The sequence below is a fragment of the Anastrepha obliqua genome, chromosome 1 (assembly GCF_027943255.1).
Source record: "Anastrepha obliqua isolate idAnaObli1 chromosome 1, idAnaObli1_1.0, whole genome shotgun sequence".
In the NCBI taxonomy this organism is placed as follows: domain Eukaryota; kingdom Metazoa; phylum Arthropoda; class Insecta; order Diptera; family Tephritidae; genus Anastrepha; species Anastrepha obliqua.
In genome coordinates, this window is record NC_072892.1 from 23,222,517 (window position 1) to 23,330,814 (window position 108,298).

Genomic DNA, 108,298 nt, shown 5'->3' on the forward strand with positions numbered 1-108,298 from the left:
AATTTGTACATATTCACATATGTGTGTGTGTGTCTATTCTAAACAATCGCGCTTATTGTGAGAGGAAAAGTGTAAAAATAAAAAATAAACAATAAATAATAAAAAATGCAATTGTTTTCTTTTTATATGCGAATAATGGCACCTGATACGCACCCAATCGAAGTGTTAACTGCTCGCGACACCTTCACGCAATAAGAAATCAAATAACTAAGCAACTGAGCATTCATGCCACTGTTTAGCAAATTATCATCCATACAGTTGGCTAGTCAAGCGTCCGCAATCTAAACAAATGTACGCTTAATTTATTAGCACCGACCGCTCTTGCGCGAATTTAAGTAAATATGCACACATCTGTACATATACATACATACATACATACTACATGTACACATGTGTGTATGTAGCCAGCGCTGCGCGAATGACCGGGTTTGTTTTGGGTCAATAAAAACATGAATTGCTATGAACTATATATTTATGTATATACGTGTGCATATACACGCGTGCATATGTGTACATAAATATACTTTTTATAAATGTTCTATAGTCTTCAAATGATTGTCAATTTCACTTAAGATTTTGAATTTTTTTTTTTTGTATGCATACAACCGCGAGCTTTATTGGTTATTTATTTACATTTGCTACTTTTATTTATAAGAATATTAGTGTCTACACAGCAGGCAAGAATTCCGCGTGCAAAATAACAGCAAAATAACAGTGACAATAACAGCGGTACGAGCAAAGTATATACATATATGTACATATATTCCCGCCTTTGGAGGGGTTAGAATAGCGCTCTGTTTATCAAGTGGCTCATAGGAATTTCCCGAAAAGTTGGCTACTCGGAAACGCCACGGCATAAAACACATCTCAGCTGAAAACGCCATTTGTGATTAGTGGTTCAGAATTAAAGTCTGCATTAACGCAAAACGAATCGCTTCATGAATCACTCATCAAAATCAAGTTAGAGCTCATTTAAGTAAGCGTCGATGGGAGTAAATTGCGAGCAAAGCATGAATGAACTTATGTGGAATTTCACATATGTTAATCAATTACGGAGGCCGCGCTACCACTACGCACTACCATTCGGAAGTGCGTCAAAGTGAAGTGGGTTGAATTCCCAAGCATGAAATACCAAATGATGGAAAAAGCTTTTTTCTACCAGCGGTCGCTTCTCGGCAGACAAAAGCAAACCTCCTCCCTGAAAAACCTCCCCATAAAAGCCATTTACCGTTCCGGATCGGCTTGAAGTTGCAGATTCTTCCATTCGGGAACAACCCGCAATAAAAGTCGTAAGTGCCAATTTTATACCATATACAACAGGAAAGTCTTTTTCGGAAAATTTATATTAAATGATTCACAACTGATTGAGATTCTCTATGGAGGAAATGATCATTGCGATGAACTTTTGCGTTTTATTAAATATGCCTTTCGATACAGAGATTATTTAATACAAAATTTTAAGTGGTTTTAACTAGTTTTAAAAACCAGAAAACCGGATAATTGTTTTGGATGAAAATTACCTAAATGGGCAGACGGCCCATGGCATTGTCGTTAAACTATTGTAAATATATATTTTTTATTTCTTGTTGCTAGAATAAGTAATTCTCAAAATTTTATGTACTTTACTTTAATTTGTAATAAATGCTACTACTGGCGGCCGCCGTAGCCGAATGGGTTAGTGCGTGACTACCATTCGGAATTCAGAGAGAACGTAGGTTCGAATCTCCGTGAAACACCAAAATTAAGACAAAGTTTTTTCTAATAGCGGTCGCCCGTCGGCAGGCAATGGCAAACCTTCGAGTGTATTTCTGCCATGAAAAAGCTTCTCATAAAAAATATTTGCCGTTTGGAATCAGCTTGAAACTGTAAGTCCCTCCATTTGTGGAACAACATCAAGACGCACACCACAAATAGGAGGAGGAGCTCGGCCACACACACCCAAAAGGGTGTACGCGCCAATTATATATATGTATGTATGTATGTATATATAAATACTACTAATACTACCATAGATAAATAGTAGCAAGCGCTATTCAGTAGAATTCATTGTGAGGAATGAAACTGAATTGGCCTCAGAGACCTCCTATCCGGCCATCAGCAAGTCCCCCTGACTGTTCTTAAAGCGGTCTTGCGCAACTTATTTCTCAGGAAAACGCAGATCAGATAAAGTTCCATTTCTTCATGTACCATTTCGAAAACCCTTTGGTCCCAATACAGTGAACGGAGAATCTAGAAAGTCCCCACACGCCATTCAATTTCTAAACTCGTAGCTATCTTTACCGGTCGGTTGGACGATCGGGACACACGCGGAAAAGCTAGGTTTACCATTCAACCCCTCTTGCAGAAGTTGGGGGGACCATTCAGAGAAGGAGATTGTTGAAGACTTTTTCTGTTCACTGGGTGTTGCTTTCTTGCACAACCTGAAGCAGTGCGCCAACTTTACTCCCATAAATATTTTGCATTACATCATTACAGCTCTAGCTGGCTGTAGATATCTGCCTGTTGAGGGCCTCATAATGGTATCAAAATGGCGATTTAGTGCTACTTGGGGAGTGCTTCAACTTCAAGCATTTCACCTAGCTACCTTCCTTCCATTAACTGTTCATTTGGCGACTGCCGATTTTGTATACCATTCGACAACTGCAGTCGAAATTGAATCCAGAACCAAGTCACGCACAACGCTCAATGCTGTCGCGCTCATAGGGCCACTGCTGACCGAAATTTCATTGATGCTCGAAAATTTGTTGTGTCTCATCACGTGCATTGTAGCTGTTGGAGTTGTATTCGCAGCTTTCGCATCGTCTCCAGGTAGAAAAAAGAGGCAAAAACAAAATTAACAATATTTAAGTGACACACACACACGCACACGCGCTCTTGGAAACGTGCCTGCATACCATCTCGCAGATGAAATGAATTCCTCGCACATCTATAATCAATATCCCTGAGCGATCACTCACACACATATACATGTACACATATAGACAAAAATTTACTCACACAACACATGACGATCGCCAAATCCAAAAGTAACACACACACATATACAAAGCACATGTACATACATTCACACATATATACGCGAACCCACTCCCCCACTGTAACTACCCTCGCGAAACCAACAACGCCTGACTTCAGCTGGTAGCCGCTTTGTACTCGTTTTTTATTGGTATTTGCTTTTTGTTCGCACTCTGGCGTTGTGCTGCGTTGTGTCGGCGGCGCTTGCTGCTCCAGGCCGTGCTGCTTAACTCACTCGCGATTCTCTGTTATTACATTTCGATTCACATCGATTGAGATAAAAGAAACTGTAATTATTAATTTTCAGTTATTTGCCGTTGATATTCCGAAAAGTTCGCAACTAAATCGTGCAGCGGTCGTCGCTGAAGTGTTGGACAACAAACGAGTCTATTTCGAGGCGCTCAAAAACATACATTCTTTTCGTGCCTACAAAGGCGACGACGACAAACCGGAAGCGGAAAGCAAAATACATGAGTCAAGTGCCGTAAATAAGTGGCCAGCTGAGAAAATTCGGGTGAAACCAATCAAACAAACTGACGTTGTGGCCAATAACGCCAATAAAACCAATAAAAGTGAACGGACTTAGTTCGGTGAAATTGTGATGAGAGTATTTTAATTTTTAGAGTAATAAACAAAGTTTGCATAAAAATAAATCTCTAAAATATTATTGCAATACGAATGCTAGTGCTTATAAGTAGTTATTTTTGTGACTTAAATACTTGGAAATAGTAAATTTTGTGTGAAAATAAATATGGCTGATAACACGCCAAACGGCAAAGTCGATGGTCAGAGCGGCCCTACTGTACCAACCATTTCAGGGATTTTATCCAACACACAACACAACGGACATCCGCCAAGTACCAACAACAGTGCGCCCAACACGCTCACCGAGAATTATCACCTGAGCACCGACAGTGGCAATGCCGCCAGCCGCAAAAACTCCCGCCTCTCGCTACGTGGCTTCGGCCACTTTCTACGCAAGAATTCACGGCAGGAAGACGATCGCAAATTCAGCTTGGCGCAATTAACGACGTAAGTGAAAAGGTTCAAAGAAACAATAGCAATTAATATATTTTTTAAGAGGATTATGCACAATAATTTAAAGCAATTTTTTTTGCTGACTTGAAGTGTTATTTAGAAAAATGAAATTAACGAAAAAAAGGTGGCACAAAATTAATCACTCTATCGGAAGATTTATAATTTTTGACAATTCCGTCGTTCGCTAATCCCATTGGACATTTGTAAACTAAACAGCTGCAGTAACAGACAAGCAATGGAGTGCGTAAAGGTCCCCATAAAGATTTTCAGCACTCAAAATCATTAATTTTATTTAGCAAAAAAGTTTTATAAAAACAAAATTGGGCGCTTGATTTTTCGCCACCTTGTATAATTTAATACTTTTCAAATGAAATTCGGCAAGATTTCCAGCACTCGAAATCATTATTTTTATTTGGTAAAAAAATTTTGCAAAATCTAAATGGGTTATTAATTTTGTGCCACCTTGTGTATTTTCAAGTTTTTTCACATGAAATTCGGTAAGATTTCAAAATTAAGATTTCTAGCACTCAAAATCATTATTTTTATTTAGTAAAAAAGTTTTGCAAAAACAAAATTGGATGATTTATTTCGCGCCACCTTGTATAATTTCAAGTTTTCTCAAATGGAATTCTGTAAGATTTCAAAATTAAGATTTCCAGCACTAAAAATAATTTTTGTTTTTATTTAGTAAAAAAGTTTTGCAAAAACAAAATTGGTTGCTCGATTTTGCGCCACCTTATATAATTTCAAGTTTTTTCAAATGAAATGCGGCAAGATTTCAAAATTAAGATTTCTATCACTCAAAATCATTATTTTTATCAAGTAAAAAAGTTTTGCAAAAACAAAATTGGATGCTTTATTTAGCGCCACCTTCTATAATTTCAAGTTTTCTCAAATGAAATTCTGTAAGATTTCAAAATTAAGATGTCCAGCACTCAAAATCATTTTTGTTTTTATTTAGTAAAAAAGTTTTGCGAAAACAAAATTGGATGCTCGATTTTGCGCCACCTTGTATAATTTCAAGTTTTTTCAAATGAAATTCGGTAAGATTTCAAAATTAAGATGTCCAGCACTCAAAATCATTTTTGTTTTTATTTAGTAAAAAAGTTTTGCGAAAACAAAATTGGATGCTCGATTTTGTATAATTTCAAATTGTTTCAAATGAAATTCGGTAAGATTTCCAGCACTCAAATTCATTTCTGTTTTTATTTAGTAAAAAAGTTTTGCAAAAACAAAATTGGATACTTAATTTTGTGCCACCTTGTATGATTTCAAGTTTTTTCAAATGAAAATCAGTAAGAGTGCAAATAAATCAATTTTTAAAAATTCTAAATTGTGGGAAAAAAACTAAGAAAAAACTTATATGAAAAAATAAGAGAAAATTAATTAAAAAACAAATTTAAGGCACCTATGAACCACAACTGGTTTAAAATTTTCAATAATCTGTTACTTATTAATTAAAAATTACTTATAACACTGTGCGAGAGTGATTTTATACTTTTATGGAGACCTAGTACAACTTGTAGGTATAGTAAAACTAAGAAAAATGGTATAGAAGAAATTTCCAATACACCCCCAAAATCTCGTTTTATGGCCATAAAACCGTTTTTCAGTAGGTTGATGTGAAGAATCACTCCTAACTTCGCCAATTTCCATCCGATTTCGAATTTGTTTTTTTAGTTCGAAAGAACAAAAACAAGCCTTTTTGTCAGTGTGTTGACAATTTTTCTGAAATGACAACTGACGAGCCTGTAGGCGGAAATATTTGGAATTTTTTTATTTTTTCTCTATTTTTTCAACTTTGACATCATTTTTACGATATTATCCGATATTGAGGATTTTTTTTAATGCACTACTGTTATAGTAAATTTAATTTTGCGTCGAATGAGCTATATTTGAATTGAATTGTAATTGAATTAAAATTAATAGAGTTGTGTGAGTTTTAAGATTTTTTTTTTTTTTACTAACACACTGTCAAAATGGCTTGTTTTTGTTCTTTCGAACTAAAAAAACAAATTCGAAATCGGATGGAAATTGGCGAAGTTAGGAGTGATTCTTCACATCAACCTACTGAAAAACGGTTTTATGGCCATAAAATGAGATTTTGGGGGTGTATTGGAAATTTCTCCCATACCATTTTGTTTAGTTTTTCTATAGCCACAAGTTGTGCTAGGTCTCCATAAAAGTATATTTAATTTTTTTTTTTTTTGTCACACAGTGTAATAGCATAGGTCGTCGAAAAAAACTTTTTTTTCCTATTTTCTATTTTAATGCTTAAATTCTAATGACACTTTTTTTCATTCATATTACCAGCAACTCAATTCCAATTGAAAAATGGATAAAAACATTTTATAATAAAGAGTGATCAAAAGATATCGGACTCTAAATTGCAATAAAACAACGAAAAATTCAAATTGATTGGGCAGTCTTTATTGTTTTTGTGCAGAACCATTCATGACATTTATTTTTTAACCCTCCGTTGGACAACTTTTTTTAAATAATCTTGTGGACACCCGGGGCTGGCCAGGCTCCTATGTATTTACATGCATTTGTAAGGGAATATGTGGAAAATGCGCTGCATTTTTAATTCATTTTTAAGTGTCGCAAATACACATTTTTAATTTCTTATCTTTTCCATTGCTTTTGGCATGCATTGACAGACGCAAAAATAATCGCTGAAAATCGTTTGGTTTGTGATAAAAAGGATTTTTTTGTTTTGTTATTTATTTTGACTCATGTCGAAGAGGGTTGAAGAAAAAAAACTTATTACAATGAAATTTATTTGAAAATAAGAAATGATATTTATTTATGGATTCGGTGGAAGGCAAGTAAAACATATAGAAGAGATATTTGAGTGCTGTTTACATACTGGATACTTGCATACAATACAATAGGAACGAGTTTTTCGACGAAGCTTTTCGCCTCCTTGTAGGCAAAGACGAAAATCTCTCTTCGCTGTGAGTGTACCGGCTCCGGTTGGTTGGTTGCCTACAACATTCCCAGGGATAGTAATTAGTGTGTTGGAAAAAATTTCATAGCCAAATGAGTAGTGAACTGAGAAATAACGGCTGAATTATTCACACGATTTTCGATGTTTGCAGTGTCTTCGATAAAGTAATCAAAAAATTTGGATCGCATCACTTTAGTTAAGCCCATAAACTTCCTTGCAAATATGATACAAAAAGATAGAAAATGAAATTTTAGAAAGCTACCTCGAAGCTCAAGTCGTTAGCTATAATAGAAATATGTTAAATTCATGTCCAGTAGAAAAAGGTCTGGCTAGACCGGGGTGCTCAAAGGAAGATTAAATTTTTCTAGTTATCAGCTGAGTTTTCTAGTTTTGAGCTGAGCCGCCTGAAGTTTGCGCTCTCTGTTGATGGGAGTTGCCGCATGCCAGTATTCGAATGATTCGTTAAACGGAGAATATGATTTGTGCTGCATTTGCGGATAATTTCTGCTACTGTATCGATATTGAGGTCGCGATGAATATCTTCTTTGGGACGTACGCATTGGTTATTATTGTGAGTATTTGCGATTGTAGTCGTTGAAGAATGTTGATGTAAGTTTTACTTGCAGTTCCCCAGATTTCTATGCCGTATGCTCAGGATGGCGCAATCACAGTTTTGTATATACGTTTTTTTTTTGTTCAGCAACAATAGCTTCGAAAGCCTGCCAAGTAGCCAATTTATGCCCAACTTTCTTGTTAGAGTAAACCACATGAATTGTTTTGCTATTGATTTTGTTTTGCTATTTTTTTGTATACCCCAAACATTAAACCATGTTAAAGTTTTGTCCAAAATCTGATATAACTTGTTTGTTGCTGCTTCTAAGGTTTTATGAGTTACCAAAAGGGATAGTGCCATCTGCGAATGTTATTATCATTGTCTTACAGTCCTTAGTACACTGATTTGAGCTACCCCGGCTTCAATGAGTTCAATATTGGAGTGTATTTTACATAAAAGTATCTGTTTTCTGCACGAAAGACATTTTATAAAATGGCTACGAATTATTGTATAAAAATTAATCACCTTATTGGAAGATATATATTTTTGCAAATGGTGTCAGACGCCAATCATATTTAGCAGCTGAAAAATAGACAGCTACTGTACATAGACAGGCAAGGAATGAAGCGCGTAAAGATCGAAATAAAGAAGTGATGGGAATCTTCATTTTCTTATTTAGTATAAAAGTTATTCAGAAAAAAAATTGGATGATTAATTTTGCGCCACCTTGTATAAGTTAACACACACCGTTATCCTACTGAGAACGAAAGTATTGTAGTTTCTCAGAAAAACCTGAACAATAGCCCAAGCTATAAATATGATTTCTATAAATACAAGATGAGGTCCAAAATAAACAAGACTGAGCTAAAATAGAAACGACGGGAGCGCTGTTCTGATAACTTCAAGTTTATTTATACAAAATAGTCCCCTCTGTCCTCGATACACTATTTTGCCCGATGTAAAAGCTTTTCGAAAGAGTGTTTCAGATCATTGACCGGAATGTCCTTCAGGATGTCGGTCCAAGCCTTTTGGTTGGCCTCTACGGACGCAAAACGTTTTCCTTCCACAGCCAAATCAATTTTCCGAATAGGTAGAAGCCCCAGGGAGCCGTATCAGGCAAATACGATGATTGATTGATGGTTAAAATATGCTTTCTAGTCAAAAGATCAGTCACAAGAGTGGATCGATGAGATCGTGCATTATCATGCAATAAGCACCAGCTTCCTCCTTCGCAGTATTCAGGGCGAATTCGATGCGATGTAACAAACGCTTCAAACCGCCAAGATAGAAAATTGCATTGTCGCTTTGACCCGTTGGCACCAACTGCTTGTGGGCAATTCCCTTAGAAAACTACTAAGCATCGGCTTGATTTTTGACTCCTCCTTACGTAAGAAAAATCGCAGAAAACTCCAAGAAAGGCCTCTTCGGATATTGTCCTCAGTCAAGCTCGTACGTCACTCAATAGGGACTTATGAAGTGTTAGTTTTGTTCGTCAAGAAAAGATTTTAATATCCAATTGCCTACTTTGCTCATCGTAGCACTTGTTGGCAAGCAAGATTCCCCGTGTACATCTAATAATGCGATAGATTTCAAACCTTATGCGGTTGTTGCAAATCGTCAAATTAAAAAAAATATGTACACTTGCGATAGGGCCAACTGCAGGCTATACGTAAGACTATGAAAAAAAGCCTTCATAGATTTTACACAATACAAGTATGTATGTGTGTATATGCATGCGCATGTGTGCGTATGTGTACATAGAAGCATGCACGTATTTCTGCAGAATGAAATTTTGTTTTGAGATTCACCAAAATTAGCCACATTTTCAATTATTAAATATTTATTTGCACCCATCGAAAGCAGAAAGAATTCTCGAAGTGAAAAAAGTTCTATTAAATCATTTCTCACATTTAATAGGAGAAAAAATAAATCTGAATATATACTCATACACATACATACACATGTGCATACTCATAAACACTTGTGCATACATATTTATTCCATTTTTCGAGCAGCAGCGCAACCCGATGAAAAATGGGTTATTCCAGCCAATGCATTAAAAGTATTTGCGAGCAGAGCAATAAAAGCACGAAGAAGAAATCGGAAATACGAAAACGGAATAAAAAATATTTATTTGGCTATTCGTTAAGCAAAAATGTATAAATTAACAAGTAAGGAAGTGATAAACTCGGCTCGGACGAAAGTTTATATGCGCATTTGGACTGGCCGTAAGTTTTTGGAATCAAATAAATTCAAAGACAATGAGTGCTATCGTTCCCACGATAAGTTCCGGCCAAGGGCTGTCACTCCAGCAACATTTCCCGTATATGAATGGGGAATATTTATGCTGCTATAACAACAACAATGAGAGTGAAAGTTATAGTTTGTAACATCAGACGAACGGGCGGAAATTGAGCAACAACATCTAAAATGTGGGCGTGGTTTTTATCCGATCTCAACAACAATCGACTTCAAGCAACAATTAATTGCGCCATAAACTTCTACGTGGATAGCCAAGCGGCTATAAAGGCGAACAAATCTTAATTATCTATCATCCAAAAATTTCCATAAATGCAGGGAAGCAATTAAAAAGCTCGCTCATAATTGCAGACTTTGTGTATATGGGGTTCCGAAAATGTGGTGGACGAAAAAGCTAAAGAAGACACGAGACTTGCAGGGGATCAAATAAGCCAGATACTTAAACCCCTGTGCACAATTCAAAAAGAACGAGAGGAGCGCATGTTGAGAAAGGCGAAAGACGGATGGCTTAGCTTAACCAAGTGCAAAGTTACCAGGATCATGTGGAAGCGCGCATATTATGGCAGGTATACTAAATCGGTTATGTCATTCGATAGAAGGAACTGTAGAAATTTAGTTCATGTACTCGCAGGGCAGTGCCTAGTTGCAGTGCATGCTTACCAGCTAAATCTATGTAACTCTCAGCGATGCTTACAGGTTGTTGTTGTTGCAGCAGCTTATTACACCCTGTCAGTGCAATGTAGTTACCGGTCGTCTTCGTCTAGCTCATCTAACGGTAGGTACAGGAAACTCACTATTTCAACAGGTCGAGTCCAGAGGGAAAAGTGTGTTAGATGAATAGGTTTGATGGGGCATGTGAAAAGATGGTTAATATTGTGCGAAGTGCCTTCACGTGCTGAACATATGTTGGGTATGTCGAGGTCAATTCTGGAAGTTTGGCAAGGTGATAAGTATCTCCCGATGAATGTCATTGAGCGTATGTCTAAACACTGTCCGGTCCAGTAGCTGTCGGTTCGTTGCCAGCCTGTTCTACGTTATCGGAATGACTCGGGATTTTCCCGACCAAAGGCTGCCGCCTCAGTAAACTAGCCCTGTCTAGTGCACCATACCTTACCTATGCTTGCAGCTAATGTAGTGAGCCAAGTACAATAGAAACCCTGGAGCATCTTCTATGCTACTGTCCGGCTCTCTCGAAAACTGGACAATGCTACCTGAATGCTCTCAGTTTTGAAGGACTAGAATATTTCCCTGAACTGGAGCTTGAGCGACTGCTAAAATTCGCGTACAATACGATCATCTTGAGTGATGAATATTTTCACTAAAATAGGGCTCTGATCTGGTATCGTTATGTTTCCAAAATGGTCTGTGCGTGGCTTCGGTCAGCCAATATAGCCTTACCTAACCTTTTATCCGATCTCAATTATATTTATGTCGGAGCTAAATGAGTTGGGGAGGGAGTGCATCAAGTTGGGGCAGGATTTTTAAGTCGTTATCGAGAACCACGCAATTACCCAAAAGTGGGCATGGTAGCACCCAATTTTTATTTTCGCCTTGAGTTTACTTTTTTGGGTTTATTATTTGTTTTAAATTTTAATACTTTTTGTTTATTTATTGAAGACATATCACTTCTTTTCTTTTGCAAATTACCAAATTACCATTTTCAATAGCAAACTCCCTCGAACAAAGGGTATGCGCACCAAGTTTCTTTGAAATACATTCATTCTTGCTCGAGTTGTCGTGCGCTCGATCAGACCGGCAGACGAAGAGGCAGACAGACTTGACTAAATCGTCTGCTCTCATCATTCTGAGCACCTTCATATATATATTTCTATATCTTTCTCGATCCATTTATGCTATTAAATATAACCGTTATGGGAACAATATTGTAATACCCTTGTGCACATCCACGCATGGGTATAAAAATATATATTAGCAAAAATTTAAAGTCAATGCCCTTTCTTCTTTTTCTTTTGTATTCATTGGCCTTAACTATAAACATTGTTTGCATGCGTGAAAACTGAAAATGGATTTATGCGCAAAATAATAATTTATTTTATGATTTCCAATAATATATTTTGAAGTTCAATTTTGAATTAATTTCCCGATCTGGAAATGTTTGGGCAACAAGCAGTACTAAATGAATATATACATATATGTATGTGCATGTATAAAAAGTGGAGCAAAATTAATCACCCTTTGGGAAGATTTATAATTTTTGAAAACTTTTTTGATTTATAATATAAGAAGAGATGAGGCGGCGTACAGGCTCTAGGTAAACGGAGCAAGGGGAAACGAGGGAAACACTGGCCACTGTCAGATATGCCACCAGCTCACATAGGGGTATTTGAACAATCTAAGGGGCCAAAGTATTTTTTGGGTATAACGTGTGCTAATGGATGTTTCTGAATAAAGCCAACTAAAATAATGAACTTAAACATTTATTGAATGAAATATAATATGAGAATGAAGAAAGATTTACAAGATCAAACATAAAAAAATATAAACAATTAAAAAAAGCATCCAATCAAATGGTATTATCTAGATTTTCTTCATCGCTACGTGAAGAAAATTCTAGGTTTGGATCGGCAGGCATGAGCATTTTCCCATATAGTCTTTTCCATGTTTTGGCCGCATACTAATTTTACAGGAACAAAGTAGCTTTGAAAAATGTTCGTATCTGAATCCGTATCATTTTCAATCTTTTGTTTGAACTGGGTCTGTTGGGACCCGTCGCAACCCCATTTACAAATTAATTTAAGGGTCTCACATTCTTGGACCTTCAATGTTGTTAGTACCTCTTCCAGGTAGTCCGATAATCGTCTAACGGTATGGTCGACCACGGGTTGCAATTCGGCTTCCGCACCTGTACTATTTACAGTGCAAGATTCTGGTGGCGGATAACACTTCTTTTTTCTTTTTGTAAAAGACTATAACAAGGAAAGAATTTCTTATTTGTTCTTCTTATTGTCTCGTATTGGTCTCGTGTTAGATCTGCATCGATAAACATTTGCATTGCTTCCTGGACAGATAAGGGGCAAATTTTATCTTTTGATGACTTTATTCGATAATAGGCCTTTTTATATTTGGTTGCGCGAGTTGGCGAAGTAATGATTTCTTTTAGCACATTCGAAGCATCTCGTTTTCCTGACTTTCTTAATTCTACTTGCGCAGCATGCACGATAAGGTTTTGATCAAAATTAGAGCGCATTTCCTCAGTTTTTCTTCTTTCGCTCAGATCTCCAAAAGATTTACTCGGTCGTTCTGTTCGATTTGACTGTCAGCAACAACGGGAATGGTGAAGGTTCCGTTCAGCCAAGATTCATTACTTTTTAGGAATACCGCTTCTTTATAATGAGCTTTAGTCCATCGATTTTTAAATTCTGATTCGAAATGTGCAAAATTGCTTTTCAACGTCTCAATTTGATTGTCAGAGAATCCTTTAATAGACATAACTGATCTTTCAAGAAATTTAGCCTTGCCCCTATGTTGGGTAAATTGTCATTGTTCATGAGGTCAAACAAGTATTTTCTAGTCACAATCCTCATTCCCGATGTTCCCATTGAACCTACAACAAATAAATATTTCGCTTAATCCCTTGTAATGGAAAAGACCTTTTTCATAAACCGTTTATCCGGACTTATCCGGATCAAATTCTTTGATGAATTGTCAAAACAAGGTACATACTAAACAATTACAATCGAATCTTAACCGGATCTATCTCGATAGTATTACTTATTGACTAACAAATATTATTTTAAGAAAAAAAAAGTAGTTTGCGAAGGTGTGTACTTATAGGGTTGAAAAGTTAACTTTAATACTTGAAAATTAGTAAAATTCTAATTGATTTCATTCATTACTAACCTGATGCTTCAGAATCCATAACTCTTTACTCCACTGTTGAACACAAAAACATAAAATTTCACTTTTAAAGTTTGGGTTTTGCAAGAGTGCCGAGATCACATAACGTGCACGAGGTGCTACGATCGAATTCCGACTGCCGTTATCGTATGTCAAATGCTTGTAGGGTGCGCGGGAGGGGCTGGCTTTTGTTCTCGGAAGGGTCAGGTACCTCAGGAAGTCATTTTTGTAAATGTATTTATTGTTTTGTTAAATGGACTTTTGACCCCGTAGATCTTTCAAATACCTGTATGTGCAGCTGTCGACCGGTGCACACTGTTCTCGATGCCAGCGGACACTTTAGATGGCTACGACATTCTTAAAGAGAGTCTATGCCATCTTGAATGTTGCATACTAGCTGATGGAGAAAAATTGGTGGGGTAGTAGTATTGGAATTTATAGTAACAGTTAAGCTGCACTGAGAGTCCTTGCTAACCCACGCTGACACAACCAAGTTTGTCAGATTTCTGTACCTGCACCTTGTAGTTATTCCGGGAACAAGTTGGCTAACAAACTGGCTAATGAAGGCCCTGAAAGGATGCCACTAGACCCTGAACCCTTCTTAGGGGTCAATTCTGCATTAATTCAACTATCGATCGACGACTTCATAAAGTCTACCCATAGAAGGAGTTGGACTCCGGCAGAGTGGTCAAGTACTTTGTGCAACAAGCAAATAGAAAATTAGCGATCTTTCTCTTAAAACTTAGTAGGAAGGAGCTGAGAGTACTGGTGGGTGAAATCGCAGGGCACAATGCCTGTGATCAGCATATGGCTACCATGGGAATCATTGACGACGACCCAATATGCCTATCCTGTCTTGAGAATGAGGACACTGCAGAGCATTTTCTTTGTAGCTGTCCGACGTTTTCTAGAATCAGACTTCGGCTGTTGGGTTGCGGTGTACTGAGTATGGATAAGGTTCATACGCTTCCTCTTTCGGATCTCTTACGATTCATCAATGAATCCAAAAGATTCGCGGAAGAGTGACTTCAAACCAAATTTTTCAGTCTCAACATCCATACTGTAACTATCCTATGTCTCTATTCCTTCCAATGTAATCTATCCCGTGTAATACAATGATCTCTCTGAATAAATGTTTGGACTAGTCCAACTCCCACAAATCTATACTATATACTATAGTATCTAAATGGACTAGACATCTGCAGTATACAAGAAAGAAGCACAGGAGCGCGAAAAGTCAAAATAAAGATTTGCATCACTCAAAATCAAAAGTTATTCAAAAACGCAATTAGATGATTAATTTTAGGACATTATTTTCTCCCTCATTGTTATAACCTTTTTTATAATTTTTTTGAACATGTAGGACATTAGAGTGCCTCACGCAGAAAGTTATAGAATTAAAAAAAGGTTTCGTTAACTAAAGTAGCTGTCTTACGACGCTCCTAGACCAAATAGAGGCTCCTTGTGATGCCACCGGAACTATCCCATCCTTACTCCACTTAGTCCTCTTTAAACCATCCTGTGGACTTTATAAATCTAGTTAGTCTAGCTAATTTTATATGTATATGCAACATCCGCCAAGCTGGCCATGTCTGTCTTCTACTAATGCCACAGATATGTAACTGTATCCAGCGATTGTTGGCAATACTTAAAGTGTATATATCTATTTGCAGCTTACATGTTGCCAAGGGCATAGATTTATCAACTTTGTCTTGAGTAATGTGGAGCATAGTGCCCAGTTTAGCTAACTCATCCGCCTTAGAGTTGCCCTCAATGTTCAAAGTTGAAAGAACTTGGCTCCACTTGGTGTGTCCAACTGGCGTGCTTTGCTAAAGTCAAGCAGAAGAAGATTCGCTATAATAAAATATCGATTGCTAAAAACAATGTTTTGAGGTAATCTTCCTGTATGATCTGCTGAGAATAGTGCGGCAAAAGATATCCTGGCCAGAATAAATAAAGTAATTGGCGCATATGCTCAACTGCGCCAAATCTGAAACTCAGCACAAACGAGACTATTTAAATCAAATGTCAACTGAGTACTGCTCTTTGGCTGCGAGTCCTGACTTGTAGCCGACCATCTAATGGGAAAAATTCAAAATTTTGTAAGCAGCTGCTCTGGCGTACTATCAAGGTGTGGTGATCAAACGTCATCAGCAACGATGAGTTATATAAAAAGTGCAACTTGCGGTCAATGGCGAAACATATAACACTACGAAAGTGGAGGTGGATAGGCCACACACGGCGAAAAGATGCAATGGAAGTCTGTCGACAAACGCTTGGTTGTTGATGAAGTTGATGAATGCGGGAAATCGTGGAACGCGCTAAAAATAATAGCCAAAAATAGGACCAGATGGAAATGCTTTATTGAGGTACTATACTCCAATGCGTGTTGGCTTCATATTGCATGAGCATTTGACTATGAGAATACTCTGTTAACTAAAAACAAGAAATTGAACTTCGAATTGCTGCCACATCCACCGTATTCACCAAATTTGGCTCTCAGCGATTATTGGCTGTTCGAAGACCTAAAAAAAATGCACGCCGGTAAAAAATTTCGCTCGAATGAAGAGGTTATCGTTGAAACTGAGTCCTATTTTGAGACAAAAGATAAGTCGTTCTACCAAAGTGATATTCAAACAGTAGAGCGGCGTTGGAATGATTGCGCCATGGTTCTTAATGGAAATTACGTTGATGAATGAAGCTAATTTTTAACAAAAAAAAACGTATTTTCTTTGTTAGGTTCGGGACTTTTCAGCCCATGTGTTATTTCTTACTTTATTTGTATAATAAATAATAATAATTCAATATTTTTCGCACACAGAGTCTAACACCAACGGAAAATATTCAAAATTTTATTTTTTTAAAGGAAATTTATCAATCATATTAGCAGACAGTATACGAGTATGATTGTTCTAACAAGATTTTCAAAGCGAAGGCAAGCAGAATAACAGAATAGCAAATTAGTGCACAAGTGGCTGTTTATTTGTAGTTTTTCATGTTTTGTATTCAAATTGATTTACTTCGCAATCTCACTGGAAATACAGATATATCAATATATAGATAGTTTGCAATAAAATTCATTTAAACGAAATTCGAATAACAAAAGTAAATGCCTACGAGTGCGAATATTTGAATAAAACTCTTTCATGCGGAAGTATTCGAAATGAAGCACATAAAAATAGTACAAAAGAGTATCAAAAAATAAATTACACATACACATGTATGTATGTGTGTGTATGCATGCACGCTGTCCTAGATAAACTCAAAATACTAACAAAGCAAATTTAAGCAAAAAGCATTGTTTCGAAATACATAAAATTTTGAATTTTGCATCACTAAAACTGCCTCCTCAAGTGCACATCACAACCTACGACCCACATACCAACATACATACCTATATTTGAAGCATTTCCGAACGTTTTGCACAATTTGCCACTCCGGTACTTTCGCTTAAAATATTCAAAATCATTTATAAGTGTTCAAACATAAGTGTTTACAGTATTTTTGGATTGGAAAACATGGATAGTCGTGCACGCTTATGGACACTGCTATTATTTTGGTTTGAGGCGAACAAATGGAAAGGGAAAACATGAGTCGCTTGCGTTATGAGTTTGGAATTTTTGTGCACTACAAAATAATCGCTGGACTATGTCCATGTCGTTGTAAAACTCATTAATACGCTATTCGCTCAGCAACACGCAAGGGTCCATACATACATTTTTTATTTTTCAACATGGAAATAAACATTTCTCCCAATGGCCCCGGCCATTTTTTTTAACCTCTCCAAAAAATAAGATTTGTCGAACTCTCCGAACTCGTCTCTGTCTCGGCGATGATATCCTCGTTGCTCTTGCTAGCCATTTCTTCGTGTTAGGGAAAAAGAAAAAGTCGCAGGGGCCGGATCGGTTGGATACAGGGGGTGCGGCAGCAATTCATGCAGTTCGGCAGCGATAAATGTGGTGATGCGTTATGGTGCTGAAACAAGAACTTATTTTTCGCCAAATGCGGCCGTGTATTCTTCAATTTTTTTGTGAAAGCCGTCCAATAACTCGCTGTAGATTTGTACGGTGATCGTTCTTCCTTTTTCTAAAAAATCCATAATGATGGCGTCATTCGCATCCCAAAAAAATCGTCGTCATGACCTTCCTGGCCGATGAAACTTTCTTCGCCTTCTTTGGAGCAGATTCATCTGAAGAAATCCATTGTTTTGATTGTTGCTTAGTTTCTACTGTGTAATGATGAATCCAGGTTTCATCAACGGTGACAACTCGATGCAAAAATTCCTTCGTATCTCGCTTAAATTGCTCCAAACACTGCTTCGAATTTAACACCCGCATCAGTTTGTGGTCCACCGTGAGCAATCGCAGTACCCATCGGGTCCACAATATTTTCATCGTCAACTTATTGTGTAAAATATTAATTGACGTTCCGGTCGACACAACTATGGCCTCTGTTACTTCGTGCACTTTCGCATGTCTGTTACTGCCGCGCCATACATCCTGCTTATATAGACATGAATAGAAAAAGTAAAGAAAAATAGGTCGTTGTTTCTCTATAGAACGCACTTGCATACTCTATAGAACGCACTTGCATACTCGTATATCAGCTACACCCAACATCAATGGACGCAATTCTTGCAAATGTATTGGGTATACTTTGCTGATTGCCTTCGTAAAGGCAATTTTGATGCTTTCCATTTCAATTCAACCGGGCTATTCGGGTCATGTTCTTCGATTTCGATGTAACTCAAATATGTTCCTCTCTGGTCAAAATAATGAGACACGTATTTTTTTGTTCGCCCGAAAAACATTTTTTTCAAGAGTTATCGGCAATTTTGTTTTTCGGCTCAAATTCGATTTTTTTTAATTATGTAAGAAAAATTTTTTTTTAAATGCCCATAACTTAGTCAAAAATGAACCGATTTTAATAATTCTGGGTTCAGAATGATCGTAATTACTTACACGAGCGACTTCATGCAGAAACAATTGCAAAAAAGTAGTTGAAAATTTTTTATTTAGCAAAAAAGAAAAAAATTTAAATTTTTTCGAAATTCAATATTTCAAAAAGTGTATTTTTGTTTTTTTTATAACTTTTTTTAAATCAAAAGGACATCTCAAACTTTAATTGAGCTGCATGCCTAGTAGCTAAAATGCGTTGTTTTTGAGTAATGAATTTTTGAGTAAAAAACCGTGTTTCGCACTTTTTGTTTTTTGCAAAATAAAACATTTTCAACTTCTTTATTGCAATTGTTTCTGCATGAAGTCGCTTGTGTAAGTAATTACAATTATTTTGAACCCAGAATCATTCAAATCGGCTTATTTTTGACTAAGTTATGAGTAATTAAAAAAAAATTTCTTATATAGATTCTTTCCATTTCAATTCAAAAAGGCTATTCGGGACATGTTCTTCTATTTCGATGTAACTCAAATATGTTGCTCTCTGGTCAAAATAATGAGACACGTATTTTTTTGTTCGCCCGAAAAATTTTTTTTCAAGCTTTATTGGCAATTTTGTTTTTCGGCTCAAAATCGATTTTTTTTAATAATATAAGAAAATTTTTTTTTTAAATGCTCATAACTTAGTCAAAAATTAACCGATTTTAATAATTTTGGGTTCAAAATGATCGTCATTACTTATACGAGCGATTTCATGTAGAAACAGTTGCATAAAGATAGTTGAAAATTTTTTATTTTGCAAAAAACAAAAAGGGCGAAACAGGTTTTTTACTCAAAAATTCATTACTCAAAAACAACGCATTTTAGCTACTAGGCATTCAGCTCAATTAAAGTTTGAGATGTCCTTTTGATTTAAAAAAAGTTATAAAAAAAACAAAAATACACTTTTTGAAATATTGAATTTCGAAAAAATTTAAATTTTTTTTCTTTTTTGCTAAATAAAAAATTTTCAACTACTTTTTTGCAATTGTTTCTACATGAAGTCGGTCGTGTAAGTAATTACGATCATTCTGAACCCAGAATTATTAAAATCGGTTCATTTTTGACTAAGTTATGGGCATTTAAAAAAAAATTTTTCTTACATAATTAAAAAAAATCGAATTTGAGCCGAAAAACAAAATTGCCGATAACTCTTGAAAAAAATGTTTTTCGGGCGAACAAAAAAATACGTGTCTCATTATTTTGACCAGAGAGCAACATATTTGAGTTACATCGAAATCGAAGAACATGACCCGAATAGCCCGGTTGAATTGAAATGGAAAGCATCTTTTACAAATTTTATGAAGAAAGCATTAGTTCACTACATACATTTATCTAATTTATGTGTGTGTATACTATATTTACATGTGAAAGCGCAAAAGCTGTTTTCGCTCGCGAGCTCAAGAGCCTATCAGATACAGCCTCAACTTTATTATTCGCAAGCAATTGACTAAGAATCAATTATCCCGAATTAATAAAAGACACTCACGTTTATAAATCGCCTCAATTATGGTGTCAATAAACATAAAGGATGCTCCTTTAGACGCATTGAAACTTCCAAGAGGATCCCTATCATATCAGCTCTCTATTAATTGGCTTTTTTATGGCATTTACTTTGACTAATTACGAAGCAGAGACTTAGGTAAACACGAGTAGAGTTTAGAAATTGTGGCTTTAAAGACATTCTTCAACGCTTTTCGCATTTCATTTCTGGGATGAAAATGCAGTGGTATTTACCTCACGAGCTGCAGGGTTACTAATGCATTATGAGAAAGTAAACTTATTTATATGGTTTTGTATGCTGTCTGCATGATTAGTAGGTTGCAGCTAACATTAACCTGAATGGTTTGATTCGCGTCCAGGTAAATTATTCGCGTCTTTTTGATTTGGTCCATCAAAGCCATTTTTCCCCCTTGTTCACTCCTCGCGGGAGCATAGACTCCGTCTTGCGTTGGTCTCGTTAATCTATTTTGACAGGGTAAGTGATTAGCCTGTTGCTACCAGTCCTAAATAGTGGGGGATGCCCACCTGTCGTTGCTTAGGAACAACGCCTTCTTACTGCTTAGAGCGCCATCTGTGTTTCACATTGTTCTGCAGAAGGATTGCAGCACAGTTGATTCAGGACTTCGCCAAATTTGGTGTGTCTGCGCTATTACCGTGATTGCCCGCTTTCTCTTACTGGCGCCACTGATGCAATGTGTAACTGTGTGTTTTTCTTTGTTTTTGCTTGTTTAAGCAGCCACAATGCAAATAATGCGCTGACTTATTGTGCGGGAGTAAGGATGGCAAGGATAAGTAGTTTGGGGTTGAATAATGAGATTTTTTTGTTTTTTTAGAAACAGGGAAAGTAAGTAAATTTGGAAAAGTGCGAGGACCGTGCTTTACGTGGAATTCGAACCATATCCCCTGTGATGGCAGGGTAGTGCACTTACGCTAGACTACCATTTACCTAAGGGATAAATCATGGAAACATGGGATAGAGTGCGCAAAACTGAAACAAACTTTTGGTGATCGGACAGTATAGAACCTCTCAGAACTACTTTTTTAGGAGCAACATTACCCTGCTAGTCTATGCTAAAAACCAGCCTCGATAAACGAATTGGAAGCTAATATAGACATTATTAGCGAGATAAGATCGGTTCTGCGGAATAAAATTATATAAAATTTAGACGGCCAGAAGGTCTTCATTACATACAGTCGTTGTAGTCATAATACCGAGTTACCGGCAAAGTTGCAAAGCAGTTCTATTTAAGGTTAGCATACATTCGATCTACTTATTTGTTTCCTCAAACTATCGCGATAGTTGAAATGAGTTACATTCAATCTTTCAGCATGTCAATCTACGATTAAGTGGCCTGTGATCAAAGCAGCGAGCGTAGAGACGTTTTTGCTCAACCGATTAAGTAACGCCTTTCAACGCCTCACTTCCCATTGTGACCAAATTCCTTTTGTAGCGGTACATGTCAAACTATCAACCCATTTTTTTTTTTGTGGGGAGGGGAGGATAAAAATGTCAGAAACATTCAATTAATGCCGTCTCGCCAATGATATATGGGGCTACTAAAACAGACCTCCCCTCTTCGGCTAACTTCCACTCCGGGGCCGCTTTTGCACTAACTCGAGGGTAGAGCCGTGATTGTGGATAACAACCACAAAAGAAACCTGCGTCCAGGCTCTCTACTTATTACGTATGGAGGTTATACGTCGCTGATAGTCTCCATTACTCTATTTAGAAGTAAATGGAACTTCGAAAGTGTAATGTGCATTACCGTCTTGTATGCGTATGATATGGTCGTGAGCCGTCAACTCAAGCGTCTGTAACTGTTGTGGGTATGTCTGAGTCGACCTCCTCTGAAATACGGTTGGCTGTCTTCCAAAGGTAGTGGCTAACTCTTCACGTTCTCTTGCGAATCTTGGACAGCGCGTCTCAGCCTTCTCTGGGCAGGTAGAGCAAAGTGGTGAAGCGGAGAGACCAAACCTATGCACATAACACTTCTTCGTGTCTTCGCCGGCCTTTAGAAAATTGATCCCATCTTCGTTGCCATTCGACAAGTGACGCCATTCGCTATGCCAACTTTTAGTCGCTTGTAGGTTTTGTACCTTGCCTCGGATAGAGACGGTTTAGTTCAAGCTCTCGGATATTCAGTAGAATTTTCCCTGCAATCACGCAATTGCATCATCCGATACTGTCCGGTATGCACAGGGTACTCGCAAAGCACTCCCCCTATAAACCTGTCTGGCCCATCGTAGGTGTGTTTCTCGGGCTTGGGACCAAATGGGAGCGGCATATAACAGGATAGACTATCAACCCATCTCGTGTTGGCTGAAGATCTTTAAAATATCAAATATAGTATTGGTATTCTCAAGCTACAGCTAGGAATGATTAACAGCTTAAATATTTCTTTAGAAATAAGTAATGCGCCCTTTACTAAAGGGTAAATCTGAATAAACTCGGCTAAGTTCTTAAGTTACATTTTTATTATTATACTCGTACTAGATTATTCAATAATTATTAAAAATTTGCTTTTAAGGTGCCTGAAACTTATACTCACAAATCACATGAATTTTCTTTTGTAGGGAAGCGTTGCCGAGATTAGATAATTACAGAATATCAAAGCGCAATATGAAGCGGCCATCGATTGGTGAGCTGCACGGCGAGTTGCAAGAGCAGGTAAGCCAATAAAACGAAAAAATACTATGCATCATAATTTTAAGTACATCAAACACTTAGACTGATACTAACTAGCGAATGAGTATCGCATATTGCAAAATTCTTTGAATCAAATTCGTCATACATGCAAAAGAATGCAAGCCGTTAAGCATCTGCAAAAAAAATCAGTCATTTTTTTTCTGTTTCTTCTACTTTCACAACTACTGAAAGACCACTTCTGCTTTTATGCGTCTAAGTACGTTTATGTCGCTTATTTAGCCCACTCTGAATTACCAAAACTGTTTACAGCTCATATCAAAAATCAAACCATCCCATCCCCAAACTACAGGCTTATGACCTGAATAGCCGCGAACTTCCATTTTGTAAGCCCAACAACATTGTTTGAATGAACTATACTTTAATAGGTTGTTTAGTACTGGAATTCCAGGTAGACGTGAGTGGGTTGACAGTATACCTGGTCGGAAAGTTGGCTTTGGTGTCTACTGTAAGTAGCCAAAAGTAAGCATTTCGGCTCGTCTTCCTAAACACTGTAGCGTATTTCAGGCTGAAATTCTAGCAATTAATGGGGTAGCCGGCTAGTTATAGCCAAGTGGCGATTAAATCTCTTGGTAAAGTCGTCACTATTTCCATCATGTCCGCAAATACCGGGCATCTCTTAAGATAGTAGTCTGGTAAAATACTCAGTTTTTATACATATTTTTTAGGAGTTTTTTTTTTAAGAAAATAAAATGCGATCGTTTTGATTTTATAGTATGTTATTATTGACATCAAATAGTATACTTTTTTTACATATTTTTTTGTAGTACTGTGGCACCAAAGTAAACGTTTTACAAAAAAAAAATAGGTGGTCTGATTTCTACCCGAAAAACATACCTTTTTTTTCAAAAGTTCGCCATTTTATTATTTTCGAATTAATTTTTCCCATTGTAAGATCAAAACGATCGCATTTTATTTTCTTATAAAAAAATTCCTAAAAAATATCTATAAAAAATTAGATGGCGGAATATTTTCGCATCCATTTGATATTGGTGTTAGGGGATAGTGACATACTAGGAACTTGTAATACAGACAAATCAGCGAGAAAGGGTACCACCACTCGCCTCTCTCTTGGTGTGTAGATTGTAGGTATCCCACCTCTCAACCTACAAACTGCGTGGTGCAAGTAGCATTGTCACTTCAGCCAACATGACATAAGTTGATGGCCTGCCATGTAATGTGACAAAATTAATCTGCCCAAAATTGGACGTCAGGCGCTCAAGGACGCTACTTAATCGGTCAAGAAAAAACGGCTATATGTTAGTTGCTTTGAACACCGGCTACGATCTCCTAGGCCGACATGCTGAAAGATGGAACGTATCTCATTTTGACTATTGCAAAAGCTGCAAGAATGAGGAGGAGAAAGAATCTGTCAGACATCTTCTCTGTAGTGTCCCGTGCTTCATGTACGGGTTAGATACTTTGACTCATCGTTCTTGAATGATACTGATGGCCTTAGGGATATAAGTGTCAACCAGATTAATGGGTTTGTACTTAAAACTAAATGGTTTAACGAGTAGTAGCAGATTAACTGGTAATGTGGTATCACAATGGATCGGCAACGATCTAAGTGAGTTGGTTTTCAGACCGACTGCCATTTCTACCTACCTAAGTCAAACACGCACATTGCTCAATATTACGAGATTCCTTGAACTCAGAAACTCGAAAAATTTAATTTATTTATGCATTGTATGATACGAAAGCATTCATACAAACAACAAACAAACACTCTACAAGGCTCTCATCATGCCCGTCCTATCGTATGGCGCAGAAGCGTGGACGATGACAACATCCGATGAAGCGACGCTTGGAGTGTTTGAGAAAAAGATTCTGCGCAAGATTTTTGGACCTTTGCACGTTGGCAATGGCGAATATGGAACGATGACATAGCGCAGTGAATAAAGATCCAGCGGCTACCCTGGCTGGGTCATATCGTTCGAATGGGTAAAAACGCTCCGGCACTGAATATATTCGATGCGGGCAAAGATGGTGGTAGCAGAGGAAGAGGAAAGCCTCCTCTGCGTTGGAAAGATCAGGGAAAGGTGGAAAAGGACTTGGCTTCACTTGGTGTGTCCAACTGGCGCCGGTTAACACGAGAAAGAGACGACTGGCGCGCTTTGTTGAATTCGGCCAAAATCGCGTAAGCGATTGTCGCGTCAATTAATAATAAGAAGAAGAAGCATTTATATAAATATCTTTTAGAGCTTCAAAGTCTTGTTCACTCTTTGAAGGAGGCAAAGCTAAATAAGAATTGTTCATACATGGTGGCGCAAAATTAATCACTCTATCGGAAGATTAATTTCCATTCCATTTTTTATGAAACGAAAAATTTTAACAAAAATAGGATGACTTATTTTGTGCCACCTTGTATTTGGGGGTGTTTATATTATTGCGCGTGCACTGTAATTTGTGAATTCAACCTTTATTGGATATTTGGCCAAGCTTTTCCTTCTATTTGTGTGGCTGGGTTTGTATGACAAGCTTTTTCATGCCAGAAATAGACTCCGAGGTGTTTTTATGCCCTTAATAAATTTCAAGCCCGGATCCTACCAAATAGTAGTCACGCACAAATCCATTCGACTGCGGACTTAAAGAAGAGGGTTTCTGGTGGCTGCAAACGTCAAATTTACATTTTAGTTTGGATAAAATTTGTTACTCTTAAATTCATTTATGAGACGCCGCAAGTGCTCCGGGTATTATCTAATACTACAGATAAATAAAATATTATTCACTCAAACACATACGTTTCAATATAATATGTGTATGTATGTGTGTGACAAATACCCAGAACCCCTTCAGATGTTTATACTGGTTTAGTCCAGTAATCCTCAAAATATTTGCCAGGCTCTAGACGCTTAAATGAAGTGCCAATTGCACTTCAGTTCATTTTGATTAGTTAATAATTTTACATTTGTAGATGTGCATATGTGTGTATGGATATGCACAAACGAACTTACACACATACATACATATGTGTAGTGCCAAGTGTGCTTGAGCGTGAATTTGTTGCAAATATTAAATAAATAAAAAAACATTAATTTTACGAATACGGTTAAGGTAAACGGTTAATAAAAGAAAATTATCTCTAGAGTGACCTCAAAAATGTTGAACGAATGTAAGTCAAACTCAACATTTTTCTACACGAATATTTCAAACATTAGGTTGATCGATTAATTTTAAGTTGATGGGTTCAATATCTACTTTATCGTTGAAATATCGTAATTAATGAATGTCCAATTAGCAATCGATTCTCAAGAGCTATTCTATGTCACTATGTATGTAGATATGTGACATACAACTACAATGAAACCTCAATACAACGAGGAAAGAAAGAATCTCGTTACTTACAAAAATGCTCCATAGATATAACGAAAAAGGTTCGAGCATGAAGACCTTTCGAATATGTTGATGGTTGAAGTCTTGTTATCAAAAGCCTGTGCACGATTCTGAATATTTGACTATTAGAGTCCCGTTTGCAAAAGCCTCTATACGAGTATTACGAAATGTCCACTCAAATACCTCTACATAGCGAATTCTGATTTTTTTTTTCTTGTTCATTCCTCTCGGGTGCATAGGGCCTCGATAAGACTCTTCCATCGTACACGGTTCAGTGCTGTAATTTTTGCACCGTCCCATGAGATGTCAGCATCTGCTAGTTCGCGCTTGGAGAAGGTCGATCCAAGTGTTTTTTGGTCGACCGCGACCTCTGCTCCCTTTCGGGTTCCAGTCCAGTGCCATTCTCGTGATGCGATCTGGTGGTTTTCTCAATGGGTGACCTATCCATTATGGATTCTACTTAATAAAGTAGGATAGTGTAGTAGTGCATTAAGTGCACATTATCAGACTTGTTTTAATTGTTCTCAAAATAAGTTATTCAATAAAGCGCAAGTCGTTCTACCTGCACGACAAAACTGCAATCAAAAAGCTCCAAACTTTTTTTTCGAAGCCAAGCATTCCACACCGCATTATACAGGGTGACCGATGGGAATCTGACGTTTTTGAAATGAACAGTACACAGTTATTTTAAATGAAATATTTTATTTTAATACACAAAATTCTTTGTCATGACATGCCATTTGAAGATGAATATTATTTGTGAAAAATTACGTCGGGTAAATGGTGCCCATCCTCCTGAATGCAGTTTTCCAGCCTTCTCCAAATATTGGCCATCACACGAATCATCAGTTCAACATTTGAAACGCACACGAAAAAGTCCCTGCACGGTAATAACAGACCCGCCATTCTGCACAAATGCGTCATACGCAAACATGCGATGTTCAACCGTCCACCGCTCCATAGCTACTGAAACGGCATCGAATGGCGAGATTACTGGCTTGTAATTCGCCTCCCTACTCCTCTCACCGGCAGAGTACTAGCCATTCCAAAAACGTCAGATTCCCGTCGGTCACCCTGTACTTACCCTATAATTTGAAAGTACCGGGAATGTTTAAATAAAACAAAACAGAGTTAAATTTCAGGCAAATTTATTTTATCTCCTTCACATGTGCTAACATTTAATCCAGTCCTCCATTCCCCCTGGTAGGCCGACGATCAAATAATCCAGCACAATTTGGGCTCGGGCTTGCGTTATCATTTTTTGCCCAGATTTCCGGCCGTTTGCGATGTACAGCATCTCTCAAACGCTTCAAAACGGATAAATAGTGACGGTCCCACGTGCGCGGTTCGTTTAAATTAAACATTCCCGTAACTTTTTGATCATAGCGTACATATTTGAGGATTTGACACATGTGAAAAAATCGATTGATTGTTTTACGAGGGTGATTTGACAAGTCCGTACAAAAATAGAAATTTCTTAATTGTTTGGGGTAAACGACTGGGGGCTCTCCATGTAAAACATGTATGGGATAAACCTTTTTTTATTTGTCTGCTTTCTCCTTATAGTCTCGTTTTAGGCTTAAAACACTTCGTCCAACGCGGTTCTAGATTGTTAATCACCTCTCTGACTTTGCACGGATTCCTACGAACCTCGTATTCAAATTGAACAAACGAAATAACAGAATATTTTTGGATCAATCGAAAACTATTAATGCTTTATGCAATAACAAATCAAACTGTGCATTTTTTCTTTATTGTTTGATCTTGAAGTAAAAACGAAAAAAAAATTATAATATCTTTGGGCAAAAGTGTGCGGATATAAAATAAACGAAATTACACTTATAACGATTTTTTTCGAAAATTTTGCATTTTTCGTTGAATCGAGGTTTTGATATTATTATAATCTATTATTATATTATATTATTATGTATTATATTGATATAATTATAATCTATTATTTTAATAGTACATATAATATAATAATTTTATAAACGTCGTTTAATCGAGGTTTAACTATACTTTTTTTTTTAGTGAGATAATCCGACTCCCTACAAATTTTCTCAACATTAGTTTCATGCCTGCTAGCTATTGACCCGAATACAAATAATATTTCATCACATTAATTAATTTACGTCTAATTCTGTGATTTCAAATGAAATCTTTGATTCACAAAAACCCCCTGTCGCAGCATTGCCAAATATTAGCTTAGAATTACCAACAATCAATTCCCAATGCGTTCATTTAGCAATCATTTTTTCGAAGGCACTTCGAACATACAACTTTCGCAATAGCGAGCATTTTATATGACAGAAACGAATAAAAGTCGAAAAGCGTATCGAAATATTAAAATTTACAATCTGTAGTTGAAGTGATCTGTTTGTGTTTCTAGTCTAGCCATTTCTTCGAAGTCATAATGGTTGTTTTGGAATATGTACTACACACAAGAAAAGTCAAAGAAATCACTTTAAGAAATAAATTAAATTTATAATACAACAAACAAGTTTAAATACCAAGAAATAAAAATTTCACTCCATATGCGAGTATTACAGAGCAGAAGAGTATTACTACAGAAGATATTATCATATATTTCCAGCAATAAATGTAACAAAACTCAGTTCGAATAAAACCTAAGTTAGCTTATACTTGAGAGTAATGTCATACACAGTTTAACAGTAGCCTCATAAATTATTACAAGTTAAAATTTACTGAAGTTTAACGTCAATAAACTTAATAAAAAGTTCGTTTGTTTTAACCAAAAAGGTCGTAAATGACAATTCACTCATACAAGTCGTTTCAGGTTGTCTGTTGATAATCAGAATGCAATAGACTTGTAAAATATTTTATGTATGTAAACAGTAGCAGGTGCCGCTACCAACACTCTTCCAGCTACCTGTGGCATTTCTACGATTCTCATTCTCATTATAAGAGCGAATAACGTGAATACAACAACGTGGTACAACAATAGCACAGCACATTGACTGAGTGATGTTGGTCGATAACATCAAAGCAAAGCAGTAACTGTTAGAGCAAAGAAAAAACAATAATAATAATACAGCAATATCAGACATGCCAGCAATACGAGTAGGTATGTTCGATGACTGACAGAACCAGATATAACTAGATTGATAGGGTAGATGTGTGGACAAGTGTGAAATCAAATATAAATGCAATATAAAAACAAAACAAACAAAAATTGTATAATAGAAATTTTGAAACAAAAATTAAATGACATTGAAACTCTTTTCAAAGTGAAAATAAATTTTAAATTGGTTTTGATATCGATATTGGTTTTGTATAACAAAAAAGTACTTAATACTTAGCAGAAAAGAATCATATTTATCAATAAAAGCGAGTTAGATACCGTACACAAGAGATAGACAAGCTAAAAAATTATTAAACCCAACAGTTACATACCTGCCTCCCGTCCAACCGACACGAACGACGCAGTCCGCATGATGTCCTAGTCATTTTTGTTTTCAGGCAGAGCCAAGAATTGATAACGAATACTACAATGTTTCGTATAGTGTCCAGTGGGAGCTCATAAGCCTCCCTATCCAGGTTTAAGATCCTATTGGGTTCTCTTCGGGAGAGAATGCTAAACTGTTTAGCCTTTCTCAGACTGCCTTAACTCTCCATAATTTCTCTCTGTCTTTCCAGTCTTTGATAATTGCCTTTATGTGGGCTCACCAAAGCCCACAAAAGTATTCTGAACAATGGAATTTTGAAGTAGCGTCTAATTTCGCTAGATAGTCCGCCTGTTCTCTGCCGTCATAGCCTTCACTTCCTTGTGCCCAGCCCAACATTAGGAGTTGTAAATACAGGGTGGCTGATGAAAGCCGCTACCAAAAAAAAATTGAATAACTTTTTTTCTTTTTAAGTTATCTGTTCCATTTGTGTTTTAATTTGCAGATTGATCTTTAAAATTTATTAAAATGGATAACTGGGACACGCAAACAAGAATTTGGATAGTCCGCCGCTATCACGCACTGGAGTCCGTAGTTTTGGTACAGAGAGAGTACAGGCGGATGTTTGGCGGCGATCCCCCGAGCAGATGGACCATAATGAGACTGGTGAATAATTTTGCTGAGCAAGGAACAGTCGCAAGAAGGCCTTATCATTGAAACCCACCAGTTCGGACGGAGGAAACGATCGCTGCTGTAGCTGCAGCTATACAAAGCAATCCAAGGGTTTCAACAAGAAGCTTATCTGCTCAACTTGGTGTCAGCCGACAGTCTTTGCAAACAATAATGCACAAAGATTTAGACTTATTTCCCTACAAAATTCAAATGGTTAACAAACTGAATGCAGCAGACTTGCCGATTCGCTTGGAATTTTGCCAGAAGATCCTGCAAATGGTGGAAGAAGACCAAAACATGTTAAACTGCCTTTTCATGTCTGATGAGGCCCATTTCGATTTAAACGACAATGTGAACAAACAAAATTGTCGAATATGGAGTACTTCTAACCCACAGATACTCCACGAGACGGAATTGCATCCTCTTCGCGTGACAGTGTGGTGTGCGGTTTCTTCACGCTGTATTGTCGGGCCTTATTTTTTTGAAGAAAATGGTCACACCGTTACGGTTACTGGAGACCGTTATTTGAAAATGCTGAAAGAATTTTTTTATCCAGAACTACGCCGAAAGAGAATTCCTTTCAACTCTGTGTGGTTTCAACAAGATGGGGCAACGTCTCACATAGCCCAGACTGTTATGATAGAGTTGCGACGAAAATTTCCCAATAAACTGATTTCAAGAAACTCCGAATTTCGTTGGCCCCCAGGTCGCCTGACCTTACTGCACCTGACTTTTTCTTGTGGGGTTTATGTAAACAAGAAGTTTATAAAACAAAGCCAACAAATTTGGATGAACTAAAACAATCCATTCGGGCAACAATTGCGGCTATTCCTGTCGCAACTCTCAAAGCAGCAATGAATAACTTTTTACTAAGATGCCGCACTTGTGTCAACGAGCATGGGGGCATTTAAATTCAATTATTTTTAAAACTAGTTAAGCTACATTTAATAAAATTTAATGGCCTTCAACTTAAAAAAAAAATAAATGAATTCCATACACTAAAAAAAAAGTTATTTGAGTTTCTTAATGTAGCAAAATTCATCAGCCACCCTGTAATATTATTTCTCACTTTACATACAAAAATGTAGATATGTATAAGCGATAGTGACTAACTTTTGAAGTATACAAGTAATAAATCTTAATATCTTTGTTAATCTTGCAGTTGTGTTCAATAAACGTTTTACGTTCAAAAATCCTTTACGTTGTGTCCTTCCAAAGGTTTACAATAATTCAGCATTTTTACGCTGCTCAAACGATTTAAAAGATCCGAAAGACCAGGAAGCTTCTGTACAACTCTTCAGTCCGTTCAAAACTCGAGTAAACCACCATTATATGGAATCCGATCTATAATTGCCATGCTACTAGAATAGAAAGGTTACATTGTAAATTTATTCATTTTGCACTCAAACCAATAAAATTTGCAAAACCACTTCCCTCTTACTCTTATAGTTCAGGCTGTATGTTGATTAGTTTAAGTTTAAAGACACTTGAAAGCAGAAGAATAATCCAGCCTCTTACATTCATTTACGACGTAATCAGTGATTCCATAGACTGTTGTGAACTTCTCGGGTTGATAAGTTTTAATATACGCTGCAAAACTTTTCATGCTCAAAATCCAGTTTATCTCCATGTGCTAACAGCCAACGTTTTTCTCATACTCCTATGACTAGAGCACTTTTGGAGTGTAATAAAATCTCATATTGAAATATTGATTTTTAAATCTTCCATTGAAACTCTGTTACGCCTCCGTTGATGCTGTTGATCTGTACTGTTAGTTTACAATGCCTTTTTATGAGAGATGTTATTAACCTTTACATTAGCTGTAGGTAAAATTGCATTCCTCTGCAAGATGTGACAGTCCCGTCATATGCTATATTAAATTAAACGAATTGGAAATTATATGTATGTCTACTTTTAAGTCTTTTTTTACGTATTATCTGTATTTTCTACCGCTAGCCTGTAAAGTTCTGTAGCCATTGATTTAATAAAATGAATTTAAATGAAACCTGTTGGGCCAAATTACTTCCTCTGTTTAGTCATAGGTTTAGTTTAGTTAAGTCATTTTCTCCATAATTATGTCAATGGAATATGCAAAGCTAAAATGCTTTCACAAAACATAACAAATTATTAAAAATAATCAATTATAGGTGATTTGTTTAAGGCCATACATCTAAATACATAGCTAATGGTTTTAGTTGTCTTATAGATTTCATTGAATTCAGCGAATTTGTTGTTGAAAATAAATGTCACTTAAAATTGACAAATTGATAGCAGTTCTGTCCAGTTAAAACCTGGACATTCCTCAAAATTGTAATATATCTAATACTCGAAATTCACTAATTCATCAAATGAAACGCTTTGGATTTTCAACTAAATATTTCAACTTTTCAACTATTATCAGCTCTTTCAAACCTGATTAATATGAACTTGAAATATAAAAAAATACATAAAACAAGCAGACTTTTGGAAGTGCCTGCCATAAACACTCTAATTGACTTATCTCTGTATCACACAAAAAGTTGTTATAATTATCAGTAAATCAACTCGTGCCCTGATTGCTTGCTTAGGCCTTTTATGCAGGCGAAAATTTGTTGTACCTAGGCGGCAGAGCTTTGATAGACGTTTATGGTTTAAGTCATTTGTAAATTTAATAAAATACCACAATATGGGTATCAAATAAATGTACATTGTATATTTTATTCAGATTGCGCTATAAACTCGTGTTCTGCGTCATTTTGGAGTTTAACTTAAACACTACCCATAAGTAGGGAGTTTACCATGAGAATCATTTTCGTAAAACACGCCTTATACCCTATTTTCATTTGGTGTTAATGGACATGCAAGTCTATTTTTTAATAAATTTGGAGACTCGTTTCTTGAGACGAATTATTTTCTGAAAATGTTTGCCTTTCCTCTCTCTACTCGCATAATTTGTTAAAGACATTACCCAGATTCTGCGGAAGATTTACACGTTGGCGACAGCGGGTATCGTAGGCGATGGAACAATGAGCCGTATGAGCTTGAGGACGACATAGATTCAGTACAGCGAATAAAGATCTACTGACTCCGTTGTCTCCGTCATGTCGTCCGCATGAATAGAAACACTTAGGATCCGAATACATTCGATGCGGTCAAAAATGGTGGTAGCAGAGGAACAGGAAGGCGTCCTCTGCGTTGGAAAGATATGGTGGAGAAGAACTTGGCTTCACTTGATGTAATCAACTGGCGCCGGTTAGCATGACAAAGAAATAACTGGTGCGCTTTGTTAAACTCGACCAACATCGCGTAAGCGGTTATCGCGCCAATCAGGAAGAGGAAGAACTACACTTCATTTAGAAATTGAATTTGAACAACTCCTCTCCATTACTTTTGCCACCCATCTCCGAAAATTTTAGCTTAAAGTTTAAACATAAATATTAAAGACCCACGCCTCATTGGAAATTGTGTTTTTTGGGTGTTTCTTTAAAAGCTGTAAAACAGAAACGAAAAAAGATTTTTTATTTTTGTTTTCAGTATTTTATTTTTTGATCCATTGTTAAAAAATTAAAATTTTTTTGACCATTCGAGGTTCGTTAAAAAAGCTCTCAGCCCACAAAAAAAAAATGGTCAAAATAATTTTTTTTTTTTTTGTAAAAATGTATTCAAAAACAAAATTAATTAATTTTGCGCCACCTTGTATGTGCATAGCAATGTATATGTATAAAAACAATTGTAAACAATTTAAAAAATGTTCTTATATACATACACACAGCTGTCAAACTTTGAAGCTTGCTTTATGATCGATTTAGTGGTGATATGTTGATTTTAGAAACACAGGCCCCTGAAGCGCATGGAAGTTATTAAGTTTTTTACGATCATAGAATAAATCCATCTTAGAGTCCGGCGGCTGCAGCCCCTGGATTTCCCAGCAGGACATTTAAGCAGCAAATCCACTAGAGTCAATGTAGTTGAGCGTCGAAAGTGACACCTATATATTTCGTTTCTGAAACCAAATCAACTTCGAAACCACTCAAAGCTATAGTTTTTATGCCTAATAGGTGCTGAGTTTGGTGAGTTTATATCGAGCCCAATAAAAGCAGTCAAGCTACTGCACTCCCTGCAGAGTTTTTTTATTCCGATTCAGCACAGAAAGCTAACGCAGCTTCATCTGTGACGCTTTGAACGATGTTTAAGCCACCCAACGTTTGTATTTCTAAGAGGTATTTTTAAGTACTGCCGTTATGTGGATTTCCATTAGGGCTTCCGAGTTTACCTACTTATTTACTTACTTATATGACCTGATCATGACCTGATCAAGGGTCACAACCCGCCACCAGATTAAGGACGACTGCAACAACACGCGCCAGGCGTCTCTGCTTTATGTGCGCCTTCTCCAATTTGTTACACCAAGCGATGGTAGGGTTCCTTCGACTTGGTCCTTCCATCGGAGGCATGCTCTTCGCCTACGACGCTTGCCATCTTTGCTGGAGCCTCTGCATCCAGACGCTCGACGTGACCAGCCAGGCCATGCGCTGAATATTGATACGCTTAACTATGTCCACACCGTCGTAAAGCACATAAAGCTTGTGGCTCGTTCGGCGGTAGTAGTTATCGCCAACACGAAGAGGACCGAAGATTTTCCGAAGTATATTTCTCTCAAATACCCCAAGAGCAGCTGCATCAGTCTGCGTCATAACTCATAGAGTAGCAGTGGTAAGATGAGCGTCTTGTAGAGCTTTTTGGGGCAAAAGAGGTATTGGAGTTGCTCTCTTGATCCCCACTCTTTCCAAGGTGCGTGTGGCTGTGATGCATCTTCCAACAAGCATGACGTAGAATGGTGTTAGACTCATGTTGAGATTGACGATGAAAGGCAGTTTCTACTCGGAGTAGGACGAGTGTCTTGAGTTGCAAGCAGACTTCGCATGGTCACTTGGTTTAGTCAGCTCTCCATGTACACCCACTCTGGTCTTTTACACTTCAATACTCTGCGCAACGGACTGCCTCTTCAGCTAAGAGAACATCGAGGAATTACTCTTTCGATCCGATTTACAATTGGTCTAAGCCCCTGCCCCTGCCTCCTGGAGCAGATAAATCATAGTATACGCAAGTGTTGGAAGATAATTTATTTCCAAGCTCATTTACCGGCAAACTTCTTCTTCTTAATTGGCGCTATAACCGCTTACACGATTTTGGCCGAGTTTAACAAAGCGCGCCAGTCGTTTCTTTCTCGTGCTAACCGGCGCCAGTTGGACACACCAAGTGAAGCCAAGTCCTTCTCCACCTGATCTTTCCAACGCAGAGGAGGCCGCCCTCTTCCTCTGCTACCACCAGCTGGTACCGCATCGAATACTTTGAAAGCCGGAGCGTTTGTATCCATTCGGACGACATGACCCAGCCAACGTAGCCGCTGGATCTTTATTCGCTGCGCTATGTCTATGTCGTCGTAAAGCTCATACAGCTCATCGTTCCATCGTCTGCGATATTCGCCGTTGCCAACGTGCAAAGGTCCAAAAATCTTACGCAGAATATTTCTCTCGAACACTCCAAGCGTCGCTTCATCGGATGTTGTCATCGTCCAAGCTTCTGCGCCATACGTTAGGACGGGCATGATGAGAGTCTTGTAGAGTGTTAGTTTTGTTCGTCGAGAGAGGACTTTACTGCTCAGTTGCCTACTTAGTCCAAAGTAGCACTTGTTGGCAAGAGAGATTCTACGTTGGATTTCAAGGCTGGCATTGTTATCGGTGTTAATGCTGGTTCCTAAATAGACGAAGTCCTTTACAACCTCAAAATTATAACTGTCAACAGTGACGTGGGTGCCGATACGCGAGTGCGCCGATTGTTTGTTTGAAGACAGGAGGTACTTCGTTTTGTCCTCGTTCACCACCAGACCCATTCGCTTTGCCTCTTTATCCAGTTTGGAGAAGGCAGAACTAACAGCGCGGTTGTTAAGGCCAATGATGTCAATATCATCGGCATACGCCAAAATTTACCGGCAAACACAATCATAAATTGCAATCAAAAATAAGACAGATACTTCAGCTTTTTGCTCTCCCACAATTAAATTTTCAAATTGCCATCATTTAAAACGCGCAGGCAATTTAGTGTAAAAAAAATAGAAACTAAAAAAATACGCATGCAAAAGTATATTCTCGCATACATACTTACGTATATAGAATATTTACACATTTGTGTATAGAAAAATATGCAACAATTGTCATTTCATTACCCGAATGCTTATTTCCTTTAGCTAATTATAAGCACCACAGTGCGAATCAGTTTATGTAGTTATGATCATTATCACGAAAGCGCGCACAAAAAAAAAGCAAATACAATAGGTAACATGAGAATATGTGCTAGATGAGTAAACGAATAAGTGAGTATGCGAGTGATCTTTTCATACCCGCTGATCTAACGATGTTAATCAGAATTCATTAGCATTGCGTTAATTAATTTAAATTTGCCTCAATTCCGCTGTGGCCAACTGTTAATGAGTAAGTTGAAAATTTTCGCATAGTATACATACCTATAAAAATCACACACACATGCAAATCACATGCCAAGTTATCGATAAACACAGACTAGGAACAGAAAAATCAACAAAATAATAAACAAAATGTCCAATGCATATCAGCGCGCGATTTACAAACGAATCTCAACGTCGCACATGACGTATGAGTAACATTTGGCTGATATTGTAAACCAAAAACACATATACATGTGCCCGTTTATTTACATGTATGTATGTATGTATGTAGGTATAGATGTACAAATGTAATCGTTTTACTATTAGCGGTAATTTCTGTGCAAACAAAGTCGCTTTTGAGCTGATTTAGAGTAATAATAATAGTTCCAAATGTAGTGGGAATTTACGAATTAGTCAAAAATAAATACCATATGCAAATTTATACAAATGTACATACATACATAAGTACTTGTTTACCGCATTTGTATCACTTTAACAAGCTTGCAACTTAAGTTTAAGGACCTTGGAGTTTTATGTGATACAAAATTTTCTGGGTTGGTGTCGAAATTCTGTATGTACAAAATTCTAAAAACAAAATTCTGCTTTTTAAAAGTCTGCTTTTTAAAATTCTGCTTTTTTAAAATTCTGCTTTTTTAAAATTCTGCTTTCTAAAATTCTGCTTTCAAAATTCTGTATTACAAAATTCTGTATTAAAATATAATGTTAACAATGTTAAAGAGGTAATGTAATTATTTAATTTATTATTATTATTATTTTTTATTTTCATTCGAGATATTAAATAAAAAATGATAAGAATTTTTTCTTCAGTTTCGATAGAATCCGCAGTATTTTTGCGTAGAACTTCTTTTCGCGTGGGCGGCCTTCGGCCGCGCTTCAAAAAAATAACCCTCATCAGTCCAACTCCGGCTACGCAATCCACAGTATTTTTGCGTAGAACTCTTCTAAAAAAACGAACAGCTGCGAAGAATTATTAAGAAAAGAAATGAATTAAGTCACACTACATATTTAAAAAGAATTCCAAAAAATATTGTAATTGGCTAAACTAAAATATTGTTATCGCTTAAACATATACATACATATGTATATTTATGGAATAAATGTTTATTTTGTTACTTCTTGTATGACGAAAATCACAAAACTTGAATAAAGTAGAATTTTAGAAAGCAGAATTTTAAAAAGCAGAATTTTAAAAAAGCAGAATTTTAAACAGCAGAATTTTTTTGCAATGTACAGAATTTTGTCACCCAGAATTTTGTAATACAGAATAATGACACGCTCCCAAAGTTTCTTTCAGTAGTCACATAAATTTTATTCTTTTAAAATCATACTCGGTTGTAGGCTTCATTCGTCGTAATACATTCGATTTTCTGATCCATATACCAACAAGATACTGTTTACGGCTCTTGTTCATTCTCACTTAGCGTGCGCTTCTATCATTTGGAGACCTTACGACTGACTTTCGATAAAAAGAATTGAGCGCGTTCAAAAAATCTTTCTTCAGCATTGCATTCCCTACGAATTGAGGTCCCCTCCTATAATTATCGGCTAAAGCTAATTAATCCAATCTAAAACTAATTAATGTACAATAATCTCTTCCTTATATCTTAGTCTTTACATTACAGTTAACTAAGTACCAGTTATGTGAGAGAATAATTTGTACTCTATAATAAAAGGTATGGAAAATTCAATGCAAACTTAACATATGCAAGTAATGTAATCTTAACATAACATGGCAAAGTTTGCATATTATAAAGAGTGAATCGTAAAATAAATGTATTTATATTTGTAGCATACCCCCATGCGCATATGAGACGCTAGAAGACACATACCACACACATAAATAAGATTATGACCGTTGGCGAATTACGGATATACATATGTACATATATATGTATGCTTCATACCGTTTTAAGAGACCCATAAAAAGTCACAAAAATTTATCTAATATTTCATATGTCTTACCAAGAATTTCTCAAGATACTCCTCCGGTGCATTTGAAAAGAAAAAAAAATATGGCATACTCTTGCATTTGCTCTCTCAACATCTGTGCAATAATTTTTTATTAAAAATTAAAATTAACAAAAAATTTATTTAAACTTAATTATTTAATATTTTAATCAGGATTAAGTTTCATATTAAATTCCATAAATTTATACCTTTATTCAGCAGTGAAAGGTTAATGCATCGATAATCATCTTAAGGGGTTGCATACGTCCAGCAGCGCGAAAAAAGCGCTAAAAGAAAAACTGTTTTTAGAAGGGATAACAATAGAAATATATATAAAAAAATTGTATACAATGCGTTCATTAGTACTTAAACTTTATAAACAAATTTATTTTAATTAATTTATTTATTTTATTTTTTCTTTACAAAAATTAGTATTTAAAAAATCACGTGACCCAAAGTACAATGAAAAAAAGTTGCTCCATGGTCTGCATCATTTCTCTTTGAAATGTTGATGGATCTGTAAAAAGTAAAAAAAATTCTTGTAAAATAAAGTTGTAGTTATCGTAGTAGTTTTTGAATTTCGAAAAACTTTGCAATTTACGGCATTTAAAAAAAGTATGCGTTTTACGTCATAAGTGTCACACTTTAATTATGTTTATAAATTTTTATAATAAAAATATCAAAAACCAAATCTATAGAGAAAACACTTTCGAATATTAAAAAAAAACCGCCTCAAAAAATATTAAAAACTGTATGAGTTATCATGCAGACCGCGCCGGAGAAAGTAGTTTCGAGAAAAACGAGTTTAAAGTTTCAGGTACAGGAGTGCGCGGACCGCTCTCCACCTAGTTAATGGACTGTAGAAGCTATAATATTGGGAATTTCCGCATGAAAATTTCAAAGTATATTCTTAAGATACTATACTTTCGAAATATCGAAAACGTATCCGTAAAACTGGACACTGCTTAAAATCCAACTTATGTTAATTCCTATTCTAAGGGCAGAGTAGCTAGCCCTGAAACTCTACTTTGTGGCGATCAAGGTGAAAGTTTATAATCATTCATAAAATATTGAACGAACGGTCACCAGGCTCATAGAGAACTGCGGATTCTGATGGGATACACCCTCTTTGTTGTTGTTGCTGTTGCTGTAGCAGCCTAAGCATTCCCCATACATGCACGGGAAATGCTGCTGCAGTGACAGTCCTTGGCTGGATATAAATCCGGGTCATTCCGATAACATAGAACCGACTTTCGTGAGAACGACTCTCGTGGACTCTCGTTGCCTAGCAGTTGAAATGATTTGATGAACGGAGTATTTTACTTGACAATATTTTACGAAGTCAACCTCCGGATGAAAAGCATTAATAATATTTTGCATGTATGTATTTACCATTTTTTAACAACATATTGTTTTTTTTCTCAATTTGCCAATATACATCCATACATACACATCCAAATGCAGTAATATTTATTTTCGAATTTTGTTTATTGTTTCGCACCAATAATCAACCAGAGATGGAAATTGTCAAATTAAAATTAATTATCGTTAGCGGAATGCCAACTATCTATCTGCGAGGTAATATGAGTATATTCGAACACACATGCGTACACACATACATAAGTATTGTATATATATGACTTCGAGCCATATTGCCAAAATTATTTCCAAAGAAATTCAAATGCATACATTTGCCCATCTAATTATCAGCAATCAGATTTTTATGGGTTTATAACCTGAAAAACAAATTTGTGCATACAAACATACCATACATACATAGATACATAAGTACATGCCCACATATACATATGTACAGTTTTCATGCAATCATACAGCAGGGCAATAAATGACTTGTAAACAAACATCTTTACAACAACCAATGGAAGTAATTGTAAGCAAACAAATAAGTATCATAATTTTATCTATAAAAATATGGTATGCAGCCGCTCATTTGTTGTCTATTGAACGATTTAAAGGCTATTAGCATTTAATTTTAAGCTGGTAAAATTTTAACCAGCTAAACGCCTAGGAAATTAGAGCCATAAATACAGTGAGGCAGAAGTGGAGAAATTTCGACTTGGAACTTGAAGGTGAAGAGTTTGAAGTTGTGAAGGTTTTGATTGTATGGCAGATATGCACGTGTGGAACTTATAAGCATTCACAGGGCCTTGCGTGTTGCCTTTCTTTCAAAAATTACAATTATTTCTGGTTTATTTATATGATCTGAAATATACATATACAAAGGGCGCCAAATTAATTTGTTTTTGAATAAGTTTTTTACTAAAAAAATCATTTTGAGTGATGGAAATTATTATTTTGACCTTTACGCACTCCATTGCTCTGTTTGTATTACTTCAGCTCATGAGACAGCTGTCAGATATGATTAGCGTACGACGCCATTTGCCACATGCAAAAAAATGTAAGCAAAAGACTCGAATGTTAAATGGAAGTTTAAGTTAGCTTTTTGTGGCAGTCGACTTAGAGAAGCCAACTCACTTAGACCATGTAGGTCCGTTGTGGTACCACTGTGTAACACGGGAACCTTACTGTTTAGCTTTGATGGAACCAGTTAGACTGTTTTATGAAGCGGCGGATAGGTTTTATTCCAACACCGGATGGTTTCGTGAGAGAGTCAAAATCGTATTTTCGTAACAACCTTGCTCTACTCCTAGCTAAGGCTGGACAATTATAGAGGAAGTATTCTACTGTTTCCTCGTCTCTACAACTTCTACAGTATTCATGAATAAAATAAATAAATTTTAAGATAATAATAATAAATATTTAACTATGGATTTCATACCACGTACGCAATTGCAGCCAACCCGACGAGTAAACAGCACTCCGCCAACAGAAGAGGAAATAAGGTCTGCAATAAAAACCATGAAAAATGGAAAAGCAGCAGGAAATGACGGACTGCCTGTTGAGTGCTTTGAAGCCGACACGATCACGATGGCCAAAATTTTACATGCACTTTTTCATTAAGTACGGCAAAATGATAGAAAAAGTTTTTTCTAATAGCGGTCGCCCCTCGGCAGGCAATGGCAAACCTCCGAGTGTATTTCTGCCCTGAAAATCATCAAAACCCATAAGCCGGCTTAAAATACACAATTAAGAGGAGGAGCTCGGTCAAACACCTAACGAAAGTGTACGCGCCAATTATTATTTTTTTTTTTCTATGGGAAGAGAAAAGATTTCCGTCTGAGTGGAAGGAGTCGATAATTGTGAAACTACCGAAAAAAGGTGACAATAAAAAATGCAAAAATTAGAGAGATATTTCTTTATTACCCACAGTTAAGAAAATATTTAACACAATAATTTTGGGGAGGATATCAGAAGTAGTTTTTTTTTTTTGGTGAGTGAGGTAGGGTTCAAAATGCCTTCGCACTTACACCGACCGTCATATACTGCGTCCTGTAGTGTGGCCACTAAAGCGATCCCTCCTCTCCTTTTGGGTAGACACTCTTACCGGAACTGCTTTCTGTATTACTTCGGGAGGACCCAGATATCAGTCAATTCGGTACGCAAGCAGACTTCAGACCTGGACAATCTTGTGTCGATCGAGTTAGCATCAGTAGAGCAAGCATCAGTATTCAACTCGGCAATGTATTTGAAGTTCGTAGGTCACGAGAAAGCTTTCGATGCTCTTAATAGAGAATGCATATGGAGCGGGTACTAAGCGCAAGAGGAATACCTGCGAAAATCACGAACATCCTTAAAAATAGTTATGATAGAATAAAATGCCGAGCATTACATGGCGGCGAGCTAAGCGATAGCTTTGATAGCCTTTGCTCTTTATAACCGTTCTAGATGCATTTATCCAAGTGCTAGATACGAACGCAACCGGCATAAATTGGAAGTTCAATCAAAAGTTGGGGCGTCTAGAGTATGGTGACGATGTGACGATGTTGTATTTCTAACTAACAAGCGTTCAGCCATGCAGACCGCCAACGGCGAACTCAGTGCAGTATAAAGAAAAATCGGCTTTAACATTAATAAAGCGAAGATAAAAAAATTAGAGTAAATGCCAGCAATAAAACCAGCCTGTGCATAGAGGGCCTGTGTTCTAGAAGAGATAGAGAACTTTGACTATCTAAGAAGCAATGTCGGCGTTGATGTGTGTTGAAATGTGTTTCCACAAAAGTGTCAACTGTGTGAGATCAAACTCAGTAGTCTTTCCCACCAAAATCCATTTTTTTAATGCTTGCATTAAACCGATTTTGTTGTGCGGTGGCGAAACCTGGTAAACCACAAAGGCAAACGTCAGGAAGCAACAAACTTTGGTTAATAGATGTCTCAGGCATATTCTGATAATATGGTGGCCCACGAGGATCTCGAATTAACATCTATGGAAGCGCACTAAGGAAATGCCGGTGGAGAGAGAAATCAAAAAAAGAAAGTATGGATGGCTGGGTCATAAGTACATTAAGGAAGAGCACTGATGTGGTGCCACAATGTTTTTTAAAAAATATAGGGTAAAAAATACGATTTTGAAAAAAAACACTATCTTTGAGAAAGCTCCATAGAAAATAGTTCAGAGACGTTGGGGATCTTGGCGGCCAAATTGCTGTGGATAATCATGGAGTGGAGCCAATCCTGTTAATCACGATGGAAAAAAAATATTAAGATGACGCCGATCGTGGTACCGCACCTTTGCTCTCAGCGAATTTTACAGAGTCGCTATGTGTTTATTCGTGTGTTGCTTGTGTCAATTCTTCTTCTTCTTCTTGCATTCTTGTTCGCAATTTCATATTTCCCTCACACAACTGTACCAGTGTGACGTCGCGCCTCTCTGATGGACGCAATCTTGTACTCTATCCTTCTTGCGTAGCAGTCTACCATCCTTGGCCAAAATCCATACCCCCAACAAAATTGCAAAAAAAAAATAACGTTATGAGCCTCGTTGCCTCGATTATGCCGAACAAACACAATTATATATTTTCTACTTCACATCTCTCAAACGAGACACGATCGAACAAAGCATTGCGAAAAAAAAAAACTCGAACTTGAAACACCCTGTACATTGATATTTTTTGGACCCTTAGCGTTTCTAATCGCTCTTGTTAAATTATGTTAACTACTTAATGACTTGTTTTATGTAGAAATAAAAATTTAGATATGTATGTATATGTCGTGCATACATATCTAAACACCCACAAGTATGTATGTACATTCATATGTCAATATGTAGCAACAAAAATTAAACCTTGGATAATGTTATGAGTTCAACAATGAAAAAGCAGATACTGTGTACCTTTTGCTTTTTGTTTTTATTTAGTATCCATATTGAGCTTGATTATATTTGTGTAAAATTATCACAAAATAAATAGAGAATCAAAGTTGATTACATCCATCAACGTTTGCCCCTGCTTACTAACCTCCAGCAAGGCAGCTCAATTTATCGCGCCGATAAACACACTTTGCGGGAAGGGAAAAAAATGTTGTTAAACTCTCGACCCAATCTATTGAAAGGGGCAACTCGCAAGTGCAGCACTCAGACAACTTTGAGTCCATTGTACCGCACTCGGATTCCCTTTTAATTTTAAATCTACCCGACCTCCACAGAAATCTGAGTAGATCTTGTGGTGCCAAGGAGCCAAGGTGGTCGCTTCTTAACACATCAGTGCCAAAGACCTCAATCCTGATTCGAGCGAAGGCGGGACAGACGCACAGAAATGGGTCCACTATCTAATCGTCCTGTCCACAAGCTAATCAGAGCGCATTGTTTTGAAAGGGAAGGAAATGATTGCGGTAAACGGAATTTTAAGACGATAGTGTACTATATTTACGGTTTAAAAAACAATATTTATTTTTAAAAAATATTGAAATTTTTTAAAGTTGTAAGTATTTTTCTGGAGCGCCTGGAGTCTGCACTTGTAAATCGGTGCCGGTGATGGAGGTCGTGCGATGCATCTGAAACAGTCGAACCAAACTTTTTTTTTTAATTTTTATAAGTTTCTTTTCTTTATGAACTAAAAAAATACCGAAGAAGTTATAAAATTCCAAATTTTTTCGAAGTTTGAAAAAAAAATTCACTTTTTTAAGAAAAAAAATTGACTTTAAGTTGCAAAACAAGTAGTTTAAATAATACTTTTGTCCAACTTTTTTATTTCAAATAGAAGATAATTTAATACTGAAGCTAGATCACTTTGGTTTTTTTCGATCGGACATATATTCTTTTTGCTATCGCCGGCACCGTTTTCTAACACTTGTGAAAATGAAAACTCGAGAAAACGCGCTTTAAAGTTCTGCCTGAGCATTCGCATCTGCTCGACGCTCGGCCACCAAAACTGCTCTAGCTTCGAAAATATGTCGAATTGGCCTCTGGAATTTTAAAGACATATTCTTGGATAGTTTTGGAAGAGATTTAAAACAAAACAAAAAAATCGATTATTTGAAGCCTGTAAAGCAGACTACTGCCTTAGTGTGAAAAGAAATTCATGAAAGCGATAAATGAAAAATGCCTAGTTTTGACCATCGGCCTTAAGTGCCTTGAATTCAAATAAATAAATAATGGATTTTTTCTCCAGTCTTGCCGTAGTTTCGGTGCGTTTGAGGAAACGAAAAGAACAAGAAGAGCACTTTAAAGTTAAAAATAATTTACGGGCACAAAGACGGAAGCTCGTTTTATTGGTTATGTGAGGAAGTGGATTTAAATTTTAGATTAAAGCCTAAAATCTTACTTTTCAGTTATTAAATTAACCGAATTAAATTTACCGAAATAGCATCCTTTATAATAATGGATCCAATGAATTTAGTGATTTTAATGGCTACCGTAGGCGAAATGACGAATTACGGAACTCGTCATTACTCGTTTTGAATCTGTGGTGGAAAAATTACAACATTTGATGTTCTAAGATAATTGAATTTGTCTAAACTCACTTCTAATCGAGGGTAATTATTTGAAACTGTAAATTCCTATCGAGTTACTTATATAATTGACGCTTACTCGCCGTTTGGCGGTTTGGCCGAGCTCCATCCCTAATGTAAGAACTTACAGTTTTAAGTCCACTCCGAACGGTAGATATTTTTTTATGAGAAGCTTTTTCATGGCAGAAATACACTCGGAGGTTTGCCATTGCCTGCCGAAAAGCGACCGCCATTAGAAAAAACTTTTTCTTCATTTTTGGTCTTTGACCACGAATCGAACCTACGTTCTCTCTGAATTCCGAATGGTAGTCACGCATCTTTTAAGAGCTGAATAGTCTGAGTACTGTTTCATTGGGAATGTATACTGGATTCTTCAACAAATTGGGACCATTTAGATATAAGTATGGGTAAGTTTAATTAAATTCCTTCTCACCGGGCTTTATGAGAGACCTTTACGATCACCCCGAACAGGGTGAGGTTCTATACTAAGTGTATTTATACTGAACGTAAACGAATGGCCCACACTTGAGTACATACTATTTCACCCATTTAGAGTAGCATCACCAAAAAGCTTCACCTCTCTGGTGGTGGTGGTGTAGATGTTGTCTAAGTCGAACCATCTTGATTTGGCTATGAATCTGCCTATGTCGTCTATTTTCTTTTCTACAATTCCTTTCAAGTTGGCCAAAGAGAATTCCCCCCGCATTCTATTAAGCACCTAGACTTGGGCACTCACACAGATAGAGCACTCACTCTTTAGATTAGTTTCTTCTTGATTGCAGCTTCTACATCTGTCGTTGTACGGCCACCCCATCTTCTTGAAATGGTCTCCCCCAAACCAGTGGCCGTTTATTGTTGACGTATTTCTGAATATGTCTGCTCTCGGCTTTCTTAACAACTCGTCAATCCTTGATTTGTTAAAAATGGGCCACGTTTGTTTATTTTTTTTTTTTTTTTGCATTTATCCGTGTTATGCAGTCTGTCAACGGCCTGCTTCAGGAATAGGAATGCAGTTGTATTTTCTTTAACTATTGAATTCAAATCCCATTCTTTTCGCGTGGGGAACTTTACCTTAAACTCTATTCTAAAGTCTAGGGTAGCGGTAGTAAAATCTGATGAGCTGCTAGGAAGCCTTTGGCTGTCTAAGATAATTATGTTTATGTAAAGGGTTTTCCAATAACAGGTGCTTTTTAAATATATAAAAGGCTACCGAGAGATGATTAACGATTTTTTATGCCCGGAATTAGATGATATTGATCTGGACAACGTTTATTTTCAACAAGACGGCGCTACGTGCCACACAAGCAACGAAACCATTGATCTTTTACGGGAAAAGTTTCCGGACCGTGTTATCTCTCGAAGAGGTGATCACAATTGGCCACCGAGATCTTGTAATTTAACACCTTGTGACTTTTTTCTTTGGGGCCACGTGAAAGAGAAGGTCTACGCCAACAGGCCAGGGTGGATTCAAGACCTCAAAGATGGAATTCCTGAGACTATTGAGGACATAGCTACTAGCACATAACTAATCACTGTTCATATATCATAGCTCATACTTATTTTGGCAATCCAATAATTTCAAATTTATCACTTTCTTTTTCCCGCAGTGCATCCAGATGCCCGATCCGCCACCCGAAAGTAACAGTCATATGATCAAATTAGGTTGGATCAATGGCGTCGTCATACCGTGCCTACTTAACATTTGGGGTGTCATGCTATTCCTGCGCCTCAGCTGGGTAGTCGCAGAATCTGGCATAATGCAGTCATTGATTATCATCACCATTTCGGCAGTAGTTTGCGTGATCACCACACTCTCGTTATCGGCGATCAGCACGAATGGTGAGGTAAAGGGAGGCGGCGTATATTTCATAATTTCACGCTCTCTGGGTCCCGAGTTTGGCGCTTCTGTGGGAGTGGTCTTTGCATTTGCGAATGCTGTCGCGGCATCCATGAATACCATTGGCTTTTGTGATTCGTTAAATGATTTATTGAGTAAGGCAAAGAATAAAACTTTTCAAAACCAATGCAATTCCGATTAATTTATATTATTTTTATTTTATAGAAAGTCACGGTTTGCAAATCGTCGATGGTGGTATTAATGATGTGCGAATTGTTGGTGTATGCACTATAGTGGTGTTGATTCTTATTTGCTGCATCGGCATGGAATGGGAGTCGAAAGCGCAAAATTTCCTTATCGTCACTATTGTCTTGGCTATATTTAATTTCTTAATTGGTGCAGCGATCGGACCACGTGGAAACGAGGAAGCTATTGCCAAAGGTTTTGTGGGTTTCTCATGTAAGTTATTAGAGTTTTACTATGGAATGAAGAACGAAAAATTAATTCAATTTCTATTCGGTAGGGAGCAACTTTAAGGAAAATTTTGGCGGCGACTATCGCTATTCGGAAGGAATTGATCAAGACTTTTTTAGCGTATTTTCAATTTATTTTCCGAGTGTAACTGGTATTCAAGCTGGTGCAAATATTTGCGGTGACTTGAAAGATCCAGGTGCGGCTATACCCAAAGGAACATTTTGGGCTCTTATGATTTCAATGGCTTCATATGCTTTGTTCGTTCTATTCGCGGGAGGTGCAGCTGCACGTGATGCTTCCGGAAATGTTAGCGACTTAATTAACGGCACATTGATCAGTTCGGAACTGCCTTGTAAATTGAACAATGTAAGCGCCTCAGGGGTTGTAATATCAATTTATATAATACTTTGCCGCATTATTCGACTACATTATCGCCATTCATTCTGTCCATTTTAGAGATGTACCGCTAGAAGCGAGCATAACTGAATGCATGATGAATTTTTTAGTATTACAATGTTTCTCGAGTTCCAATTTTTTTTTTATTATTAGTAATTCTTTAACCATAACCATATAAATCAAATTTTCAAGCTTTATTAACCCTCCGTTGGGCACCTTTTTTAAAACCTTCGGTTGGGTGCCCGGATCTGTCCTTTTTTCGGCCTGTTCGAGGATCCTTTTTAAAGGGAAATCGTGGAAAATTAAATTTTAGGAAGCTACCTGAAAGTTCAAGTTGTTGGCAATGGAAATATGTTAAAATCCCGTCCAAAATCCAAAAGGCCAACGGAGGGTTAAAAGTTTAGAAAAATTCCAAAGATCTTCATTTAAATTTTCAACTTTTTAGTCTGAATTTTTAGAAAGGTTTCAAGTATGCAATTTTATGTACTTTATATAAACAAGGTGTGGTATTGGACAGCTTAAGAGGAAAACTAGTTATCTTTTATTTTGCACAAAATCTTATGAAACTTTACATATTTTTTAAACAATATTACAATAACTTATTATTAAGGGCGATCAATTTAGAGGCATCGGATTTTAAAATGAAGTAAAACAACGAAAATTCAAGACATTTATTTTTTAAGGATAATCCCTTTCAAATGTTAGCCGCAACTGCGCCGTAATTCGGCAATCCGTAAACATGAATTTTGAGTGACTCGCTGAAGGTCTTCGGTCGGTATCTCGTGCATAACTGTAGTAATGTTGGCTTCCAATGCCTCAATCAAAGCTGGTTTATCCACAAAGCATTTAGACTTTACATACCCCCAAATAAATAAAAGTGCAAAGGTGCGATATCACACGATCTTGGTGGACAATCCACTGGTCTGAGAAGAGAGATAAATTGATCACCGAAACGGCGTTCTTCATTCACTTTTACATTGGCGCCAGCCTCATCGTTAAAGAAATATAAGCCGATCATTGGATGGGTTGAATGGCTTCGGCCAGTTCTTGAATGGCTTCGGGTTTCTCTGTAGGCCTCGTCACTGAACGGTTATGTACACCTTAAGTTGGCCTGAGCGCGCGATGAACACTTTTCACATAGCGTAGATTTTCGTAATACAATTTTACGAATTGAAAACGTTGTTGAGACGTAAATCTTTCTATGATGAAATGTCAATGAATACGTGATCTGTCAAAAAACCCCTTTTGAAAAAAGTACCTCCAACCCGATCACCCCTTTAATAAATATCTATAAAATCATGCAATAAAATTTCTATTAGCTGTTATAAGATCCTCGATCCGGGTCCGGAAACGAATGCATGCCCGAATCAAATACTCCCTATTCATTTTCACCATAACGGTATTAATTGCAGCGCACAGTGCGGCCGATTCACGAAAAGCTGGCCAAAACTCAAAAAATTAAGTAATTGATTCAAAATTTCTTACTCGGCGGTTGTCGGGGTCGCTGATTACGAATTTGATCTTAAAATTTTGAAAATCCACCCCCTTCCACCCCTATTGGCCACCCCCTCACGTGAAATAGCGTATATTCAAGAACATAATCAAGATGCATGTAAATTTATATGTTTTCGGGGTCGCAAGGTAGCAAGTGGAATCTTGTTTTATTCAGTGAATCTTGTTTTATTCAGTCACCATTACTTTTTTGAGTAACCTTTAATAGGTTTCAAAGTAGCATATGACGGCGTTGTATTACTATACAGTTTGAAAACTCAAATTTTATAAAAAAAATTGCAAAAAATGTATCTACGTATTGCTGCAGCTAAAAATTTTGTGTCGAGGTATTGATATGTACTAAAGATTTCTCGTATTTTACTAACCTTCCGAAGATGATTCCATTTGGTTTTGTTCAATTTACTCCATTACAAAATCTTTCAAATGTGTACAACTTTCACTATTCATCGACAGTAATACGATGCTGAAACGAAGGCCACGTTGCGACTGAAAATACAGAGGATACTTAGGGTACAGGACGTTGCTATGAACGGTTTTCACTACTCAAGGCATTACTGTAGCCAACCCAAAGACAAAAAAACTCTATCTAGAAACTTTTTTTTCGACTTTTGGTCAGCTTTTTGGGAATCGCCCGCACTGTGCAGCGTAGAGAAAAGAAATGGTGTTATGAGGATGCTTATTGATTTCACGCTCAACTACGCCTTATACGTAGTACTTATGATTCAGAGGCTTAAGGTCTGGAGAGTTAGGTGGTCATAAGTTCGGTGTTATGTGGTCATTTCAGCCATCCAATTTGTGTCGCCAATGCTTTGTGTGAAGGAGCAGAGTCTTGCTGAAAGATGTATGAGCTGTCACCGCTTACACTATCACTCCGGGGTTTCACTACTGAGATCTAGACCCTCGATATTCATTCATTGGAAATCCTTGAGCAAAGAAGTGAGGCGACATGGCATGTCCTTTATTGCTCACAACACTTAAAAGAATAGCAAAGCCTGGAAACTTAGTGGGCATGACAAGAGGAACCTTTGTAGGATTGCAACATAGCCATCTGTCAATTTGATCATTTCTGCGGTTCCAAAACCTAAAGGTATTTTTTTCGACAGAAAATGGCCATGAATCTCAGGCACTTCAGGGTATTTAATTTTGTTAAGAAGGCGTTTTGAACGGATAACTCGCTGTTCTCGTGCTTGCTTCCTCATACACTGTCTTCTGCGCATAACGTAGGATTTACACTGGAGATCTTCATGGACAACTCAACGAATAAGATGCCAGAAACATTAAGCTTCCTCGCAAGAGTCCTCATTGATCTTGAAGGCTCCCGTCAATGATCGCTTGCACTTGCTAAATAAATTCTGCGGATCAATGTCAGGGCCTTCCTCATGTTTTTACGTTTCACAATAAAAAAAAGGGAAAAAGAAAAATAAGGGCTTCGAAAGCCACATATGTATATGCACGTTCTCAAATACCGTATACACCCTGTATACATATATATATATATATATATAATTGACACTCACACCCTTTTTGGATATTTGGCGGAGCTCCTCCTTCTGTTTATGGTGTGCGTCTTGATGTTGTTCCACAAATGGAGGAACCTACAGTTTTAAACCGACTCAAAAAGGTAAATGATTTTCATGAGGAGATTTTTCAGATTTATTAGAAATTCACTCGGAGTAGGTTCGCCATTGCAGTTGTATAGCCCATTAGTTTTTGGTAGAAAAAGTACAAATTTGAAAAGGCTAAAAAATCAGTTCAATTAAAAAAATTTTTTTTCTGACGCCTTTTTTCACTTTAGGTTAGGTTAGGTTAACGCGGCTGGCATTAGGCCACGCGTAGACCTTTAGGCCCTTAGCGATATTAGATAGAGACTAACCTCTACTTAGATTCAAAATAGACATCACGTAGGAAGTCAACGCTTTTGGCAAGTCTAAACAGCGTTGGAGGAACTATTTTTGAAGTATCTATCCTCCAGACCCGCAAACTTTGTAAAAAAAAAATAATTCCACTTCTTGTAAATTGTCCTAGTTATATGAAGACATCGCAAGAGACGTCATCAAACAAAAAATAAACAAAAAAATGTTTAAATCAACGCGAGCTTACATTTTGTTATAGCAAAATTCAATGGGCCATGAAACTAAATAAAAGGTTTTCCAATAAATTATATAAAAGGCTTTCGAGAGATGATTAACGATTTTTTATGGCCGGAATTGGATGGTATTGATCTGGACTATGTTTGCTTTCAACAAGACACCATTGGTATTTTAGGGGAAAAGTTTCCAGGCCGTGTTATCTCTCGAAGAGGTGATCACAATTGGCCACCGAGATCTTGTGATTTAACACCTTGTGACTTTTTTCTTTGGGGCCAGGTGAAAGAGAAGGTCTACGCCAACAGGCCAGGGTGGATTCAAGACCTCAAAGATGGAATTCCTGAGGCTATCGAAGACATAGGGCAGCCACTTTGCACTTCGGTTATGGAAAATTTCATGAAAACGATATTGTTCTGTAAGCGTGGTCGTGGTGGTCATTTGCCTGATGTTATTTTCCACTATTAACGGCACACCTTCTTCTTTATAATTAAATAAACATCCGATCATTTATATTAAAAACTAGCATTTTTCTTTGAATATCAAAATAACACCTCTGTTTGGAAACCCCTATACTTGAAAATTTTCTAAAAGTTCAGATTAAAAATTTTAAAGTTTACATGAAGTCCCATATTGTTGAATTATTCTAATTCTTGTGTAAAGTTTGAAAGTTTGATTTATATGGTATTGGTTAAAGAATGGAAAACATTTTAAAAAAAGTCACGCAAAATTTTAACTCGAAAAACATTGTAATATTAAAATGTCATCATGCACTCAGTTACGATCGCCATCAATATATATATACATACATATAATAAATGTCCATCTTTTACAGACCTGCTCGTACGGCCTCCACAATTCCTACTCTGTCATGCAACTGATGTCTATTTGGGGTCCGCTGATCTATGCCGGTTGCTTCGCTGCTACACTCAGTACGGCACTCACTAACATACTTTCAGTGCCGCGTCTTGTACAAGCCTTGGGCATTGATCGCATTTACCCAGGTTTGATTTTCTTCTCCAAGCCATATGGCAAGCACGGCGAACCCTATCGCGGCTACGTGCTTACCTTCATCATATCGGCCGGGTTCTTACTGATTGGTGAACTGAATGTCATTGCACCACTGATTTCCAACTTCTATTTGGCTTCGTATGCCTTAATCAACTTCTGTACATTCCATGCGTCATTCGTTAAACCACTCGGCTGGCGTCCAACTTTTAAGGTGAGTTAAGACAAACGTCGCCAAAAATAGCAATTATTTAATCCATACATGTACGTGAGGTTTAACCGGAATTTCAATTGCCATTTTTCAGTACTACAATACATGGCTAAGTTTATTCGGTTTCATACTATGTATCTCCATTATGTTCCTGATCGATTGGAGATCTTCGCTCATCACATTGGTCATAATATTTGCTCTCTATCTGATCGTTATGTATCGAAAGCCAGAAGCTAATTGGGGCTCCTCGACACAGGAGCAACAGTATAAGGCCACACTCACCGCAGTGCATCGCCTTCAAAATGTTTCTGATCACGTCAAAAACTACCATCCACAAATACTGGTGCTCAGTGGTGATCCAAGCAGTCGTCCGCCTCTAATCGATTTCGGCAACATGCTAACTAGACATAATTCCCTAATGTTTATCGGCAATGTTGTACCGGTAAGTTTATTAGAATTTAATTCCCAACACATTCGAGCATCTCTTGTAACTTTTAGCTTTGATTTTAGATGAGCATGGGATACAAAAATCGTTTAAGTATTATAAAGGACGGCCAGAAGTATTTGGATGCACGCAAAATTAAGGCTTTCTACAATGTCATCGACGGTTTGTCGATGGAGGAGGGTGTTAATGCGCTAATTAAGTCGACTGGCTTCGGCAAATTAACCCCAAACATCGTGTTGATGGGCTACAAAACGGATTGGGCGCAATGCCGCCGACAATGTGTGGAGAGCTACTTTAACATTCTGTAGTAAGTATTTTAAAGAGTTCGCCTTTGTATAAGCAATTTTGCTCAAAATTCAATTGTCTTTTTAGCAACGCCTTTTCACAACGAATGGGCGTGGTCATACTACGTCTTCCGAATGGATTAGAATTTTCCGAACTCAATCCAGAAATTCCGAACAATGGCCGTCATGTACACAATGCTAACGAATTAGGTTACACGAATGCGCTGATACCAAGCGCAAATGCAGCTTCGGAGTTACTGCATGTTGACTCAAATTTAAACCTGGCTGGCATTGATAGCAACAATTCATCGTTTGCAGTATCTCAGACGTCATCGATGCCCAATATGACGAGTTCTCGCAAGTATACAGTAAGCCAGGGTGATGGTATAAAATACTTAACGAAAGGTGGATCGGAAGTGCCTAAGGATGTGCTCGATGCAGTGACGGTATTCCTACGCAAGCAACCGAAGGGAAGCATCGACGTTTTCTGGCTTTACGATGATGGCGGTAAGCGGAAATCGATCGCATAAACTGTGATGTCGTGGGGATAATTTTTTTTTCTTTTTATTTCTCTTTATTTCTCGTTTAAAGGTTTGACCATGTTGCTGCCCTATATACTTTCGTTGCGCTCAAATTACCAAAATTGCAAGCTGCGAGTATTTGCTTTGAGCCATGGCAAAGATGAGGAAATGGAGGAGAAAAAGTGAGTATCGCTATGTGGCATTATAACTCTTACACCCATATTCATGTTGGTTTACATACCTCTCTGCAGCATGGCGAATTTGTTAAAGAAATTCCGCATCAAATTTTCCGAGCTAATAATGCTCAAGGGTCTATCGACGAAACCGCGCATGGACACGCTGCTTAAACATAGACAACTCATACAAAGCTATTGTCACAATTCCACCAATGAGATGCGCTATCTTGAAGAGGAGCTACACTCATTGGAAGAGAAAACACACCGACAGCTGCGCATACACGAGCTAGTAGTGGAACACTCGTCTAAGGCGACGCTCGTTGTTATGTCCCTGCCAATGCCACGAAGAGTATGTTTAAACAGAAACTTCATATTTAGCTTTTGCAACATTTTTCTCTCTTTATTTTTTGTACAGGAAGCGATATCGGCCGCGCTGTATATGTCTTGGCTGGAGATGCTTACCGCCGATATTAATTGCCCTGTGGTGCTGGCGCGTGGCAATCAAACGCCAGTTTTAACCTTCTACTCGTAGTTGTAGTTGCGGTGCCTCACAACCACCAATGCACTTATTACTACAAACGTACATGCATACATATGTATAAGTATATGAATATTTGAATTTCTTGCTTGTAGTATTATTAGTTTGTAATTTAAGTTCAGCCAATTGAAAAAAGTAAAAGATAATAAAAACATGAAAAGGTTGCAATGCCAACAATAAAATACGTAAATTCCTTTAATTAGTCATCGCTTTATGCATTCACGTGTTCGAAGGTTCAATTGGTAGTGTTACACTTTGAAGTTTTGAAGTTAACTTATTGTTGAATTATAGGATATTTTAAGGCTAATAAATAGAGGATATATGACATTAATACAATGTGTAATAAAGAGCATTAAACGGCATAGAACTTTTTTATTTTCCTCAATCTCTTTCATTTAACGTTTTTCTCTTTCCTACAGATGATTCCTGAGTCTAGTAGTAGGCTCGACGTGGATTGTTCTGTAGATAAATTATACAAAATAAATAAATAATTCAGCACATTGCAAAATTTAATTCTTACCAGTGGATTCGGCCGAAATCGATAGGCCAGCATCATACGTTTACGGTAGGCGTCGTATTCATTGTCGCATTCCTCTGGTGAAGCGGCACTTGCCACACCCAAACCCTGGTTACCGTCCCGCTGTGGAGCTCTATAAAATTAATGTAATACACTGGAGCTTCATTGGGTTTTTTTTTAATAGTTATAAATTCTATTAATTGCCTATGCTTAGAACCTGTACAAGGTCAGGTTGCTTTATATAGCAGGCAATTTTTAAAATGCTTGCCATTTAATTGGTATCATCACCAGGCACTGCATAATGGGAACACTTGGGAAACGTAATGTCTTCTATCGCAGCTACAGAAACGAGGAGAAGTGAGGAGCGTTGAACATTTTCGCTGCCATTGCCCCGCTCTTGCCAGGACGCGTCATCGCTCTTACTTCTTTGGATGTCTGGCAGGCTTAGAATCCGCAGCCATTCAAGATATTTCATCCTTTATTAGAGCGACAAACTGGTTTCACTCCTGTACACCACAATGCAGAGAGACAACGACCATAATCTAACCTAACCTAACCTAACCTAACCTAGTATAGGAGGTGTCACGCGCTTTTAATATAGTTTAGGTTCTCAAAAGCCCACAGGGAACATACAACCGAACATCCAGTGCTTTTTTAAATTTCTTGTATTAGTTACGCTCTTTAACGGTAGGACTCGGGTTCGTAGCCCACTGTAAACATAAAGACCAAGTGATAGAAAAGATTTTTTTTTTCTAAAACGGTCGTCCTTCGGGAAGCAATAATGAACTTACTCCGAGTGCATTTCTGCTATGAAAAAACTTCGTATAAAAAACCATCTGCCGTTCGAAGGCGGCATAAAACTGTGAAACAACTGTGCGCCATTGATGCACATCACAAATCAGATGAGGAACTCGTCCAACCTTCTAGCAAAGGATGTAAGCGCCAAATATATAAGCGACCTATACAAGTGAGGTACGGTGTACTAGACAGAGCTAGTTTACTGTGGCGTGAGCCCTTGATCGGGAAAACTCCGAGTTATTCCGGTAACGTAGAAGCAGCTGCCATGAACAAAACAAAACTGCAACTACTGGACCGGACAGTATACAAACAGACATTAAACTACGTTCATCGGGAGACCTTTACCACTTTCTTAAACTCCCAACTCTCGAACGCCATTATCGGAGTCCAACCACCGCCTATTGTAGACGAAGAGCTTCCGTTGCCCCTCGGGACCCGCCTAAATTTGGCCCAATTATGTTCTGCGTATTGTGGTAGATTAAAGTCCTACTTATCCAGAATCGACCTCGACGATCGGTGACTACACTGCACTGGCAGGGTTTAGTAAACTAGTACAACAACAACAACCTATATAAGTATAATACAGTAGCAAAATCGACCAATCTCTCAACTCGACATTTCGTTTAATCACTTTGCTATCTAATCGAATATTATGACTAAATTTTTTTTACTTACTTATTGACTGGATCCACAATACCGCCGCCATCTGTACCCAAACCTTGTCCCTCCTTCCAACCTAGCTTTTGCAACATTTGAAAACCGATATTGTCCTCCTTCAGTTTGTACTCCTTATAGTCACTTAAATCGGGTTGCCGATTATTCTTCTTTGCCTCGTATTGTTCCATGAATTTCTTTAGCTCTTCCGGTGGCAAAAAGTCACCAATATGATGTTTACCCTCACTCTGTTTTGTCAATGCGGTGGCCCAGAGTTTAGTTGCTTCCATTTCAGCGCAACGCAATTTATGCTCCCAAGTGCCACCGTCAACATCTTCATCCGAATCGTATTCGTATTTGAATTTGCCACTGCGCGCGAGTCGATCAATTTCTTGTCGCTTTCGCATCATATCCTGGTAGAGCAAATTCACTTTGTAGTGCTCCTCGCATTTCTTCCAATCCTCCTCGCTTAAGTTCGTGGAACCATAGTTGAGACGGGCATATTGCAACAAAGCTGGATCAGTACGCGTTATGGCCGTTAACATCGGTTTATTTTGATTGGCAAACGAGGTTGGCACATCTACAACAAGCACAAGTGTCAAATATGCTAGGAGGCAATTATTTGCTTGTTTGATTTAGCTTTACTTACTTGACAACGCGTTTGTTGTGGTCCCGGCACTAGTGGAGGCCTCAACCTTCTCACCCCAGCGACTTTTACGTTGCTTCTTGCGCTCCTGACGGCGTTGTTCCTCCAACTCCGCTTCGGCCTCCCGCTCCTGACGCTCTTCCTCGCTCAACTCGTTCCGACACTCAATACGGCGCTTCAAATTGTCGCGATTCCGATCCAACATGCCGCGCATATACTCATCGTCCGAGTCAACATCGCCGCTAATAGCCGACTCTGGATCATATTTGTCGGCACTGTCATGTTGGTTCACAAATTTTGGTGAAAACTGCTCACGCCGCTGTTGCAACTGCCGTTGCTGTTGGTGATAAAGATAACGCGATTCCTGCTGATGCTCATGTGGCCCACCACTTTCACTAGAATTCTCATCCATTTCTAGCGAATCGTGATTATCGGTGCGTGGCAGCGTCAGCTTTGCTCTTTGCTGGTGTTCTGAGGATTGTTGCTCGTGCTGCAATTGGCGGCGATGCTCATTCAGTTGTTGCCGGTAATTGTGGTACTGCTCGCAATTTTTTTCAAACAGAAACCTAAATTAAAATTTTAATAAAACCGGTAATAAAAGCAAACGTAAAGCGAAAAAGAAAATTTCTATTTTTATATATTAACGGCAGCGCTGGCGGTAACTCTTTATCAATTTATCCTGCGAATTTCGCTTAAATGTTATGTTCAATACGCTTTTGTTTGTTGCTTCTGTTTTTGGCGTGCACACAAAGTAGGCACATAATTATCAGTCGCAGTAAGTCCTAAGTGCAACATCGATAAATAGCTGACTTCTGCTGGAACCTTCTTGCCAATCGGTGGATCCGGTATTTTGGTATCGTTTCCATTCATTGTAGACGGTGTGGTAAAATTCGTTTTGCATTCGAAATGTACGCGTATTCATATCTCCTCTAATTTCAACCTGTCTAACTAATTTTCTTCTAACGATGTAAAAGCTTAAAAAAAAATATTGACAATGGCAGCAATCGTGATTGTGTTTGTTTTAGAAAACTGCTTAGAAACGCGTTTTAGTTATATAAGACAACGTATCCTTCCAGACAAAAATGAATCTACTTAAAAAGAGATAATAAAGGGTCTTTCAAAAGGCGCGCCTACATGTTGTTTTAAACTAAAACAAATATTGTAGAAATGTACAATATATCCTTTCAGTTTTTACTATTTAGGCCGAGCTGCTCCTCCTATTTGTGGTCTGCGTCTTGATGTTGTTCCACAAATGGAGGGGCCTACAGTTTCAAGCCAACTCCGAACGGCAGATATTTTTTATGAGAAGCTTTTTCATGGCAGAAATATACTCGGAGGTTTGCCATTGCCTGCTGAGGGGCGACCGCTATTAGCAAAAACTTATTAATTTTACTTCCATGGAGGAGATTCGAACCTACGCACTCCCGAATGGTACTCACGAACCAATCCATGGCAGCTATGGCGGCCGAATTCAAAATGCAGCTCTTAAAAAAAGTATGTATTATTATACTATGTAAAAAAATTACATCATTTAAATGTCCACCATCCACTGAACTGGGCCTTAAGCACTGCGATTGACTTGAGCGTAATAGAAAATGGTATTTGACTACTAACTGCAGGGTTTCCAAACCGCTCTGGCCAAAACTGAATCTTAAAAGGACAAAATGTCTTGGAATGCTTGGATTCAACAGAGCGATTACCAGCGTTCTCACAGGTGTTACAATGGGTCACTGCACTATTAGCACCCTAGCCAGTAGAAGGCGTGTATCTCACAATGACTTCTGCAGGAGTTATGGAGATGAAGAAGAAATTGAGTTGCTCTGTGAATGCCCCACACCTTAGAAGCCGTGCCAAATATCTTGGCGATTATTTTTTTGAAGACCTGGGAAATATGCAAAATGTCTCACTGGCGTGACTTGTTAAAAAGATCTAAGTGGTTTAAGCAACTTAGTTAGGGGAGGGAAATCAAATGCAGGTATCACAATGGACCTTAGGGCCACCGAGTGTCTTGTCTTAGACAAGCAACCTGGCTAACTTATCCTAACCTAACCTAACCTAATGCCCATCATGAGCAAGCCTGCAGGTAAAATCCGCCAGAATGCCTCATTGTTGAGTACGTGGATATTTCGAAGTTGAGAGTTGCTCAGCAACACTTTGCGTTGCAGCAGCAATAATCTCTACAGAACGTCTAGTTTTTGGTCTGCCAGCACTTTTTCTATCCTTGGCAGAACCAATTTCTGAATATTTTTTCACCAACCTTTGAACTTTCGACGATTATTTCCACCAAAAAAAATCAATAATTTTGCGTTAAGTTGTTCTCAAAGATCAACCATTTTCATAAGTTTCAAAATGTTTAATGCTTTGTTCTATCATGTAAAATTGCCCATCTGTCAATCTGAGAAATGTGAAAGATGACATAAAAAAGGTATCATCTAGGAATTATTCACTACTAACATCTAGGCGTCACTTTTGAAAGACCCTTCATAAAAGTCTCTTATGTATTTATAAGCTAGGCTTTAAAATTTGCTTTATTTTTTCTGTTCACTATTTGGATTAATTACTTTTAAGAAAAAAAAAACTTTAAAGTAAATCGAGGAACGCAAATTTAATGCATTTTTCTATTCACTATTTGGATTAATTACTTTTAGTTAAAAAAAAACACCTTTAAGGTAAATCGAGGAACGCAAATTTAATGCATTTTTCTATTCACTATTTGGATTAATTACTTTTAATTAAAAAAAAAACCAGCTTTAACGTAAATCGAGGAACGCATTCTAATGTATGTTAATTTGCCCTCTATGCTGCTAAGTGCCACAAATGCCATCAAGCAATCGTGTATCGATTATAAGCGCCATCCTAGTCTACACTACCATCCGAACTTGCAACTGCATACTTATACGAGTATATTACACTTTTAGTTAAAACAAACTAACAAGCAGCGATTAGAAACTTTTGGCCTCTTATGAAGCGTCTATTGTAGGTCATTGCTACACGTTTAGGTGTGTCGGTGTACTTGTAGTATATATGTCTAGGTCCCTTACTTATGTCAAGCTTTCTGTTCTATGTTATTCGTTTGCATAATTTTTCTTGTTTAGTTTTGTACCGCAAGCAGAAGAGAGAAAAGATACATAGTATGCATGTATGTATGTGCAAAACAACAAAATTTACCACATTGCCGGGTGCAATTCGTTTTTATGCGCACGTATTTTATCTTCATAACCATCACCATTTTCGGCAACCAAATCGATTAAGTGTTCAACAGTTGTTGGTAATTGTACGCGCGAGCAACTGTTGTCATTGTTGTCTGAAAAAACTACATAAAATCCTTTAAAATCAAGCTTAGGGTAGAAGTACCAAAAAATTTATGTATGTTCAGGAAGACAGGGCCAAAAAATACTCGTACAATGTTACAATGTATGTTTCTATGTGTGAATCAAACGAGATTATGGCAAATGATAGATAATTGTAAATTAGCTCAAGCGAATGAAAAAATAGCTTAAATATGTACAATTATGTACATTCGAGAAAGAAATGTGTTAAGCAAGCGGTAGCAAAACTGACTATAATCGATTTTCTAACAAATTTTAATGCGTGAAATAAAATTAAATCTCTTCCCGGAGGAGACTCTCATACATAAACCAATTGGCGCACTTTTTTGCCCAACTTTATCTTATATTTGCGCGCTAATACACACCTGACATTTGCGGCGGACTGTTTTGATTCTCAACGGGTTGTTGTTGTTGTTGTGGTGGTGGCGGTGGCGGCGGTGCTTGATTTTGTTGATGTTGTGGATTATTTGTAGAAAGTTGCTGTTGTGGATTATTTGAAGAAAATTGCTGTGGATGCTGCAGCTGTGGTAGTGGCTGACTTTGCAATTGTTGCAACTGTTGAGGAATTTGTGGTGGAGGTGGTGGAGGGGTTATGTGTTCACCCATTGAGTTTTGCAGTTGCGGCAGTTGTTGATGTGATGGAATATGTAGCATTTGATCAGATTGTTGTTGTTGTTGTTGTTGTGGCTGTTGCTGTGGTTGCGGTGATTGTTGTGTTTGTAATGCTTGCTGATGTGGCTGCTGCACACCGAGGGGCTGCTGTACACCGTGTGGCTGCTGTACACCGAGTGGCTGCTGTACACCGTGCGGCATTTGAATCGCCTCAACATTCATTTGTGGATTAGGAATGGCGTTCAAATCGAATTCCTTCGGTGCCGGTATGGTATTCAACTGCAAAGGCTCTGGTGCCGGTATCATATATAGTGGCCCTAAAGCCAAGGTCATGGGTAATTGGGGTGGTGGAGGTGGTGGTGGTGCTGCAGCAAAAAATGCTGCAGGCATGTGGTGTGGTGGTGGCACCGGTGGCGGTTGTGGTGGATGATTATATAGGAATTGTGGTTGTGCTGATGGTGGTAAAAGGTTTGCCGGCGGAGGTGGTTGTTGCATTGATGGTTGGGGCTGTGGTTGCATACTTGGAATTGTTTGTTGCAGTGGTGGCATAGAACGCACGTGCTGTTGCTGCGGCGGTAGTTGGTGTTGGTGTTGGTGCTGATGCTGATGCTGATGCTGCATTGGAGGTTGCGACATTGGCGGCATGACAGATTGTGGCAATGGCTGCTGTATGTCTGATTGTGGCATAGATTGGTGCTGCGATGGCGTTATTGGATTTGACGCAATTGAAACCTGGCATTGAGTGGGTTGTACAGACATTTCCAATGGTTTATTTGTGTCTGACGTAACTGGTTCGCTAACCTGAGCCACAGCCATCTGCTCTGATGTTGTGGCGTCGACGCTGCCTTCGGGGCTAAAATATAAAATTTGTAACTAAAATTGTAACTTTGCACATTTATATTTATGACACTCACGCAGCTATAATTTGTGGCGGCTTTGGTTCATGTTTTTCCAATATTTTCTTGAAATTCTCCAAAAATGAACCATCATTGCAAAATGAGTTAACCACTTTTGGTGGTGGTTGCTCAGCATTCGGCACTTGCGACTGTAAACGTTTAAAACCAAATGAAATTTTGCCAGTTTTCCCCGTGAAGCTATTGAATGATTTTCCAGTTACAGCTGTTGAATCGGTCGGTTCTTCTTTCTTGCTTTTTACCGCATTGTCGGTACTATTAAGAAATAAAAAAAATAAATTAAACGAACATATGGGGCAACGTAAATATTATAAAGTAAACCTTTTTTCAATTGAGATGGGTGGTGTCTCCTTTGTCGTAATTAAAGCTGAAGAAGTATCTTCCAAAGGTGTAGCATCATCATTTTTAGTGTCTTTACTTGCTTCATTCAGCCCTTCCGCGCTGGAAGAACCACCGTCAGTGTCGGCTTTCAATTTAGCAGCTAAACTTTGGGCTGCAGCAACGGCTTTGGCCAATTGAGCTGTTCTTTGCTTTTCCAAAATCTCTTGTCGCTTCTTTGCTATTATCTCCTCTTGCTTCGACATTTGAGCAAAGCGATCGATGCGTGCATTGTTGCGCTGCGCCATCGTCGGAACTTTTCAATTTATTGCCCCGCTTGCTTTATATTCCCCTATCAACTGACATACACACAATATTGTAACATGAACTTTATCTACTTGCTTTTAATATTATATTTTACTATATATATAATATTTTCAGTATATATTTGCAAGAACGTTCGTATGCCTTTTCTGTGTTATATATGTACATACATGGAAGCACTTTAGATACGCAACTGCATGCTTACATAAAACCTTTACCACAAAATTTAGCTGTATAAAAAATATTCTTCAACGAAGTCCAGCGTATTTTTATGAAGGTGATTGCAATTTAATATTTTAAACCCCTTTTCTTAACAATTTTCCACAACTCATTTAGATTTTCAGAACTATGAACTAAAATTCACTTTTTCTCTCTCTCTTTTAATGGTAATCTAGAGAAAGATTGAACAGAAGTACTAAATGACATTTCATATGAAATTCATGCATTAACCCTACGAAGTTTTTCCCGTTATACTATACTCTAAAGACCGGTATTAGGCTATATTCACACGTTTGAAGTTTTCGGGAAACAAATTTTTCATATTCTTATAACAAGGACAAATTTATTGTTACTATAAGAAGAGGAAGTTACAAACGTGAAGCATAAAAATAAGCGAATATTAATTGTCACCACTATTTTTGAGCAGATATTAATTAGAGAACAACTCAACTATAAATAATATATGAACGAAGTGCATAACTTTTTATAATTTTGTAAGAATTGCAATTATAAAATTATCTTCATAAAGTCAGATCCTTTGATTGCACAGATAATTTAAAACAATGCCCGACATATCTGCGCAAGAGAATGAAAGTTTCATAAAGCTCCCCGACCCCCGGACCTTTAATTTTGAGTACAACTGCCTTCGGTAGTGAGAGGACATCGAATAAAACCTATTAATACAATTAATCCAATTACTTCAACTTAGTTTTATTCATTACTAAATTTCATTCATTATTAATTATTCGCTAGTAAGTGATTTTATGCACCTACAAATGGATCCTGACGAGTAATTTTTGTCCGAATTAATGAATATTATTCCAAAAGCTTACCTATTTTCATTCACGTGTGTTTGTGAGCATAATATATATAAATGGTTGAGTGCCACGTCCTTTATGGGACTTGTTGATGTTATCCTACAAATGGATATCCCTACAGCTTCCTCCGAATAGTTGATGGTCTTCATGAAAAGATATTTAATCCCTTGCCGAGGGTGACCGCTACTAGAAAAAATGTTCCACCATTTTATAATATGAACACATTCGGTGCGTCGCCCGACTATAGCATTTTATTTGCGTTATCTCTTTTCTTGCCATCGACAGTTTGACAGATAATTAGACAGCTATAGCCTGCGACTTGAGACTTCAATTTGGTCAAAGTCGTTAACCGCTCGAATTGTGAAAACGGTAAAAATTGCCCTCCATACAAGACAACAATTATCAAATCATTTAAAATATGATTTATAAATCGATTGAATCAATAAAACTTTTTAAATATATATTTTCAAAAACAAAATCTAAACACTTTCAACTGTCAAATACTAATTATGCAGGTAAGTTGCGGCCGCCGTAGCCGAATGGGTTGGTGCGTGATTACCATTCGGAATTCAGAGAGAACGTAAGTTTAAATCTCGGTGAAACACCAAAATTAGGAAAAGTTCTTTTTCTAATAGCGATCACCCCTCGGCAAGCAATGGCAAACCTCCGAGTGTACGTATTTCTGCCATGAAAAAGCTCCTCATAAAAAAAATTGTCTGCCGTTCGGAGTCGGCTTGAAACTGTAAGTCCCTCCATTTGTGGAACAAGCTCAGCCAAACACCTAAAAAGGGTGTACGCGCCAATTATATATAGGTATATATATAAAGCTTAATTGCCTCACCTAATTGGTCTGTTTGAATATATGCTAACCCTCAAGTTTGTTTGGCGTACGGGAGTTTTTCTTTTAATTTTTATATAAATCTACAATCTAAAAAGAGAATGGGCATAATTAAAACTCATTTGATTTTCTTTTTTTTCTTTATTATAACTTTCAATATTTTAAATTCGACGAGTATATAGGACATTAAGCATATACATATAAATTCAACAAGAAAATAACAAAAGTAGTAATAATCACACTTATCTATTTAGACTAATAGCAAATAGTTTTTGGTAAGCCCACGAATTATACATCTGAGTTAGTAAAAGTTTCACTGTTAACTTAATTTTCTATTCTTAATCAAAAACATGTCATTCTTCGAAAAAGGTACTACACCTATTAGTATTATCGCGTTCAATTAATTTGTGGCAGTGTATGAATCAACAAAAAATAGGATATATTGAACAATGTCGATGCGCATGATATACATAAGTGATTTACTATCACTGTAAAAACCTACAGGTTATTGACGTCATTTCTAGTTACCACGTCTTAGATGGCACTTCCACTTTGTTACTTACTACGGTCAGGTGGTCTGAGCATTGAGTACCCTTTAAGATCAAACTGATTTTTTATTACTTGTGAGTCAATCACATTTTTAACTTTTAAATTAATATTATTATAATGAAGTATAATAGTATTATAATGAAATAAGCAGTTATATGCTTAAGATATAAATTTATATAAGTTTACTTGTCATGATCGAACTCAGTACTAATTTGTTTAGTGTTGCTTCTCGAAGACCTTTTAACACTTCTGATCTATCACTACAAATTCTGCTAGTTTTCATATTTCATTTGTTACTATTAATTAAATAGATTAGACTATCAAAACTTACATTGGAGATTAAGTAGATTTTAAATGCACTTAAATACAGGTAATTTAAAAACGTTTTTAAAGAAGCACGAATATTATACGGTATACGATAATAGCTTTTGCACTATTTAATTGAATTTAGGTACGATTAATCCTTGGAGCATATCAAAACTATTACCATCCGGTTGAACGGTTTCTATTGTGCCGTCAATGGTTCGAACCCTTAAATAGCCAACATCATCAATACCAATAACAGTCGCCTCCTCCTTTTTTCCATACTTGTCGCATATCTTGACTTTCTGCAAACTAATTACAAAAGAAAGTTGTGTTAGATGTTAACATACATACATATATTTTCCCAAATGAAGCTTACTCGTGCATCCACTGCGTATAGTATTGCTCATAAAAATAATCAAAGTTGCCTGATTTCACCTTCTCCAGAAGTCTCTCAATCTCATTAAATGTCATTGCAACATATTCCTCATATTTTAGCAATGGTAAATTCGCGCGATTTGCAGTATTATATTCTTGAATCATGTCGTTAATGCATGTCGTTGGTTTTTTGTTATCCAAATTCATTGCGCATCCAAGGTTTGCAATGATTTTAGAACCGAATATTGTTGTTTTCACAATAAGACCACCAATTTTTTGTACTCCATTTGCATAAATGTCATTAGGCCATTTTAAACGGATGTTAAGGTCCTAAAACGTAAGAAATAAATATATCAATTTTTTCTGTTTAATAACAATATTAAATATTTTTCATAATTAGATTTAAAGAACTTGAACATTTTATTTGAAATCATTTGCTTGGAGCCTTGTATTTTTTCTTATATTAAACTTAAAACATTTATATTGCATAACATAAATAAATTAGTTTAATACCATTTACTCTGAGAAAACAGATTTTTGGGTCACCTTCTAACTAGAAATTCTATGGTAAAAATTGACTTCGTCAAATTCCTATAGCACAGTAATTTATTGCCAAATCTTGACGATTCATTTGTTTCTTATTTAATATTAATGATTTTTTAAAGAAAATACAGTTTACTCTCCTACAAAAACCATTTAAATTAAAGTTTTAAACTTTGTATAAATTTAAAAAAATTCAACAAATTTTCATCCAAGTTTCACGCTTTTCAATCAGAATATTTAGCAAAATTCCTGGTATGCATTTTTATAGCGAATTAAATTTTGGTAAATTAAAGTGCACTTTCAAGTAGCTCAAAAATGGCGTTGATTTTTACCAATTTTTTTTATGGGGTTGGGTATTTTCTTCTTCATCTCTTGCGAGCATTTGTTATACTATGGAGAAAATGCTCAAAATCGCCAACAAACAAATTTTCAAAAATCAACGAGATTTTTCAACCATTTGAAATTTGCACTTTTTTATATTGAAAACTTTAAACTTTTGGTAAATTAAAGTTTACTTGTGAGTTAATTTGATTTTTAACAAAATCATTTGTTTTTGGGTTTTCAGACTATGTTGTGTGCAAACAAACGATATCTAAACTCGTCGTAAGCTACTTACTTTTATTTTTAATCCGCTGGTTTTATGTTTTCTTAGCGAGCGTTGTTGCGTATGTTTTTATGTTGTCTTGAAATTATATTAATTAATTCCAGTGGAAAATTCTTGTTATCTTATTTTTGAATTCGTTAATGTTTCTTTAGATAGATTTGCTTGTATGGATATGTATTTGTTTATTTTTAATTTACCCGATAGGTCTACGCGTCCTTCTAATCGGGGAGCCATTTTGTGACATATTTCAAAAGCAGTTCTGAGCCTTTTTTATTTTGTATTCATATAATGCGGAACTCAATTTGTTTACTTTTTTGTTCGAATACTTAATTCTAAAATGCATATATGTATTTCTTTTTATTTAATTAATTTTAAATTAATAAACATATTCACAAGCGCCAGAATGATAAGAAGGAACTATATAACTGCCAGATCTGTGTTCTGAAAAAATATGTCATTGTCAAATTTTTATATATATACTTTATATTATTACCAGAAAACGTATATTTACATATATATGTTAAATTTTTTTTAAGTATAATTATGTATATATTTACAAATATACGTTCTCTGTTATTACACTATGCTTAAAAGGATATATGTATGCACTTAATCTGGTAGCTCAGTTATTGCTTTTATGTTTTTGCCAACATTCTTACAGTCGCTCTTTTTTACTCGCTAGTTTGGTTGTCTATTTAGCACGACAAGATTTTTCGACACGAGTTTTCAGCAGGAAATTTTATTTCTTTTTTAGTTTTTGTTCTTGGGAAACTTAAAAAATCAAATTGCATTAATTTTGGTGAAGAAGTAAGTGAAGCTAGTTTACTTACATTGCTATAAAAAAATGTTAAGTATGTTTAATGCGATGTGATTTTTAAAGAACGCCTTTATGTTAGGACTTGCGGTACCGCGACGGAGCTAGAATTGCAGTCGCAATCGTAACATTCAATGCTGCAATGAAGTAGTGTTCATTTGTTGTGCTTCTGAAGAATATATTATAATTAAAGTGCTGGGATTGCAATCGTGAGTAATACATGACATACGCACAGGCTTTTGTCTGCGAAGACAGGTGTGTCAGGACAGTCAACTAATTTGCATTCTAGTGGGCAATAGTGCTGCAACGCGAAATAAAATTGCATATAAATGAAAAATCGATTGCTGGGTCTATTTTTTTCTTTTTGTTCGCTTTTTCGTTCCGCTAAGGCTATGTGTGACAAGCCGTCAAGACGAGACAGGGCAGCAACGAGCAACATTGTATGCAGCAAATAGCCGACCGAGACCGAGGCCAAGCAGTAAGAAAACATAAAAAACAGCGGAAAGTGGCTGGCAAAGTGCTATGTGAATTATGCGTGTAAAGTGTTAGCGAATTTTATGTAGATTAAGTAAAGTAATGAAGTGTGTAAATTTCGTATCCATTTTTCAAATTACATAGTTATAAAAATTGTTTTAAAAATATTTATATATGTATATATATATATATTTTTTTTCAGTAAATAAATAAGGGCCCAATCCACCCTGCTACCGTCATCATCACTACCTTCCAAAAATGACGTCGGCCTCTGCAATGGCTGCACCGTTACCGGTCAACGATCTCGATGTCATACAAGACATGATAGACATTTCGGCCGATCGTTTGGAGGGGTTACGTACGCAATGTGCCACAAGCGCAACTTTAACGCAACAGGAGATCCGTAGTTTAGAGTCGAAACTAGTACGCATGTTCTCCAAATTATTATTAACTAAAGCACGTTTAAATGAACGAATACCGGCTAGCGGTTTGCCCCACACCACCGGCACTGAACTAAGGCAGTGGCTACGCGTTGTTGGTCTTAGTCAAGAATCATCTAATATTTGTCTCACCCGCTTGTCCACACTGGAGCAGCTGCTCGAACAGAGTGATGAAGAACTTAAACAGTTATTGTGCAATAATCTCGGTTATCGCACAGAAGAAGATGTTCGACGGCTGACAACTGCTATGCAAAACCTGCGTAAATGTAAGCAAAGCTTAAGTATACTTGAAGGTGGAAATGGCATCACCAGTACCGCTGGGAGCGAGGGGAAAGAACAACTGACTGAACAATTGTTTTGGGACTCGTGGGATCGCCATCATCCCCATCATCATCATCATCACCGCGGTAGTATGGGCAATATTGGAATAACAGCCTCGCCTCGCACTCACCGCATGATAACTAAGCAAGCGAAACAACACCATCACCAATCGGCGGGTAGCAGCCGTCAGTCGCCATCACATGATCACAGCGGCAAATCGACATCAACGGCTGCAATCAATAATACGACCGACGATTTGTCGAGTATGCAGGGCTCCACTCTAACACTGACGTTGACGCCTTCACCGCCGAATTCACCATTCACGCCCACCAGTATAATTAGCCATTTCAGTACTGTATGCAGCGGTGTCAGCAGTGTCAATGGCACACCACAGCGAGGCAAGCCGGCTGGAACGCCTCCTCCTATGAAGAAGCATCAGACGTTATTGTCCAGTATGCAACAACATACACCGACGCATGCGGCCACCGTTGCTTCTGCGACTGCAGCCTCTGTAATGGCATCTAGCCAGCAAGATTCATCAATGCTGCCCCTGGCTAAATCCAAGTCTAACGAGTCTCCATTCCGCGACACCCCCCTCTCCAGTACTGGCTCCCCCCAGTCGCAATCCTTAACCGCAGCGTCATCAGTAATGGGGGCAACCGCAATGGCAGGTAGTAACATATCGTCATTACCACGTTCCCGCTTGCACACTGATCCTAGCCCTGACAGTTATTCTTCGGCTAGTTCGGACGTATTCGCGGAAAACAATAATAATCCAAACAATCTTCAAGTTCCACGTTCACCCGGCACATTGACATTAGGAATGGGACATACCATATCACATCGTTTTGCCAAAGTCTTCCAGGTGATGTCAACGTGTGATCTTTGTCAAAAGCAAATGTTTTTTGGTCTCAAATGCAAAGAGTGCAAATACCGTTGCCATAAAGACTGTGAGTCGAATGTGCCACCATCGTGCGGGTTACCGCCTGAATTTGTGGATGAGTTTAAGAAAACGCTGAAGGATCAAGTAGGATTTCCTACTTTACCGCATAACCAGCCCACTGCGAATACATCACCGAATCTAAATACGTTTGGAAGAAACAGAGCACAGCGACGTAATAAATCAGGTTCCACGGTGAGTAGCAGCCATCAGCACGATAGCAGTTCACCAGGTTCTAGCTGCAATAGCTCTAGTCCCTCAAGCCCGGCACTTTTTAATCTTCAACAACAACACGCAGCCGCACATGCGGGTACAGTCTTTATTACGAGTGGTGGTAATATGATGAGCTCTTCGGGTGGTGGCAGCTCAAGCACGAGCTCCAATATGCTATCCACACCTTCCTCATTTCAAAAAAATTCTAGCCAGTTCAACTTTCCAGACGTAACCATCACCTCGAATTGCAATCAATCCGCCGGTGGCACTACACAGACTCTGTATTCCTCACAAAATAGCGGCACAGAGTCAGTAAGTGGTGAATTCATCTGCTCACAGCAATTCGAATTTCATGACGGGAACAATTCTCTCACATCTTCAATCAATAAATCGAGTTGCGGGAGCGAAAGTTTATCTAGTGGCACTGTAGTTACCTGCGTGGGCCCGTACGCAAGTAGTACGAATGCTGCTACAGTAACAGCTTCAACGAACAGTACTATACACTCCATTACCTCGAGTATAGTTAGCACTGGAACCGGATCCTTCTACCCGCGCAAGCTCAGCTCAGCTGGTGTCGATAAGCGTGCTCCCTTCTCCGAATTATCCGACACCCACAAATCAAATGATAGTGATAAAACTGTCTCGTTGTCGGGAAGCACTTCCGCTAGTACTGACTCTGACCGCACACCGATACGGCTAGACTCTACCGAAGATGGTGATTCGGGGAATTGGCCGCGTCAAAATTCATTGTCACTCAAGGAATGGGATATCCCGTATGGCGATTTGCATTTGCTAGAATCTATTGGCAAAGGACGGTTCGGTACGGTGCATCGTGCATTATGGCATGGTGACGTCGCTGTCAAATTACTTAAGGAAGACTATCTCGACGATGAGCACATGCTGGAGGCATTCAAATTAGAGGTGGCCAACTTTAAGAAGACGCGCCATGAGAATCTAGTACTATTTATGGGTGCTTGCATGAATCCACCACACTTGGCCATCGTAACGTCGTTATGTAAAGGCAACACGCTTTACACCTACATACACGCACGTCGCGACAAATTCACCATTAATCGCACTACGCTGGTGGCCCAACAAATTTCACAAGGAATGGGCTATCTGCATGCCCGTGGTATTCACCATAAGGACCTGCGAACAAAGAATATTTTCCTGGAGAACGGAAAAGTTATCATCACCGATTTTGGTCTATTCAGTTCCACCAAATTGCTTTACTGCGAAATGGGACTAGGTGTGCCTAATGGCTGGCTGTGCTACTTGGCGCCGGAGCTGATGCGTGCGCTAATGCCACGCAAACCGACCGAAGAAATTTTACCCTTTTCTAAGGCATCAGACGTATACTCCTTTGGTACGGTGTGGTACGAATTGCTTTGTGGTGAATTCCCGTTCAAATCGCAACCACCGGAGTCGGTAATTTGGCAAGTGGGGCGCGGCATGAAACAAACACTAGCCAATTTGCAAACATCGCGCGATGTCAAGGATATACTTATGCTCTGCTGGTCGTTTCAAGCAGATGACAGGCCAGACTTTGCCAAACTGCTATCGCTTTTGGAGCGTTTACCCAAGAAACGGTTGGCGCGCAGTCCGTCACACCCTGTACAATTGTCACGTTCAGCAGAGTCAGTATTTTAATCGAGTGAAATTTATGTATCAAATCAGCAATATACTAAGTACCTCACAAAAGGGGTATCCAAAGGAACTGAGACACATACATACATATATATTAAATCAAATCAAATCAGTATAAGCAGGTGGTGATAAGAACAATATGGAATGGAATACCGCGATGATGATATATGAATTTCCAAATTGCTATTTAGGGCCGAAAAAATTTAAAATTGTTATTGTAAACTAGATTTAAGTACTAAAAGTGTATATATGTACGTACATAGGTGTATATACATCCTAAAGGTGCCGTGAGACTACAAAAGAGTAAAAAAAACTACTTTCAAGTACAATTACAAAAAAAAAATCAATTATAATTACTTCTAACGAGATTGTAAATAATTACTATGACGAAATGAAAATACAGGAAAATGTAAAAATCTATGGCATAAAATCAATTGTAGTAATATCATTCCTAATACGTACTCAGTACAAATAAATGTCGATTTTCGTTTAACTTTCAACTAGGTCCTCTACGATTATATTGTGTCAGTCAATGAAGTCGCGTTGAAGTGGCGTTTTAACCAGTGCTTAGCGAATGGTGTTTCAGAACAATGCATTTGTAAATAGAAACTTAATTTGATAATTATCCAAGACTAATGTAGACTTTGTAAATAACAAGAATACAGTAATTTCAATGAGATTAAATTATCAAACCAAAATATACAAACTTCATGAGAGCATGCAAATGAAAAATATGTATATGTATAAATTAAAGGCATACCACTTCAAAAAGCATACACGTCAACTGAAAACATCAGAAATAATAAATAATTACTGCAGATTGTAAAACAGGCAATGAAATAATGACTTACATACATATAAAAAATCAAGTGTTAGATGAAGAGATTTGCTGAAAATGCCTATTATTAACCGAAACGAAATTCAATCTAATGCATGTATTGTAGGCTAAAGATATGGATGCGAAAAGTTAAATAAAGCAAATAAAAGGAAAGTTACGCAACATGAAAATATTATCTTTTGTTTATGGAGAGTGTTTAAAGGGGCATTATGTGAAATTTGTAGAGTACCCCAAATGTCGAAACTTGTGTCTAGGCACCATTAAATTAATAGAAATCGCCACAAACTATGGGCATATCTACATATAAATAATAAAAAAATATCCCAATCAATCTGCTTGCATTAAATCTTGTAGTGAAACACGTGGCCATCGCCTCGGCGTTTAGACTTAAAAGTATGGCGCTATGGAAAGACCGGCTGTTTGGTCACGCCTCTATTTTGCATGCTCTGAATAGTACAGGAAATGGACTACTCCATTCCTAGAGTCACATCCGACAGACACCTCAAGACGAGCATACCGTTACGAAGAAAGTGGCAAAAATCCAAAAAATTAAATTTCTATACACAAGCTAGACGAAAAAGTTGGCTATGGAGTATTTTTTAAGGCATTAGGATTTCAAATATACGTTCAACTACCCGACTACTGGGGTGTTTATCAGGCAGAAGTTTCAGTTATAAAAGAAGTGGCTACATATCTAAAAACAACTATAAATATATTCTGCGATAGTTAGGCGGCCATTAAATCAATGAATGCGGCTACACTAAGATCAAACGTTGCACAGGAATACCGGGCAGCTAGCGTCGTATTCAAGCCTTACTTGGGTTCCGAAGCACAGAGATATTGAGGGAATTTGTAAAGCTGATGAGCTGGCCAGGAGGGGTACTGCTCTTCAACTGCTAAGTGATAAAAGTACCATTGGGATACCCATGGCCACGAGCAAACTAATAATCAAAAACAATATTGCCCAATAGGCCAGTAGGGCATGGAAAGATGAAGGTACATGCGTAACAGCTGGGCTACTGTGGCCGCAAATAAATAAGAAAAATACAAACGAGCTGCTTAGCCTTTCAATAGAGGATATCTCGAAGGTCGTGGCTTATATAACCGGTCATTGGCTACTTGGTAGGCATTCCTTGAGACTAGAAGTTTTCTCCCATGAATATTAAGAAGTTGTAGAGATGAGGAAGAAGAAGACACAGATGAGCACTCCCGCTGCAACTGTCCAGCCTTAGCTAAAATCAGAGCAGGTTTTCTTGATAGATACTTTTTCAATTCTCTTAGGAAACTGTCCGGCATGGGGATTTGACCAATCCAGCGTTTCATAAGAGGCACAAAATGATTTCATGAAGATAAATAAATGGAGTTTCCGTGTCGCACAATGGTACCTCAACGGACCTGTAAGGTCTAAGTGAGTTGGTCGTACAGACGGACTACCACCATAAGCTAACCTATAAATGTACATATATTGATAAATAAGATGACAAGGCGGATGAAGGGCGGTTAGATAAGTTAGTTTGCGAAGATTCATCACATATTGGACATATATTTTTGGTATGCCGTGGTCTATCTTGGATGTGTATGAGTTTAACCTGCTAGAATGTCCAGAAAGTAGTTGTGTCTGTTCTGATACTCAAAGGTGGTATCCCTGCAGTCGGCGTATTTGTAGATGAGACGATACTGCGGTATAAATAAGGAATCTCTAAGCGAGTGATCCACTGCTCAGGAATCTTAAGACCAAAACAGGTATCCGCCCTTTGCACGAGGTGTATCTAACCGAAGTAGAGTTCGGATGGAGCTTACGCTTACACTTAAGTGTTCTAGAGTTAGCACGAATCAGGAGAATACCGAGCAACATCACACTAAGAGATAATTATGTGAAGGATAGTAGATGGTAAAAGGGATCGATCGCTCAAATAACAAAACTCGCTCCTTGACAAAACCTAAACTATGCTAGTATGTGGAACTGACTTGCAATTTATATTATTATTATATTTGTGGGTATATTTTGTTTCATTAATGAGAAAACTAGCTCCATTTCTGTGAATAGAAGTATAAATGTAGATTTATAATGCGGGGATAATAGTTGTTGCTATTAAATAACGTGATCGACGCAAAGACATGTTATTTTGGTTTATTATTATCATTCTCAATATACACTCCTTCCATGCGAATCCTCCACTGCTCGAAACAGCGATGGAAGCCTTCTTTTACGAGCATCTTGTGAGGTTTGAAATTGAAATTTGAAAAAATCGACCCAAGAAGAACCGATTAGTTTGGTAACTCCTAAAACATTCAACTCAAAAGCTGATTATATTTAAAGCTCTGGAAAATAAGAGGTAGGATAGTTCAGGAGGAAAGAAGAGAAGTAACAGAAAGCAAGATATAGTATAGAATAGAGACATAGAGATAGCGAGTATTTTCCAGATTCTTTGGCAAATCTGAAAATACCCTCCAGTTTGAGAGAACGAATATTACACATTCTCAAGGCATCAGAACCCAAAATTCGCAACCCTGCTGCAGCAAAGGCAGGACACTCGCAGAGAAAATGCTCAGTGATATCCGCCTCCTCTTAGCAAGATAGGCGAATCGGGTTCTCAATGATTCCAAATGTGGTCATATGCTGACCCCATGGATTGTGTCCTGTAATTATACCGACCATCAACCGAACGTCTTTTCTTCCAAGTTTTAGAAGAAAATTCGACAGCTTTCTGTTCGAGCTTGTCACAAAACACTTTGCAATTCTCTTTTTATGTAAATTGCATACATAATCGCTGATCCAATTTATGTTTCCTGAAAAACTGATTCCTATTATTGACTCCAGTCCCTGTGGGGTAACCGCTGATCCAATTCGTCGGCCAATTATCTTTATCATTCTCTGGAATACCGAAGAGTACCCATTAAAGTACAACATTCTGCCTTGCAACAGAATCAAGCTTCGTCTTGCATTCTTAGGGGTTTGCTTTGCGTTCTCCAGAGCCTTTAGTGTAGCATGAATGGCGCTAAAGACTCGAATCTGTTTCCCGCTTAATTGCATCTAAATTATCCATTCTGCTACTTTCAGAATGGCAAAAATTTCTCTTTGGAAATTAAATCTAATTATGGATCATGACAACGATTTATTGTATATTTAATAAGAAGCAACAACAAATTGGTTTTATTTTGAATTAAAATGTTATATGATATCGAACGCGACAGTTTTTTCCCTAAAAAAAATTGTTTAGTAATAATGTAAGTAAGCAATATATATAAGATGCATATCTGTATTATTTTATTATCTTTATCTTTTATTTTGTCCTTTTTTAATTCTCCAACACGTAATGGAGAGTTACGTGCTTTAAAATAAAATTTCTTGATATAAGAGGAAGCAGGTACTTAAAAATTTTATTTTGCTTTAAAATTTTACTTTAAACGAATTGAAACTACATTTTTTTTATTTACTATTAGTCCAAGATTAATTGCTCTAAAATTTTATTTTTTTTTTTTTAAGCATCCGCGTCCTCTTATACCAAGAAACGGCATCAAAAAACACTGTATTTGTATTACGTAGTGAAATAAATAAAAAAAATAAAAATAAAAATATATCCCGGCAGGCTCTGTAATTCACTACCGAAAGAATTTCAATGCAATTTCTAGAAAATAAAATTCACCCGATTACAAAGAGCAATACAAAAAAAATACTGTTATTCGAACACAAAATTTTCTTTTTCTTAAGATTGTATGTAGTTGTTGTTGTAACATTAATTTCAAGGCATAATAGCAACGTTCCAATTCTCTTAATTTAGTTAAGAACACAAAGAAAATATTTTATTGCTTAAAAATGAAGCGAAGAGATGCTCAGCTTAAGGTTCAATTTTTTATTTTTGCAATTGTGGTAAGCTGTGGTTACTAATAAAGGGTGTTTTTTTAGAGGTTAGGTTTTCAAGACGAGATAAAACGTATATAATTTAATGTTATGGCCAAGAATTTAGCTTTATTATAAAGATAAGGGTTTGCCATTATGTTTTAAAAATGATTTCGGGCAAGTGGCCGCCGCGGCTGGCTCGAATAAATTCCAGCGGAAAGGCCCAATTTTCGACCACTTTTTGTAGCAATTGGGGCCGTATGTCAGCAATAACGCGCCGAATATTCTCTTCCAAGACGTCAATCGTCTCGGGCTTATCTGCGTAGACAAGCGACTTCACATAGCCCCACAAGAAATAGTCCAGCGGTGTTATATCGCACGATCTTGGAGGCCACGCCACAGGTCCACAGCGCGAGATAATGCGCTCACCAAAAGTTTCCTTCAATAAATCGATTGTTGCGTTGGCTGTATGGCATGTAGCGCCGTCTTGTTGGAACCAAAGGTCGTCCACATCAACATCGTCCAATTCAGGCACGAAGAAGTCATTAATCATGGCCCTATAGCGCTCTCCATTGACTGTAACATTATGGCCGGCTTCATTTTTAAAGAAATATGGACCGGGAATCATTGGTCCATAGTGCCCATAGAGCACACCAAACAGTGACTTTTTGAGGATGTAACGACGTCTCAGCAATTGCTTGTGGATTATGTTCACTCCAAATGCGACAATTTTGCTTATTGACATACCCATTCAACCAAAAGTGAGCTTCATCGCTGAACAAAATTTTCTTCGATGCGTCGCGCGAACCGAACCTTTATTTTCGTAATAAATTTGCACAATTTGCAAACGTTGTTCAGGTGTAAGTCTATTCATTATGAAATGGCAAACCAAACTGAGCATAAATCAAGTGACAGCTGTCAAAAAGACCATCTACGAAAAAAGTAGTGCCAACTTGAAAACCTAACCTCTAAAAAAACACCCTTTACATAATGCAACTTGGGTCACGGTGCGTTCATGCGATTTAAGTTTTTCAGCTGTAGTAATGGAACTTCCCATATATTTAGCATATCAAAAAAAACTCAGAAATGTTCAGTTTTGGTATTTCCTAAAAGATGTGCTTTTTAAAACAATTACAGTGTTTTTCTTTATATTAGCTAAGAAATAGAAATCCATTATTATGATCGATCTTTAGCTCCTGTGCGATGCTACGACCACTAACGTGCCAGCTTCGATTATTTCTGTGATTCAGATGTTAGCACATGGGTTGAAAAGTCCCGGGTCTAACAAAGAAAACACGTTTTTTGTTAAAAATTAGCTTTATTCATCAACGTAATTTTCATCAAGAACAACGCAATCATTCCAGCGCCGCTCTAACATTTCAATACGACTTTTGTAGAACGATTTATTTATGGCATCAAAGTAAGCCTCAGTTTCAGCGATAACCTCTTCATTCGAGCGAAATTTCTTATCGGTGAGCACGCAACTTCACTTTTCGATCATTCAAAACAATTTTTTTGATGTTTTTTTTTTCCTACGCCTCATTTGGGCGTCCACTGCGTTGTGCATCATCGGTGTCTCCACAACCACCTTTGAAGTCTGCAAACCATCATTTTATTGTTGTTTCTGACGGAGCGGAGTCCCCATAACACTTTTCAAGCCATCGCTTCGCTTGAACGGTATTTTTCCCCATCAACAAGCGGTATAAAATTAAAACACGAAATTCATTTTGATCCATTCTTTTGAAAGTGTAGCGTGAAGAAGTAGCGTCACTTTTAGCACAATAACTCACGAACTGATGAATAGAATATCTTGAAATTTTTACAGTTGTCTTTTTAAGGCTAGTACGAACTGAAAAAGAGGTGAATGTAATAAAACTAACGCCATCGATGTGTTAGGCCCGGGAGTTTTCAACCCATGTGTTACAGTATCGGCACCATAAACACCATTTGCAATTTCAGCGGCTTGGCTTGCACTTTCGCCTCTATCAAAGAAAAACTGTAAAGTGTATCGAATTTTCTCTTTGTTGACTTCCATTGTTAACACCCTGTAAATCACAACTGAATGGAATAAACAAAAAACAGCTAAAGAAGTTTTTTAGTGCGAAATGTCACCTTGAACTTTTAACTTGTTTGATCGATATTTTACGAGATATCGATCACTACCGCGCTTTGCGCTAATGGCAACTGGGCATAGTGCCTGCTCAATTTCGTCAGTGGCCTGCCAAATATCGGCTTTCAGTTCAGGAATGGTTCTGTTATTTTAAAAACATACGTCTCATAAGAGACACCTAGAAGACAGAGATGTACTACCCACACAAAAACCACTTAACCCTTTAAGCGTTTTGTTTTATTTTGAAAATGTGCACGGGCGTGCTTAATTATTGTTAGGCGATGGCAAGTACGACGAAAACGTTCGTCTTCAAGTTGTCAAAAGGAATTTAATTAAATTTCGTCGATTACATATGTAATACATACATTCTAGAATGTGTTAAAATTTTAATATATCTCTAGTTTTGTGTACTTAAATATTAAAATAAATACAGGGTGGCTGATGAAAGCCGCTACCAAAAAAAAATTGAATAACTTTTTTTCTTTTTAAGTTATCTGTTCCATTTTTGTTTTAATTTGCAGATTGATCTTTAAAATTTATTTTAATGGATAACTGGGACACGCAAACAAGAATTTGGATAGTCCGCCGCTATCACGCACTGGAGTCCGTAGTTTTGGTACAGAGAGAGTACAGGCGGATGTTTGGCGGCGATCCCCCGAGCAGATGGACCATAATGAGACTGGTGAATAACTTTGCTGAGCAAGGAACAGTCGCAAGAAGGCCTTATCATCGAAACCCACCAGTTCGGATGGAGGAAACGATCACTGCTGTAGCTGCAGCTATACAAAGCAATCCAAGGTTTTCAACGAGAAGCTTATCTGCTCAACTTGGTGTCAGCCGACAGTCTTTGCAAACAATAATGCACAAAGATTTAGACTTATTTCCCTACAAAATTCAAATGGTTAACAAACTGAATGCAGCAGACTTGCCGATTCGCTTGGAATTTTGCCAGAAGATCCTGCAAATGGTGGAAGAAGACCAAAACATGTTAAACTGCCTTTTCATGTCTGATAAGGCCCATTTCGATTTAAACGGCAATGTGAACAAACAAAATTGTCGAATATGGAGTACTTCTAACCCACAGATACTCCACGAGACGGAATTGCATCCTCTTCGCGTGACAGTGTGGTGTGCGGTTTCTTCACGCTGTATTGTCGGGCCTTATTTTTTTGAAGAAAATGGTCACACCGTTACGGTTACTGGAGACCGTTATTTGAAAATGCTGAAAGAATTTTTCTATCCAGAACTACGCCGAAAGAGAATTCCTTTCAACTCTGTGTGGTTTCAACAAGATGGGGCAACGTCTCACATAGCCCAGACTGTTATGACAGAGTTGCGACGAAAATTTCCCAATAAACTGATTTCAAGAAACTCCGAATTTCGTTGGCCCCCCAGGTCGCCTGACCTTACTGCACCTGACTTTTTCTTGTGGGGTTTATATAAACAAGAAGTTTATAAAACAAAGCCAACAAATTTGGATGAACTAAAACAATCCATTCGGGCAACAATTGCGGCTATTCCTGTCGCAACTCTCAAAGCAGCAATGAACAACTTTTCACTAAGATGCCGCACTTGTGTCAACGAGCATGGGGGGCATTTAAATTCAATTATTTTTAAAACTAGTTAAGCTACATTTAATAAAATTTAATGACCTACATCTTGAAAAAAAAAATTAATTCCATACACTAAAAAAAAAGTTATTTGAGTTTCTTAATGTAGCAAAATTCATCAGCCACCCTGTAGCAAAGCGAATTGTTTGCGCCTAATATCGAGTACACTCGAGTAATAAATAATTATATGTCAACATTAAACAAAAAAATGGCATCCTTTCATGATGGGTATAGTCGACATAAAAGCTTAAAGGGTTAATTGGTGGAACTGGTGTTAGGATGATTATCTATTTTACTTAGCTGGACCAATGCGGTATGCCCATGACTCGAGCGAATTAAAAATCGAGCAAGATTGTAATTATTCTAACGTATAATATAATTTATAATTTTTTATATTTTTTGTGTTCTGGGTCACACATTTTTCCAAGGCACCATTGCTTCAATGTGTCTTCAACTTCTTAAAAATAATAAAACAAATAATTGTTTTAACTCACCTTATATACTTCATTTCCTCTGAATGTATTCACTAAAGCCAAACCAACTATATGTTGCAGCAACGGCAGACGCCCACCTAGCGGTGAGTCCAAGGAAATATGCAATTGTATGGAAAACATGGCACAACCTAGTGGACTAAGCCACTGTATTAAGAATGAAAGTAAGTGCAATATTAGCAAAATGATCTTATTAATTGAAGATTTAAACTTTTCGTACCTGGTTGTTGTTACGTCCCACACCTTCCGTCTGTTGGCGCACCAACACAGCAATGCCATCCATTAACTCTAAATCGCTGATGACATTCATGCTGGTACTTACAATGGGCGCATAAATAACAAGGCGGCCAATGTAGTTTGTTTTTAAATTCTATAAAATAGGAATAAAATAATTTTAAAGCAAATTACTTCTCATAAATCAAATCATATTATAATTTTTTTCGGTAGTTAAGTTTTATATAAAGAATATCTTTATCTTCGGTTGTTTTTTTTTTTTTAGTTACAAAATTTTTTTTTATTTTTATTTATAGTTTATTTTATTGTTTTTTTTTTTTTTTTGTCAGGGCAGCCTAGCAAGTACAGCAATCAGACACAATTAAATCCATTGCACTGCATTTACAAAAATATTATAATATTGCAAGTAAATAATAAAATACTTGGTTCGATACGACTAGACTGGTAATGCATTATGAGAATAAAAGTGAAATACAATTAGATAAATTTGTTTTGACTAACCATACACCGAATCTGTTAGCGTCTGCTTGTTTTCAACAGTAATGCGTTTGATTTGATAGATTGATTGTAAAACTTAAAGAAAGTGATATTTTTGAATGCGAAGTAGACTATGACATTTCCAATCAATTGCCCATTATTATTATTTATTATTATTATTGATTGGCTATTTGTGCACTACGACCTGAATAGATCTATTGTGCAGCCACGTAGCCTACTCGAACAGTTTTAGGGTAATAATAAATCCTAAAACTGCTGTAGGCTTAATTTCTACCAGGAGGTTTGGATTTATAGCCCCATTTCCCATGTAATTTAATCTGCGTCGTGCCACTGCTGGACAGTCGCATAGAACGTGTTCTGCTATTTCTTGTGCCTCTTTGCAGAGTCTACAAGAATCCTGTTCTATCGCACCTATCTTTTTCATGTGATAATTAAGTTTACAGTTTCCTGTTAGTAGTTCAGTGTAAAGTTGTATATCCTTTCTGCTTAGTTTAAGGATTGCTTCTGCCTTTATCAGTTCGGGATGTATGAGTCTTTTCGATTGCCGCATGCCCGATTTGGGATCTCCAGTAATCGTTTAGGCCTCGTTGTTCCTGCCCATTAAACCAACGAACTATTGAAAAATTATTAACAGTAATTAACCAATACCGGAACGACCTGGATTTAAATCCAGCCAAGGACTGTCAGTTCAGCAGCATTTCTTAACAATTTTTGGGGAATATTTTATGCTGATACAGCAACGCTACTGCTACTACAACATCGGAAAATTTTGTCATTCGAACAACTAAATTGTAAAAAAAAATACCTACATATAAATGACGTTGTTGCTCTAGCAACGCCTTGACGCATATGAACTATTTTTGGGGTTATACAAAGTCAAGGATGATAAATTTGGCAGATTTACTCTTTAACCAAAGAAAATTGTGAGGGGAACTTCGGCTACACGTCACTTGGGAGATTCAGCCAAATTCTGCACGATCATTTCAAGCATATTCACACACTCGTCCAATTAGTCGTTGTTCAGACGGCAACGAAATGTCATTGGTTGATTTTTTTCGTATATCACTAACACTATTTCAGTTTCTTTGTAAACACACCCCAAGTGACGTCAGGCCATCAGCTGGTTCTGTCAAACTCGCTCAGAGCCGAATAACGGTCTGCTAAAGAGCTAACCTTTTAAATCTGATATAAAATCATTGGTATCCGCAAATAAACCAACAACTCAGAAAAGTAGTCTAAAACTGCTGCTAAAGTATGACGTGCCTCACACGCTGACATGGTAGTCATATGACTGGAATCAACATTCGTCATGAATGATATGAAACTATCTACCGATTAAAAAAAAAAGCATCCAAGTCTTGTTTTTGTTTATTTCAATTTAGTATGCTAATACTGCTCATTGTGGGAATTGAGCACAAAAATCAAAATTTCTTTTGAGGTTAATGTAATCTTTGTTTTACTGTATGTATGTCTTGTTTACTTACATCAAAATATTCCACCGTTGAAAAATCCTCTGGACAGGAATGTATAAGTATTGGAAGTACATTAGTATTAGCACTTTTGGCCTTATCGCCTTTGCCACAGAACTGCATGGTAAGTTTGGATGTGGTGACGATGTTACCAGAGGCTCCAGACTTTTTTAGTTTGTCCAGTAATTCAAATTTAGACTGCAAAGGATTTGTACGATAGTTTTAGTGAAAAACGTTTTGATATTAAATTTCTATATAACTGGTAAAATAATAATAATAAATTCAGCAAGTACGTACACATGCGTTCAAAATAATAGGAGCTCGATTTCGAATTCCAAGTTTTAACTATTTTTATTATATTTAATTTTTCCTTTTAATGTTTTTATAAAAGTATAGTGAATTCTACAACAAAAACCAGGTACGCAACTCAAAGCTCCTAAAAACATGAAAAAAAGTTCCGCGGAAAAAATTTTTTAATGATGCTAAACTGAAGTCGGCAATTTGAAGACCCAGACAACATATTTGTTTAATAGTTTAAATAAACTTTAGAAAGATCTGAAAAATGCATTTGACTTAAATGAGTATATATCGGAAAGAGATAATAATTAAATTTTTAAGTCATCTCCCTTCGGCTATTCTTTTGGCCATTCCACGATATACTCTATGATCTGAAAATACCGGGAATGTTTAAATAAAACAAAACGGAGTTAAATTTCAGGCAAATTTATTTTATCTCCTTCAAAATATGACCCGTCTGAAGCAACACAGATGTACCAACGTTTAACCCAGTCCTCCATGCACCCCTGGTAGGCCGACGAAGGGATGGCCTTCAGCTCCTTCGTCGCATTCTCTTTGATCTCCTCTATCGACTGAAATCTCCTTCCACGAAGTGGTAACTTCAAATTGGGAAACAAAAAGAAGTCGCACGGGGCCATATCAGGTGAATACGGTGCTTGTACGATGGCATTTACTTGGTGTTTGGTCAAATAATCCAGCACAATTTGGGCTCGGTGCGATGGCGCGTTATAATCGTGCGAAATCCAAGAATTGTTTGACCACATTTCCGGCCGGCCAGGCAGACACTAATGATCCGATGGCGCTAAAAAGTGACAGATGTGTGTCTTACAGTCCTACCAACATAAGAGAAAAATATGGACCGGATCCCAAGTGCGCGGTTATTGGTTAACTTTTCAATTTTAAATAAATCCTTGTTCGTGAACAAAAACAATTTTAGTGAGTTACAGAAAAATGCAGGTGACTATTTTTCAAATAAGGAATTATATCCGACATCTGATTAAAAATACTACTGAAGAGTACTTAAAATTTCAACCACTATATAAGTACGCATTCGAATGCTTTAGTATCTTCGACAATGCAGACATAAGTTCTCAGCTGCGATAGCATTTTGTCCTATATCCTAAGTATTTACGTCCTTGAACGCGTTAATCGCGAGTATTTGATCTTGCTTTCGGGCGTTTTATTTATGTAAAATTAACTTACTTCATGTCGGCCCAGAAAATAAGCTTCTTGATAAGTACATTTGGCATGATTGGTGCTCTCGGGTTGTTGTACGCTCACTTCCAAGTGCTTACTTAATAAATCAGATAAGATTTCTAAGCGAACAGGTTCGTTTTTCTTCAAAATCTTGTACTTGGGTTCATCCATTTCGAATTGCGAAGGACTGGTTTCCAAATGCACCTGGGAAAATTTAAAATAAAATATTAGAAAGTTTTCAAAAGCTGCACCTTTGCCAATAGCACTTCGGCAATCGTTGATTGTGCTTCAGAAAACATAAAATATACGTCAGAATAGTAAATTATACTTCAAAGAGCAGAATATGTCAATGTGCGTACTTTAGTATATCTACAATAACATAAATTTAAATTCCTTTTTTACTATATTTAAAATTCTATATTCTTTACTATATTTGACAAATTCTGGATTTTATGTAAGGGAATCTGAAGTACATTTGACAGTTGCTGAAATACTAAATAGTAAAAAGGGTGTAGCAAAGTATTAAGTTCAATAGAAAATCAAAACTCAATCTTTGTAAGCAGATAAAATCTAGGAAACTGCAAAGTAAAGAACATTTAATACAATGGTAGACTAAATTTGGCTAGAATAAGCTCATCAATTGCTCAAATTTTATCACCCTACGGAAATTTTATAATTTTGTGGAAATGTCGTCGTATGTCAATCATATTTGGCACTTGCAGTATGCAAATAGACATTTTTTTTATTTAGTAAAAATCTATTTAAATTGGATGATTAATTTTGCGTCACCTTGTAGATACGAGTATAGTAAAGGGTCTTTCAAAAAATGCACCTTGATGTTGTTTCAAAATAAAGCACCTAAAAATTTAGATTCTTCAGGTTTCACTATTTTTATTGAAAATAAGGCTCTTAGCAACTAAATGTGAAAAATTACATCTTTTAAATGTACATGATGAGCACGCCTACTGGCAAAATCTGCCAAACAGTTGAGAATTGTCAAATTGTTGTTGATCGATGTTGAAAGTTACAATAATCTCAACAGAACGTTCAGTTTTTGGTGTGTCAGTACTTTTTCTATCGCCGAAAGAATCAATTTCTTGAAATTTGTCCACCAACTTTTCAATTGTCGAATCATTCAAACGATTATTTCCACAAAAAAATCACGAATTTTGCGTTAATTTGTTCTTAAAAATTAACCATTTTCATAATTAGTTTCAATAATTTTAACGTCGTGGAAAATTGTACATCTGTCTACTTGGAAAATGTCAAGGATGACATATGGTAAAAAAAGTACCGTCTAGGAATTATTCACTATGACACCTAGGCGTCACTTTTGGCATTCCCCCGACAATCGGTTCAATGTAACCGAAACGATCCGGATTTGTGCCCGGCTAAGGACTGTCACTTCAGCAGCATTCCCGTATATGTATGGGAAATCTTTACGCTGCTACAACAACAACAAGAGACCCTTTATATAAATGTGCATATTTTCTCAAAAATAAACAAAACGAAATTCTTTTTGCTATTTTGTCTTTATATCAACAAAACAAAATTATTAAAGTTAATATAATATTTTTGGATAATTATTGAAACAAAATAATTAAAATTTATTTGTTTCGGATAATTGGCAAAACAAAACAATTTTTAAACAATTATTTCATATAATTATTGAAACAATTCTTTTTTGTTTTTTTTATATTTTGTTTTGCACCCCCGTTGCAAACTCATTGTAAGCCTTTTCTTTATAAATGTATTCCACAGAATGTATAATTGTTTGAAAGGTAGTGCAATTTACGTTAAGAAAGAAATTAATTCGAATTTTGTATAACTTACTTTTTTTTGTTATGAAATTTTTTTTTCTCAATTCCTATTATTACATCCACAGCAAAATGTAATTTTTTGTTTTCTTATTCTATCAAAAAAATATTTTAATTATTTAAAAATGTTACAATTTCTATCACAATAAAAAATTATAGACAAAAAATTAACTACAAAACGTGGCAAAATTTTATTTCCTTTTTTTGGTATCTTATTTCAGAACAGAAATGTTTGTAAAAATAAATACCAAGGGTTTTCACGGAACCTAGATTTAAAAGGGAAAAGAGTAAATGTAAAGAAAAATTACTCTCTAACAACGAATTGCCTTGAATAAATGTTTACTGTTTACACGCGCTCAGCTCTTTTACGCAAGAGTAAATTAATCTCATTTGTAACCATTAGCAACGAGTCAGATAACACAGGGAGGTTACAAATAAAACATTTGTGTGCGTATAAGTGTTGCCGAAGTTTGAATGCAATTTTAAAACATGTAAACATTGGAAGCGGGAGTAAGTATAACTGCAGAATCACTTGTAAAATCTAATATATTATGATATTAAATATGTATGTAAATATTTAATTATTTCTATTGCCCACAATCAGCAAAAGTAAGCGCGAAAGGCCTATAACAAATGAGCTGAATCGTCTGATTTTGTCGTAACGGCTATAATTGTGTTCACATTCTTTATGACAGTTACTTACTATAAGAGTATGCCACTGTGCTATGCTCATGGCGATTGTGAGTAAAATCTTACAATTTACTCTTTTATTTTTTTTAATCTGGTACCCGTAAAACCCTTTAATATTGAATATTATAGAAAAAAATTAATTACCTGTGAGAAGACTGCACGACCACCACTTTTTACGTTGTTTGCCAACAACAAACTTGGGGTATTCCATGTTTCCTCAGTGCCAAGCACCGTCACATCCAGATTGTGCACTTCGCCATGCAGATCCTGCAGTTCGACAGACCTTGGACACACTAGAGCTCTAAGGGCCAAATTTTACGGTATGGTTTTTGGGCCACACATGTGTGTATGTATGTATGTATGCAAATGCACGAAGAAATTTTCACAACACCCATTAACGAGCAAAAATGGAAAACAAAAATGAACCAAAAGGAAAAAAATCAAAAATAATTGACGGAATTTACACCGAAATCATATAGAAAATAATTATTTTAAAATAGCGATTTGTAAAAATACAATTTTTAACGAGTAAACAATTGTGTATCATTGGTATAATTATAAAAAAGACAACAAGAAGTAGTATAAAAAGAAAAAGAATGAGTGTTACATTAAATGTGAATGGAAAAAAGAAGATTAGTTGAATTCACGAAGGCAAGGCAACGGGCATTAAACGTATAGAACGAATGTTAAATTATGTTTTTAGAATGTGCATCCAAAAATTTACAAAAAAATTGAAAATGAGACAAACAAGAAAAAAGAAATACAATGTTCATAATTTTTAAAATATCAGATATCGTAGTTACACCGAGAAAACAGGCATGGAAAATATAATAATATAATAGAAAAGTGAAATTATACACTCGTACCAATTAATTTTGCTCTATATCCTACAGATTTTCTACTATTGCACTAAGTTCCATTAGGAAAATGGATGTCCTCTATACATGCCTTAGAAGTAACATACGCAAAGGAGTAACCTCTTCAGACCCAAGTAATAAGCAAACTTTAATAATTTTATGGTAGCTTACACAATGCGCAAAACCTCCAAGACTATTATTTAACCAAAGTCAGGTATTTAAATTCCTAATCATTTACTATATTTACTATCAAACTTATATTCTACCCACACACATTCCGTTTAAAAAAAGGCTTTCGAATGGCCAAACCTTGTAATCTTTCATCCTTGTTGGAATCGATTGATTTACTTCGTATTAAACCGAAACTGCGATATTTTACTTGCTAAGAGGGGTGTGTTGACTCACTGTTTGATAAATTCCAAAAGTGGCTCGTTCGTAAACCACCAAATTAAGGCGACTTTTTACAAAATTTGTATTGTCCTTTCGAAGCCCCGTTACGTATGTAGTTAATTTTTTGTAATACATTCGCGTAAGTAAGTAGAAATAGATGCAACGTAAAAGTGAAAAATCAATGGCATATCAGCTCTAAATATCAGCCATACATCTGCCTCTATAATAAGCAGCTAAAATGGTAGTAAAGACGATTTTATGTATAACGAAATATATTTTTTTTTCATAAATTTCCTTTTTAGTATTTATATTTCAAGAACTATGCCGCAAAAAAAGCAGCTGAGTTGTCTCTGGAATTAACCCCGCGTAGTACTCGGACAAACATTTTCATTGATAGCCAAGCGGCTGTTAAAGGAATTATGGCATCTTGCACTAACTCGAAATGTGTTCAAAAATGCAAATCTTAAATGAATGAACTTTGCGGAAAGGAGCAGATCCCTATTTACTGGATACCAGGACACAAGAGAATAGAAGGAATTGTGAAAGCCGACGAGTTCGCTAAGGCAAGTATTCGCTTACCGAGATTGAGCACGGCACTCTCCTTTCTGAAAACGGAACTAAATGCGGAACTAACTCTGGAAACGTAGTCGATATGGGAACACTCAATCTCGTACAAAACTGCCAAATTTATGCTAAGGACTTGGAAAACGAAAACTACAAACTTTATCACTCTCTAGAAAACACTGCAAAATATTGGTTGGAGTACCGACGGGACACTGTCTCACCCCACATCACGCAGCCAAAATGGGCATAGTTCATAGCGATGTAGGTTACACATGCAATGAAACGAATGCTAGGGGTACTTTGGAACACCTACTGCTCTGCTCTTTGTAGAACTCGAAAATTGTGCCTAAGATCAGCATATTTTTCATCCTTGAAGGTTATTGCTGACAAAAGGTCGAACAACTTGTTAAAACTCGCGAAGACGTGCATTAAGAATTTCATAAAATAATAAATGAGATATTTTTACAGATCAGCCAGCACTATCTAACCTAGTAAATTTCCTGCTCAGTGCTTAAGGAAATGGAAAGAATCTTTATTTAAGATATATTGTACGTAATAACTCATCCAGCTTCAACAAGGAAAATACGGCAAATATCGTGAGTTAGCAATTAAGTTAAAGAAAAATAAAAAAATTGCATTTCAGGATATTTAAAATATAGCTTTCAACTTACATATGTACATACACATATTTTATTTTTTAGTAAAATTTTATTAAAATAATGGCGTGATCAAAAGGTTTCAACTTGGCTTAAAAACCAGTTAATTTAAAATATTTCTCCAAATTTGATTAACCAAAATAAGTTAATTAAGCAAATTTGCAAATATATCTACTAAGCAATTAAATTAAAAAGTTAAGATTATTGAAACGAATATGCAATAAAATGTAGGTGCAAGATGTAAAGTAGGTATAATTTTTCGAAAAAATTCAAATTGTGAAATAAGTCTTATCAGGATATTCCCAATCAGCAAGTTTAAATCTCAACTCAGAAATATCTTTACTCTACACCAATTTACTTGAATCCGAAAAAAGGCAAACAACATAGAGAAAGAATAAAGCTCTCCCCTTAAAAACAAACCAATCAGAATAATCCATAACACGACTCTTGCACAGCATTATCAAGTGCAATAAACTGTATATGTATGCAAAATGTATAAAACAAATGAAGTTAGCACACTAATGCGTTCTATACATTTAAGCATAATTGGGTTCTGTGTCATATATGTAAACTTATGTAATTGTGTATGGAAAAGTGCTAGGGTTGTATGAAATTATATGTATTTCGTGAACTCACGGTTTCTTGGCACTAGACTGTGTTGCATCATCGCTATCCGTGGAAAAGTTTTTCTTAACTGGCGAGGGTTGATAGCAAAAAATGTGATGCATCATTTTTATTTTTTGCCATTTATCGTATGAAAACTGCACCAGCTCATTTTCACGTACCTAATGAAAGGAATAATTGATTAAAATACTATTGAAATCGGCAAAATAATGGACTAATTTACTTCAGAGCATTACTTTAAAGCTTTTTTCGAAAGATTTAAATACAACAATTACAATAAATAAGTTACTATCACCTCAGCTGTTCGATAGTTGGGCAACACAAAATTCAGAATATCCGAACATAGCGAGAGTACTTTGCCGCCACACAAAAAGTAATCCACTAAGATTTCACCAATATTAGTGGGTACAGTGCCACAAACTACCAAAAGAGCAGTGTTTTCCATCCAAAACTTTTGTGTCAACTGCTGAAGGGACATTGCATAAATTGTGTACCTTAAAAAAGAGTCATATCAATTAGCGATATTATTTATAAATATTTATTTTTTAATAACACCCACTTATCCCGCTCCACAATGTCTTTGAGTGTGCTTAATGTCCCCTCACGCGAACTTGCGCTTTCCGAATATACAAATATATTTGTTGGCTTGCTTGGACGAGTATCTGTTTTAGATCTTTTTAAGCTTGGACGTTTTGCAGTGCTAGTAGCTGCTGATGCAGATAATCCGCTTTCACTAGGCTGAGCTAATTTCGGAGAGACTGGAGTTACTTCTGAGGCTGGAGAATTTGGTTTTTGTGTCAGGGTCGACACAGTTGCGGAGGCCAACTTCTCTAGTTGACTAGACTTGGTTTCTACACTCTTGGAAGGCATTTTAGCTCTTGCTGTCGTTGTTGTTATAACGGCAGCAGCCGCAGAGATAGTAATTGGAGGATCTGCGAATTGTTGCGATGCTAGTCCTGACGATTTCACTCCAGAAATATCTGTCTGCTGAGCCAATTGGCGTGTGATTTTGAGAGATTCGGAGGCCTGTGAAATTGATATATAACATCAGTGAATTTGCAAATTTATATACATACAGTCAACGTCAAAAGAAAGTGTACATAACGTACTGATGAGTTTGGACTATTTAATTTATTTATTTTGTAATTTCAATTATTTTTTTAAACAAATATAGTTTATACTGCAACCAGAACCATATAAACATATAGACATATAAACAATAAAAAATCACACTGATTTTTAAGAATTTTTTCGGTTGCAGTCTTGTTCATTTTCTCTATGTATTTACTGCCTACTCTACAATTTTTTTCATATGGACGAAAACACCCGAAACCATCAGAGGAATAAATTGTAAAAAATCAATGCAATTTTTGAACCACTTGAAACTCGCACTTTAACAAAAAAATGTTGTTTAATGAAAAAAAAAAAATGTTCAATTCAGTTCAAAATTCAATGATCTATAAAATTACATACTCGAAATTTTTCTAAAAATTCTACGTAAATTATGTGAAGATCCTGCTCTTCAAAGAAGCCGTGCTAAATATCGTGCATATTTGCAAAATGTCTCACAGGAGAGACTAGTTACCTTCTTAAAAAGATCCAACTTCTTTAGCAACTTTGTTACGGGATGAAAATCAAATGCAAGTATGACAATGGGCCATAGTGCAACCTAGCTAACCTAACCTAGGTAAAAAGTTTGAAATTTTAATGAAAATTCGCCGAATTTTTACAAATTTTATACAAAATTCGAAACTTTGATTTGTAGTATGAACTATGTTTTTATAAAAAAATAATTGAAATTACAAAAGAAATAAATGAATAGTCAAAACTTATCAATATTTCGTATTTAAAAAAAAAATAAAAACCAACTTTTCCTATTACAATATTAAAACATTACATATAATTTACTTTGTAGCACCATGATGGAGTTTTTTAAATAAATATAAAAAATGGGTGTCTAAAATAAATTATTTGCTCTAAAAAATCTTCATGTAATATACAAGTACAAGTTTGTACAATATTAAACAAAAAAATAATTTTCATAATACTTCGGTTAATCTCCAATATTAACTTCGTATTAATTACAAATAGCTTCTTTAAAATTTTGCTGACTCAAAATTGAGAGGGCGACTAAGGTTTTGTTCAGCCATTGCCCATGTTACTCTCTCTTTTTAAATCCCCTGTGACGTCGCAGCCAAATTTAATCTCACAATTTTGATTCGTATGGCCAAACCTTGTAATCTATTATCCTTGGCATAGTTTCTTATGTATTTTCTTTTTACTCCTTGTATCCTCAGAAAGATTATTGAGAGCAAAAGTCAATGCATGTTGTTTCAGTAGAAATATTCAAATAAGACCTTGCACAACCTTGCGTTCGAGTAACTCGAAATTGGTTATTAATACAACATTAAATTTGACTGTTTCCCTATGAAAATATGCTAAATCGATGTAATTTTGATTAACTTTTCATATTTTGTCTGCGGTGGAAATGGCCATATTCTGAAAGTAGGGCTAAAAAAAGATACCCACGGCCGTTTTTCTATATCAATTCGTTTATACTTTTTTAAAACCGAACTTGTTCTCGCTCATACATTTGCATTTGTCTGTGCGTGCAAAAGTTGAATTTTTTTGGGCGTTGTTATATACATATGTAAATATATTAAACTGACTTTTATAGTCTTGGCATGACTTACCGGTTCAGTACTTCCCGAGCTACTTTTTACAGCCACTGGTTTTTTAATTTCAGTCGGTTTGGCGCGCATTTTGCCCAAAGGTGAAGAAGGATTAGACGTTTTCTCTGCTTCAAGAGGCACTTTTGTAACCACCGTAGGTTTGGTAAGTGTGACTGTAGAAGCAGTTTTGGGGCTTGCCGATGTAGTTGAGGATTTGCCTGCAGTAATCGCAGCCGCAGTTTCTGTTCCTCGGGAACTACTAGCTTCCGCCTCTCCTTCAAACTCAGCTGCCTGCTGCTCGTAGGGTATCAAATCTGGCTTGACTGTGGTTGCGCTCGTAACCTTACCCTCGCCACGACCTTTTTGACTCTCAAACTCGGTAGCTTGAAACGCTAATACGCTTAACGCACGCAAATCTTCTAAATGGCGCTCCCATTCCTCTGCATTTAGCCACTGCTCGCTATGACGTACGGGCTTGCGCAAATGGCTGGCCAATAAGTTCATAGGCTGTGGATTGCCTTCATAGTTAATTGCTGGCGATAGCAAAAGGAATTTACTAATTTTACATTTAAAATTTCAAAAATACATTTCATTAACAGGCAAACATAGCTAAGGCATATTGATTATTTCTTCGGCAAAACATTGATGCGAGTAAACAAAGGAATCTCAATGATAAGAGCAAATAATAAAAAAAAATCTTTAAGTATACAATTTGTCTTCAGCTTACACTCAATCCTCAGCAATTTCAACTGATCGTTAATGAGAAAATTATTTTGTAAGTAGGTGGATAACAACAATTTGGTGAAATGCTCCACATCAGTCTCAATGAGCACAGCAAGATGTGAGTCAACCTTCCATGCTATTAGCTTACCAAAATCTTCAATCTGTAAACATCGTTAAAGAGAAAGAATGAATATTATAAATATATAGGTATATATGTATATATATATATATATATATAATTGGCGCGTACAGCCTTTTTTGGGTGTTTGGCCTCCTCCTATTTGTGGTGTGCGTCTTGATGTTGTTCCACAAATGGAGGGACCTACAGTTTTAAGCCGACTCCGAACGGCAGATATTTTTATGAGGAGCTTTTTCATGGCAGAAATACAATCGGAGGTTTGCCATTGCCTGCCGAGGGGCGACCGCTATTAGGAAAATGTTTTTCTTAATTTTGGTGTTTCACCGAGATTAACCTACGTTCTCTCTGTGAATTCCGAATGGTAGTCACGCACCAACGGCTACGGTGGCCGCCGTATATTTAGGTAAATAAAATAAAAACCGTTAATAACTGCTTTTTTCGTAATTTATTTTGAGAGTTCAGAATAAGTCTAGTTGTAAAATGGAAAGTGCAACTAACCAATCAAACATCCCGACGCACACTACACGTTCCCACGACGGTCAGCTCTATATAACCGAAACGACCAGGATTTATATCTACGACTAAGGTGAAAAGTCGAACTAGGCAGCCAAAATACAAATTGGTACAATACTTATGGGCCCAATAAAGTATCCTATGCAAGAGCGAAGCGATGGTTCCAATGATTTCGTTCTGGTAAACTGCACGTCGAAGATGGAAATCGGGCGATCGGACCGACATGTTCCTTTGCCAGGAACTTAAGACTAACTACGTATGTGTACCACACGAATTAACCCAAAGAAAACCAAAACGAAGTCAACCCACTTTTGATACCTTATTTTACTTGTGGTACAAAACGGGTTTCAAGAGATGCTTATGAAAATGAGCTGCTAAAATTGTTTACCAAAATGGACGAGGGCTTCTTCAATCACCGAGTTATGACATGGACAAAAGTTACGGCACATGTTTGACTTAAATCGGATATTTGTAATTATGTTAACCTTGTCTTTGGAACAAAGCGAAAAAATGCTCGAGGCCCTCAAATAGCTAGCCTACAGCGCTTGGGGCAAAGGCAAAGAAACGTTGCTGGCGACAATTAAGGTAATTGACCGGTCGATTCTAAATTAAGCAGCACCCATCTGGTCACCTGGAACTAATGACTCACAGTGGACAAAGTTTCAGACTTGTCAAAATACTGCTGGCGGGACCGCCATAAGATGTCTCCTGATGTCTCTCTTTCAACATCTACACAGCGAGGCAAATAGGTTCCCTTGCAGGAACTTAATGGAGGCCGACGCATTGCTAGGCACGTCAGGAGCCATCTCCTCAATCTGACTGACGAGATCCGGAGCTTAACGCAGTATCCACTGGGCCCCTTAGTATAACCAACCTCCCGTCGGCGGAGTCCAACCGCTACCCATTTCAGACGAAAAGCTCTAACTACCTCGTGAGACCCGAGTTAGTTCGACACAATAGACACATTGACTTGATATTGTAACAGCTTCGACTCCTACCTATTTAGAATCGACCCCGACATACTCAGCATATGTCCGGATGTGAAGGTACTCCACACGGCACTAACTATCCATCCTCGTACTCACTTAAGCCCACTCATCTTATACCTCTCTTCCTTTGGACCTACCTCGTAAAATTACCTGATCAAAAGATTTGGTTAAATAAATTAAAATAGCTAAGGTAGGAAGGTAAAAAACTAAAATATAGTTATTTACATAATTTTATAGACATGCCATTTTCAACAGCCCACTGAGTGCACATATTAATGCATGCTGCTTTAGTATTCGTTCAGTGCACAAATAAACAAGCATTCAAAGCATATTCAACTGCATTATAACGGTTGTGATGTAATAGATTCAAGAAAAAGGGAAGTGAAGGCGATGTCGCCATCTTTTGTCACCGTCCATATTATGTCGTAATACATATGTATGCATTAAAATGAAATTATTTTTGTATTTTTAAAAAAATAAAAAAATTTTTTTTCTCTTATCTTATTGTTAAACATTTCAAGAATATATTCCTAAAATTTTATGTCGATCTGAGCAAAAGTCTTGAAGTTATTGTTTATTTAGCCTCTTGTCCTTTATCAGAATATCTCTGGCAGCTACGGGTGTTTTTTAGCTTACAAACTTTCAAACGCGTTTTTCTCAAAACTGCTTTTTCAAAGTCCGTGTTCACTGTCATTTAAAAACTACTTGACCGATTCATTTCAAACTTAGTATACATTTTCTACATATAAAATACCTCCCCCCAACGTTTAGTTAACATTTTTTTTTTAATTTAAGAGTGTTTTACACCCTCAAAATGGCGGAATTTTTTGCGGAAAATTGTAGTTTATATTTTAGATGGCCATAAAAAATTTTGAAGTGAAAAAAAAAATAATCAGAGAACGTTGGGGGGAGGATTTGATGATACTTTAACTAAATTTTAATGCTTTTTGATTTCAGATAATTTCCGACCGAGATATAGTGAACACCGCAAATTGTTTTTTTTTAAGACGTTCTGGGAAAAGCTTTGTCACCGGCTGGTTTTTCAAAATTTTCTCATAAAAAAATTACAGAATATTGTTAAAAGTATACTTAATAATATACAAAAGGTTTTAGTAAATTTGCTCAATCCACATTTAAAAAAAAAATTCACAAAAAAGATGTTTTTTTTACGCTGAAACCCTTACCCCGCCCTTAAGTGTATAGATGAAAAGCCAATAACGAGCTTTCCAACACAACCTAAATGTGTGAATTATCTAGCAGCTAGTGGTTATCCTTTTCACTTTAGAGACACTACTGTATCACTCACCCGAACAAAATCCGCATCATATCCAGTCTGATAACAAGGTTGGATATCAGTTTCCAATAGAAGATGTAATATTTTCCCCTTACTTGACCCCGATAAACGCTCCAACAGATCTGCTGGAGCAGGTGAATGCGCAAAAGGTAGTAGCATAGTGTCTGCTGACGCCGTACACTCTCCAAATGATATCCAAGGCATTAGTTGAACCACTTGCAATGGTGATAGACAACAACCGCGATGCTCGCCATTTAACCAGAGTATTTCGGAAACACGCGCTGCATTGCGATTATAGCAGAAATCCGATGCCGCTAATGTTGGATCTTCATGCAAATGGGGGAAGAATTTGTACAAAATTACTTCTGATTTTATATGTGAACGTAAAAGTAATTAGCCTTACCAAAACCATCATCCGTTCCTGCTGGCAACGTATAAAAGGCGACGCTCGTCTTTTGAGCTAATTGCTGGCAAATTTTAACACAGACATTCTTGATACGCCAAGACTGCAGAAAAGTCGCAGTCGCATAAAATAAAGTCAACATTTTAGTACCGCTTTGGAAGTTTTAGGAATGCCTTTGACGATGTAAGGAATAGCTAAATAATGAATGTACTTTTCTCGTTGCCACGGAACTTTTAACGTTAATAATGATTTTTTTATTGCTATACCTTAACACAAGCAATTTTTAAGTAATTATAATGCACTTTATCATGCCGTTGAATTTATTGCAGTAGAGCTAGGAGTTTTTGCTTGTTGATAAAAATTTGGGAAAAGAATCGAGTTTCGTAATTTTTGTTATTTCCGTTTCCACAGCAAAGCAGACCCTTGGATGTGCTTCTTGCATTACGTTCTTACCTTTACCGTTGCATATAATGAATGCGTTTACGATGAAGCCTCGCTCATATTTTTCGATAATTTAGTTGTCATCTACTCTACTCTTTCTACATCACCCGTTGATTTTTTTCGTTCGCATTGTCTTTCCTTTGACACAAATTTTTTATATATTTTTCACCACTGACATTTGTTGTCACTGATTTCAGAGCTGATTTCTTATCACTAGAAAGGCTTTCTTTTTGTTGTATTAAACAGCCGGCATTACATTAACGTTCTCTGCGTTCTCTGCACTTCCAACTAAAGATTTGAGAAAAACAGAACGGATGAAAGTCAGAAAAAAAACAAAACCAGGTGTTTAGTTTGGCTGGAAGTACTAACAGTGCTTACAAACTAAGATGCGAAAATTTGCAAGACAAAAACAGGCATGAGTCAAAACCAACAAATTGGCACCACTTTTATACGTACATACATACAATTCTGAAGTTTAAGATCTAACTTCGACAATATTAAACAAAAAGGGTGAATTTTTCCAACGCAGCAGCAAAAAGCCTTTTTATTTAAATTAAATTACCCCATAAGATATCGCCTAGCAATAAATAAGAAAATCATGCCGGTAAATATAAGAATTATTATTTGGTGTGAAAAATCTGAATCTCGGTAGGGGTGGGGTCATGATAATAAACAGAATCAAAGCCATTATGAATATTGGTGTTATTCTTTTCATAAACTTTTTAGGCATATCATTCTCAGTTTAAGGAGTTTCCCCAAGTGGTAGGAAACATGGCAATTTTGCCTTTACGCACCCAGGCTCGCGGTCCTGCTCCTAGTGCCAATATCGAAAACGATATCATTGATGAGTCACTTTACTACTTTAAAGCAAACGTGTTCTTTCGAACTTATGAAATAAAGGTAATGTACGCATTTTGTATAGTTATAAAATGAAATCGCTTTATATATTAAAATTGTATTTTAGTCCGAGGTTGATCGTGTACTCATTTACATTACACTCTACATAACCGAATGTTTGAAGCGCTTGCAACGATGCAGTAATAAAAACCAAGGGAATCAAGAAATGTACAGCTTAGCGATATCAAAGTTTGATATACCCGGAGACGCCGGGTTTCCGTTGAATGCTGTCTACGCTAGGCCACAAAATACACAGGAAGCTGGTAAGCAACTTTCACTTAATTTTGTATAAATATCATACTTTTCCACATCTAACCCTTACAGATTTAATGCGTCAATATTTTCTTCAACTTCGTCATGAAATTGGTAATCGCGTTTGTGAAAAAGTCTTCAATACTGAAGATGGCAAGCCAAACAAATGGTGGATATGTTTTGCTAAGAAAAAGTTCATGGAGAAATCTTTGTCCTTTCCCGGACAATAAATATCAATACATGTTTTTTAAAAAGTACTCCATATTAATTCCTTTTTGATGCATGTTTAAAAACTGTGTAGAATCAAAACTTATAAAAATTGTATGTAGTATTAGTTGAATTTTCAGCCGTAAAGAAATATACAAAGTTAAATTTCAACTTTTCTAGACAGTCACACCGTCTTTCAAGAATATGTATGCGTTGAGCATTATTTACGCATTTATTGAAATAAAGGTTCCATATAACTAATTTAAAAACGGTTAAGAGCTTGAACTTTTGCGACTCAAATTATTTAACGGTATAAGTGGTCGGCTTGTAAGTTAGACGCAATCTCAGATTCCCACTTGTCACCATTGCAAAGTAACTTCTCCTTGTTGTACAACAATTCTTCATGAGTTTCCGTTGAGAACTCAAAATTAGGTCCCTCTACAATGGCATCGACTGGACAAGCCTCCTAAAAATAGATGAGTTAATAAACTTTATTTTTTTTTTCACATAAATACCTGGCAAAAACCACAGTAGATACACTTGGTCATATCAATGTCATAACGCGTGGTACGCCTGCTCCCATCCGATCGTGTTTTTGCTTCAATAGTGATGGCTTGTGCTGGACAAATAGCCTCACACAACTTGCAGGCAATGCATCGTTCCTCACCACTAGGATACCGCCGAAGTGCATGCTCGCCACGGAATCGTGGGCTCAAGGGTCCCTTTTCAAAGGGGTAATTAATAGTTGCTGGTTCTTTAAATATATGCGCTAAAGTGACAGCAAAACCACGAAACAGTTCTCCTAAAAACAATGTTGTTGCGGCGCGATCGGTGATCTCGTTCATTTCCATGCTCAAATCCTTGTTGTTGACATAGACATATCCTTTCGGGACAGGCACTATATCCTTACCGGGAGTACTCAAGCGGAGGCTGGTACCAAACATACGCTGGCCTGTGACATTTTTACAATATTAAATTTAATTGGCAGTTTCTCCAAGATATGACATAACTTCCATAACCTCAACCATTTGGTGACCAAATGAAATTAAAATAATTCCAATTGATATTTAGCCAATGAAAGACTTACCATTTCGCGAAAGTATGAAAACTTTAGCTGGTAATGACATTTTGACTGCAAAACAAGTTCCAACCTTCAAATTTTTTATTTAGATGCCTATTTCGTGCGATTTGCTACAACCAATGCCTGAAAACAATTTTTACCCTCCCTATTTCTTTGTCATTCTTCGACTAATTAACGTCATCGGAGTTTGTTGTGCTCCCTGGTTCGTCTAATAACTTCCAATATATTGCCTGTGCTGCCAAATTTGAACAGTGCCAATTAGAAAAAAATCTCTAGCTAGTTTGGAGTAATTTTTGCTAAAAATTCAGTCATGAAAGCATATAAACATTTTATTTTAGAGTATTAAAAAAAAAAATTCTGATAAAAATACATTTGATTCCCTTTGTCTATGTTTAAGAGGAACATAGACAAAAAGGAAAAAAAATTGTACCTCCAAAAGACCGGAGTCGAAGTGGATAATTGAATTGTATCAAAAAGCGCTGAGTAAAAACAAAAACAAAATGTATGGCTTATTTACTAAAGCCATGAAATTTAGCAACCTTGGACGGGCACTAGTACCATTGGCAATATTAAAAAACTGTAACATTATCCTTATTCGTCATTTCTCAAAGCAGGAATCCAAGCTCGCAAAGTAAGTAAAATGGATTTTTGGGTATTGTTCAAATTGTTAAAGCGTTATGAAATAATGCCAGTGATTTTCTTTGCTCTTGCAATAAATGCGCATTGTTGGCAATAAGTAATGAAGGGAGAGAAGTGTTTAAATGCAAGATATGCAATTCGATTGCATAACAATAATACAATATTTTGCTTGTAGATTAGCTGAAGTAGGACGATTGGAGACCGCCAAACTCGATGGAAAATATGAGACTGGTCAACTGTTTCTGCACCGCATATTTGGCTACCGTGGAGTTGTGCTCTTCCCATGGACTGCGCGTGTATACGATAGGGATCTCCATAATCCGAGTAAGCAAAAGCAAAGAGTAAATACGGATGGTGCCTCGGATGCAGCCAGTGCGAACGAAAAAGGGAAACGGAGTGCAGGTGGTGCGCCTACTACTACAACAGAAAATCCGGCTACTGAACAGGGAAGCACAGAAGTACAATCAACTGGGAAAGGCATAAACACGAGCACAATTTCTTCAGGTAGCTCGGATACCGCTGCGAAAGAAGTCAAGGGCAAAGTACATACATTCTACCAAGTGCTAATTGATTCTCGTGATTGCCCATACATTGTAAAAAAATGTCTCTAGTACCTACCTTGGCACTATTTTTTAGAACATGCATTTTTTCCTTTTAGCGCGCACAAACTGAAGCAGTGACTTTCTTAGGAAATCAGGATTCAAACCGCAGCCTATACGCTATTCCTGGCTTAGATTATGTAGCACATGATGATATAATGCCGTATTCGACGGGGGAGAAACATCCTCTACAACACGAACTTTTCGATAAATTTTTAACGCATGTGGCAGGCAAAGATCCACCTTTTGAAGGGCAGGATACTTTGAAAGCGTGGCAGGAGAAAAATCATCCTTGGTTGGAGCTAAGTGATGTGCATAAGGAAACAACGGAAAACATACGCGTAACTGTGATACCGTTTTATATGGGCTGTCGTGAAACACCTGCCTCCTCTGTTTACTGGGTAACGACATATTACTTTTGGGTTTTCATTTCAATTTACCAGCTGTTTCTTTTTAGTGGCGCTATTGCATACGTTTGGAAAATTTAGGTGTACTTAGCGTACAGTTACGTGAACGACACTGGCGTATTTTCTCACTGTCTGGCACATTAGAGACTGTACGCGGCCGTGGCGTTGTCGGACAAGAACCAATACTCAGTCCAAGATTGCCGGCATTTCAATACAGCAGCCATGTTAGCTTGCAAGCACCGAGTGGACACATGTGGGGAACGTTCCGTTTAGAACGTGAGGACGGTCACACGTTCGATTGCAAAATACCTCCTTTTTCGCTAGAGAGTAAACCGGAAGAGCCAGGTACAGGACTCTCCTCGAGTACCGGAACAAATAGTGGCGGCAGTGTTGGCGGTAATAAACCCGACAATGTCGAATAATACGTATGTTCATGTATCGTATGTTATAGCGATACTTTAAATTTCGGTTACTAAAGCTAAATACAAATATAGGATATGAAACAGGTAAGGAAATGGGATTGATGCAAAGTACAGTGACTTATCCTAATTCGGGATGGCAAATAAAGATGAATAGTAAGATTAAGTAGTTCGTCTATTTATCTAGTAAATAAAATAAATTTCAACGACAAAATGTTTGTGAATAGACAATTCTAAAATAAGGATATTTTGAGAATAAATTACCATGTTCTGTTTGCTTAAATACCGATACTTTTTATTTTAACATTGTATGTATTATATATTGGACAATCTAACAAAATATTCTCACATCGGAACAAATATTTTCAAATTAATTTTGTATAGCTTTAATATTTGATGGCTTCAACTGAGCTTCGAAACTAAGTGGACGCATGTTATCTTGTATACCAAATAATTGCTGAAGTGCATCAAGAGAAGCAGTTTTTATTGCGGTGGCCACATCTTCGCCAAATCCTGTAAAATCAAGATAAGAGTTGAATTTTATAACCTCATTACGTTTATTTCGAAATAGTCCCTAATGTTCATTAATTATAATGTAAAATATTCCTTAAAGTAAACCAATATTTTTATTAATACTTTTGCAATTCATACTTTCTATTTTATAAATATCAATATAGTTTTCTATAAAATGGCCAACTTACCAGAACCAATCAGTTTCTTATTTGCATATAGTCCCACACGATATGCCGCTAGCACTGTATTTTTGCCACAGTCTCCAATTAGGCGCGGTTCTAAATCACCCAAATTTCGCTCCTCACAAATTTGCTTCAACATTTGTTCGGGATCTTCGATGCGCCATATTTCAAGTAAATCACGTTGATTCATTTGAGTGCAGATAATATCGCGAATAAAGAGAAAAGCACGTTCTTGTCCGTTGGACTGCTCGATTGCACTGATAACAGCAAGTAAAGATCGCGCCAAAGATTCTTCTGCTGGAGGATAATCTGCATCAAGCAGTAATTCTGTCATCCCCAAATGCGCACCAATGTGGGATAACATTTTGGTACTAAGCAAATAGTCCGTAAACGCATTTATCCCTTCCGCGGGTGCAAGTGGGAGTGAATGTTTTAGGTAAGCACGTACACACTCATTAGCTAAATAAGCTCCACGCTCTGCCAGTTGAAGGTTGTCTTGTATTTTTACATCGGATTCTTTAATGCCAAGTTCACTTTGCCGTAGTTGCTCTTTTTCTACATATGAATGCTGAGTGAATGCTGCCTGCAACATGGGCAATTGGAAATCTTCTTGAAGTCTTTTACCAAACGCAAACAACTCAGCACGGTAGTTCCATTCAACAAAACCGGATCGAGGTTGTGGTGGTACTGAACCCAGTTTCTTTTGTCGCCTGCGAAGTTCACGTAATGTCGGAGCCAACCAACGCTTAAAAGAGCGTGTTTGATCTAAATAAATAATTTTTGAAACTTTGTGCAAGTAAAACTTTCATTATTTACCTAACACTGGAGATCTATTAATCCCTTTTGGTAGGACTAAAATTCGCACTGCAGTTCGAATGAGCGACATTATAAAAATTTTTCTTACTCAACTAACCAAAGAATAATAGATAATCAAAGAATTGTGCCCCAAAATCACTTTTTTCTCATCAATTTCAAAATCAGCTGAGTAGGAGTCTTCTAAAGTTATCGATAACAATAAGTATGGGGCCTCAAAGCGTTGGTACTCACATAAACCAATTAATATAATTTCATACATTTTGTTTTGGCAGGCTGAGAGTTTGGTTGTCAAAATGAGAATGTAAAGAACGTTCACATATGCATTAATTACCAATAAATCAACAAAATTAATCTACCCGTTCACATAAGGCAGATTACCTGTCATATGGCAATCACCTGTCAATACTGTTGTGAAAGGTTTTTCTTCATAGAAATTATTTTGGTGGAATATTTCGGTGTTTTTGGTTTCCTTAATTATTATTAACGATATGAAGAAAAGACAAGGAGAAGAAATTGCTAATGTAATTGTGCATTTGGCTGCTAATAATAAACAGTTGGAAGAAATCCGTAAACGACGTTTACTGAGGTTTCAAAAAATTATGGCAGCAATACGCATTCGAAATTCGATATTACATTTTATAATAAGTAATGAGAGGACAAACGTTTATGGACACACGCTTTTTTTCTGTTATATGAATGCATAGTTAATAATACCTAACAAACATTTTATTAGAATTATGTCTATAAATCTGTTTTCTTTGCCGGCATCCATTTTATTTAGTTTCTACTTTGATGTTTTTCCTTAAATTCTTAGTAATATTTATCGATAACCCAGGGTTGTATGTCAAAAAGTATTTTTATTATATGGGATTATTTTATAATTTCAGATGTTGGGAGAGAAATTGTACGGGAAATCTCGCTTTTTAATTACGGATTGGGAGTTAAGCGCGAAAAAGTAGATGAAGATTAAAAAACTGCTATTATAGCAAAGTCACCTTTGTGGATTGTGCATTCCGAACTCTCTGCGGCGTCATGCCCCTAGAGATATTTTCACAATTTAATACGCGGCACTTCTTCTTCGTTAGTTTTTTTAGTCTAAATGCCCCAAATCTCAATATTACCAATTCATTCACATGTAAGTTAATAATTTTTTAAAGGTGGTATTTATTTACAATCAATTGAGCGACAAATCTTATAGTCTGTAGCGCCATTAAGGATGGAAAATATAAACTTGACTGCACTACACGTATTTGACACTGCGCCGCCATTATACTGTACAATTAAATGTTTAGTTTTTAGACTTTGTTAGTATAGAAAATTGTGTAAGAAAAAGTCACAGAAGACATTCTTTCCGTACCAAATAGGCTATAAATTCGTACAAGAATTATTTAATCAATGGCGTTACAAACCTATGGAGATAAGCCTGTGGCTTTTCAGTTGGAGGAAGGCGGCGAATATTACTATGTGGGCTCGGAAGTGGGAAATTATATGCGCTTGTTTCGTGGTATTTTGTATAAGAAGTATCCTGGTATGACGCGGTTAGTACTCTCAAATGAAGAGCGTAAAAGGCTCGCTGATTCTGGCCTGAGTTCGCATATATTGGCCAGTTCAGTATCTTTGCTACGTGCTGTCGAAGTTGATGACATTATTGCTGGGAACGATGAAAAGTAAGTGAATATTTATAAACATAAGTGCGTTTATGTCGTCATTCAGCTTAATGAATAATTTTGTCAATCAGATATCGAGCGATATCGGTTAACACATCGGAAACACCTCTTCCACGTGAGAGTAAGTCTAAAAAACAACCGCAGTATGTTCCCACTATGCCGAATTCCAGCCATCTGGACGCAGTTCCACAAGCTACACCAATCAATCGCAATCGGGTTCATACTAAAAAAGTTCGCACTTTTCCCATGTGCTTTGATGATACCGATCCAAGTACTAATATTGAAAACGCAGCACAAAAGGAATGTTTAGTACCAATACGTCTAGACATGGAATTGGAAGGACAGAAGTTGCGCGACACATTCACTTGGAATAAAAATGGTAAAATATTTGTTATGTTTATATGTATATGAATTTTTTAATCAATTTTGATAATATTTTGCAGAGAGTATGATAACACCAGAACAATTTGCTGAAGTACTTTGTGATGATTTGGATCTAAATCCTATTCCCTTTGTGCCCGCCATTGCACAGGCAATTCGACAGCAAATTGAAGCGTTTCCCAATGAACCACCAATACTGGAAGAAAGTAGTGACCAGCGTGTTATTGTTAAACTTAATATTCACGTCGGTAATACCTCCCTTGTTGACCAAGTTGAGTGGGATATGTCTGAAAAGAATAACAATCCTGAGGAATTTGCTATAAAATTATGCGCAGAACTTGGTTTAGGAGGAGAGTTCGTAACAGCAATTGCTTACAGCATACGAGGCCAATTGTCCTGGCACTGTCGTACTTATGCTTTTAGCGAGGCTCCGCTATCAACCATCGACGTTCCCTTCCGAAACCCCAGCGATGCTGATGCATGGGCACCATTCCTTGAAACGTTAACCGATGCTGAAATGGAAAAGAAGATCCGAGATCAAGATCGTAATACGCGCCGTATGCGCCGCTTAGCCAACACGACTACCGGTTGGTAGAGTCGACAGCATTAGAATGTATTACTTAACCGAAATATATATAGCAGATATTCCAGTAAAAATTAAAGGTACTCTGCTTGTACGCTAAAAATAACAAATGTAAACGTACGTAAATGGTATCTCTCTCATTTTATTAATAAATACATATATAATATATAGGGAAAAAATAGAATGAAGTTTTCTATGTATATGATATACTTTACAGCATATGAAAATTGAGATAGAGAGAATAATAAGGTGGCGCCGATCGTGGTACCGCTACTTTTCTCTCAGCGAATTTGACAGAATCGCTGTGCGTGTGATGCCGAATTTGTGTAATTTGTTCGTGTGTTGTTTGTGTAATTTCTTATTGCATTGTTTACATATTTACATCTCTCTCGTGCAGCTGCACTAATGTGACGTCCCGTACTCTGTGGTGGCGCAATCTAGGTTCTATCATTCTTAAGCTAGATATACACGAGGCAACCGTTGAAGCAACGTATTGCCTTTGTTTAAGAAACACGTTGCGACCGTTGCTTCAATCTCTGTATTGTGTATAACTGTGGTGCAGGAAAGGTAGCATTTTTATCAATTTTATTGTATTCATTTTTTAATTGTTTTTTTTTCTAAAATTTTTATTTTTATATTTTTCACTACTTATATCCCACAGCTCTCTCAAATTTTTATATTCGTTAATAAAATTAACATAATTTTCATTATTTCCAATTGTCATTTTTTCCTTTTTCACTTTATTTTACTCCGCACGAACCTTCTTCTTCGCTTGTTTTCAACGAACTGAACAAGTAAAAGCAGTAAACAATAATACACACGAAGCAACGATTGCAGCAACCTATCCCAAAAATCAAATTTATTTGATATTTCAGGCAACGGTTGCAGCAACACGAAAATCAATTGGCAACACAGCTACACACGAGGCAACGGTTGCTTCAACATGGCCGTGTTGCTGCGTCAATATTTCGTTTAAAAAGAAAGCAATAGAAATATTACCTTTTTTTAATATAAAACTTCCTATATGCACATAAGTTGCATTGAAAGCTAAACAATAAATATGTATATGCAGATGGCAAACTGAATAAAAAGATTTTATATCGTACTTTATGCAGGTTTTGAAGTCGATCTCCACATCTCGCGCTTACATTTAAACTGTTGGGGGAAAAACGAGACAACTGAATAAAAAAGTTAAACTTAAAAGATAAGTTGAATATGGTAAAGTAAAATCGCTCAAAGTTGCATTCAGGTAACGGTTACTGCGGATGCATATGGTGACGAATTCGTTCGAGTACTTGTTTTCCAACGAAAATTTTTACCTTGGGATCGGGATTGAACGTCAGAAAAATACGAAGTATCTAATGAATTTGAGTCGGCATTGCATGGACGGCTGGGATATCCTATGCAGTTGAATTTTCCATAACGTTGTGGAAATTTGGAATATCAACATAACATTTCGAAGTTACAAAAGGATACTTTTTGCCTTCTGTTTAAACTCTGTTCTTTAAGGGGTTATATACAGTTAGAAGGCCGAAAAAAGCAATTTTTCCAGAATTTTTTCTAAGAAAACTTTTAAATTTATTTTGTTATGGGATATTATGTTATCTTTTAATTGTATTTTAAGACTTAGTATTAGTAAAAATATTAATTTGGAAAGGAGCTACAGCTGAAGTCCGTGAGCTCCTCTCAAAATACAAGTTTTGCGGTGAAAACTATATCTCTGAACTGGATCATCTGAAATTAAAAACCCAAGCAGATTTCGTTAAACTAATACCAAATCTACTAATTAATCGCAGGAATAAGCAAAATAATTTTTTTTTGGCAGAATAACGGTTTCTAAAAAAAAATCGATTTTTGACCAAAATGTCGGCCTTAAATTGTTAATAAAAAAAATATTTATCGGTCAGAAAAAATCTTCGATTAATTATAAATATATATTTAAATTATTAAAAAATATATTTAAGAAGCTCGTGTTAAAATTTGTGACTAATCGGTTTAGTCTTCTGTTTAAAATATGTTCTTTATTATAAAAGAATGTTTCACCAGAGTATGATTTTCCCCCTCTTCCCCTGGAATGCTGACTTAATCTATATCCA

The 108,298-nt window shown here is 36.8% G+C and overlaps 9 protein-coding genes across 17 annotated transcripts; 5 read left to right on the plus strand and 4 right to left on the minus strand.

Annotated features, from left to right (window-relative positions):
- Window positions 1–3,319: 3,319 nt before the first annotated feature.
- On the plus strand, window positions 3,320–55,171 carry LOC129236045 (bumetanide-sensitive sodium-(potassium)-chloride cotransporter). Its single transcript, XM_054870233.1, has 12 exons — window positions 3,320–4,047; window positions 22,685–22,778; window positions 47,111–47,495; window positions 47,566–47,799; window positions 47,864–48,180; window positions 52,642–53,028; window positions 53,120–53,467; window positions 53,536–53,777; window positions 53,843–54,261; window positions 54,346–54,457; window positions 54,527–54,800; window positions 54,867–55,171. Exons 1-12 carry the CDS (start codon window positions 3,767–3,769, stop codon window positions 54,981–54,983), a joined length of 3,210 nt encoding a protein of 1,069 aa, XP_054726208.1. The 5' UTR covers window positions 3,320–3,766; the 3' UTR covers window positions 54,984–55,171.
- Window positions 55,172–55,179: 8 nt separating this feature from the next.
- On the minus strand, window positions 55,180–63,497 carry LOC129236046 (SURP and G-patch domain-containing protein 1). 5 transcript variants are annotated; one of them, XM_054870237.1, is made up of 9 exons: window positions 63,320–63,497; window positions 62,781–63,136; window positions 62,460–62,714; window positions 61,299–62,398; window positions 60,773–60,917; window positions 57,608–58,170; window positions 56,980–57,538; window positions 55,510–55,639; window positions 55,180–55,448 (listed from the first exon to the last, which is right to left on the minus strand). In XM_054870237.1, the coding sequence occupies exons 2-9, from the start codon at window positions 63,083–63,085 to the stop codon at window positions 55,422–55,424; spliced, it is 3,084 nt and encodes a 1,027-aa protein (XP_054726212.1). In that variant the 5' UTR covers window positions 63,086–63,136; window positions 63,320–63,497; the 3' UTR covers window positions 55,180–55,421. The 5 variants fall into 5 exon arrangements, with proteins under 5 accessions (XP_054726212.1, XP_054726211.1, XP_054726210.1 ...); XM_054870236.1 differs by having other exon boundaries at window positions 63,307–63,497; XM_054870235.1 differs by having other exon boundaries at window positions 63,272–63,497.
- Window positions 63,498–65,147: 1,650 nt separating this feature from the next.
- Window positions 65,148–97,771, minus strand: LOC129241539 (biotin--protein ligase). Of its 2 annotated transcripts, none has more exons than XM_054877935.1 (14): window positions 97,119–97,769; window positions 96,728–97,041; window positions 93,785–93,941; window positions 93,079–93,590; window positions 90,945–91,411; window positions 90,681–90,879; window positions 90,398–90,546; window positions 87,439–87,595; window positions 84,794–84,991; window positions 83,309–83,491; window positions 81,313–81,462; window positions 81,096–81,239; window positions 66,208–66,536; window positions 65,148–66,140 (listed from the first exon to the last, which is right to left on the minus strand). In XM_054877935.1, the coding sequence occupies exons 1-14, from the start codon at window positions 97,258–97,260 to the stop codon at window positions 65,963–65,965; spliced, it is 3,279 nt and encodes a 1,092-aa protein (XP_054733910.1). In that variant the 5' UTR covers window positions 97,261–97,769; the 3' UTR covers window positions 65,148–65,962. The 2 variants fall into 2 exon arrangements, 1 of the variants encoding a protein (XP_054733910.1); XR_008582144.1 differs by lacking the exon at window positions 65,148–66,140 and adding an exon at window positions 67,366–67,794 and having other exon boundaries at window positions 66,445–66,536; window positions 97,119–97,771.
- On the plus strand, window positions 68,025–73,210 carry LOC129241521 (kinase suppressor of Ras 2). Of its 3 annotated transcripts, none has more exons than XM_054877906.1 (2): window positions 68,025–68,160; window positions 68,844–73,210. In XM_054877906.1, the coding sequence occupies exon 2, from the start codon at window positions 68,900–68,902 to the stop codon at window positions 72,203–72,205; it is 3,306 nt and encodes a 1,101-aa protein (XP_054733881.1). In that variant the 5' UTR covers window positions 68,025–68,160; window positions 68,844–68,899; the 3' UTR covers window positions 72,206–73,210. The 3 variants fall into 3 exon arrangements, with proteins under 3 accessions (XP_054733881.1, XP_054733890.1, XP_054733898.1); XM_054877915.1 differs by lacking the exon at window positions 68,025–68,160 and adding an exon at window positions 68,192–68,376; XM_054877923.1 differs by lacking the exon at window positions 68,025–68,160 and adding an exon at window positions 68,436–68,645.
- Window positions 97,772–97,995: 224 nt separating the features above from the next.
- Window positions 97,996–99,118, plus strand: LOC129241593 (actin-related protein 2/3 complex subunit 3). Its single transcript, XM_054878021.1, has 4 exons — window positions 97,996–98,163; window positions 98,286–98,459; window positions 98,524–98,719; window positions 98,781–99,118. Exons 1-4 carry the CDS (start codon window positions 98,158–98,160, stop codon window positions 98,936–98,938), a joined length of 534 nt encoding a protein of 177 aa, XP_054733996.1. The 5' UTR covers window positions 97,996–98,157; the 3' UTR covers window positions 98,939–99,118.
- On the minus strand, window positions 99,076–100,166 carry LOC129241588 (NADH dehydrogenase (ubiquinone) 23 kDa subunit). Its single transcript, XM_054878009.1, has 3 exons — window positions 100,003–100,166; window positions 99,431–99,867; window positions 99,076–99,381 (listed from the first exon to the last, which is right to left on the minus strand). Exons 1-3 carry the CDS (start codon window positions 100,040–100,042, stop codon window positions 99,220–99,222), a joined length of 639 nt encoding a protein of 212 aa, XP_054733984.1. The 5' UTR covers window positions 100,043–100,166; the 3' UTR covers window positions 99,076–99,219.
- Window positions 100,167–100,250: 84 nt separating this feature from the next.
- Window positions 100,251–102,343, plus strand: LOC129241560 (polymerase delta-interacting protein 2). 2 transcript variants are annotated; one of them, XM_054877969.1, is made up of 5 exons: window positions 100,251–100,627; window positions 100,811–101,228; window positions 101,294–101,635; window positions 101,692–102,066; window positions 102,136–102,343. In XM_054877969.1, exons 1-4 carry the CDS (start codon window positions 100,497–100,499, stop codon window positions 102,061–102,063), a joined length of 1,263 nt encoding a protein of 420 aa, XP_054733944.1. In that variant the 5' UTR covers window positions 100,251–100,496; the 3' UTR covers window positions 102,064–102,066; window positions 102,136–102,343. The 2 variants fall into 2 exon arrangements, with proteins under 2 accessions (XP_054733944.1, XP_054733935.1); XM_054877960.1 differs by having other exon boundaries at window positions 101,692–102,343.
- Window positions 102,329–103,739, minus strand: LOC129241583 (39S ribosomal protein L44, mitochondrial). Its single transcript, XM_054877994.1, has 3 exons — window positions 103,572–103,739; window positions 102,762–103,520; window positions 102,329–102,573 (listed from the first exon to the last, which is right to left on the minus strand). Exons 1-3 carry the CDS (start codon window positions 103,639–103,641, stop codon window positions 102,431–102,433), a joined length of 972 nt encoding a protein of 323 aa, XP_054733969.1. The 5' UTR covers window positions 103,642–103,739; the 3' UTR covers window positions 102,329–102,430.
- A 1,092-nt stretch (window positions 103,740–104,831) lies between these two features.
- Window positions 104,832–106,281, plus strand: LOC129241572 (SWI/SNF-related matrix-associated actin-dependent regulator of chromatin subfamily B member 1). Its single transcript, XM_054877983.1, has 3 exons — window positions 104,832–105,238; window positions 105,310–105,617; window positions 105,682–106,281. Exons 1-3 carry the CDS (start codon window positions 104,967–104,969, stop codon window positions 106,212–106,214), a joined length of 1,113 nt encoding a protein of 370 aa, XP_054733958.1. The 5' UTR covers window positions 104,832–104,966; the 3' UTR covers window positions 106,215–106,281.
- Window positions 106,282–108,298: the final 2,017 nt, after the last annotated feature.

Coding starts and splice junctions, on each gene's coding strand:
- LOC129236045 (XM_054870233.1), top strand. CDS start 3,767: ATGGCTGATAACACGCCAAACGGCAAAGTCGATGGTCAGAGCGGCCCT. Junction 4,048..22,684: donor AGCTTGGCGCAATTAACGAC/GTAAGTGAAAAG, acceptor TTTCTTTTGTAG/GGAAGCGTTGCCGAGATTAG. Junction 53,029..53,119: donor GCTGGCGTCCAACTTTTAAG/GTGAGTTAAGAC, acceptor GCCATTTTTCAG/TACTACAATACATGGCTAAG.
- LOC129236046 (XM_054870237.1), bottom strand. CDS start 63,085: ATGGCGCAGCGCAACAATGCACGCATCGATCGCTTTGCTCAAATGTCG. Junction 57,539..57,607: donor CACAACAAACGCGTTGTCAA/GTAAGTAAAGCT, acceptor TGCTTGTTGTAG/ATGTGCCAACCTCGTTTGCC. Junction 55,449..55,509: donor GATTTCGGCCGAATCCACTG/GTAAGAATTAAA, acceptor ATTTATCTACAG/AACAATCCACGTCGAGCCTA.
- LOC129241521 (XM_054877906.1), top strand. CDS start 68,900: ATGACGTCGGCCTCTGCAATGGCTGCACCGTTACCGGTCAACGATCTC.
- LOC129241539 (XM_054877935.1), bottom strand. CDS start 97,260: ATGTTGACTTTATTTTATGCGACTGCGACTTTTCTGCAGTCTTGGCGT. Junction 81,240..81,312: donor TGGGACGTAACAACAACCAG/GTACGAAAAGTT, acceptor TTCTTAATACAG/TGGCTTAGTCCACTAGGTTG. Junction 66,141..66,207: donor TATACGCAGTGGATGCACGA/GTAAGCTTCATT, acceptor TTTTGTAATTAG/TTTGCAGAAAGTCAAGATAT.
- LOC129241593 (XM_054878021.1), top strand. Junction 98,460..98,523: donor TTCGAACTTATGAAATAAAG/GTAATGTACGCA, acceptor ATTGTATTTTAG/TCCGAGGTTGATCGTGTACT. Junction 98,720..98,780: donor ACAAAATACACAGGAAGCTG/GTAAGCAACTTT, acceptor TAACCCTTACAG/ATTTAATGCGTCAATATTTT.
- LOC129241588 (XM_054878009.1), bottom strand. CDS start 100,042: ATGTCATTACCAGCTAAAGTTTTCATACTTTCGCGAAATG. Junction 99,868..100,002: donor TTTCATACTTTCGCGAAATG/GTAAGTCTTTCA, acceptor AAAATGTCACAG/GCCAGCGTATGTTTGGTACC. Junction 99,382..99,430: donor TCTACTGTGGTTTTTGCCAG/GTATTTATGTGA, acceptor ATCTATTTTTAG/GAGGCTTGTCCAGTCGATGC.
- LOC129241560 (XM_054877960.1), top strand. CDS start 100,497: ATGTATGGCTTATTTACTAAAGCCATGAAATTTAGCAACCTTGGACGG. Junction 100,628..100,810: donor CAGGAATCCAAGCTCGCAAA/GTAAGTAAAATG, acceptor TTTTGCTTGTAG/ATTAGCTGAAGTAGGACGAT. Junction 101,229..101,293: donor CTCGTGATTGCCCATACATT/GTAAAAAAATGT, acceptor TTTTCCTTTTAG/CGCGCACAAACTGAAGCAGT.
- LOC129241583 (XM_054877994.1), bottom strand. CDS start 103,641: ATGTCGCTCATTCGAACTGCAGTGCGAATTTTAGTCCTACCAAAAGGG. Junction 103,521..103,571: donor TAATAGATCTCCAGTGTTAG/GTAAATAATGAA, acceptor TTATTTATTTAG/ATCAAACACGCTCTTTTAAG. Junction 102,574..102,761: donor TAAGAAACTGATTGGTTCTG/GTAAGTTGGCCA, acceptor TTGATTTTACAG/GATTTGGCGAAGATGTGGCC.
- LOC129241572 (XM_054877983.1), top strand. CDS start 104,967: ATGGCGTTACAAACCTATGGAGATAAGCCTGTGGCTTTTCAGTTGGAG. Junction 105,239..105,309: donor ATTGCTGGGAACGATGAAAA/GTAAGTGAATAT, acceptor TTTGTCAATCAG/ATATCGAGCGATATCGGTTA. Junction 105,618..105,681: donor ATTCACTTGGAATAAAAATG/GTAAAATATTTG, acceptor AATATTTTGCAG/AGAGTATGATAACACCAGAA.